Source organism: Peromyscus californicus, unplaced genomic scaffold (genome assembly GCF_007827085.1).
Source record: "Peromyscus californicus insignis strain IS unplaced genomic scaffold, ASM782708v3 Scaffold_14__1_contigs__length_90479793_seg_2, whole genome shotgun sequence".
Taxonomy (NCBI): Eukaryota; Metazoa; Chordata; class Mammalia; order Rodentia; family Cricetidae; genus Peromyscus; species Peromyscus californicus.
Window position 1 is genome coordinate 38,745,997 of NW_026294436.1, and position 116,148 is coordinate 38,862,144.

General features: G+C 43.0%; 2 protein-coding genes across 4 annotated transcripts; one reads left to right on the forward strand and one right to left on the reverse strand.

Annotated features, from left to right (window-relative positions):
- The first annotated feature begins 27,585 nt into the window (after positions 1-27,585).
- Shcbp1l (SHC binding and spindle associated 1 like) lies at positions 27,586-54,618 on the forward strand. Of its 2 annotated transcripts, none has more exons than XM_052737200.1 (10): positions 27,586-28,024; positions 30,650-30,799; positions 37,580-37,794; positions 39,910-39,996; positions 40,067-40,285; positions 42,190-42,277; positions 47,886-48,039; positions 49,938-50,188; positions 51,280-51,402; positions 54,249-54,618. In XM_052737200.1, the coding sequence occupies exons 1-10, from the start codon at positions 27,662-27,664 to the stop codon at positions 54,498-54,500; spliced, it is 1,902 nt and encodes a 633-aa protein (XP_052593160.1). In that variant the 5' UTR covers positions 27,586-27,661; the 3' UTR covers positions 54,501-54,618. The 2 variants fall into 2 exon arrangements, with proteins under 2 accessions (XP_052593160.1, XP_052593159.1); XM_052737199.1 differs by having other exon boundaries at positions 27,587-28,024; positions 42,190-42,295.
- A 4,500-nt stretch (positions 54,619-59,118) lies between these two features.
- Positions 59,119-97,862, reverse strand: Dhx9 (DExH-box helicase 9). 2 transcript variants are annotated; one of them, XM_052737202.1, is made up of 28 exons: positions 97,723-97,862; positions 93,469-93,601; positions 92,386-92,526; positions 86,990-87,107; positions 84,510-84,625; positions 83,878-84,026; positions 81,500-81,546; positions 78,836-78,972; positions 78,373-78,462; positions 78,112-78,273; positions 77,917-77,994; positions 77,303-77,494; positions 75,430-75,571; positions 74,908-74,990; positions 73,789-73,945; positions 71,778-71,878; positions 68,661-68,874; positions 68,433-68,527; positions 68,087-68,160; positions 66,325-66,477; positions 64,032-64,192; positions 63,042-63,153; positions 62,670-62,831; positions 62,433-62,560; positions 61,363-61,592; positions 61,150-61,265; positions 60,637-60,837; positions 59,119-60,105 (listed from the first exon to the last, which is right to left on the reverse strand). In XM_052737202.1, exons 2-28 carry the CDS (start codon positions 93,577-93,579, stop codon positions 59,430-59,432), a joined length of 4,146 nt encoding a protein of 1,381 aa, XP_052593162.1. In that variant the 5' UTR covers positions 93,580-93,601; positions 97,723-97,862; the 3' UTR covers positions 59,119-59,429. The 2 variants fall into 2 exon arrangements, with proteins under 2 accessions (XP_052593162.1, XP_052593161.1); XM_052737201.1 differs by having other exon boundaries at positions 84,510-84,628.
- Between the last annotated feature and the right edge of the window lie 18,286 nt (positions 97,863-116,148).

The window sequence follows — 116,148 nt, forward strand, 5'->3', positions numbered from 1 at the left end:
TAAAAACCAGGAACTGAGGAGACAGCTCTTTCACTTCCCAAGTGCTGGGATTTCAGGGGTCTGCACCACACGCATCTCACCTTGCCATTTTTGTTTGTATCATAACGCATAGTGGGTACCTCACAGTTTTCATTAATTACTATTCATTTCAATTTTGATATTTTAAAAGTTAAGTTAAAATTTCAATATAACAATTTATTAATCCTCTGAGAATTTCACCCTTTGTCTGTCAGTCATATTCACCTCTTAAATTTGTTTCTTTAGAACACAATTGAATGATCTGTTTTCTAAATATATATTGGCTGAATTTTTTATAGAGGAAGTAATGATTTGAAGTATTTCAGAGGAAACAAGCTTATTTTTATATATTCTTAAGGTTTTCTTTTTTAAGCATCCCATTGTGTTAAATGTGTAGCTTAGACTTTTAACAATGGCATTTCCTTCCCCTAACCACCAATGTACTTGTTTCCTTGGCAAACACTGACTGGAGGCTTCGAAGGTTTACAGTAGGAGTTAAATCAATCCACTCCAATCCCAGGAATCAAAATGAACACACTGTGGGGCTGGGGATGTTGGCTCAGTGTGGGGCTGGGGATGTTGGCTCAGTGTGGGGCTGGGGATGTTGGCTCAGTGTGGGGCTGGGGATGTTGGCTCAGTGTGGGGCTGGGGATGTTGGCTCAGTAGAGAGAGTACCTGCCTAACTTGCATGGTGGTACACAGGTGCACCCTGGAACGGCATCAGGAAGTGGAGGATCAGAAGTTCAAAGTCACCCTTACCTATGTAGTAAGTTAGAGACCAGCCTGGGCTATATGAGACCCTGTCTTGAAGGAGAGAGAGGGGGCCGTGGGGACCACACACTTTGTTCATTTTTGTTGTTTGGGTTTTTTTGTTGTTGTTGTTGTTTGTTTGTTTGTTTGTTTTGTTTTGTTTTTTGAGATCCGCCTACCACTGCTTGGCTACTTGTTCATCTTTTAAGACCTCCTTTCCGTACCAGGCAATATCGTAACTCTACCATGGTGAGAAAACCTACACCATGGTAAGTGCATAATGCTAGGCCCAGTTCAGAAATGGAAAGCTCTAAGACTTATAACCAAGGGAATTTATACAACCAACTGGTTCTGTGGATGACGGGGAAACTGAGCAACCTCCCTATCCCTGGGGATAAAGTGACAATGCAGGCATTAGCAGGGCCACTATGATGGAGTTCCTAGGTGCAGATGCGGGGGGTGGGGGTGGGGGGGGGTAGGGGGGCACAGCAGGGACCAGCACCCCACAGGAGAGAGACGCAACCAGAGAAGGGAGTGACTGTTGGAGGCTGAGCCCGAAAAAGCAACCCTCTTCCCTTCCCCCGGTTCCTGTTGTCTCGTAGTTTACCCGTGGCTCCCGGCTCCCGTGTAGATGAACCGACGCAGTTAGCAGTGAAGTCCAGTGTATCGGTTACTTTTCTGTGGCTGCGATAAAACTCTATAATCAAGGCAATTTAGAAAAGAAAGAGTTTACTTTGGGCCTAGGACCCCAGAGAGCTCCAAATGGCGGGGAAGCATGGCAGCAGGAAGCAGGCGTGTAGTTGAAGGAGGAAGCTGAGAGCTCACATAATTTACTACAACCGTGAAAGAGAGAGCAACCGGAAGTAGGTAAAGTTTCTTTGCTCTCAAATCCCACCCCCAGGGACATACTTCCTCTGGTACAGACCATAGGGGACATTTCCATGGTTCGGTCTGTATCACAGAAAACTGAATTTCCTGGATCCTGTGGTTTGAATGAGAAGTGTCTCCTATAGTCTTGTGCATTTGAATATCTGGTCCCCAGTTGCTGGAACTGTTTCCTTCAGAAATTTAGGCAAGATTGAAATGTATGCAAATACACGGCATGGTGGTAAGAAAACAACAACAGGGAAGTGGTGTTTGCCATCTGCAACTGTGGAGTATGAACCCGAAACAGGGCTTAAAAGACTCACCAAACTACAAAAGCAAGACCCATGTCTCTAATTGCAGGATTTGGGAGGTAGAGGCAAGAATACCAAGGATTTAAGGTCATCGTCCTCAGCTACATAGTAAGTTCCATGCCAGCTTGGGCTGCATAAGACACTATCTCAAAAGACTCACACACACACACACACACACACACACACACAGACACACACGGAGGGAGAGAAAGAGAGAGATGGGTGTGGTAGCTTAACACCAGTACCAGAGAGGCTGCGGCAGGACGGTTGCTGTGAGTTCAAGACAAGTCTGGGTTATAACGTGAAACTGTATTTGTAAGGGAAATAGAAAGCAATACATGGGAAATATAAGAGTTTTTCAAAACTGTTGGGGAAAAAAAATTCAGCCACAGATTCAAGAAATACTGTGAACCCTTGGTAGAATAGATTAAAAAACAAACAAACAAACAAACACCTTAAAGTCAAGCCAGGCATGGTGGCAAATGCCTTTAATCCCAGCACTTGGGAGACTGATGCAGGCAGCCTGAGTTTGAAGCCAGTTTGGTAAACATAGTGAGTTCTGGAACAGGCCAGGACTACATAGAGAGACTCTGTCTCGAACAGAAGAGGAGGAGAAGGAGGAGAAGGAGGAGGAGGAGGAGGAGGAGGAGGAGGAGGAGGAGGAGGAGGAGGAGGAGGAGGAGGAAGAGGAGTCACAAAAGCCCAGACAGCACCAGCAGAGTCATGTATAACACAAGTAACAAAAGATGTATTAACAGAAACAATGGGAGCCATTAAATAATGGAAGGAGATCTTCCAAATGATGGAAAACACAGTCCACTAACCATATTCAGTGAAAATTACCTTAGAAATAAATGTGAAATGCTAGGTGTGGTGGTATATACCTGAAATCCCAGTACTCAGGAGGGAGAGGCAGGGGAATTTGGGAAGCTGAGAAAAGAAGCCAACCTGGGCTATATTGTGAGTTCTAGGATAGCCTGGACTATAGGTTTATTTAGAAATCTAAATGGTATAACTATAGTTTGGGAGATGCTTCTTTAGAGCAAGCCATCCAGGCATTTCAGATTTAGAAAGGACTCCCATAGTGAGTTTGAAGCCAACATGGTCTGTGTAGTGAGATTCCCCCACCCCCACCCCCAAAAAAAGCTTATTTGAATGATTTACACATAGCATTTTCAGTGTCTACCAAGCTTGATCCGTGTCTGACGAGCATGTGGGTGGAAACCAAGTCCTTGTATAGACTCGTCAGCTACAACAGGGTAAGTGCTTGTCTGGCCTGGCCCGAAGTCTCTGCCCACCTCAGGTTGCAACGCCAGTGCTCAGTCTGTTCAAGAGCAGGTTGCATCCCGTGAAAAGTGCCTTGTTCATTCTCTTCTGAAGCTCAGAAGTGACAATGGCTATTATAGATGGTCTGCACTGTGGCACTTTACAGTCTGCTTTTTCCTTCCTCAATCTAATTCCTTTCTTTTCTAATAATGTAGTCTAATTTCGCACTCAAAACAAAGCCTTCTTTATTGGCCCAACTACCTATCAAGACTTGCTTTAATGCTATAATAACCCAAATTATGAAATAAGAAGCAGAAGCAGAGCCCCTCAGAGAGGGAAGCTGAGCAGAAAAACCATGAGCAGACGTGTAGCAAGGAGGAGTCTGGTATGTGATGGGAGACGTTATTCGAGTTCATGTGAGGACAATTTATTTGTTTGCATTTTGCTTGAGACGGGGGTCTCCCATAGCCTGGGCTGGCTTTGAACCCTCCGTGTGACTGAAGATGGCCTTGAACTGCGTTTTGTTTTCTGGAGAACTGAGTAAGATACAAAATACATTACTGCTGGGAGCCATGATCAAAAACTTCTGGAGGAGATGCCCTACAGCAATGGTTCTCAACCTTCCTAATGCTGCGCCCCTTTAATACAGTTCCTCATGGTGTGGTGACCCCAAGCATAAAATTGCTTTGTTGCTACTTCATAAATGTAATTTTGCTACTGTTATGAATTATAATGTAAATCTCTGTGTTTTCCAGTGGTCTTAGGCGACCCCTTTGGTGAGTCGAACAAGCCTTTCACAGATTGTTTGACCCACCAAAGGGGTCTCGACCCACGGGTTGAGAGCTGATGCCTTAGGGAGTTTGTACACACCCACCTTTCTAGCCTCTGTGGCTCTGAGGTGTAGTCACCCTGGCTTCTGCCTGTTCGTAGACATCTTGAATTTCTGCCTTGTGAGCATTTTTTTTTTTTTTTTTTGGCCACCGAAGTCCTCTGACCAGGTTTTGAATAGGTCTCAAGTTAAAAGTTTCGAAGCCACAAAGAATTTTCCTCCCGTCTAATTAGTTCCGTTCTGTTCTTTCCTGTCTCTTCAAACACAAACCACACCTTAATTGTGCTTTTCTTCCTTGTTGGAGACAGGGTCTCACTATCTTTCTGGTCTTGACCTCACAAGCTTGGTTGGCCATCTCAGGGTCTCAGATTACAAATCGCTAGGATTAGGCACTAAGAAAACTTCATTAATTATGTTTTATTACATTCTAATGGAGTTATTTCGTGTATGTGTGTGCACACACACATGCATACATGGAGAGAGAACACCTGTGGAAGACAGTCATCTCTTTCCACTGTGTACGTCCTGTGGCTCCAACTCAGGCATTTAGGCTTGGCAGCAAGTGCCTGACCTGCTGAGCCATCCTGCTAGCCCATAAAACATTTCTTAAAAATGCATTTACAGTCTGCCTCTTCCACGGGAGCAGGAGCCACGCCTATCTTGGTATCCCAGCATTTGGGAAATTCAAGAAGTTACTATAGCTTGGCATGGTGGCTCATTTCTGTAATCCCAGCAATAAGGAGGCTGAGGCAGAAGGACTGTGAGCTGAGGCCAGCTTGGGCTACAGAGTGGACCCCTATCTCATAAAACAAAGAATTAGACACATATCCTATTCCAGATATGTCAAAGCAAGTAATATGCCATCATTTGTAAAATATGGGTCAGCCCTGACCGTGGATGTATGCTACGGTAATGGGGTTGGTTTCCTTTAATAATTTCCTGTCTGGTGCAATCCATCTTGGTATGTTTCTCCTTAGCTGAAGAATGTTTGGTGGCAGCTCCCAAAATGCCACTAAAGGCTTGTTTGTGATTCCACCTACTTTTTAGCTTGGCCACACAGCATAGGATACTGATCAAAGTTCAGTGAGGAAATGAAGCGATTATTTTTCTTGGTTTGGAGTCTAACTGAGCATCCACTGAGGGTCTCTGGTTGGTTGGGTGGGCCCAACTTTGTGAATGAATAACTCCTTCACCAGCAAACAATAGTGTAGAACCTGACCATTAATAAATTGGGAGGCACGGTCTTCCTTCTGGTAGTTATTGCTAGTAATCCATAGCAGCTGTTAGAAGGTTTCAGTTCCTACTGTTGGACAAAAATTTAACAAACAAAATTAAATGTTCCCAAAGCTCTAATAAAAAAAAAACCAAAAAAAAATTGTTTTACAGTTTTCCATTGGGAATGTTTTCATTTAAGAAATCATAGTTTCATATTGAAAAATCTCAGCATTTTTCTTGATAGTATTATGAATTCACAATTTGGAAACCAAGAGCATGGTTTTTTCATTCATAGGTTTATCTCACTTTAAGTCTTTGAAAATGAAGACTTGCACCCAGGAGGCAGAGGCAGACAGATTTCTGAGTTTGAGGCCAGCCTGGTCTACAGAGTGAGTTCCAGGACAGCCAGGGCTACACCGAGAAACCCTGTCTCCAAATAAGAAACAAAAAAAGGGGGCTGGAGAGATGGGTCAGCGGTTAAGAGCACTGGCTGCTCTTCCAGAGGTCCTGAGTTCAATTCCCAGCAACCACATGGTGACTCACAACCATCTATAATGAGATCCGGTGCCCTCTTCTGGCCTGCAAGCATGCATGTAGGCAGAACAGTGTATCCATAATAAATAAATAAATTAATTAATTAATTAATTAATTAAAAAAAGAAACAAAAAAAAAGAAAGAAAAGAAAATGAAGAGCTGACACTATGGGTGTCATCAAATGGGTAGTTTACCTCGTGTATCTTGTTCCCGTTCACACGAAATAATCTGTAAAACCTACAGGGAGGCCCTACCGTGGCCTATAAACGCTGACTACAAAAGTTAAACAAAGCTGGGTGTGATCGCGCAGCACTCCAGAGGCAGAGGCAGGCTGGATCTCTTTGAGTTCGAGGCCAGCCTGGTCTACAAATTGATTTCCAGAACAGCTAGGGCTCTGTTACACAGAGAAACCCTGTCTCAAAAATAAATAAATAAATAAATAAATAAATAAATAAATAAATAAATAAATAAATAAAATTTAAACAAGTTATAGGCCAACCTGAGCTACCCTGCTTCAGAAAGAGAGAGAGAGAGAGAGAGAGAGAGAGAGAGAGAGAGAGAGAGAGAGAGAGAGAGAGGAGAGAAGGGGCAGGGAGGAAAGGGTAGAAAAAAGTAAAAAAGAGGAGAAAGGGAGGGGGAGGGGAGCAGTTCAGCAGATGTTAAGATTGAGTTCACTAGTTAACTAACTAGTTTCTTTTTAACAGCTGGTGACAAAGGCAACTAGCTCTAGTCTATCTCTGAAAAACCCATCCGATTAGTTACTGTAACTGTTGGTGAAGGCAGAGCAAGCTGGTCTGGCCCCAGCGTCCGGTCCGTCCGCAGAAGCCAAGGAGTCCTTAAAACCCCAAAGAAACTCTAAGATGAGAAAAGCAACATATTTGTTTCTCCTCCAAATTAAGGTAAACTGAGGCTCCACCCCTCAGCTTTAAATCCCAACTGTTGATAACAGATGTGCTGCTTCTGAACTGGGGCCAGACTCTGGCCCCTGTCTGAAAAATACCACCTCCATTCCTCATTGTCCTGCTGTTTGTTCTCTGGTTAGGTGAATCTCTGAAGAGCGTTCCCTCCATTCTGGGCTTTTGTTCACAGAGGTATCACTATGACTGGGAATGTGGGTGGGGTTTGAATTTGTAAAAGCACAATTAAATTTATCTAAAACAATCCTATGCCTATCTTATTGGGTCTTGAATTCAACCTAATCCATTTGTAGGCAAGATTTTTAGACAAGCCCACTCACTGTTTGAAACCCCCTTGTGTTTCAAATTAAACAGAAACCGTAAAACAACAGAACCCAGCAGCGACTCCGTTCTGTTCTGATTCAGTCTGCTATCGGTTAGATAGCACATTCTCGTACTGGAGGAGGCTTCTCACGGCCCTGCCGTGTCTGTCAATTCTTCATGAGAGACCTGAACTGCTCTGAGCTTCCCTGGATCTTCAGTTTCTCTTTTAGCGATAAGCAAAACAGGTCTGTTGGATGCCCCAGGATTCCAACAGTGAGAGTGGAGCAGCCTTCACCCCAACACTCTCCTGAGGTTCCATCATAAGTGACATGGGGCAGAGTAGTCTCCAAGGACTGAGGTATGCGGAGCCCTTAAAAGAGAGTGTGCTTCAATGTTGATTTTACCCCTTTTTCTTTCAAGACAGGGTCTCCCTGTGTAGCCCTGGCTGTCCTAGAACTTGCTCTGTAGACCAGGCTGGCCTTGAACTCACAGAGATTTGCCTCCTGAGTGCAGGGATCAAAGGCCTATGCCACCACTGACCAACAACTTTAATCATTTTCATGACAGTTTTTTTGAGACAGAGTATACTCCCTAGCACTTGCTATGTAGACCAGGCTAGCCTTGAAATTCAGTGATCTTCCTGCCTCAACCTCCCAAGTTTTGAGATGACAAATGTGTTCCAATACCCAGCACGATAAGATATATATTGTGGGCTGGGGATGTACCTCAGTGGTTGGAACACTCTACAAGCATGTACAAAGGCCCTAGGTTTGCTCCCCGTCGCTGACTAAAAACTGGGAGTGGTGGGACAAGAGTTCAAAACCATCCTCAACTATATGGGAAATTCAAGACCAGCCTGGGCTACCTAATACCATGATCTAAAAATAAAAATTATATACACATATGAAGTGTACCCAAGAAACACAGATGAACAGATGAAGTAAGAGAAGCTGACAGATATCTCACAGTGACAATAATAAAAGCATCAATGACACAGCTCAGAGAAGATGCCATCTCACTCTACGGCTGCAAACTCTTCCACAGAGCTGACTCTGTTTAAGCAGTTTATTGAAATGTGCTTGTTAGTAGGGTACTGGGTGAGAGCAGGTAGGTTTAGAGCTGGTCAGTTCTAGCTCAATGAACTCTAAAGGACTAACTAGAATGTGGGAAGTCTCACACAACTGCTGTGGGGACCGGCTTCACTCAGGCCACGCTCTGGACAGTACTGAAAACCATGAGGGACCCTCTGCTCAGGTGGCCTAGCAGCCAGGTGACCCGACTGTGTCCCTGCTGCTGCTAACCTCGGAGCTGACTCCTGGGTAAGGAAGGACTCAGTCTGAGGATCGCATCTGTCTTCTCTATTTCTGCCCGTGTTTGCCACACAGATGTCTTCAACAACGCCTGTTTGCTATGTGACTTCCTGAAACAAGGCCTCACACATCTGTGTCTTTAGCTGCAAAGAACCTCATAAAACCAAGGCTGCAGGGCAGGGGTTTTTATATTGGAGAAGCAGAACTCCCAAGGCTAGAGATTTCCTAGAACTAGCAAAGGTGGTCACAAGACTGTGGGCAACCTGTGAATTAAGTATATACCACAGGGTTGACAGATTACATACTAGACTCTCTGCTAGTAGCTAAAACAACCCTTTCTTTGTAAATTAGTGCTCTCAGGGATTTGTTACAAGGACAACTGACTGACACAGTAACCGCCTCGCATCCGTAGCATCCTGGCTTTTTGGTCTCACGTAGCTGACCGAGACTGGCCTCAAACTCCTAACTCTCCCGCCTCCACCTCCTAGGTGCCAGGATTACACTTGGTGCTTTGAAGAGTCATTTGCCAAAGGCACAGCCTGTAACGGAGCCCCTCCTGGGTTTTGAAGGAAAGTGAAATAATCCATTAAACCTACAGTGAAATCAGAAAATTGTTTTTCCTTTTCTTTTTTTGTTTTTTTTGTTTTTGTTTTTGTTTTTTTCGAGACAGGGTTTCTCTGTGTAGCTTTGCGCCTTTCCTGGGACTCACTTGGTAGCCCAGGCTGGCCTCGAACTCACAGAGATCCGCCTGGCTCTGCCTCCCAAGTGCTGGGATTAAAGACGTGCGCCACCACCGCCTGGCTTTTTTTGGGTTTTTTGAGACAGGGTTTCTCTGTGTAACCTTGGCTGTCCTGGAACTCACTCTGTAGCCCAGGCCGGCCTTGAACTCACAGAGATCCATCCTGCCTCTGCCTCCTGAGTACTGGGATTAAAGGTGAGCGCCACCCCTAAAATTGCTTTTCAATACGAGCTCTACTGCTGAACATCATCTGGAAGTCATTAGGGAAGGCAGCCTAGGCACAAAACCACCATGACTAAAGGTACAAAGATGGGAAGCCAGAACCCAGATCCAGCTGTGCTTGAAGCTTGGCACCTTCCCCCATAACTCATACATAAGCTGATACATTTCTACACTTTAAAAAACAAGGGATGGAGAGACAGTTCAGAGAGTAAAAGCACCTGCCACACAAGTGTGGGCCCCAGTGTTTGGGTCCCCAGCACCCATATAACTTCCAGGTGGGTGTGGCAGCCCACCTGGAATCCTAGCACCCGGGAGGCAGGGACAGTCCCTGGAGCAAGCTGGCTAGCCAGACTAGCTGACTCAGGAGCTCTAGGTTCAAGTGAGAGGCCCTGCCTGAATATATAAGGTATGATCTAGAAGGACATGCAGACGTAAGTCCTGGCCTCTATGTGCCTGAGCACATCTGTGTAGGCATATCCATGCCTGCACATATACACATGCACTCACAAAGGTCCAAACACATGTACATAAGCACACGTAACACACACACACACACACACACACACACACACACACACACACACACACACACACAGAGGTTTTCTACTGTGTATACTATAAGGCAACCAGGTATTTAGTAAATGAATGAGATTAGTGCTTTGATTTGGGGCCACGGGATCAACTTCATAGAATGTGAACTGATATTCAGAGCCTCACCAAGGTTTTAGAATTAGTATGTGTGCATAGAAATTCTATTGACTGCAGAACTTATACTCATCATTTGCTTGGTTCTATTTCGTTTTGTTTGAGGCAGTCTCACTAGGCAGCTAGGTCAGCTTTCTACCTCAGCTTCCCCAGGGCTGGGCCGACAGATGTAGGCCACCCCCAGCTGCAGGACGCAATTTGACACAGATCTATTGCATATATGCTGAGAAAAATAAGCTGTGAATTTTGCAAGTGAACACATATATCTCATCTCCCTGCCAGCTACAGATTTGGAAAGTTCACCCAGAGAAGGAATTATTGCCAGGTGAGAGGCTGGTAGCCCAGGCCTGACTGGGACTCCCACCACATCTGGTCAGGCCAAGGGACTCAGGGCCCAAGGAATATTAGTGAAGAAGTGCTCTTCAAGGGCAGCCATCTTTTTTTCTGTGGCCTTCCTGCTGGAGGGAGCATACCGAACGAGGAAACGAGACATGAGCTACGTTTCAGATAAGGAGCTGTCTGACATAAATATAATTTTTCATCACCACCTCTTTGATCTCAGAGGGTAAGTGGAGAGGAACATTCTAACATTCTAGAGAGGAAAACAAGACAAAACAAAACAAAACCCAATCATGTCTTTACATTGTGAACGCTTTGCTGAAAACCTTGCCTCTGGATAGTTTCATTGGGTTTTGCCTGCAAAGATCGTGACAGCCACCTTTAGTTAGTTCGGGCAAGAATGCAGTCATGGGGAACTAGAAAACTCCAGCCAAGGCCAGTTCAAGGCAGGTTTCAATTTATCTTATAAATGTCCTTCATTTTGTCTCAAATCCTTGAACAGTTAATGTTTTGAAAGAAGCTCAAAATCCGAGCGTTAACTAATGATTGACTAGAAAACCTGAAATGGGTTGGGACAGAATGATTGGGGACAGTGCCTGGCCTGCCTGGCACCAAGAATTGAAGATTTCACTGTTCCCATCCTCAGTCACATCTCCCAGACCAGCAGTCAAGGCTTTGCACCGTGTACTGCACACTGCCTCTTTTAGCTTTGTTGCCTGATGGACTGTATCCCAAGGACCTGTGGCTTCCCACCTACCCTTTCTGACCGCGGGGTTTTTGTGCAAGCTGTCCCACTCCTGCTCTGAGCATTCTGTTCCTCTCTTCCCCTCTCCCCACCCCGCCCCCCATAAGAACCCATCAAATCAGTGTCCTCAGGGCAGATCCCTGGAGGGCACTGGCTAACTAGTCCAGCAAGTTGGCAAGCTCTAGGCTTAGTGAGCAAAGCCTGAAAAGCAAGACTGAGGAAGGCAGCTCATATCCAACTCCGGCCTCCACATGCAGGCTCACCCATGTGCACATACAGCACACATGTATATGTGCACATACATAAACGCTAACTCATGCCGGGCGGTGGTGGCGCACACCTTTAATCCCAGCACTCGGGAGGCAAAGCCAGGCGGATCTCTGTGAGTTTGAGGCCAGCCGGGGCTACAAAGTGAGTCCCAGGAAAGGCGCAAAGCTACACAGAGAAACCCTGTCTCGAAGAAAAACAAACAAACAAACAAACAAACAAATAAATAAATAAATAAATAATAAATAAATAAATAAATAAACGCTAACTCACATACACCTCTCTCTCTCTCTCTCTCTCTCTCTCTCTCTCTCTCTCTCTCTCTCTCTCTCCCGTGTGAAAAATTATACCCTTATAACAAATGCTGGAGCGGATGCACAGAAAAGGGAACCCTTATCCATTGGTGCTGAAAATACGAGCCAGACCAGCCACTAGTGAATACGGAGACTCCCCAGAAAGCTAAGAATAGAACTACCATGTGATCCAGCTCTACCATTCCTGGGTATAGAACCAATGAGTTAGTCAGCACACCCCCAGACACACCTGCACATCCATGTTTACAGCAGCACTATTTACTATGCCGAGTTACAGAGGCAGCCTAGGGCGCTGTCAACAAATGGGTCACAAAGATAATGTGGTAACACCCTGATTGTGGCGGCATGTGCCTGGTATCCTAGCACTTGGGGTATAGAGGCAGGAGAATCAGGAGTTCAAGGTCTGCCTGTTCTACATGAAATCCTAGCTCAACAAAACAAAACAACCAAACAAAAGGACAACAAAACAGAAACTGTGTGGTATATACATACACATACACAACAGAGTCTTCTCCCACCATCATGAAGGACAAGATGACGTTGTTTGCAGGTAAATGGATGCAACTGAGATCAGCCTATGTAGTGAAAGAAGCCAGACTCCAAAAGGAAAATAGCACACTTTCTCTCATATGTGGGTTTGAGTAGAAGAGAGACTATTTGGAAAAGGCGTGGGACTAGCAGGAATCAGGGAGAAGGTGGGGGATAGAGCAAGCAGACATGATCAAAGTATATGATCTACATGAATGGAACCCCGCCTCCTTTCTCTCTTCTGGAAGTTTGAAGCTGTGAGTTCTCAGCCACCATGCCTCTGCTCTGCTATCATGGACTCTTATCCCTCGGGAACCTCAAGCCAAAATAAACTCTTTCTTCCTTAAGTTTTCTTGGTCATGGTGTTTTAGCACACAACAGAAAAGTAACTCATACACCTAGCTTGAAAAAAGCATTTCGCCGGGCGGTGGTGGCGCACGCCTTTAATCCCAGCACTCGGGAGGCAGAGCCAGGCGGATCTCTGTGAGTTCGAGGCCAGCCTGGGCTACCAAGTGAGTTCCAGGAAAGGCGCAAAGCTACACAGAGAAACTCTGTCTCGAAAAACCAAAAAAAAAAAAAAAAAAAGAAAAGAAAAGAAAAAAGAAAAAAGCATTTCTAATAGATAATTTTCAAATTCTTTTTTTTTTTTTTTTTTTGGTTTTTCGAGACAGGGTTTCTCTGTGTAGCTTTGCGCCTTTCCTGGAACTCACTTGTAGCCCAGGCTGGCCTCGAACTCACAGAGATCTGCCTGGCTCTGCCTCCCGAGTGCTGGGATTAAAGGTGTGCGCCACCACTGCCCGGCAATTTTCAAATTCTTATATTTTAATGTAGATTCATTCTATTTCTGATCCAATAAACTGATTTGCATGACTGCCTAGAATAGCATAGAAGAATTTTCTCTGTGGCACAGCCTAAGTATTTAGGGGGTCCATATACCAAATTGGGGAACAGGAAAGTTAAGAATTCCATTTTGTTACTATGGGAGCCCACAAAAGTTTCCTAGTGAGATCTGAGCTTACTCTACACAGCAGGGCTGCATTAGGGGATGGCTTGACCATATGCATGGTCACCAGGTGTCTGGAATGCTCTGCACTTGGCTGTGCTGGGGGGGGGGGATGTCTTTTCTTCCACCCCTTGGCATTCCTTTAAAAGCCTTTTAGTAGAGACAGAAGGGGCTGGTGGGTTTTGACCCGGGCTCTCCTGAGGCTATCCTGTGTTTCTGTCTCTCTCCTCTGTATTTCTATCTACATATTCCTCATTTCTCCTCGCTCAAGAGTACGCTGGGGGGAAAAGAGGAGCAGGTCTCCCTCATGCTACCGACCTAGGGAGCAGGCTGCATCATCTGAACACACGTAGGGACCAATCACAGTGCTGAGGTCTTTGTCCATGTTATGTCCCTTAATTATCACCACCGCCATTATTCCCAGTGACAGAGCAAATGAGTTTCAGAAAAACAAATACATTTCTCAAGGGTACATAGCTAACAGCGGGCTGCGTTCACAGTCAGACCCCAGAGTCTGTCCTGGCTTCCAGAGCTCTTGGCCCTCACAAGCATCCTGGTGTTCCCTGCTCACGTGTCAAAAGGCATCTCTGTCTCCAGCAATGTCTTCCTGACAGCCTCTTCCCTGGGAATTCCAGGCTCAGGGTTCAGCATCAGGACCAGAAGAGACTGTCTAAGCTTTTCCCTCCAGGAAACACTTCATTTCCTCCAGTGTAAGGACTCTCTTTCCTTTCCACAGAATTCAATGGGTGTCAAAACGGAGACAAAGACATTTGTCTACAATTGGACACACACACACACACACACACACACACACACACACACCCCCGCTGTGGGAGTGAATTTGGGGCTTTCAATGTGGTAGGCAGATACTGTAGCCCTGCTTTATGTCCCGACCCATTTTGTTTCTTTCATCTTTGAGACAGGGTCTCTCTTCCTGTGGCCCAAGCAAACCTTGAATGCCTGATGGCCCTGCCGCTACCAACTCCTGGGATTAAAAGTGAATGCCAGGGGCTGGAGAGATGGTTCAATGGTTAAAAGCACTGACTGCTCTTCCAGAGGACCTAGGCTCAATTCCCAGCACCCACATGGCAGCTCACAACTGTCTGTAACTCCAGTTCCAGAGGACCCATGGCAAAACACCAATGCACATAAAATAAAAAAGAAAGAAATTTTAAAAAAAAGAATTTGTACCTTTTTTTAAAAAAGTGAATGGCAGCACACCCAGCCTTCCAAAGCTTTTCTTTTTTTAGATTTAAAAAAAAATTTATGTGTATGTGTATGTCTGTGTGTAGGTATGTCCAATTTAATGCGGGCTCATTCGGGCCAGAAGAGGGCTTCAGAGCCCCTGGACAGTTGTGAGCTAGCTGCCCCGTGTGGGAACTGAACTGGGATCCTTTATGATCAGAAAATGCTCTTAGCTGCCAAGCCTGTCTCCAGCTGGTCTAAAAGTTCCTTAAATGCCATAAATACAGATCCACGAATTAAGATGTAAATGTGAAATCATAGAAAAATGAATACTCATTTTCTGATCATTTTACCAGGTTAAGAAGAACATGAAACAGGAGCAAGATCCTGGAGAGCCAGGCATGGTGGCACACACCCTTAATCCAGCACTCAGAGGACCGACGCAGGAGGAGTTTGGAGTTGAAGGGCAACCTGAATAATAAATCAAGACCTTGCTTCAAAACGAAAGAACAAAACCAAAACAAGCAGAACGTAGGTTTTACTCTAGATCACTTCAGCAATACAGAATTCTACAGGGCGAAATAGGAAATCCCTCTTCGCAACCATGTTCTCCATAGCACCACCTCTTTCCTCGCAGTGGATACAGTTGAACCAACGCCCAGTGTTTTCCTATTCTTTTCTTATGTTTGCCCATGTGTCCAAAACACAAATACTTAGTGTGTGTGTGTTGAAGTCAATTGCTTCCTCAATGGTTTCTGCGCTTTATCTCATCGGCCGGCTGGTGTAAACGCTGAGTGTTCCCCCTCTTATCAGGAATTTCTGTTCTTTTCAATGGGATACTAGTTAACCTGGTATCCCTTAGAGACCTTTTCCATCAAGACCGAAATGCACGCTTCCTGCCGGCTGTGAAGACCCGTGTGGGCCGCAAGCTTTTCTCAGGGGCAGCTTTAGACAGAGATTCAGGTGGTGGCCTTTCTTGCCTCTTTCTAGGGGCATACATGTGCCCTTTAACAGTGCGGTGAGACCTTGTGCAGTTCATGTAGAATGAAATTTAAAGCCTGCATTTGTCTGGGTTTTAGTATAGAGGGGTCAGCACATGCTGTCAAAGGCTGAAGCCTCAGCAGAACAGCGTGCTGGAGGCCAAAGTGCTGGTGGTCAGAAGTCTGAGCTTGCAAGGTTGACTTCTGAGTCAGAGCTGGAGCTGCGCCTGGAGGCAGGAATGCATCAGGCTGCGCCCAGCCCTTTGGGACTGGGGCCTTCACCTGCCCCCCCCCAAAGCTCTCCAGTGCCCCCCTGTGGTCAGAGGAAGGAGATGCACATTCTAGAGAGATGTTTGCTTATAGAGTTTGGGCAGAGTTAAGGGCGAGGAAGTAACTGATGTACCGAGGCGGGGGAAAAAAATAGACTATTTAGGAATTCGTTGCTAATTGGAGCGTTTTTAAAAAATAATTATTTATCTGTTCAATTGGGAAAATCAAGAAATAAATCCAGTCACATTTTCCATCATCCTCTTGTGTCCATCTCCAAAATAATAAAAACCAAGTTTCAACTATACAAAACTCCAAAATTGCCGGGTGGTGGTGGCGGCGGCACACGTCTTTAATCCCAGCACTCGGGAGGCAGAGGCAGGTGAATCTCTGTGAGTTCGAGGCCAGCCTCGTCTCCAGAGCAAGTTCCAGGAAAGGCGCAAAGCTACACAGAGAAACCCTGTCTCGAAAAACAAAACAAAACAAATAAACAAAAAAAACCTGCAAAATTCCTAAATCTTCAGATGCACTCATTACGTCTTCTCTGGACAATGTAAGCCTTACGTACCCTTATCGTGGGGCTTTGGGGTGTAGCTCAGTTGGTGGAGGACTTGTCTAGCTTGCAGCAAGCCCTGGGTCCCATCTCGCACCAAATAAATCCGGTTTAGGGGTCACATGCTTATAATCTCAGTATTGGGGCGGGTGGAGGATCAGAAGAGCAAAGTCATTCTCAGCCAGAGAGTGAGTTGGGGTTAGCCCTGGACTGTTATTATTCCTAGCCCCTGCACTGTCGACAGTCAGGCAAAACGCTTCGTCACTCCTTACATCCTATGTATAATCCGGGCACAGCGTGGTGCATGCGTGGCATTCGAGAGGTGACCTATAAAAGCAGACTCAACCTGCTCCCTGATCTCTCTCCCTCTCCTCCTCTCTCTTCCTCCCCTCATGCACCTTTCTTTTCCGTAGGCCTACCCACCTCCACCCACTGTTCCTCGTGTTTTCTCACGCCGGGTAAGTAATGCCGACAAATAAATGGACTACATGAGAGTCTGTTTCAAAAATAAAAATCTTAGCCGGGCGGTGGTGGCGCACGCCTTTAACCCCAGCACTCAGGAGGCAGAGGCCGGCGGATCTCTGTGAGTTCGAGGCCAGCCTGGGCTACCAAGTGAGTTCCAGGAAAGGCGCAAAGCTACACAGAGAAACCCTGTCTCGAAAAAAACCAAAAAAAAGAAAAAAATCTTTATCATATAGGGGACATTAAAATAACATATTAATGTTAAAGTCCCTAAGCTAGAGTTGTTCCTTATGCCCCTGTGTTCTTTGTGCCTGGGGACAACTTGCTGATGGGAAAATGATCCCTTTGTGTCTGGACACCCCCCTCCAAATCCTTATGCAAATGTCGTCTTACAGATGAGCCTTCCCTCCAATAGCGGCCACCCCAGACGCCTTTCATCCCAGCACTCAGGAGACAGAGGCAGGTGGATCTCTGTGAGTTCAAGGCAGCCTGGTCTACAAAGCAAGATCCAGGACAGCCAGGACTACACAGAGAAACCCTGTCTCAGAACTGCTCCACCCCCACCCCTCCACCCCTCCAAAAAGAATAAATGACTGTTGAAGGCCCAGTCATTAGTGGGACTTCCAAATCACCTTCCCAAGGTGCAGGAAACATCATGAAAGGAGGGAGGAAAGAGTGTAAGAAATAGAGGGAGCCTGGGAGTGGCGTCGAACACTGGTTTCCATGTGTGACAAGGCCGTTCCAATCTTGAATTCACGGTACCCGAGAGGTCCTGCACAAGGTCAAGCCCATCCTCACCCATCATGGAGGAGAAGGGGCTTCTCCATGAAGATTTAATGTTTGGTGGGAGGTGTTTGTTCAATGGCGGAGCCCTGGATAACAAACTCTCACTTACTCCTGTAAGCGCCCCTAATGACACTCACTGGGTAACAACAACAGAGAAAAACCGCCCAGATTAAGAGGGGGGCTAGCTGGGAAAAAGAGGGGGATTAGCAGGAGTGAAGTGGGGGACAAGAGAGGGTAAGGGAAGGGGGCATGAATATGGTTGAAACATGTTACATACATGTATGAAAAAGTAAAACCCATTATTGTGCATAATTCATATATACTAATAAAATATTGTAAAATAGTAAACATGAAAATAGACTAAAAAAGAGTTATAATTTATCTATTTAAGCCAACCATTCAGGCTGGGGGTATATCTCAGTTGGTAGGTGTTGGTACATGCCTGTAACCTTGGAACTTGAGAAGCACAGGCAGGAGGATCAGAAATTGAAGGTCATATTCAGACATATAGCAAGTTCAAGGTCAGCCTGGGGTACGTGAGCCCCTGGCTAACACAAAGCATACAAGCCAGTGGAGTTCAGTTCTCGGCAGCATGAACGATCGATCGCTACAAATAGTTACAGTCTTAACTTCCTGGAAAGAAACCCTGCGCCCGCCCGCCCGCCTGCCCGCCCGCCCGTTGGCAGTCCGTACCCATTTCTTCGCAAACTTTCTTCTCCCCTGGCTACCGTCCACCAGCCCTAGGCGGACTCTCTGGGTTGGTTTATTCATGATTTTTTTTTTCTTTCTCTCTCATTTTAATGTTGCAGGATATTTGATCACACTGTGAACCCTGGGAAAACCTGTTTCTAGTTGTGGTGTGGCTCAGTCCTGGCACACACCTTTTTAAAAAAAAAAAAAATATTTCACTTATTTATTATGTTTATGTTGTTTTCTGCCTGCATGTATTCCTGCAGGCCAGAAGAGGGCACCAGATCTCATTACAGGTGGTTGTGAGCCACCATGTGGGTGCTGGGAATTGAACTCAGGACCTCTGGAAGAGCACCAGCCAGTGCTCTTAACCTCTGAGCCATCTCTCCAGCCCCCTAGCACACACCTTTAATCCAAGAGCTTTCTGCTTAAATGCTGTAAAAAGGATTGCATACAGTCAGGTCAGGAGGCGGTGTAAGCAACAGTTGACAGGAAGTGAACAACAACAACAACAAAAAAAAAAACAGAGAGCGCATGAGGGAGCCAGGAGGACCAGTAGAGAGACGCACAGGAAGAAGAAGGGAGGGGCATTGCAGCTGGAGTTTTTGTTTGTTTGTTTGAGACAGCATTTTAAGAAGCTTTTCAGGGACCTCCGCTGAGGAGGAGGATCAGCTGGGTGCGTTCTCTGCCTCTCTGAGCCAGCAGGCTTTCACCCCAGCGTCTGGCTCCTGAGTCTTTATTGGTAAAATCCAACGCCTGAGATTTTGTTAAAAACAGCATTTTAAGGTTGTTTTTGTTTGTTTGAGACAGGGTCCATGCCGCTCTGGCTCTGATTGCTGTGTAGACCAGGCCTGTCTCCAACCTGTGACAATCTTCTTCTGTGTCCCAAGTGTTGGAACTCAGGGGCATAACGTGCCACTCCCAGGAAGACTTCTCAGACCTGGTTATCTCCCTCAAGCCACTGCTGTACCTCTGTGTGTATGTCACGCGGCTCTGTTCTGTCCCTGAGCCCTAGTCCCTGCTCGAGATGAAAAGGAAGTGTTAAGGAAACTCATTCTGAGTGGACCTCCGACCTCTGACCTCTGAAACCCTTACCTATTTTCCGTTTTGCCTAGAGTCAGTTGTTACTATGTGTCAGTGGTCTGCTTCTTCCTTTAAAAAAAAAAAAAAAAAAGATCCAGAAGAGCAGCTTGCCCAGCAGCTGCAGACTTGAAGGAATTTACAAGCCTGGGTTTGGTAACAGAGTGAGCCAGAAAGAAAAGTTTTGACCAGAAGTCTTTTTCTAATAGAAAATAGAACATGTGTATATATATATATTTCCCCCGAGACAGGATTTTTCTATGAAGCCCTGGCTGTCCCAGAACACACTCCATAGACGAGGCTGGCCTCGAACTCAGAACTCAGATTCATCTGCCTCTGCCTCCCGAGTGCTGGGATTAAAGGCATGTGCCACCACGGCTGGTTAGAGTGTAATTTTCACATAAAACTTTAGAAATTTGTTCATCATGAGACAACGTGTGGATTCAGCCTATTCTTGCAGATGCTTCAATGCCCCAAATGACAGTAACATGAAACAGTCTCACTGAACTATGGAATGTGGTAGACGTGCGTACACTGGAAGCCCATAGCATGACAGCCCTGGCTAAGCAAGCTCTTCACCAACGTACAGATGAACAGCGCGGGAGGAACAAGCTACGATGAAGGAGAAATACCCAGCGCAGTGCAGACGGTGGAGGAGACCCTCCATTGTACCCGCTAGCTAGCTATGTGATTCTTACAGTTCCCACTATTTCGACATTGGGTATCAGGTAAAAAGCACTTGGAGAGGGAGGAGGAAGAAAGCCAGGTAGAAGTGAAAGACGATTGTTCTGCAGTTCAACCTTCAGTAGAAAGACAATCCATGATGAAGCCTGCAGATGGGGGCTTAACAATGACCTAGTACAGGAAACTATAATAGTCAGGAAATAGTTAGGACCTTGGATTCTCTTTTAAACAAGCAGCTGAAGAGAACTTGACTCCTGAGGCTGTGGAACGTGGGAGTGGCTGGGATCAGTCTGAGTGCTGGGGAAGCAGAGAAACAGAATACAATAACTGCCGATCCCTCTTTAAGACAAAGAGTGCATAAACTGAGGGATACAAGGGACGTTAGTCCTTGATGGACTGGTTCATACCAGCCATAAGAATCTTGAATGAGAAAGTAGTACAGGTTAAAAGAAAAAAGATTAAGCTCAACGTATTAGTTGGGCAGTTAGTATCACCCCAGAGCATTCGGTATATGCTTCTCCTAATATAAAAAAAAAATTATATTAGGGGTGGAAATTATTGACCCAGCCCTTTAGCTGGTTGTGGCCAATAGAAAGTCAAGGGCCAGCCGGGCGGTGGTGGCGCACGCCTTTAATCCCAGCACTCGGGAGGCAGAGCCAGGCGGATCTCTGTGAGTTCGAGGCCAGCCTGGGCTACCAAGTGAGTTCCAGGAAAGGCGCAAAGCTACACAGAGAAACCCTGTCTCGAAAAACCAAAAAAAAAAAAAAAAAAAGAAAGAAAGAAAGAAAGAAAGAAAGTCAAGGGCCATAGTGCTGGCCAGAAGCCTATAAGAACCGGGGGTCTGGCCGTAGGGGCTGGCATGACTAGAGCATGGTGCTAGGATTTAGGCTAGACCCCAACGGAACAAGTCAGTCCTCCCAAGACCGTCGGGCGTGGAGGGACTGCAGTGGCTTCAGGCAGAAGCAGCACCCCAGGACGTAGAGGCTGAATGGTTCACAGAACACGTGAAATATGGGGGACTAGATGGGGTGGTGTTCCCCATACACACGGCTAACCCAATATTGCCCTTTTGACGAAACAACTGATAGAGGTGATTGGATCTTTTTGTACTATGTTGGACCTTGCTGGTGATCCCTTTTCTGTATCCTCTTAGCTACCCAGATGGCACTTACTAGAAATCCACGTGGGGAAGCCTTCAGAGATTCTCTCCATCATCTGTAATGTTTCTTTCTACAGCATTGACCCTTGAGTGAGGTACAGAGTACACGAGCACCCAGAGGAATAGTAAAGACAGTAGCTAAGGAGTTGTTGTTGTTTTCTTAAGGGTACTGTAAGGGCAGAAAGGGACCCTCCCAGAGGCTAGAAGACTGCTGAATGAAAATCTCAAAGCTAGGAGTAAGTTACTTCCCTTTGAGCTGTGGGCCAGTGTCTGGCTAGATTTTTTTTTTTTTTTTTTACAATTTTTTTAAAAGATTTATTTATTTACTATGTACACAACATTCTGCCTGCATGTATGCCTACAGGCCAGAAGAGGGCACCAGATCTCATTACAGATGGTTGTGAGCCACCATGTGGGTGCTGGGAATTGAACTCAGGACCTCTGGAAGAGCAGTCAGTGCTCTTAACCTCTGAGCCATCTCTCCAGCCCGTCTGGCTAGATTTTATGTCAACTTGACACAAGTTAGTGTCATCTAAGAGGAGGGGACCTGGAAAAAATGTCTCCATAAGGTCCAGCTGTAGACAAGAAAGACAACAGGGCATTTTCATAGTTAGTAATGAATGGGAGACGGCTCAGTCCATTATGGATGGAGCCACTGTGGGCTGGTAGTCTTGGGTTCTAAAAGAAAGCAGACTAAGCAAACCATAAGGAGCAAGCCAGTAAGCAGCACCCCTCCGTGGTCTCTGCATTAGCTCCTCCTGCCTCTAGGTTCCTACCTGGTTTGAGCTCCTGCCCTGGCTTTCCTCAGTGGACTGTGATTCAGGATATACAAGCTGAATAAACCAAGCTGCTTTTGGTTATGGTGTTTCATCACTGAAATGGGAAACCTAACAAAGACAGTCTGGGAGGCTCCCGAACCGCCACAGACCGTAAAGGTTATTGCTATTGCTGTTGGTTGCATGCCACAACTAGATAACTTCCTCCTGCTGAAGACACCAGATGTTTTGGCTGAATGGCATGAAGGAATCAAGACTGTACTGAACTGAATCTCCCTCCCTACTGGCTTATTTTCATAATACCAGGAGATGAAGAATTGTCACCAACTATTCTGCTTGGCTATTGACCCTGCATGCTACAGGACCAACATGTCAGGCCAGAAGTTCTCACTGGCATAATAGTGTCTCAACGGTTTTGGGTGCAACCAACTGATTTCCTGTTATATTTTAATGCCTACAACACAGGAGGGAACTCACCGATGGTACTGTAAGTCAGAGCAAAGACCAAGGACTAGGGAGATAACAGGCCTCAGTGGGGGAGGTCATTGCTATTGCTTTGTTAAATAAATGTGATGTTCCTGTCAAACTGCCTTTTAAACATTTGTGGTTATGGCTATGAATCACTGTTGGAGAATATTATTTTAAGATGTGTTACATTTGTTTATGCTGTGGAACATTTGTTTAATAATGCAAAGATGTGTTGCATTCTTTTATGTTATGTTACATTTGTTTAACTCTGTGAAGCTCTGTTACTTTGCCTGTCTAAAACACCTGATTGGTCTAATAAAGAGCTGAACAGCCAATAGTGAGACAAGAGAAAGGAAAGGTGGGGCTCGCAGGCACAAAGAATAAATAGAAGGAAAAATATGGGAGAAAAAAGAAGAAAGAGCAAGAGAACAAGGAGAGGAGGATGCTAGGGGTAGCCACCCAGCCACACGGCTGGCCATGGACTAAGAGTGAAAGTAAGATTACGAAGTAAGAAAAAGGTAAAAGTCCAGAGGCAAAAAGTACATGGGATAACTTAAAGTTAAGAAAAGCTGGCAAGAAATAAGCCAAGCTAAGTCCAGGCATTTATAATTAAGAATAAGCCTCTATGTGTGATTTATTTGGGAGCTGTGTGGCAGGCCTCCCAAAAAAGCAAAAACAACCAACAACAAATCACTGTTTCTATCAGTCTTAACTGGTCATGGGAGGAAACTTCTTTTTCCAATAGGAAGTATACTGCAGACTCAGAACCTCATCATGCTTTCAAAAACAAGTGACTGTTGCTGTGATGAAGAAAAATAATCAGACCTCTCTATGACCTCTTTCAAGGCTCAGGGATCATTACAGAAGACAAGACAGAAGGAATGTAAAACCTGGAGGAAGGGGTACAATGTAGTGCAGCAATTTCCTCTAAATTGAAATATTCTTGAAGAGAAACTCATTAAGACTCAAGAAGTAAACAAGACTTACAATGCTCAGGAAGTAAAAAACCTACAAGTCGGGACTGGAGAGATGGCTCAGGGCTTAAGAGCACCGACTCTTCTTCCAGAGGACCCGAGTTCAACGCCCAGCACCCACATGGGAGCTCACACCTGTCTGTAACTCCAGTTCCAGGGGGCCCCAACACCCATAGCAAAAACACAAATGCACATAAAAATAAAATGAAATATAAAACCTACAAGTCTCAGGGAGTTCCTGAAACTTACAAGATTCATGAGGACACTCCCCAGAGCTTTTCCTTGCAGTAAGGACTTAGCAGGAAGAAGAGTCTAACTGATTTGTATTAAGCTTCCTACAAGTTCTTCAGAGAGCCCTAAGAGTGCAGTTTTGTAAGTTGTTATTCAAACTGAGGTGGGCTTCTTGGTGTTTTGAGTTATCCATTCTTCTTTAATTCTTCACCCATAGTCCTCTAAGTCATCCAAATAAACTCATTGGTTCACCAAACTAGACTTTTGTGAAATAGCTTTCTTGGTATGTTGTTGAAGTCCCATCTAGGGTGAGGAGACTTTGTTTATATTTCCTCAGGAAAAGTCATACAATACTATGACAACACATGAAAAGACATACTCCCTATTGAAAAGTAGAAAAACAGAGTCTTGTGATTTTTATAAAGTTAACCACGTTTCAGGGAAGGCTGACTCCTTAGACTGAGCAGGATTGTTACACCAAGGCAGGTCCTAATGGGCAATGGTTGAGGTTCAGAGATGGATTGGGTACATCTTGGTTGATGTACACACAAGTACTGAACCCCCAGGTTGGAATTTCCAGCTTCCCCTGACCCCTTTGCGCTCATTTCTGTCCATTAGAAGTCTAAGTCTTGTATGCTTGAAGAGAATGCCTAAGCCTGCCTTGAGACCTCATGCACCTCTTGTGAGAGGACCTATCCCTGGTCAAAGAGGGTCAAGACCCAACATAATCCAACGAGGCCATTGCTGGGTTGGCTCCGGAAAGAAAAGGTCTAGACACCGAGGGAGCTGGCCAGTATTGCTGGCTTGAACTGGGGGACTCATATGATAACAGTAATTGAGGGCGCTGGAGCAGGGATGGGACATGAAATTGGATAAGTGGGAATATCAGTACAGCCAGAATTGAAGTCATTAACACAAAACCTGACCCTGTGTGATTGTGTTATCTTGACAACCTGACTTGTCCCAGTTTGTCTTTCCTGTACTAGTGATATTCTATCTAAGCCAAATTCTTCTCTTGTTTAGAGGGATGTGCTTTTCCTTGATTTGTTCTTTGACAATTCATACATGTAAAAGATGCATCTTGATCATACACACCCCACCTCCTCCCTCCCTCTCTCCCCAGGAATGTCCTCATTATCTCTACGTTCTCCTTTTTGTTAGTACCCCCCGAGTCCCGTCAGGGGTGCCTGCTGGAATGCCGACTGGTCTTGTTGGTGTGGTCTTGTGTAGGAACCCACGACTGCAGTGTTCACAGGTGCAATGCCGTGTCATGTCCCCAGGGCAGATTTCATAGCATGGCTCCCTGTCATCCGCTCTCACACCCTTTCCAACCCTCTTCCACACGGTTCCCTTATAAGCCAAATTCCTTCACTGCTTTGTGAGAGCAGCTAATGACTCTCTCTGGCTTTTTGTTTTGTTTTGTTTAAGACAGGGTCTCACTTTGTAATACTGCACTGTTTTTCCCTGAGACAGGCTTTTTTTGTGTAGCCCTGGCTGTCCTGGAACTCTCGCTGTAGACCAGGCTGGCCTCGAACTCACAGAGATCCACCTGTCTCTGCTTCCCTAATGTTGGGATTAAAGGCATGCACCACCACCACCCAGTTCTAAAAGTTATTTTTAAGAAGACTCAGGTTAAATATTTGCTGTGGGTTGTTCTGTATGGCAAATGTGTTGCTGATTAGTCAATAAATAACACTGATTGGCCACTGGCTAGACAGGAAGTGTAGGCGGGACAAGGAGGAGAATAAAGCTGGGAAATGGAAGGCTGAGTTAGAGAGACACTGCCAGCCGCCACGATGAGAAACAGCATGTGAAGATGCCGGTAAGCCACGAGCCATGTGGCAAGGTATAGATTAATGGAAATGGATTAATTTAAGCTGTAAGAACAGTTAGCAAGAAGCCTGCCACGGCCATACAGTTTGTAACCAATATAAGTCTCTGTGTTTACTTGGTTGGGTCTGAGCGGCTGTGGGACTGGCAGGTGAGAGAGATTTGTCCTGACTGTGGGCCAGGCAGGACAACTCTAGCTACAAATATTGATTATTCTGGAAAGAAAAGTCATTTTCTTTCACACTTTTTTGTTTTATGGTTATTTATTTTGCTGAATGTGTATGAGTGTGTTGCCTACACATGTGTATGCACATGCAGAATGTGTGTGCAGTGCCCACAGGGGTCAGAAAGCATCAGATCCTCTGGAACAGGAGCTGCCCTATGAGTTCTGGGAATTGAACCCTGGACCTCTGCAAGAGCAACAAGTCGTCTTAACTGCTGAGTCATCTCTCCAGCCCCAACACAGTATGGCTTTAAAATATGTATGTAATAATCATAGTCCTTACACATGGCAACTGTCTACTGGCCCATCTGTGCCCTTCACAAGGGCTAGGACGACAGGACTTGTGTCTTTTATCTGTATGCCTTCGGCATCTACACAGGCACCCAGTAAGTTCCTAAGAAACATCTGTTTGTTTCTAGAGGAAAGGAGGGCTGCTGCTGTTTTTGAATTTTAAACTCTTTGACTTAGGGCTGATGTTGTTTATTACTCTGAACCTAAGGATTTAAAAAAATAATAATAGTAAAGCAGAGTCAGGTGGATCTCTGTGAGTTTGAGGCCAGTCTGGGCCACAGAGCGAGTTCCAGGACAGGCTCCAAAGCTACACAGAGAAACCCTGTCTTGAAAAACCAAAAAAGAAAAGAAAAAAAATAATTAAAATTTCAAAAAGAAATTTAAAAATTCAAAAAGTATTAAAAACAAAACAAAAACAGTAGAGTAAGCGGAGAGTAGCAGTGGGTGCCGATAACCATAGTGCCTCGGAGGCAGATAGAGGACCCTGCGAGTTTGAGGCCCGGTCTACACAGTGCACCAGACAAGCATGGACTGTACAGTGAGACCCTTCACATACATACACACGCACACACGCACACACGCATGCACACACTAGTGTGCTCTAGTGATAATGAATGGAAAGAGAAGCAAAGGAAAAAAGAGACAGCAGGCCGGGCGGTGGTGGCGTATGCCTTTAATCCCAGCACTCGGGAGGCAGAGCCAGGCGGATCTCTGTGAGTTCGAGGCCAGCCTGGGCTACCAAGTGAGTCCCAGGAAAGGCGCAAAGCTGCACAGAGAAACCCTGTCTCGAAAAACCAAAAAAAAAAAAAAAAAAAAAAAAAGAGACAGCAAGTAATAGACTTTAATTTGGGTGGGTGGACTTGGTCGGTTATAACGGAATCACAATTTAAAAAGCCACAGACTCCCAACTAATCTAGCAAAGTGAAGAATCCAGAATAATCCAAGTCATAATCATTATCTGCACTACAGTAACATGGTCTGAACGGGAATGTTTTCTTCAAAATAAACTCACAACTTAACACAGTGTCCTTCCAAATGAGCAAGAAGGAAGGCAGGTGTTTTCCCAAGGCACCTCAGCTCAGGAGCTGTGGGGCCTCAGCACAGAGTTCACAGCTAGTGTAAACAGACAGTATTCCAACTGGCTCCACGTACACTCAGTCTCAAATACCAGAAACTGGGGTTCTGTTGTTCTTCAAAGGCCTTGAGCAGCCTTTAGGAAAATACTCACAGCTTGCCCACATTGTTGCCACTGGAAATCCTTGTTCACATTAAGGTTTACAGAGCTGTTAAACTCCCATTAGGGAGAATTCTGAGCAGCTCCACGGATAATTTGTCCTTTTGGCGTGAGCAAAAACTGAGCAATTCGCTTACAATATGAAGGATAGAAAGGCGACCCCAGGTGGCTACATCTAGCCCCTGCCAGAGTTTTCTCTAGTAATAACCAGCCAGCCCCAATTTCAATTGCTTCCCAGCATAAAAAATACGTTTTCTTGGGCTGGGGATTTGGTTCAATGGGTAAAGTGCTTGCCTTGCAAGCACTGAACTGTGGGTGACGCAGGCCCATGATCCCGGCATTGGGGAGGTGGAGGCAGGAGGATCAGAAGTTCAAGGTCATCGTTGGCTACATAGGGAGTTTGAAGTATGCCTGGCCCTGAAATGTTTCAGGACCTAAGAAACCGTCTTCTGGGGTAACCCAGAAGCAGTGGGCGGAGTCAGAGCCCGGGCACCGCCCTTGCATGGGCCCTCCGCTCCCGCCTGCGCGCGTGCCCGCCCGCCCGCCGCGCGCACACCGGCTGCGCGGTCCCGCGCGGGGAAGGCATCCAACGGCCGTGGCGCGGACATGGAGTCGGACCCCACGACCTCCAAGGCCAAGGCTGCGGTCGGCAGCGTCAGCCCGCCAGCGGGGCAGGCCGACCCAGGCACCCCGGGGGAGCTGGCGGCCGCGGTCGCCAAGGGCCTCGTGTCCCCGGTGCGCTCAGTGGTGGCCTCCCCGCGTCCTGTGAAGGGCAAGGCTGCGCGGCGACGGCTCCAGCTCCCGCCGGTCTCTCAGGCCGAGGCTGGCGACGAGGAGCCCCTGCTGGCGGAGCCAGAGGACCAGGAGGAGGCGCAGCCCCTGCCGCCGCTCTGCGCATCCCCGATGAGGGGCATGTGGCGCAATGAGAAGGTGGCTCTGTACTGCGACCAGGTGCTGCAGGGCTCGAAGGTGCGAAGGCGCAGGGGGACAGTTGCGGGGAGGCCGGGTCCCTCCCACCGAGGGGGAGGAAGCAAATCTGTGTCTCCAGAACAGTCTCTCGGATTCAGGGTGTACAGAATGGCCACCTTGGCCACCTTAGACCAGCCCCTCAGCTCCCGCCCTATTGACTAGACTGTCATACAAAATTTTCGGTTAAAATAACACCCCCTAAAAGATGAAGCCATGGAGGGGTCATCGCTGCCTGGACACACATTTTACCTCTGTCCACACCCCTCAGTGCTCACACACCTCGGTGTCCACACATCACTTTGTTCACACCCAGTTTGTTAGTTTGTATTTCGAGACAAGGTTTCTCTGTGTAGCCCTGGCTGTCCTGGAACTCACTCTGTAGACCAGGCTGGCCTCGAACTCACAAAGATCCGCCTGCCTCTGCCTCCCGAGTGCTGGGACTGAAGTCGTACAAAAATCACCACCCATCACCAGTTTTTAATACATCTTAGAGTTCACATACTATTAGGCACAAGTAGCAATTTGGGCCCAAACATAAAGCTAAGATTGCACTACAATTCCAAAACAGGGAGCTAGAGAGATGCTCATTGGTTAAGAACACTTGCTGCTCTCGAAGAGGACTCGAGTTTGGATCCCAGAACCCACATGGTACATCACAAACCATCCTTAACTCCACTCCAAGGGATCCCAGATCCTCTCCTAACCTCCCCAGGCACCAGTGCACACGTGGTGGGCATACACACATACCCGTAAAATAAAAACAAACCCAAGATGTGATGGAAATGATGGTTCCCCGTCCGCAAGCTACGTGTAGACGCGTGTTTTGTATGGAAGACCCGTTTATTTTAAATTTACTTTTTTTTTTAAAGAAGGTATAGCAGAATTTGTGTACAAGTCTATTCCTTGTAGTGATGGTTATAAAAATGTAAAACTCGGCTGAGCATAGTGACTCACGGCTTTTTTTTTTTTTTTTTTTTGAGACTAGAATTTCTCTTACTCTGTAGCTCTGGTTGTCCCGGAACTTGCTAAGTAGAGAGAGCAGGCTGGCCCAGAACTCACAAAGATCCACCTGCCCCTGCCTCCCAGGTGGAGACATATGCCTGTAATCCCAGTCCTCCGGAGGCTGGAGCCTGAGAATCATGAGCTTAAGGTCAACCTAGGTTACATAGTGAGGTAAAGCTAATAGAAACAGCTACAGATCTAGTTCCAGTGGTCGATCGAGCGCTTGACTACCTGGCACTAAGTAATCCAGGCTAGCCTACACCTGGTGGTGACCGGACTGCCTGTCCCCTGCATGCTGGGAATACAGATGTGCTCAGCATGTTGGGCATGTATTGTCTGTGTTTCTCGTGTTTGCGTATCTTAGAGGCAGAAGAAAATTTTAATTTTAAAAACATCACTACCATAAAACTCAGACTGCATAAGTGACTTGTTTTTATCAGATACTGAGGATTAGAGGCCAGGTCTGCTAAAAGTAAGTGCAAAGTATTTATATAAATGATTCTGTCATTGACTCTGGTCTAGTGAATTATGTAATAGTTTAGATTACTTAAAAAGTAGCTGACTTTAAATTTAAAAATCAGTTGGGCAAATATTTACTGAGTGTTTAGCCTACTCATTTTATAAAATGGAGTACAATTTCAAATTTTTATGTGCTGAATTTTTTTTTCTTTTGGTTGATTGGTTTTTGAACCAGTCTCCTGCAGTCTTGGCTGGCCTTGAACCCCAATCCTTCTGCATCCACCTTCTACATGCTGGGATCACAGGCAAGGCTCCAAATGTGTTTTAAGTAGGCAATGCCATCTTTTTATTCTTTTATTTATTTTTTTAATTACACTCATGATATTCATTAATTACACTCATGGTATTAATTGCATTTGTGGTATTCATTGATTACATTCACAGTATTCATTCAGCAATGCTGTTTTTTAAGGTTAATCAAAACATTCCTACGGGTTTTTAACTGCTGTTGTGATCTCTAAACTCACACTCCTGATCAGTGGATTAATAAGCTGCCTTAAGACATAACACGTGCTGAATGATTAGATCTCATTTTGTTTTTTCATGTTTGACAGTTTTTGTTAAATAGAGTTGTAGTTAAAAAAAAATCTATAAATTTTCCAGGTTTGTCGCTGTTTAAGGAAATATTGGTTATATTTTCAGGTAAAAATGTTTCTTATAGCTGGGCAGCGGTGGTACACGCCTTTAATCCCAGCACTCGGGAGGCAGAGACAGTGGATCTCTGTGAGTTCGAGGCCAGCCTGGTCTATAGAGCGAGATCCAGGACAGGCACCAAAACTACACAGAGAAACCCTGTCTCCACAAAAACTACACAGAGAAACCCTGTCTCGAAAAAAAAAATGTTTCTTATAAACTTCTTCTGTATATTTTTCGGTTTAAAATTTATTATCAGTGTGTGTGCATGCATGTGTGTATATGTCATACATGTGTCACAACACGTGTGGAGGTTGGGACAGCTGGTAGGAGTCACTTTTCTCCTTCTGCCTTTTGTAGGTTCTGGGAATTGAACTCAGATCTTCAGGCTTGCTCTGCAAGTGTTTCCCTCCCAGAGCTGTCTCTCCAGGCTTACATCTATCAATACAGCTATGTCTTCTCTCTTGTTAGGCAGAAGATGCAGATGAAGCCATGAGTAAATACCTGTCAGAGAAGCTGAGCCTGAAGGATAAATGGCTTGGAGTCTGGAAGAGTAACCCCGACTTATTCTTTGAGAAATATGAAGAGGCCTCCATTCCTTTTGTTGGTATACTAGTCGAGGTAAATTTTACTTGCTTTGTTCTTTGAATAAAATTAGCAGTCCCTTTTATGATGGAAATGTGATTTTATTAATCTGGAACTTTAATACCCATACAAATAGTAAACAGATGAGTATGTGGAAGAAGATAAAGATGAACACAGGCATACATTTACTTAGGGACAATTAATAGTGAAGTAGGATCTGGTAGCATTGAACAATAATTATTAGCCCAGCTGCAATTGCCCAAATACTGTAAAAATAACAAAACTGTATTTCTTGCCCGGCATGAAGTCCCAGCACTAGGGAGGCAGAGACAGGCAGTTCAAGGCCAGCCTGGTCGACATAGAGAGATCCAGGACAGCCAGGTGACACAGAGAACCTATCTCAAAAAACAAAACAAAAACAAAACCACATTTTTTGAAGAATTAGTCAGTTGGGCTTTCACAAGTGGTCTATTATGTCCCTTTTACCCTTTTATTTATCTGAATTATATACAGATGAAGAAGGGAAGTTAGATCAGAAAACTGTTGTCAAAATCTGACCTTTTCAGTGTCACTGACCTCCACCCATCACCTAAACTTTGAATTGATTAGGTCCATAGGCTCACGCATTTGGTGTCGTAAGTTTGAGTCCCTTAAAGATCCCTGTACAGAAATTAATATTAATTAATATTATACTAATGACTGGTACTCCAAGAGTTTCTGTTTTGGTTTTTCCAGACAGGGTTTCTCTGTGTAGCCTTGGCTGTCTGGAACTCACTCTGTAGACCAGGCTGGCCTCGAATTCTCACAGAGATCCACCTGCCTCTGTCTCCTGAATGGTGGGATTAAAGGTGTGCGCCACCACCTCCCAGCTTCTTCTTTTTTTTTTTTTAACGTTTTTAAAATGTTATATGTGCATGCACACTCCTGCATGAATGCATACCGTAGTAGATGTGTGGAGGTCCAAACACAACCTTTAGGAATCGGTACTTTCCTTCCACTGTGTGGGTTCTGGGGCTCAAACTCAGGGAGTTAAGCTCATTGGCAAGTCCCCTAACCTGCTGAGCCATCTCATCAACCTAGACAGATGTTTCAAATATGTTTTGGTTACAAGAAAAACCTTGAAACTTATCACATTATATGCTACCTGAAAACAATTCAAATATATGCTGTGTGAAAAAATGAGTTGCTGACAATTTTTCAGATAAAGAATGGTGTATTTCCAGTAATAAAAATGAGAGTCTTGGGATTAGTTAAGTTTTCAAAAATATTTCAGTGATTTTGGAGGTAGATAGATAGATAGATAGATAGATAGATACATACATACATACATACATAGGTTTTTCGAGACAGGATTTCTCTGTGTAGCCCTGGCTGTCCTGGAACTCATTCTGTAGACCAGGCTGGCCTCATACTCACAGAGATCCACCTGCCTCTGCCTCCCAAGTGCTGGGATTAAACACCAACAACTGGCTGGTTTTGAAGATATTTTTATCTTCAGATTTTGAGAAGTTTGTGCCTGAATCTTGTATGGTATCTCTGGACTTTTTTCACGTAGATAAAGTAAGCATAAGTAGACTCTATCATTGGTGGTAAAGTATGGGGAATTTTTTTTTTTTTTTTTTTTTTTTTTTTTTTTTTTTTTTTTTGGTTTTTCGAGACAGGGTTTCTCTGTGTAGCTTTGCTCCTTTTCCTGGAACTCACTTGGTAGCCCAGGCTGGCCTCGAACTCACAGAGATCCGCCTGGCTCTGCCTCCCGAGTGCTGGGATTAAAGGCGTGCGCCACCACCGCCCGGCGTGGGGAATTTTTTTAGTAGTATAATTTGAGGCTTTTTCTAATCAAGTCTTGTGTGGGAACTTAACATTATAACACTTTACTTCATCATATGCACACAACACACTCCTCCTGACAGGAGGAATAGTCTCTCAGCAATTGCTCAGTGTCTTTTTCCTTAGCTTATGACTGCCCAATACTCCAACCATCTTCCAGTACTGCTGAGATTCCATAGAAATGTGCACTATATGGATTAGATCTTCCTAATTTTTGACATTTTATTTATTTTGTGTGTGTGTGTGTGTGTGTGTTTGCATACATACTGCAACAAATCAGATAACTTCTGGGAGTCAGTTTTGTCCTTCCACTATGTGGGTTTCGGGTCAAAATCATGTCGTGAGGCTTGGGAGAAAGGGGCTTCCCTCCAAGCATCTCACCAGCCCTACATTAGATTCTCAAAAGCTCTACCTAGGCCAAAGGTTTTACATGAAATGCATATGTTCATTATTTAACTTCTTTCTTTCCTACATTTTTCTTTCTTTCTCTTCTTTCTTCTTTTTTCTCTTCTTCTTCCTCTTCCTCCTCCTCCTCCTTCCCCACTTCCTTCTTGACAGGGTCTCACTATATAGCCCTGGCTGGCCCAGAACTGCAAATATAGACAGGCTGGCATTGAACTTGTAGAGATCCACCTGCCTCGTCTCCTGAGTGTGAGATTAAAGGTGTGTACCACTATGTCTTTTTCTTTCTTATTCTAAAAATAGCAATATGGCAAATTCTATCGCTGACAGATGTTCTGTGTTGCTCAGGCCGTTCAAAGAAGGAGAGTCACCCCAGAGTGTAATTTTAGGCTCTCTAGCAGCAGAGAGGAACAGTTTCTGTGACCTGAACCTCGAGCCTCCATTTCAGAAGCATATTTATTGATTGTACACAAAGGTTGTGTTTGGGCTACAACAAGTTCCTCATACCAAAGCCCCTTTGATGTATTCTATATGTTCCTTGAAGGAAATCATCACAGCCCGCAACCTTTAGTTCTATTGTGTGCTGTTTGCAGTACCCAATAATTCAAGACCTCCAAGTGTGCCTGGATAGTCTTGTGACCAAAGCCATGCATCAGATGGAAAACCTCCTCAGAAAAACAATTCTGTAAATCATAGAAAACAATCTACTATGCTTTTGTCAAGGTCTAGGTACCTTCAACAAACACTAATACATTCTACTGTTTCCCTAGATACAGTGAGAAACGACTGTTACCTTCTAATGTTTACTGCAGATACAATGACGATACTAGATTCCCACTACATACTACTTTAGAATATTTTGTGACAGGATCTTGCCATATTGCTCTAGCCAGTCAAAATATATATTTATCATGCTGGTGCTCCTGTGCCAGGTTTCTGAGCGTTGGGATTCCAGGCACACAGGGCATACACCAACACACCCAGCTGCTTTAGACACCTCTAGGAGCTGCTAACCTCCTTTTAAATAAAGACGAGTTTCCATTCTGTAGACCAGGATGGCCAGGAACTCATTATATAGCCAAGATAAACCTCAAAATTATAGCAATTCTCCTGCCTCAGCTTCTCAATTCTGGGATGATGGATATGACCCATCATGCCTAGCATGCTAATAGCCTTTAAATGCTAATGTCCTCTAAACATCAGAGGGACCGGATGAAATGGAAGACAAAAGAAAAGTCAGAATAGGTATTGACTGAGTCTTAATGATTTAAATTATGTGGCACTTGAGCAAGTGACTCCCTCTTGCGACCCCTTCTGAAGGTGCGGCCACAGCTCAGACTGGGTTGTCCCCTCTGCAGCTTGAGGCCTACTGAAGCAAGTCTCAGCGGCGCTGCCTGGGACACTTTGTTCTGAAGTCACAGGAATTTATCCCTATGGACCCCAATCTGTCATTCTTCCTAGAAGCCTGTGGTATATATGTGTGTGTGTGTGTGTGTGTGTGTGTGTGTGTGTGTGTGTGTGTGTGTGAAGGGGGAGGGGCTGCACACTAGGGATTGTGGTAGCAATTGACCCCAGAGATTCATGCGTTTTCCGTGAACACTGCTGCTGAGTTACACCTCAATTCTCTTACTATCCTTGTGTTTCTGCCGTGACAAATGACCACAAGGTTGTGTATTAAGTGTGTTAAGTTACAGATCTCGTAGCTCTGTGGATCAGAAGTGTGTGCCTCCTGCCTGACGGAGCAGACAGGGAGGTGCAGGCGGATCTGCTGACTTTCCTGGAAGCAGGGGTGGGGGGATCTGCTGACTTTTCAGGAAGCAGGGAGCGGGGATCGGTTTCTGTGCCTTTTCCAGACTCTAGAAGCTTTATCTGCGTTATCTGGTTTGTGGCACTTCCCTCCTCCCTCAAGTTGAACAAGAAATATCCATCTGATGTTGTATTACCGTGGGCCTTTTCAGCCTGGAAGGGTTGCTCCCCTCTTAAGGGACTTGTGGGACAGGCATGACCTGGGTCATCCAGAATAACCTCTCATTTCTTCCTCCAGTATAATCTGTCTGCAAGGCCAGTTTTGCGATGATGGTAACATATTCACAGGCTCCAAAGAGTAGGGCCTGAGCATCTGTAGGGGACATTATTTTACCCACCACAGTTGGACATTGAACAAAAGAACTTGGAAACACAGTACTTTCTTCCAGAGGATCCAAGTTTGGTGCCCAGCACCCACGTCAGGCAGCTCATAACTGCCTCTGTCTCCAGCTTTAGGAGGGCTCCACCACTCCCACAGACACCTGCACTCACATGTGCACACCTTTACACATGATTTAAAGTACGAAAAGTGTGGCAATAGTTTGAATGAAAATGTCCCCTGTGGGTTCGTGTGTTTGAACACTTGGTCCCCAATTGGTGGCACTGTTTGGGGAGGTTATGGAGGAGAAGGAGGAAGAGGAAGAGGAGCAAGAAGAAGAGGAAGAGGAGGAGAAGGAGGAGAAAGAGGAAGAGGAAGAAGAAGAAGAAAGAAGAGGAGGAAGAGGAGGAAGAAGCACATGCTGGGGATGTGTTTTGGGGGTTTAGAGCCTCATGCCAGGTCCAGTTCACTCAGCTTCCTGTGTCTGGTTGGAAATGTGATTTCTTCGCTTCCTCATCTAGCACCCTAGTGCCGCGCCTCTCCTGCCATTATGGACTCTCTAAGTTGCCTTGGTCATGGTGTTTTATCACAGCAACAAGAAGTAACTAATACAGATGCTCACAGTAACAGTTATGAAATTTAAAAGCTGAAGGACTAGCAAGATGACTCCACAGGTAAGAGCCATTGCTGTGCAACGCTGACCACCTGAGTTCAAGCTTGGGAACCCAGGTAAAGTTGGAAGGAGAGCACCAACTCCACAAAGTTATGAAATTCAATTTATTCAACCCAAGGACTTTTTAATGTCCTTTTTGTGTTTGAATGATCTTTCTTTTACAAATGATATAATATAAACAGTATTTCTTTTTTTTTTCTTTTTTTTTTTTTTTTTTTTTTTTTTTTTTGGTTTTTCGAGACAGGGTTTCTCTGTGTAGTTTTGGTGCCTGTACTGGAACTCACTTGGTAGCCCAGGCCTCGAACTCACAGAGATCCGCCTGGCTCTGCCTCCCATGTGCTGGGATTAAAGGCGTGCGCCACCACCACCCAGCTAAACAATATTTCTTAAACATACTTTTCCGGAAAATTTTGAGAAAAAAAATTTTAATATTGTTCTATGGAATCCAAAAGCCTAATAACTCAAAATTAGAAAAATAGTAAATAATGTGGAAGAAAGCTGTGCCTGGTAGTGCACACCTTTAATCCCAGCACCCAGGAGGAAGAGGCAGGGGAATCTCTGTGAATTCAAGGCCAGCCAGGGTCACATAGTGAGACCCTGTCTCAAAACCTAAAAACAAACAAAAAATGCAGAAGGACACATGTCTTAGGATTACTATTGCTGTGATGAAACACCTTGGCCAAAAGCAACCTGGGAAGGAAGGGGTTTATTTGCCTTATACTTCCACATTACAGTTCATCATCAAAGGAAGTCAGGACAGGAACTCCAACAGGGCAGGAACCCAGAGGCAGGAGCTGATGCAGGGTTCATGGAGGGGTGCTACTTACTAGCTTGCTCCCCATGGCTTGCTCAGCCTGCTTTCTCATAGACCCCAGGACCACCAGCCCAGGGGTGGCACCACCCACAATAGATTGAACCCTCCCCCATCAATCACTAATTAAGAAAATGACTGCACAGGCTTGCCTACAGCCTGATATTATGGAGGCTTTTTCTTAATTGAGGCTCCCATCTCTCAGATGATTCTAGCTTGTATCAAGTTGATATAAAACTAGCTAGCATGCCGGGCAGTGGTGGCGCACGCCTTTAATCCCAGCACTCGGAAGGCAGAGCCAGGCGGATCTCTGTGAGTTCGAGGCCAGCCTGGACTACGGAGTGAGTTCCAGGAAAGGCGCAAAGCTACACAGAGAAACCCTGTCTCAAAAACAAAACAGCAACAACAACAACAACAAAAAAAAACTACCTAGCACACCATGTTCTCTCTGCTAAACTTTAAAACTAATGCCTTGAAGGAGGTTCTTAAAGCCAGGTGATGGTGACGCATGCCTATTTAATCCCAGCACTCAGGAAGCAAAGGTAGGCAGATCTATGAGTTCGAGGCCAGCCTGATCTACAGAGTGAGTTCCAGGACAGCCAGGGCTACACGGAGAAACCCTGTCTCAAAAACCAAAAACAAACCTGCCGGTATTTAATATTTTTTTTTTTTTTTTTTTGGTTTTTCGAGACAGGGTTTCTCTGTGTAGCTTTGCGCCTTTCCTGGATCTCACTTGGTAGCCCAGGCTGGCCTGAACTCACAGAGATCCGCCTGGCTCTGCCTCCCAAGTGCTGGGATTAAAGGCGTGCGCCGCCACCACCGCCCGGTAGTATTTAATGTTTTATCTAGAATTATTCAGTATGTTGGTTGCAAGAAAAGTCCTAAGAATTTAGATGAAACACTGTGACTAGCTCATCCATGAGAATTCCTGGTGGCTTTCGTACATTGCAGTTGCCTCCTGTGTGACATTTATTCTAGGTGACTTGTAAATCACACCAGAACTTGGCATCATGTTTCAAAGTGACAGTTGCTGTGGCTGAGCCCTTTTCTTCTAACATTGCGAATATCCCGAGGGACTTGGTGGACGAAGTTCTGGAGGAACTGGAGTACAGTGCCCCTCTCCTGGAAGTGTATCCAGTTGAAGGACAAGATGCAGATATCCGTGACATTGCTCTGGCCTTGGAAGTTGTAAGGTAACAGACCTTTCTTACTGATGAAATTGAAAATTACTTTTTCCAGCAGCTCATTTCATATGTAAATTCTGCTCATATGAACACTTTATATTTATTTACTTTAGACTGATGGATTAAATTTACCCATTCTTTTTTTTTTTGGTTTTTCGAGACAGGGTTTCTCTGTGTAGCTTTGTGCCTTTCCTGGAACTCACTTGGTAGCCCAGGCCGGCCTCGAACTCACAGAGATCCGCCTGGCTCTGCCTCCCGAGTGCTGGGATTAAAGGCGTGCGCCACCACCGCCCAGCAAATTTACCTATTCTTATTAACATAATACATTTGTAACTCTGTTAGTTACAGATTGTATAAGTATTAGATGTGGGTAATGAAAAGTTTGCTCTGTTTTTATCTTGGACTTTATAAAGACTGAGCTTAGAAAAGTTATAAGCCAGATGTGGTGGTGAATTCTTTAATCAATCAGGAGGCAGAAGCAGGTGGATTTCTGTGAGTTTGAGACCAGCTTGGTCTGTATAATGAGTTCCAGGCCATCCAGGACTACATAATGAGACTCTGTCTCAAATAAATAAATTAATTAAAAAAAAAAAAAAAGCTGGGTGCAGTGACAGGCAACTGTGATCCCAGCATTGGGGAGGCAGAGGCAGGAAGATACAGAGTTTGGTCTTCATCAGCTGCACAGGAGGCTTAGGACCAGCCTGATTTAAATGATGCCTTGTCTCAGAAAGAAAACAGATTCTAGAAATGATGAATCACTGCTATTCGTGTTTAAGCATCTGTTTTAGTCTCCTTTCCGTTGTGGTAAAACACTCTGACCAAAAACAATTCAGAGCCGGGCGGTGGTGGCGCACACCTTTAATCCCAGCACTCTGGAGGCAGAGCCAGGCGGATCTCTGTGAGTTCGAGGCCAGCCTGGGCTACCAAGTGAGTTCCAGGAAAGGCGCAAAGCTACACAGAGAGACCCTGTCTTGAAAAGCCAAAAAAAAAAAAAAAAAAAAAAAAAAACAATTCAGAGGTTGAAAGGGTTGGCTGACACATCCAGGTGACAATCTGTCTTGTGAGTGAAGCCTGGACAGAGACCTAAAGGCAGACACCATGGAGGAACGCTGCTTGCTGGCTCCTGAAGGCTCTTGCCAAACTACTTTTCTTATACAGTCTAGGACGGCTAGCACAGGGAATGTTGCTGCCCACAGTGGGCTGGGCCCTCACATCAGTTAACAATCAAGACAATGCCCCACAAACATGCCCACAGGCCGGTCTGATCTGGGCAGTCCCTCCTCAAGTGACACTGGGCTGGGTCAAGTAGGTAGTCACGGAACCAGGACAGCATTTGAAATATGTTTGATTTCATTTAACATATGAGGACATTACCAAAAAAAAAAAAAACCACTAGATGTTATTGTCCACAGTGTGATTTATTGTTATACGTTAACTTGGGCAGAGCTATCTATGAACAAAGGGCTATTCATTACGTTTATGTTTTTCTAATGTTATTTTCCCATATAAATTGTGTTAAATCTTGCCAATTTTCTTTGTTGAACAATGTCATAGTTCAAATTTAAAACCTGAATTTTATAATCTCACCTCCAGAAACATTATTTTCTTATCTGTAGTAACTTAAAATACAGTCCAGTCATTTAATATTTAAAGTTTGATCTCTTATTATTGGTTCATTCATGAAATATGGACTATTTCAAAATATTTTCCTCAAGAAAAGGAAGATTTGGGCTGGGGGTATAGTTCATTGATAGAGTGCTTGCCCAGCATGTGTGAGGCCCTGAGTTCAACTCCTAGCACTGGAAGAAATAAGGTGTGGAGAGATGAAGATGGGCGTCTTGGAGATGGCTCGGGGTGAAGGTGTTTACTGTTACCCTTTGATGGGAGCCCCATCAAAGCTGAGTTTAGCCCCTCGGACTCTTATTGGGGAAAGAGGGTACAGACTCCCCCAGTTGTTCTGATTTCCAGGTGCACATTGTGGGGCATAAGTAAGAGTGCACACATTAAGTAGATGTAACTTTTTTAATTAAGATTCACGGAGAGTTTTGACATGAATTTTTTAGACGCTTCTGAACATGGTCTACATGTTGTTAGTTACTGTCTTCCTAATTTGCTTTATTGTAGGTTTTTTTATGATTTTCTTTGGAGAGACTGGGATGATGAAGAAATTTGTGAGAACTATACTGCCCTTATTGAGGAAAGAATTAATCTGTAAGTAGAGTTGAGAAAGCACTGTGCTGCTTATGAGGGAGGCGCGTGTAACTGCATTGCTACTTTCCAGGTGGTGTGATATTCAGGATGGGACAATCCCTGGCCCCATTGCGCAGCGCTTCAAGAAAACTCTGGAGAAATACAAAAACAAGCGTGTTGAGCTCATCGAGTACCAGAGCAACATTAAAGAAGACCCGTCTGCAGCTGAGGCCGTCGAGTGCTGGAAGAAATACTATGAGATAGTGATGCTCTGCGGATTGTTGAAAATGTGGGAAGACTTACGCCTGCGGTAAAGATTTGTTCTATTGAAGGAGCCATAGAGGAGCCCATGGTTATTCATGTGTGGTGCATTTGGCCCATGGATTAGCTTGATTAAACTAGTTCAGGAAGCTGGATGTAATGGTACACATCTCCAACCCCAGCACGTGGAGATGGAACCAGGGGGGTCAGGAGTTAGGCCAGCCTAAGTTACATGAGACTCTAGTTCAAAAACAACAACATCAACTAAAAATAGTAATAATGACGATGATGCCTTGTTTATGGGTTAAGCACAAGGTACAATATGAATGTTGGAAAACTATTTTGATATTATCTAGTTCCCTTACATCAAACAGTAAGGTGCTTCAGAGAACCCAAAAGACAGAATCTAAGCGGGGGTGACAGGTAAATGTATGTATCTGCAGAAAAGGAAGCATCACTTCTGGCTGCTAGGAATGCCAGAAGTCAATAGTTAGACTGATTTCCCTGATGGGAAGGAGGACATATAAAGAGAGTCAAAGAAGAAAGAATAGAGGTCGAAGGACCCAAAGGTCAATGATACAAAGATAATTTTGCTAGTTCACCTCCTTAGAAGCAAAACAACCTGTCAACTAATGATACCAAGCTCAGGGGCTCTGGAGAGACAGCTCAGCAGTTAAGAGCACTGCTGCATTGGCAGAGGACTGGGATCCAGTTCCCCACACCCATGTCAGGTGGCTCACAACTCCTGGAACTACAGGGGCGGGGGTAACACCCACTTCTGATCTCTGGCATTGCGCTCACATGCACACACACTCTCCCACAGACACACATCTACATGTAAATAAAAACCAAATAGGGACTGGAGAGGTGGCTCAGAGGTTAAGAGCACTGGCTGTTCTTCCAGAGGTCCCGAGTTCAATCCCCAGCAACCACATGGTGGCTCACAACCATCCATACTGAGATCTGGTGCCCTCTTCTGGCATGTAGACAGAACACTGTATTGTAATAAATAAATCTTAAAATAAAATAAAATAAACCCTTAAAACTTAAATATGTCCTGAAACTTTTTCATGCCTCCAGATCACAAGACACAACCCACCTGTGCTTTGCATTAAATCTACACAAGTAGACTATGAAATACAATCAAGATTTCTTTCCTACTGTAATGGAAAGCCAAAGTGACTGAAGCAATGGTTATAGTGGGTTGGATGTAGATTTCCCCACTTAAAGATGATCCCTTAAAAATGAAAAGATTTAAGATGCTGGACGTGGTGGTGGTACACGCCTTTAAACCCAGCACTTGGGAGGCAGAGGCAGGCAGATCTCTGTGAGTTCGAGGCCCGCCTGGTCTACAGAGTGAGTTTCAGGACAGCCTGTTACACAGAGAAACTTGTCTTGAAAAAATCAAAAAAAGAAAAAGGGAAAAAAAAAGGTTTAGAATGTAAGGATTTAAACATCAGTTATCTAGAAGATCTTGTGGCCAGATGTGGTGGGGCACACCTTTAATCCCAGCACTTAAGAGGCAGAGGCAGGAAGAGCTCTGTTAGTTTTTTTTTTTTTTTTTGGTTTTTCGAGACAGGGTTTCTCTGTGTAGCTTTGCGCCTTTCCTGGAACTCACTTGGTAGCCCAGGCTGGCCTCGAACTCACAGAGATCCGCCTGGCTCTGCCTCCCGAGTGCTGGGATTAAAGGCGTGCGCCACCACCGCCCGGCCGAGCTCTGTTAGTTTTAGGTAAGTCTGGTCTATGTGCAGAGTTCCAGGCAGCCAGACCTACATAGCGAGACCCTGTTTGAAAACACCTAAATAAATTAGTAAATAAATCAAAATGGAAGCTCTCGTTAGGCTGCACTCGAGTTGCTTGTGGTTAATAAACCTTGGTGGCTTTTACTAAGTGAAGATAAGATAGGCTGAGCTTTTCCCAAGTTAATCCACCCACAAATATTTTCTCCCGTAGAGTTCATGGACCTTTCTTTCCAAGGATTCTGAAACGCAGGAAAGGGAAGAGAGACTTTGGGAAGACTATAACGCACATCGTAGCAAAGGTGATGACGACTGACATGGTGAGAACAACCTTCTTGTGTGATCCCCTCAGTGTGCGCTGCACGGCATGGAGGAAAGAGTGCCTGAAGGCGGAGTTCCTGTGTGAGTGGTGATAATGCCGTGGTTCTTCCTTATACCCATCTCAGTGTTGGCATCCCGATACTAGATAAGCATAGACCGCTCTTCACAGCACCCTGGCCTTGTTGCCAGTGCAGCCCACAAGAGAGGCTGCAGTCAGGGAGACAGACGGACAGTCTTGGCTCTTCATACATCTCACAGATTTCAAGATGGAGACGTGATCAAGTAAAGAGGCAGCTACAGCTGCAACAGTGACTAATGAATGCTCTAACAGGATTGTGTACAGGGCTGTATGTCAAAGGATTTTGACAATGCTGGCTGGGAAAACCATCCCCACTGAAACCTGGCTCATATATCAAGTGAATGAACTCAGGGTGGATATGTTTAGTCAGCCTCTGAACAAATACAAATTGTTCTGAGACCAAAAGTAAATATTTCTACCCAACTTGATGCTGAAATAACGTTTCACAGCCCTCTCTTTGGACTGTTCTGCTTTGCCTTGTCTCTGCACCACCCTGGCTTTCATGGTCTCTACATGCTTCCTCACTGACCTCTCAATGCTGTGTTTGTCTTTTCCTGCACTATCCTGTCCCTATTTATCAGTTATAACTTCATCTGTATATGTTCACAGTCCAAAACACACATCCACGGGCCAGATTGGTTCTAAGCCCAAACCTACTCCTGCCTATTACTCTTAAGCACTCCAGTGCCTGTCTGCGATTAAATTCAAGATCTTTATGCACTGGCTTGCTCATGTTCCAGAACTCTCTGTTCCAGTAAATGGTCCCAGCATTTATCTAGTTGCTAATTAAAGTTTTTCAGGAGTTACTTTCGTAGTCCCAATTGCCTTCACACACACACACTGTAGCCTTGTGTGTTTGGTTTTTTTGTTTCTGTTTTTTGTTTTTCTCTCTTTGGAGGCCCACTACCCAACTCCCAAATAAATACACATAGAGTTATTCTTACTAATGAATGCCTGGCCTTAGCTTGGCTTGTTTCTAGCCAGCTTCTCTAACTTAAATTATCTCATTTCTCTTTATGTTTTGCCTCAGGGTTTTTTACCTTTGTTCTATGTATCTTTCTTTTGTTCTTACTCTATGACCGACCCCTAGCATCCTCCTCTCCTCCTTTTCTCACTTCTCACTCTCTTCCTTAGATTTCTCCTCCTATTTATTCTCTCTCCTGTCAGAACCACACATTTGTCTCTCCTGCCTAGCTATTGGCTGTTCAGCTCTTTATTAGACCAATCAGGTGTTTTAGGCAGGCAAAGTAACACAGCTTCACAGAGTTAAACAAATGCAACGTAAAAGAATGCAACACATCTTCGCATCATTAAACAAATGTTCCACAGCATAAACAAATGTAACACATCTTAAACTAATATTCCACAGCCAGGCGATGGTGGCACATGCCTTTAATCCCAGCACTTGGGGAGGCAGAGCCAGGCAGATCTCTGTGAGTTCGTGACCAACCTGGTCAACAGAGTGAGATCCAGGACAGGCACCAAAACTACACAGAGAAACCCTGTCTTGAACCCCCCCCACCCCCCGCCCAAAAAAAAAAAAAAAAAAAAGATAGGGTCTTGCAGTCCTTCAGCGTCCTAAATGCTGGAATTCAGCATGTAGGCTCATGCCTGCTATGTGTGGCTGTCTTTTTCACTATGAATGTGTTTACCACTTTATCAGGCATGATCTTGGCACATGGTAGATGCTGGTCAACACTTTTTGTTGAATCAATAAATTAGTGTACAAGACAATAAGGTACGTATGAAAACACCAAAGAAGTCCACACAGGTCTGGACGCAACACTTAAGAGGAGAATGTGAGAGACAAAGCTGAGTAAAAGGCTCCTCTCCGCTATGGAATCCATTTCTATTGTTTTCTCTTTTTATTTATTCTGTGGAGGAGGGGACAGGTGTGTCACAGTGTGCATGTGACATCAGAGGACATCTTGTGAGAGTCCGTTCTCTCTTTCCACCATGGGGTCACAGGTATTGAACTTGGGTTGCCAAGTTTGGGTTGCCAAGTGGATGACCAAAACACCATCCCAGAATTGTAAGCAGTAAATCTCTAAATTTAGGGTCTTGTGTTAATAAACTGGGGTGAAGGTAAGGAGTTAAGGATTCAATTGTTAGTGGCTATTTTATCTGTAGGTGAGATGAGCTAATGTTTATCTATCTGCAGTATGTCCTTGGATGTTAGAGAAGTATCTCAGATGAAATACTTTTGTCCAGAGATGGCTCTGGCCAGATGTTTGCTAATGAAGATAAATACTGCTGGGGGATGTTATCCAAATACCCCAGCTGTAAAGGGGAAATTGTGCCCAGTAAATGATCAACTACATGTAGCTAGAGTTTTCCTGCCTGGCCCACAGTCAGGACAAATCTCTCTCACCCGCCAGTCCCACAGCCGCTCAGACTAAGTAAACACAGAGACTTATATTGGTTACAAACTGTATGGCCGTGGCAGGCTTCTTGCTAACTGTCCTTACAACTTAAATTAATCCATTTCCATTAATCTATACCTTGCCACATGGCTCGTGGCTTACCGGCATCTTCACATGCTGCTTGTCATCATGGCGGCTGGCAGTGTCTCTCCCACCCAGCTTCCTGTTCTCTCAATTCTCCTCTCTGTTAGTCCCGCCTATACTTCCTGCCTGGCCACTGACCAATCAGTGATTTATTCATTGACCAATCAGCAACACATTTGACATACAGACCATCCCACAGCAACTACATTTTTAAAAGTTCTTGGGAAAAGAATCAACTGGGAAAGTCTTTGACTCTTCCAGGTAATAGCTTTTTCCATAATCAGCTGAATTCCTACTTCAAATTTTGTATCTCACAGCATGTGAGTACATGTGTGTATGTGTCTGTTTATACCTTTGTCCTCAGTAGTTCTTAGTCTAGAAATTTTTCCAGAAGTTTCTTGAAAAGTCTAACAAGATTTATTTGTTATAGCAATTTCATAATACTGAAAAGTCATAAGCCATTATATGAGGAATTTATAATGTATCTACAGTATAATATGTAACTACTATAATTTAGGCTTTAAAAAAATATTGAATCAGGCCTGGTGACACAAGCTGGTAATTCTAGCTATTGAGAAGGCTTAAGTAGAGATATTGCAAGTTCAAGGCCTCATTGGGATACTGAGTGAGTTCCAAGCCAGCCTGGCCAACTTAGTATGACCCAGTCTGAAAAATTAAAGGAAAACCGGAGTGTAGCTCAGGAGAGCACTCACTTTGCAGAGGGAAATTCTGGGTTCAGTTCCCCAGTACTAAAAAGAAAAAAATAGAATTCTAAACTGCATACAGTAGGTGATGATAGGATATACTGGAAATTAATGTATGCACAGAGAAGTATTAGAAGAGAATATCTACATAAAGTTTTTTTTTTTTTTTTTTTTTTTTTTTGGAGCTGAGGGTTGAACCCAGGGCTAGCAAGCGCTCTACCACTGAGCTAAATCCCCAACCCCTACATAAAGTTTTTTAAGATAAAAATTTAAGTTAATTTGCTTTTTATAAGCTTTAAAAAAATAATTTAAGTACTACTTTCACTATAAGAAACTAGACAGCTGGGTGGTGGTGGTGCACACCTTTAATCCCGGCACTTGGAAGGCAGAGGCAGGTGGACCTCTGAGTTTGAGACCAGCCTGGTCTACAGAGTGAGTTCCAGGACAACCAAGGCTACACAGAGAAACCTTGTCTTGAAAAACAAACAAACAAAGAAGAAAAAAAGAAACAAGATACGTGAGTGATAGTTGGTGCTTTTCCAGGATATGGTTTTAATTTCCAGATTCGGTATTTGAAGTTCATTATAGCAGGGCATAATGGCACATAGCTAAAATTTCAGCAATGGAGAGGCCTGACAGAAGGATTAAGAGTTCAAAGACAGCTGGGTTATACAACAAGACCCTATCTCTAAAAACATAAATGAATAAATAGGCTGGGCATGGTGGTGTGTGTGCCGCATTAGTTGTGGTGGGACCTGGGAGAATAGAGCTGATATATGAGGTGGGCCAACCTTATTCAGAGCCTCAGACAATTAATACTCTGAGGGTTAGGAAGAGTCACATGAGTAAAGTGTACAATAACAAGGACAAGTCGCACGTGGCAGAAACATGTTGTTCCATAGAGGCATCTAAACAAATAACAATAGCCAGCTATAATGAGTAATCTGAAGTGAATGCTCTCCTCTCCGCTACTCCTGAGAGGCATGAAAGCCAAGAACAAGTCCATGTCCGTCCCCCCCCCCCCCCCCCGAGACAGGGTTTCTCTGTGTAGCTTTGCGTCTTTCCTGGAACTCACTCTGTAGCCCAGGCTGGCCTCGAACTCACAGAGATCTGCCTGGCTCTGCCTCCCGAGTGTTGGGATTAAAGGCGTGCGCCACCACCGCCTGGCCAAGTCCATGTTCTTGAAGAAACTGAAGTCACAAGACTCTTGTCTGTTTTCTTAGTGTTTTCTCTTAAGCACTCAGAATTCTCCTCACACAACCTGACTCCATTCTTGGACTGTGTTCCAGCAATGGTGCATGCCTTTAATCCCAGCACTCAGGAAACAAAAGTTGGAGGATCTCTTTGAGTTCAAGGCTAGGCTGGTCTACCCAGCAAGGTTCAGGTCAGCTAGGGCTACATAGTGAGACACTGTCTAAATAAATAAATAAACAAGTGGGTAAATAATGAAGTCCCTTCTCTATTCTTAATGCAGATCTTTAGTACTTTTTGTTTATAATTCTAGAATCTTCAACACACAGAAGTGACGGATTCCCCCCAATTGGAAGGTCATTCTGAGCTAAAGAAAGCAAGGCAGAGCTGTAGATGGTTCAGTAGGTGAGGGCTCTGACAACCTGGGTTTGCTCCCCAGAACACACGTGGTGGATGGAGAGAAACAACAGCCACAAGTCCTTCACACGTGTGTTGTCGTGCATGTGCACGCGCACACACACGCGCACACACACACACACACACACACACACACACACTCAACTAAATAATTGTTAAAAAAAAAAAAGTAGGAGTAGGCACAGTGGCACATGTCTTGATCTCAGCATGAGACAGGATCTCAAGTTCCAGGATAGCCTCTGTTACTTAGAGAGACTTTGACTGAAAGAGGAAAAATAAAAAGATGCCAGCAAAGAGCAGGAAGTCGGGGAATAGGGAGAGGAGAGGAAGATGAGGCGGAGGTGACAGCAGCAGCAGACGGTGGTTGGTACATAAGAAAGCATCTGGTGTCACTTGGCTTGACTCCAGCACCCTTCTACGACCTTGAGCCATCCATTTCATGTCACTGCTTAAGCTAATGCAGAATATTCAGCATGGCTTCTGGCCTGTAAGCCACACCCAGCACTTGATAGAGGAATAATCATTTGTGACTATGAAGAAAGTTTCAGCACTGATTTGTTGATAGGATGGTACTGTTCCCCGGATGCATACATACTTTGTAGGTAAGTCTCACAGAGGAAATGAGGTGTCCAGGACGTGTATTCAGGTGGCATGCTGTTGAAGACGCACTGCTTTCCCTTTTTCTTTGCAGGTGAAGAACCTGTCTTCGGACACACTTCTCCAGCAGCATGATGATTTGAATCTGGCTTTGGACAATTGCTACAGTGGAGATATAGTAGTTATTTTCCCAGGGGAATACCAGGCTGCCAATCTTGCTTTGCTGACCGATGACATCACTATACAGGGTTAGCAGGCGGTCCTTTGCCGCTTTCCTTACAGCACCATAGACTTGCCAGATGTGGACTAGTAAATGCATTTAATCAAGCAACGGGAAACCGGAACAGCTTAGCCCTCTCACCATCCCCATGTGCCTTTTACAGCAAAGACCACGCTGCTTATGTTGGCCTCAAATCTTTTGTTCAAGTGGCCTTTCCTGAATAAGCTTTTTTTTTTAAAAAAGATTTATTTATTTATTATGTACAGTGTTCTGTCTGCATGTATGCCTGCATGCCAGAAGAGGGCACCAGATCTCATTATTGGTGGTTGTGAGCCACCATGTGGTTGCTGGGAATTGAACTTAGGACCTCTGGAAGAGCAGCCAGTGCTCTTAACCTCTGAGCCATCTCTCCAGTCCCTGCCTCCCCCAATAAGCTTTGTGACTGGCAGGAACTACATCGTGCACCATGATACCCAGTGGTTCATCATATTTTTCTTTTTAGTTGTGCTTGGAGTTGAACCAAGGACTTTGCACCTGCTTAGGCAAGCACTCTTCCACTGCGCTACAGCTTCAGCCAATAGTCATCACATTTGTTACACTTCTATGTATATTTCTACCAGAATGTTTATGTCCTGTTAACTTTGAAAGAAGTGTATTCCCAGCATCTGGTGAAAAGAAAAGAATACTATTCTACCTATGAGTTTTGAAAATGCAAGCAAACCTTCACTATAACAGTATTTTACCAAACAATATGGGTAATAAGGATTATATAAGTACTTTAAAACAGATGTTGCCTACTTGATGCTAAATTTTGGACTACTTTGGGTAGAGCAAAATTATTGGTATGATTAATCCAATATTCTCTGCCAGGTGTGTGTGTGTGTGTGTGTGTGTGTGTGTGTGTGTGAGAGAGAGAGAGAGAGAGAGAGAGAGAGAGAGAGAGAGAGAGAGAGAGAGAGAGAGAGCTTTAGGGGTAAGGTCTCCCCTCCTCTTCTACCATGTGAGTCCTAGGGATAGAAGTGAGGTCAGCAGCAGGCTGGGCAGCCAGGGCCTTTACCCACTGAGCCATTGTTATGGAATTAATTATGGTTGTGAAAGCAAGTTAAGATGTAGTGCGTTTTGTGTCTTAGCATTTGTACACAGTTGGTTAGATGAAAATATGAGATTTAGAAGCGGTGTATGGTGCCTCATGCCTGTAATCTTAATACTTGGAAGCCGAGGCATGAGTTTAAAGCCAGCCTGGGCTACATAGTGAGTTCCAGAACAGTCTGGGCAAAGAGTGAGTCTTTGTAATTCTGTTATATTATTATTATTATTATTATTATTATTATTATTATTATTAAGAGAAATAACTAATGGGATGAGCATGTTGAATAACTATTGTAAGTATAGTTAGACTGATTATATATAGATTTCAACATCAACTTAATAGTATTTTATAGGCGTGAGTGGGGAGGTGGCTCAGAGGTTAAAGGACTTACTGGGAAAGCATGAGGATCCTGAGGTTGCCCTCGGCCCACATAACTAGGAGTGGCAGTGGGGTACATCTGTGACCCCTGAGCTAGGGAAGTGGAGACGGATGGACCCTGGGGACTTACTAGTCAGTTAGTCTAATTGAAACAGTGAACTCATAACAATAGGCCTTCTTTCAAAAGCTGAGTAGTGAGGGAAGATACTTGACCTTTACCCCCGGCCTGCACACACACAGGTGAGCACAACTGCACACAAGATGAGTCCACAAGATCACATTATAGATAGTCATTAGTTAATAGTGCAAATGTGATATATATAATATATATATATATATATATATATATATATATATATATAACTTGATGAAAAGAAACAGAAATAACACATATTATTGAATGGCTAAAGAACTTTAAAATTTGGGGTTACTAATTTGTTTTTGTCTCTGTGCATCAGGAGTTGGAAAGAGAGAAGAAATTATGATTACTTCTGAACCTTCACATGACAGTTTTGTGGTATCCAAAGCGGATAATGTGAAACTGATGCAGCTCTCTTTGATACAACAAGGGACAGTTGATGGCATTGTGGTGGTTGAGGCTGGTCACTTGACTCTGGAAAACTGCCTGTTGAAATGTGAAGGCACAGGAGTGTGCGTTCTTACAGGGGCTTCATTGACAATCACAGGCAGTGAAATCACTGGTGCCCAGGTATTTCCTTCTAGAAACAGTAGAGCGTTCTATGACTCTAAGTAATAATTCGGAGTGATCTTAACTGGAAACAGAAGATAACAATTGTGCATATGTTTGGGTGTGTGGGTGTGGGTGTGTACATCTCATGGAACGTGTGGAGATCAGGGACAACCTTGGGTATGAGTCCTTGCCTTCTACCTTGTTTGAAACAGGGTGTCTGTAATTAAAATTGTCTTGTTTTTATTATTATCATTTGTGTGCGTACGTGTGTGTGTGTGTGTGTGTGTGTGTGTGTGTGCGCGCGCGCGCGCGCTGTGCGGGCTTTGTGCAAGTACATGCATATATCAGCTTTCAGTAGTTGGTTCTCCCGTTCTGCAATGGGCTCTGGGCAATGCTGTTCACTGCTGCCGCACCCACCAGGCTAGCTGCCTTGTGAGCATCCAGGGCAGTGGTTCTCAACCTGTGGGTCCTCAACCCCATGGGGTCAAATATCAGATATTTATTTACATTATGATTCATATATGAAGTAGCAGTGAAAATAATTTTACACTTGGGGTCACCACAATGAGAGGAACTGTATTCAAGGGTCACAACATTAGGAAGGTTGAGACCCAGGGCTCTAGAGTTTCTCCTCTCTGCCTCCAGGATCACCCTAGAGGTGCTGGAAGCTTACATGCCCAGCTTTCCCATCAGTTCCCATGGATTGGATTTAGGCTCTCGTGCTTACACAAGTGTTTTTCCTCACAGTCCCCACACACTAGACTAACTCATCTTGGTAAGTGGGGAGAGACACAGGACTAGAGATGCCTCATGGCTAAGAGCGCACTGCCCTGTCTCCCAGAGGATGTGAATTCAGCTCCTCTGCAGAGCCCACTTCCGGCAGCTCACAAGCACCTCTACCTCCAGCTCCAGGTGACCTGTCGCCGCCTTCTATATTCTGTGAGCACCTGCATTAGCATATGTGTGTGTGTACACATAAACATGCATGATTAAAGATAAACCTTTTTTAAAAGTGGGAGGTATGTCAGGCATGGTGGCATACACTTGTAATTTCTGCTCCCAGGAGGTGGACATCACTTGTAACTTGTGTTGTTTGCTTTGTATTTCAGGGTGCTGGTGTTGAACTGTATCCTGGAAGCATAGCCATTTTGGAAGGGAATGAGATTCATCACTGTAATAATCTCAGAACCAGTGACAGTTCCAGAAGCACCTTGGGTGGCGTTAACATGAAGGTATTGTCTTAGTACTTTTTGTTTTGTTTTGAGACAGGTAGCCCTTGCTAGCCTGGAACCCTATGTAGACTAGGCTGGCCTTGAACTAACAGAGCTCCACCTGCCTCTGCTTCCTGAGTGCTGGGGTTAAAGGTGTGTCTTAGTTCTTATTGGAGAATTATTCTAAGAGTTTTAGATAGGTCGGGCCTTAGTTTCCTTTGCTGTTGCTGTGATAAAATACTCTGACAAAAGCAACTCCAGAGAGAAAGTGTTTATTTAGCTCACAGTTCAAGGATACAGTCGGGGGTGTGTGTGTGTGTGTGTGTGTGTGTGTGTGTGTGTGTGTGTGTGTGTGTGTGTGTGTGTGAGATCAAAGCTGCCGCAGGGTGAAAGCAGTAGGAGCCACAGGCAGTTGGTCACATTGCATACACAATCACAAGTAGGTGAATGCTTGTGTTCAACTCAATTTCTCCTTCTTATGAAGTCTAGTACCCAACCCCAGGGAATGGTCCCACCTTTTAGGATGGATCTTCCCACCTCAAGTAACCCAATCAGTATAATCCCTTACTGGCATATTCAGAGGCTAAATGATCCCTCACTGGTATGTCTGGAGGCTTGGTAATTTTGTCAAGTTGAAAAGTAATACTATCACAAGTACTAAGATAGTAATAATCTTGTTCAAATGCTATTTCTATTCTAAAAGGAATCAGACACATAATAAAATATAGTAAAGGGCCGGACGGTGGTAGCGCATGCCTTTAATCCCAGCACGCGGGAGGCAGAGGCAGGCATATCTCTGTGAGTTCGAGGCCAGCCTGGGCTACAGAGTGAGTTCCAGGAAAGGCACAAAGCCACACAGAGAAACCCTGTCTCAAAAAACAAAAAACAAACAAAAATATAGTAAAGGATAGCTGATGGGAAACAAGCCTGTCCCTGCACACATTCCCACCCCCACAGTGAGACTGAACTCAGCTGTTAGGCATACTAGTCAGCACTCCACTGAGTATGTCCCCATCATACTTTGAGACAGTTGCCCTGGCTGGCCTGGGATTCTATAGCCTAATCAGGCTGCAAATTACAGACCTCCTGCCTCAGCCTTCTGGGTAACTGAGCCCAGTAATTTTGAATATGAGAAAAGTAGGTGGACTTCATTCTCATATAATAGATTTTCCATTGGCTAGATTTATAACACATTTTAGAAAGTAAATCAAATAGAGTATTGTAGGCAGGCTTATAATCCTAGCATTTAGAAGGTAGAGACAGGTCAGAAGTTCAAGATCATCTTTAGCTACATAATGGGGCCAACCTGGGTTATTATATATATATATGAGATTGTCTCAACTCCCCCACTACAAAGCAAACTAACAGAATAATATGTTAAGAAACATTTTTGAGGTGAAATATAGTGTGCATTCCTATAAATCCCAACCCCCAAGACTGCTGTGAATTCCAGGCCTGCCTGAATAATACAATGAATAGCAGGCTAGTCAGAGGTATATGATGAGACCCTTTCTTGGAAAGAAAGAAGGGAGGAGGAGGAAGGAGGGAAAAGAATAGAGGAGGGAAAAAGGAAATAAAGGCCACTCTTGACCAGCTACAGTGACACACACCTTTAATCCCATTACTCTTGGTGCAGAGGCAGGTGGGTCTCTGTTAGCTGAGAGCCATCCTGGTCTACCAGTGAGTTCCAAATTAGCTGAGGCTACACAGTGAGACTTTGTCTCAGGAAAAAAGTCAGATTTGGGTTTTCAGAGTCAGTCTGCAGCAGACCACTCTTCCCACCAATGCCCTAGCATGGTTTCAACATTAGTCAGATAACTGATTGATAAGGAAAAAGGGTACGTGGGAGATGGATTTGGAAATACCCCATTTATCTTCATTCTTTAAATTTTATGACCATTGGTGTTTTGCCTGTATGTATATCTGTGTGAAGGTGTCAAAACCCTGAAACGGGAGTTACAGACAGGTGTAAGCTGCCATGTGGGTGCTGGAAATTGAACCTGGGTCCTCTGGAAGAGCAACCAGTGCTCTTAACCACTGAGCCGTCTCTCTAGCTCCATTTTTTCTGTTCTTAAGTAATTTTCAGTTGTTCAAAAATATTCGCTTGTATCAGGCCCACTCTTAACCACTCTTGCAGAGGTTACACCCTAGTTACCAATTCAGTAGGTGTGGAGTGAAGCCTGAAAATTTGTTGTCAGTTTCCAAAGTGACGCTGAAATTGCTGGTCACTCACTGAAACATAACCCACTGCTCAGTGACCATAGACCAGCATAGTGCTGACATCTCGTGGTGGCTGGCTGGAACTGCAGCATCCTGCCAGAAGGCAGAGGCAGGATTGCAAAGTATATAGCAAACAAAATTGAACAAAATCCCTTCAGATCCACATTGTGATGTATTAAACTAGATCCCTTCCAGGTTCCCTGTGTAATATGCTCATGTTAATCTGAAACACATTTCTCGTATCTGCAAGAAACGAGTGAATATACTCCATTATTATCATTGTTCTTCGAAGAAATGGTTAAAGAGCCTTCTACTTAAGTGCAGCCTGTCTTTATGAAGTCATGCTGTTTCATTGACCTATTTATTGTATTTCTCCCGTTATCTGAATTCATTTTCCTGTTTTATCATGTTGTAGATGTTAACAGGCTGTGTCCTCTATCTCGAATTACTTGTATCATTAAAAACTATAATACACATTTGTAGTAAAGTTGATGAATTCGAGGAACACTCATTTGTTTGACGCTAACTCTTGTAGCTTTAAAAACCCTGTGACTCCAGAGTAAATCCCAGTACGATTACATTTGTTAGTTCTTTTTTTCTTTGTATCAAAATTACTGACCAGCTGATCTCCTCAAATAATTTAACAGGTTCTTCCAGCACCCAAATTGAAGATGACTAACAATCATATCTACAACAACAATGGCTATGGAGTGAGCATTCTCCAGCCATCGGAACAGTTCTTTATTGTAGCGGAAGCAGCTCTCAACAAAGGGGCTGCTTCAGGGGATAAGAAAGATGACAAAATGCTCTCCAAAGTCATGCAAACGTTGAATGTGGAAATGAACAACAACAGGATAGAATCCAACTTGAAGGGGGATATTAGGATAGTCACTGGCTGAAGCATCTGCATAGGTGTGCTCATAGTTTATAGTTCAGGAATGTAATAAATGATTCTTTTGTCTTGTGGAAACTGTAGTTTAAAGTCAAAGATTAAAATATTTAAATGCTTTCATTGAATTATTTGTCTTAATGTATTATCTAAGATACTATAGCAACATTAAGCTATGAGTCATATGCCATAGAATTTACTCTTTAGCTAAATGTGTAGCTGAGGGGCTGGGGATGTAGCCGGGCAGGTAAAGTGCTGGCCTAGCATGCATAAAGCCCCGGGTTTCAGCAGCAGCAGCACCACAAATCTGCATGGTAGTGTGTGCCTATAATCCCGGTCTTAGAGATGTGGAACTAGGACAAGCAGAAGTTCAACCAGGAAGTAATTGCTAATTACTGCAATTTAATCATCACAAGATATATAGATATGGATATATATATAGATATAGATATATTCAGTTGTCACAGATCACTACAGTTATATAGTTTTTTTATACACACACACACATCCAGTTGTCACAGTATACTACAGAGTTATATACAGTTAGTGAGAGCTTAAAATCAACCAATAAAAGAGGAAACATTAAGGAAATGAGGTAAGGTCTTTTAATTGTCCAACACATTGAAAGGAAATGTGCTGACATTTTCTCATGTGGAAGTTACATAATTTGATAGTTCCTAATAAGTTCCTATTAGTAACCTATTTCTAACTTGATATATTTGTTATACAAAAGTTTTCCCTAATATTCCAGCAAACTGCAAAAATACATATTTTCTTATATTAAAACCTGGAAGTTGTGCGCCCCCCTTCACCCCTTGCCGCCTGCAGCAGGGAGGAGAGCAGGCCCTGCACCTCCCTGTGCAGCATAGTAAAGCTGACATATTGGCAGGGCATGGCGAAGCAGCCCTGAGGGCATGAGTATCTGACAAGTGGTGGTGTGGGCAAGGGAAAGTTGCCCTCCCCCTCCTCGCCCCTCACCACCTGTAGCAGGCAGGAGAGCTGGCCTCCAGGACATGAGAGATGGAGAGCTGCTCCTGCCCCTCACCAGCTGCACTTGGGAGAGTGGGCCCTGCACCTAGCCTGGGCAACATAGCAGGGCTGGGCCTGGTATTGTGGACATGGGTGAGCTGCCCCGTGAGGTCCTGAGAGCAAGAGAACTGGACCCACCCATTGTTGCTTGCTGCATTGTGTGAGCTGGCCAGAGCAATGCTCAAGAGCCCACCATGGTGGTAAGGATAAGGGAGAGCTGCCTGGCAGACCAACCCAGCTACCACCCAGGCCCAGGCCTATGAGTTAGCCCACCCCATCTATGACCTGCTGGAGCACTTGAAGGGGCTGGTCTTGCAGAGTCAAAGCTTCAGGATCTCCATGACAATGGGCAACAACAGGATACCCAAGAGGAAGGAGTCCCAGTGAGGACCCAGTATCAATAGTGTAGCAGAAGCCAGAGGCCTCAAAACCAATGACTCATTGCAATGAACACAAGTAAGGATGTATGGACTAAAGGGTATACTGTGTGACTCACTGTGTCACACTACAGCTTCCTTGACGAGGACTTTATTTTATTTTCGGGTGGAGAAGTTGCAAGGGCAGGGGGTGGAAACCAAGGGATGGGGAGATGAATGGGATCTCAGGTCCCATTGTCAGGGCTAGAAGGGAGCTTCAGGCCAGCCTGGGCTACATTCCTATTTCTCTTTCCCAATTTTGAAGACCATTTTGGCTAGATTAGGCCCACCTGGAGTTCAACTGACAGCTTTGATCAGAACACTGATACTGTGATTAGGTTAATTGAAAATCCACAATGATCTGCCCATCTCAGGGACCTTAAAACTAAAACACATAAGCAAATTGAACCTTGCCATAAGAAAGTTATGTCCTGACAGTTCAGAGGACTAGGACTATTCTTCACCTTACACACACTAAACACAGTCTACTGTTTTGTCACATTACTCCTTGCGCTGGCTAGTGTTTTGTCAACTTGATAAGTAGTCACCCAAGAGGGAACCTCAATGGAGACAATCTTTTTGCAAAGTAGCAAGCCTGTGGAGCATTTTGACTAAGGATTGATGTAGGAGGGCCCAGCCCATTGTGGGTGGTATCACTCCCAGGCAGGTGGTCCTGGATGGTACAGGAAAGCTCTGAGCATGCCAGTATGCAGCTCTCCTTCATGGCTTCTGCTTCAGTCCTTGCCGATTTCCTTCATAACCCTTTCAACCCCAAGTTGCTTTTGGCCAGTTCCCATAGCAATAGAAACCTCAAGGCACCCCCAAACCTGTCTGTATACACTTGATTCTAATTTAACTAAAAGGAGATGACCTCATATTTCTCTTCCCATTTGTTTGCACTGGCTTTTAAGTTGTTTGAAACCTCTCATCCACAAACTTTTGATGTGCTGGTCAAAGGACTCTTGCCATTAAGAGGTTCTGTTACCAGCATCCATGTCTGCCTGGGTCCAATGCCCACTTCTATTTTGGAGGCACAGAAATAAGTGAAAAAAAAAAAAAAGGCAACACACAATCACTGGTTCACGAGTCTGACTTGGACAAACCATCTGTCACAGGCATCCTTGTCTGGAGTGAGATGTCTTTCACACAACAGCTAAATTCTGCTGGATCACTAAGTCTGACAAAATTCAATGCTGATTCAGTAGTTAAGCTTCATTTGTCCCACAAGTGTTGGGGACATTGGGTAAAAGCCACATTAAAGGCATACAGACCCATCCTTGCATTTTCCTGTCTTCCCAACAGTGACTTTTATCTACTACTTTGTCAAATACAGTGAAATACAGACACAATTTTAGAAACCAAAAACAATTTCATTAACATTAATCCAATTCCACTCCTGATATTCTTTATATCCTGTGACAACTGTGCTTGGCTTCCTGCTGTCTAGACCGATCTGAAGGTAACCATTCACTTTCTCTTGATCTGTTCCCATGGCACAGATGTCCAGATTTTAAATGCAGCTTCACTGGATACTATCACTTGCAGCTTTCAGACACTCCCCAGTCTGACAACTGACACTCCAGTTTATTAGAACATGACTTCCTGGAACTGGTGTTTTCCCCAGTTAACGTTTTATTCAGAACAATTTCTTTTCACCTTTTTTCCACTAGGGTAGTAACAGCTGAAACACTAAACCACAGAAGTACCGTGAGGAGCTGGGTGGGGCACACCTTTAATGCCAGCACTCAGGAGGCGGAGGCAGAGGCAGGCAGATCTCCGAGTTCTACAGAGAAACCCTGTCTTGAAAGAGTGCAGTGAGGTCATCCACTCTGCAAACTCTTAATTGGTACTTGGACTGCATTCTCATGTGAAAAAAGGTCACCGTTTTCAGACTTTGGGCCAACAGTCTGTAATCTCCAAATATGGAAAACAAATTAGAGCTAAAAGTGCAGTTAGAATACAATTCAGCCTCTTATTTCTAACCAAAAGGTGCATTACAGGATTTTTTTTTTTTTTAGGGTTTCTGTGTAGTTTTGGTGCCTGTCCTGGATTTTGCTCTATAGATCCACCTGGCTCTGCCTCCTGAGCCCTGGGATTAAAGGCCTGCACCACTACCGCCTGGCAAATTTTCTGCTCCTTACAGCCCTTTTCACACCATGGAAAGGTCAGAAGCACTGTGATCTGTATTCATTATGGCTTTTGAGAGTAGAGATTTTATCCTCTACGTAAAAGGTGGCATTAGCGGTACTACAGAGAATGGATTGAGTGTAGGATCAATTAAGATGTTTTATGAGCAAGCTAAGACAGCCAGATAGATATAGAAGAGCACAGATGGGAAGATCTGACTGGATAAAACAATCAACTAAATAGCTAAAGCCTATATTCACACACACAGAAATGGTCAATTGGAGATTGTTTTATAGACTGAAGAATCTAAAAGCATCTATGGTAATGGGAATATAGCTTACTGGGAAAACATGGCTAACAACCAAACCAAAGGATGCACAGAGAAAAATGTTGGAAAAAGTATGCCCAATCAATCTACCCAAGACGGTGTGCAGCAGGGCAGCAGAGTGCCATGCAATTTGGACCCTGCTGTATTGTTATCTCCCTCAAAAAATAGAGCATCCCTCGAGACCTAGGATTTGCTTGTCTAGAATCAGGCTGTGGGTTAAATTTCCAGGATTCCTTGTTCCCATAACTCCACTAATTTACTGGAAATTTTAAGTATCAAAACACCTCTAGCTTTACATTCTTTGAGATACACATGTTAACGGGGAAGAACTGGCTAAGCTCTTCTCTACCCCAAATACTAAATAAGACAAAGTTCACCAACCTTTGTTCATTGTGTAGATAAAACATTCGTTCAGTATTTCTATAGCTTATACTGCTGCCCCCTCCACCTTTTTTATTGGGGGTGGGGGGCGACGACAATGACTAATTTGGAATAGAACAGAAAGTCTTGGTATTTCTTTTCACTAAGGTCAAAAGTTTCACCAACGTACAAAAATGCTTGTAGTCAGTATAGTGGTACACACCTTTAATCCCAGTACTTGGGAAGCAGAGGCTTGAGGGAAACCAGTTAGTTGTTTTTAGACATACTGAGACCCCTAAAGCAGGGAGGGTGGGATGTGGGCTCAAACTCTTTGTAAAAAAATAAAAAAAGACCATCAATTACACAGCCAATTTTCAGTGTAATACTTTATTTTTATTTTCTATTAAATGAAAACCAAGAAAATGTCAAGTTAAAAGGCAAACCTTTTCCCCTTGAAGAAAAAATACAAACTGTATGGTATGATACTTGTATAATAGGTCATATTTTACATTACATAATATAAACAAAATCACTAGTCTACATTCTTTCTTGCTTGAAACTACAATAAGCTACAGATTAAATGGAAAATGGGTTTATTTTTGGGGTGCAAATAAACATCTTAGAAAAAACACATAGCATGCATTTTTGAACTGTCTATGCACAGGCTCTGACACAAGTCTTAATAGCCACCACCACCCCCTCCTCCTCTTCCTTGTCCAAAATAACCACCTCCATAGCCACCCCTTCTCTGGAACCCTCCAGATCCTCTGTAGCCCCCACCAGATCCACGGTAGTCTCCACTAGATCCTCTGTAGTCTCCACCGAAATTGTTTCTGTAGCCTCCTTGGGAACCTCCTCTATATCCCCCACCACCTCCACCGTAATTTCCACGGTAAGAGTTGGGGCTAATACTATAACCTTCCCCACCACCATAACCTCCTCCACCACCTCCATAGCCTCCACTGCCTCCTCCATAGCCACCACCACTACCACCTCCACCATAGCCACCACCACCTCCACCATAGCCTCCCCCACCACTTCCAAAGCCTCCACTACCCCCAAAGTTACCGCCTCTGCCACCAGCAAAACCACCTCCCCCGCCACTGAAGCCTCCTCCCCCACCAAAGCCTCCCCCACCACTGCCAAAACCTCCCCCACCACCAAAGCCGCCCCCGCCACTGTTGAAGCCACCTCCGAAGCCTCCCCCACCACTTCCGAAGCCTCCCCCAAAACCTCCACTACCGTAGCCACCGCCATATCCTCCCCCGCCATATCCTCCCCCACCATATCCTCTTCTATATCCACTTCCATTGTCGTATCGGGCCATCTTGGGAGGGCGTGGACCATCACCATACCTAGGAAAGCAAGAAAATAATCAACCATTTAGTTGCATATGCGGTACAGGGGATTGAAACTTGCTAAATTCAGAACCCCAGTAATTGAATTTCGACCAAATAATGAGACCTGTGTGGAACAAACGCCTTTAACACTTTCCCATAGTGTGAATAAATGTTATCCACATTAAAACATGCAATGTACAAAATTGCTCTAGATTCATGGCATTAACAAGGAATCCCTCTACATCAACTTTGAAAAATGTCTTTGGTGGAAACCTCTCAGAAACTACAACCTCCCTACATGTCTGGCTCCTATAGGTCTTTTATTACGTTAAAGAAGCCAGAATTAATAAAGTGTGTCAACACTTCAGCTATACTAAAATAAGTAATTAACTTGATAAAGATCCAAAGGACTTTCCTTATATTTGTATACTATAATATTTAAAGAGCAATTTCATACTTTTTAAAGGACTCTACCAAATACCAACGAATTTTAATAATTCTAATTCTGCAAAAGCTATAGACACATCAATTTAATTAGGTACTCACCGTACACTTCCAATCATAAGGTTGATACCAGCAGCTGAGGGCCTAGAAATCTGACGGATTGTATTCAGCATATGTTCATTTACAGGGTCCAACTGGCTGATGATATTTGGTTGTTTGGATACTTCAACAACCAGAGCTTCCATGGCTGCCCGGAGGGCTGTGATGCAAGCAGCAGCTTCATGTGATATTTGCAGTCTGATCCTAAGATGAAGGGAAACAAGACAGTAAACTAAGACCATACACAGAAAGAGATAGATAACTATTTGTCAAATTGCCCTCCCATTTGTTAATTCCTGAAATAAATTTAACTGCTTATTAGAATTAGGCATTCCCTAAACCTACCAATCTGTTTATGATGAACCAGACAAGATTCGCAATTCTCCAAGAAACCCATTATAAATGAACCTTAAACTTAACCATGAAATCCCGCCTTATTTGAAAATCAAGAGTTAAATTCTAAAAAAATCTCAATTCTAAGACTTTAGTTTGGAGTTTACAACTGAAAGCACATACCAGTCATCTATAAATATGATCTGCCCATCAGACTGGACTTTCTTGGAGGCAAACAGAAGTAACTGTAAAGGGGTGACTAAGGTCATGCCTTTAGCAGAGATGGCTCGGGTTCGAATCTGCAGGTTAAAAATAAGGCAAAATGTCACACACGGATGGTAATTAGCTATGTCATGAGTAGAAAAATGATCCTTCAAACTTCTTAAATCTTCATACCTTTTCACCGAAAACAAAGAAGGGAGATGGGTACTTCATATCTTGGCTGCTAAAAGGGCAGTTCACAGATGATTTGTGGATAAGTGCATTACGCCCTTCAGTGGTAAGAATCTTTCTCTTTTCTTTATGATAGCATACGTTGGGGTACACACCAAAGGCCAGCAGAGAAATAACGACATCCAAATTATTATCTGGTCCAGTGTTAGTAAACACTTGTGTCAATAAGCAATCTATTAAAAAAATTGGAGAAAAGGTTTTTAAAAATTAGGTGAGAGAAATAGTATGACTCTGCTAACTCCCCTGACAACTTTCTCAGAACTTTGCCAACACAAATCAAGTTTAAGGAGCTTTTCTGAGAAGACTCAACACGAAAGTATCCGCTATTCTTACTACTAGTATAGAAGATGAAATGACAATCTGGAAGTTACCACAATGAAGGCTATTTTCAGCCAAGATACACCTTAGCAATTCATATCACTGAAGGGAAAAGCCAACAGCAATGTGATATAAACCTCAATTCTAGATTTACCTGAATGAATCTAAGTAATTTAAAGTGTTAGTTTTAATAGCTGGATAGTAGCATCACCTCAAGATTATTAGATTCTTTCTAATGTGCAAAAATGTTTTCCCCCTTTCCTTTGATTTTGGGGGAAATGTTAGTTTACAAAGAACTCAAAAATTCTACTTTCTGGTACTAACAAATATATTCTATTTTTAGTTAATCCTCTCCAGCTCACAAAGTTTAATCTACTTAGAAAAGACAAACTCAACTTACTATTAAGAAACAGAGTTGGATTAGTGTTTCACCATAGAACTGTATTACATTCAAATAGCTGAGACTATTTTAACTACTCTGCCGTCATTGTACATGTAGTCATGACAACAGTTCACAAAGTATCTTTTTTCAGGGTGAAGCTTTTTCCTGTATTTGAGAAAGAGTGTTACACACTAACTAGTACAGGCTATCTATCCTTGAATTCTCAATGATTCTATTCTGGCTTTAGCCTCCTGGATCCTAAAATTACCAGCATGAGCCACAGTGATCAGCTGACAAATGGGAGAGGTCTTACCTTCTGGAAAGCCAGAGTTAATCAGAATCTCTTTAAGCTGTACTTTGGCCTCCCAAGTCATTCTTAATGTAGCCATATTAAGTCGCTTTTGCTCACAAAAACGTATTTCTGCTTCTTCTCCGCTCATCCTAAAACATAATGGAAAAAGCATTCATACTCAAAGGCTCAGCAACCTTGGATGATTATGAACTCAAAAGGTTCACTGAATTCTTATAGTAATTGCCTTTAAGCCCATACCTAGCATCATCCCAGGCTTGGAATACTGATAAAAGAGCCACATGATCAGAAAATCTGTTTCCAGCAAAATTCCGGTGAATGTAGCCCAGGCGTTTTCCTTCACTGATAAAGGGCTCTGGAAAGCAGGTAGCAGCTGAGATGGTACAGACGGCATCTCCCACACTGAAAAACAGTTAAATAGTGAATCACAATCTTTTTGCCAGAAGGCGTCAAAATGGGAATTGAACCCTTTTTTGGCTAGGATACTGAACCATCAAAGAACTTCCTCACACTAGCCTGTAAATTAACTAACATTTACCATTAGTTTTTTTCCTCAGCAGCCCACCTTGCTTTTATGAAATCCCTTAACTACCAACCAGAAAACGTACTTACTAGAAAATACACCCCATTATCATCATCTTTCCAAAACGAGGCTCGATGGGAAGTTTAGCCAGGATTCGTCCCAGAGGAGTCAATTCATCATTGGCATCTAAAGCATCAAGTTCTGTGGGAAAATACTTATTTGTGAGTGATAATGTCAATAAACGTATGTAAATGTTTCATTATGTGTTAAAGCAAGAGTCAAATATAATGCCAAATGCCTAGAGCAAACAATTCAGTCATAACCAAAACCCCCAATTCTGATATACTGACTGAAAAACAAAAACAAAAACCCACTATAAAACAGGTTCTAGGCAAATGGAGATGGCCTATCACCCAAAGACAACCAGTAATATATTAACAGCATCAGCATTAAGTACCAACATATTCCAAGAAATAGACTCTGGCTAACTCTGAAGTTTACAGATGAGTGTCAGATTCCAAGATCAACAAAGCCCTTCTGGCTGCAATGCCCTCACTTTTCACTGCACTCTACTTTTAACATGTGAGATATGGGGAGAAAAAAACCCTCTATGACATACAAGAAAATATTAAACACAGGTCCAAGAGTAATCAGTGCACTGATTAAGGTGTAGCATTTGGAGCCAAGCGGCGGTAGTGCACGCCTTTAATTCCAGCACTCAGGAGGGAGGCAGAGGCAGGAGGATCTCTGTGAGTTCAAGGCCAGCCTGGTCTATAGTGAGATCCAGGACAGGCACACAAATTACAGAAATTCTGTCTCAAAAAACCAAAACAAACAAATAAAACCCAAAAAACCAAAACAAAAAAAGATGTAGCCTTCTGCATTTTCCCTCAATGGTTTCTAAATGAAACTCATTTATGCTCCTTCATCCTTCAAGCTCACAGAAATTGTGACACTAGCTAAGAAGCCTTTACTAATTAATACTGCTCTACCAAGTCTATCTTCATTTGACACACTTGCTAAGTGAGATTTGTCAGGTAAAGACAGATAGCCTATGGTAGTATAGTAGTAGCACTTACCTCTAAGAGTATGTTCTGCTTCAATTACAGCATCTAAGGGTGGAGGTTCAATTGCCTTTGCAAGGAACTGGCCAATTCCTCCCAGACGCAGAAGTTTTATGCTCAAAGCAATTTCATGCAAAGGTGTTCTAAACATTTCTGGTGTCATGTGGGTTTCTAGTCTAAAATATAGAGAAGCAGAAAGAGTATTTTCACCTATGTATACAATGACAATCTGATAAAATCTGTGCATAGAGAAACTGTGTAGGTACATGGTGGCCCTTTCCTGATCCTTTTACAACTACCATAAAACTTTTCCTATTCATTACAAACCTGCCTTATGAATTAGTTGATTGTAACTGGCTTCTGACTTTACTCTTAAGGCCAGGATGCCTTTTCAACTAAGTGAAGGAGCATGAAAAAGTCAATGTTACCATTTCCACTTTTGGCTACTACAGGTCCTGGCTTTTAACAAGCATGTATTGAATAAATGGTGTTAAGTTCAATAAAAGGCAAGACAAAAAGTCTATTATCGGGCTGGAGAGATGGCTCAGAGGTTAAGAGCACTGGCTTGCTCTTCCAAAGGTCCTGAGTTCAATTCCCAGCAACCACATGGTGGCTCACAACCATCTGTAATGAGATCTGGTGCCCTCTTCTGGCCTGCAGGGATATGTGCAGGCAGAACACTGTATACATAATAAATAAATAAATTTAAAAAAAAAAAAAAAAAAAGTCTATTATCATCCCCCCAAAGGCTCCCAGTGCCAACCGTTTTTTGGAACAAAAAAAAAGAAATCTTACAAATTATTAATACTTAGCCTTGGAAACCTAGAGTGTATTACTATGTTACAAGCATTTAGTGGTAACTCAATCACAGAACAGGATCAACAGAATCCTTAATAAAACCACATTTCTGCTATGGAGAGATGACTCAGAGGTTAAGAGCACTGACTGCTCTTCTAGGTCCCAAGTTCAATTCCTAGCACCCACATGGCTCACAACCATCTATAATGGGATCTGACGCCCTCTTCTGGTGTGCAGAAATACACGCTGACAGAAGAGTATACATAATAAGTACATAAATAACCTTTAAAAAAAAAATCCACATTTCTAGTTGGGTATTGTGACACACGCCTTTAATCTCAGCACTCAGGAGGCAGAGGGAGGAAAAATCTCCGAGAGTTCCAAGATAGCCAAGGCTGTCACAGAGAAAAACCCTGGCTTGAAAAACAAGAAGTTCACATTTCTAAATTGTAGCAATTCTAATAAAAATGTCATGAAGACTCATTGCAGCTGGGCAGTGGCTGCACTTGGGAGCCAGGGGCAGGTCAATCTCTGAGTTTGATACCAGCCTGGCTTACTCAGTGAGTTCTACAAGAGTCAGGGCTACACAGAGAAACCCTGACTGTTTGTGCCTGAGATTCTAACTCTAAAACCTTAAGGTTTACAAAAATAGTTTCCGAGTATATATTACTTACCACACCAGGGACAAACCCCTCATGCTGAAGATCAACTGAACCATCAAGAGATGGTAGGTGGTTTTACCATAAAATCAATGTGTTAAATACTTGTTCCTTGAACCCAAGGACAATCTTTAATATTTTTAAAATAAAAAGCTAAATGTTACAGCTTTATGTTGACCTAAACCAACATTTATAATTGCTGGTAAATCAGAGTTACCATTTTTTTTCTATTCTAGTTCATTACTTGATGCCTGTCCTGTAAGTACATATAAAGCCCAGGGCTCAAAAAATCATGTAACTTTCATTTTCTTTTATATCCTGTATGTCTTGGGAATGAGTACTATGAAATAGGTGATGTAAAAATAAAAATATGAAATACTCTGATAGAGTATGTGCAACAGGTCTTTTAATGTCAGCACTCAGGCAGCAGGAACAGGTAAATCCTTAAGTTCAAGGAAAGCCAGAGTTTGACCCTGTCTCAGGCCACTAACCAAAAGAGGGGGAAAAAAGTCCATAAATGCAAAGGCTTTATAATTTTAAGTTGTGGTTTACATAAAAAGCTAGCTATTCAGAATAAGTAATTCCAAAGTGATAAAGCAATGGAACTACTTAATGTCCACAAATCCTTTTACTAAATAAGCCAACACTGGTATGTTGTTTACAGAACATAGGTATGGAGTTTACAAGAAAGGATAAGGGTGGAGACTGCATAGAAATATAAGGATAAGAGAATGTTCATTCTTATTTAAAAACTGAACCTCACTGGATTGGCTTAGCAAGAACCCAAATGATCGTTTTCTCCAACATGTTCACTGGCTTCTATATATGACCAAAAAAAGAAAAAACTTTACCTATCAAAACGAGCTCGACTGCAAAGGTGAAAGCAGAACCCAGGTCGTACACGGCCAGCTCGTCCTTTCCTCTGCTCAAGATTGGTTTTTGATGCCCATACAGTAGCATAGTTGGTCATATTGTTGTGAGCAGTAAATAGTTTCACCTTTTGCCTAAATAGGAAAAAGTAGTTATTGTAGACAGAAAAAGTAATAAATCAATGACTTCATATTCTCTTAACTGCCAATCTATTACAAGATAAACCAACATTATCTGTACCACTTACACTAAGCAAAATTATGACATGCTGGATTTTAGAAATTCTCTAGTCAGCCAGTGAGTTCCAAGCTCACTGACAGACCTTATTTCAGAAAATGAGGTGTATATAGAGGACAAACGTGCATGCATGAGTGCAAAAGTACATCCACACTGGAAAACACAATCACTAACATCTACTTAAGATATATGTGCATTAATAATGCTCAATAAATTTTAATGAATGCCAAGCCTAGTGGTGCAGGCTTATCGTTTTAAGTCACTCAATAGGCTGAAGCAGGATCACAAGCTAAAAAGTCTGTGTAGACTAGAGTAAATTCTAGGCCAGCATGTACAACTTTGAGACCGTCTCAAAAAAATTTATGTACAAAGGACTCTGTCTTCTACAACATTAAGCTTAAAATAAAATAAAAAAACCAAAAACTCTTCCTTAAAATTAACAGTACTGTGTGATTATATTTCAACAATAGGGGAACTAACAACTGGCATGTGTGAGGCCTGAGTATAAGGGGTTGGGGGAGGTTCAAGTCAAACTGGGCACCTCAAACAAGAGTGATCCCATGGCATGTTCAAATTCACAAGTAATTATAAAATTATTCAAATTTATAGCTAATGGCACACACTTACTGAGAAGTCAGTAAAACGCTATTGATTTTTGGGTAAAATAATTATTGGTAAATCAAATTCCAACATGACATGCTTATATTCAGAAAATAAATGTACAACAGGCAGCTCTAACCTGGTTTTATTATCTACAAATTTATTTTACCTGTAGACTATGGCAAGGCTCAACTCACATATGCAAGACTGACAGATGCCACAAAATGAGGCTGCAGCGCTCTACTTTCTTAAAGGAGTGTCTCACACTAAGTAATGGTTATATTTATATAGAAAACACCATAGCAGTAATTGTTGCTGTCTACTCAATCTGGTTAGTCTGTACTCTTAAACTACACCAGTATATAGAAACATATGGTATCTGTGTGGGTATAAAAGCACAACATTTGACAATGAAGTTAAAATCTAGGTATGACGGTACAAAGCTATGATATAAACCCCAGTGCTTCAGTAAGAAAAAATCTCTGGAGATGAGCCTGGGCTACACAGTCAAATGACCTCAAAAAGAAATACAATTAGGGGTAGCGGGGCAGTGGTGGCACACGCTTTTAATACCAGCTCTCAGGAGGCAGTACCAGAAGAGATCTCTGGGAGTTCGAGGCCAACCTGGTCTACAGAGTGAGATCCAGGACAGGCACCAAAAAACGACAGAAAAACCCTATCTTCAAAAAACCAAAACCAAAACGAACAATTAGGGGCTAGAAAGACGGGTCGATGGCTGTCTTATAGAAGACCTGGGGCTCAGTTCCCAGTACCACATGGCAGCTCACATCTGCAGACAAAACACTGATAAAAATCTCACTAAAACTAAAATTAAACAAAAGGTTAATTGATAAAGTTTGGTAGTTGCTAACACTCAAAAAGACAACGGTTTCCCTGGGAACTTACTTGCAGGAGTCAATGACATAAACAACATCATTTATGGTGATGCTTGTTTCAGCAATATTTGTGGACAAAATAACCTGCAAAAAAAAAAAAAAAAAAAAAAAAAAAAAACAAGAAAAAGAAAACAAAAATTACACTACAGAAAACATACATTCAAACACACATATAATCATAGTCATTTAACCCACCTAGTATAGGGGCATCGCAGCAACAGGAATAAAAAGAGGGGGAAAAGTCTATCAAGCTTAGAAAGTGGAAGACGTTTTTCTATTTAATATTTGATATTTTTCGAGCTCTTGGAATGTCAATATCTGTATCACATCTGATCTCACTGGAATGCCTTTTTTACCTTGGTTACTCCGTCTGGTACTGGATCGAATACTTTGCGCTGTTCCTCCCGAGGAATCTGAGAATGCAGAGGTAGAATCTGGTATCGATGACTACCTACAATACAAAAAGGATAGGACTAAAAGTAAGAGCAAGTTAAAACACTGTTCTCCATTATACATATTTTCATTCAAACACAGAAACATACTAGCCAGGACAAAAGTAAAAAAACAAGAGAACTCAATCATACCAAAATGTGAATTATTTTCCAAATGCTTTTGCATAGTATAAATTAAATTCCAGCCAGGCAGAAAGACCAACACAGCTCCAGGAACATTAAGGGTTTCGATGTATTTAAGGAGGGCTTCAATGAGTTCAAAAGGAGTTTCCTTTTCATTCAACTGAGACATGCTCAACTTTGTTTCTGGCCCATATTCATCAGCACATATTAGATTGCAATTTGCCTGCAAGAAAAGGGAACATGATTTATTTGTCATAATTATTACAGCTTAAGTCTCTTTGGTTCACTTTTTCTAGGCAAGTGACATCTAACAATACTGTTTAACCCTAGGGTAGATAGTGATACATTCATTAAGAGATCAGTGCTGCCGGGCGGTGGTGGCGCAGGCCTTTAATCCCAACACTCGGGAGGCAGAGCCAGGCGGATCTCTGTGAGTTCGAGGCCAGCCTGGGCTACCAAGTGAGTTCCAGGAAAGGTGCAAAGCTACACAGAGAAACCCTGTCTCGAAAAACAAAAACAAAAAACAAACAAAAAAAACAAACAAACAAAAAAAGAGATCAGTGCTAAGGAATATAGAAAGTCTTACATTCAGCTATTGATTCTGATGTCCGTGGAGTAAACCTTCATGAGATTATTTCTGTGTCAAGAACTGGCAGTCACACATAGACTAACTAGAGGAAACCAGTTTCTTTTTTCCATTTATTCGGCTCTCTGTATTAACGTGAACTTGTGGGTATTTGTTAGCAGTGGTGTTTCTTTAAGTCAGTGCTGCAGATTACTCTTAACCGTGTAAAGGTGTGTTACGTTTTGTTTAATAATGCTGTTTCACCTTGTCTGCCTAAGGCACCAAATGACAGATACCTAGGCAGGAAAGGGATAGACAGTGCTGGCAGGCTGAGACAAGGAATAGGAATCTGGAGAAGAGAGAATGAGGGAGTAAAGAGGGAGTCATCCGTCAGAAAGGCAGCCAGTGTCACGTACAGAAGGGAAGGTTAAAAGCCCAGACGTAAAACATAGATGAAAAGGAACAGGTCAAGTTATGAGAGCTAGCAAGAAACAAGCACTTATAACTAATATTTATTAAGTTTCCGTGTCATGAGCTGGTTCATGGATAAAAGAGGGCCTGGTATATTTGACTTCTGCTGGGAGTGGTGGCACATACCTTTAATCCCAGCACTGGGGAGGCGCAGGCAAATGGATCTCTGTGTTCAAGGCCAGCCTGGTCTACAGTGGTTAGAAAGTTGACTTTCAGCCAGGATTGTTAAAAAGAAACCCTGTCTCTAAAAACAGAAATTGACAGACAAACTTCCCCAAAGCAGAGAGATGGTCAGCAGTTAAGATTATGCAAATATCCAAGTTCATCTCCTATTACCTACAACAGGTGGCTCACAACTAAGGAGCTCCTGGGACACACACCTGTTTCTGTGCCTCTGCAGCACCTGCACATATACATGTCTTCAGAAAAAGCCTGATATTCATAAATATAGATAGAACCTATGATAACTGAATATCCTAGTGTTCCTGGGACATAGACACAATTCAACTTCAAGGGTTTTTTTGTTTGTTTCGAGCGTACAGTCCTGGAACTTGCTTTGTAGACCAAGATGAGGGAGAACCAGCCTCCTCTTATTATTCCCCCAGGGTACTTGAGTATGGAGAAATGAGGAATATGTACACAGGGTAGAGGAGAGACATTCAGAAAACACAGAATGGCCTCACGAGGGCCTGGGTCAAAACCCAACCCCTTCTGTCTCTACTAAAGGGCTTTTTAAAGGAATGCCAAGGGGTGGAGCAAGAGACCTCCCGCCAGCACAGCCAAATGAAGAGCATTCCAGACACCTGGTGACCATGCACGTGGTCAAACCATCCCCTAATGCAGCCCTGCTGTGCAGAGCAAGCTCAGATGTCGCTAAAAAATCTTTGTGCCCCCCACATCAGGCTGACCTCAAATTAGAGATGTGCCTGCTTTTGCATCCCCAGAGATTAAAGGTATGAGCCACCCAAGCCTGGCCCAATTTTAAACTTTTAAATATGATTCTTTAATACTTCTACTTACTAACTTAGTTTCCTAATATTTTTGGAAAGGTTCAGGAACTGTCTTCATAATTAATGAACCATGACCTACTTAAGTCATAATATCCACACATATTTCCCTTTTTGTAACCCAGTCTAGCTTTGAACTTATAAAATTTTGATTCAAGTATTTATCCTGTGTTTAGGAAACAAAGCCCAGGTTGTTTTAAACAGTGCTAGTTGAGGAATGTCTTGAACTCGATTCCCCCTCCCTGCCTCCCAAGCTCTATGTTTATAGGTACATACCACAACACTCAAATATTCCCTATTAGTTTCTATCAAATTCTACATTTCTGGTTGTCATGATATAGATAAGCCAGACCTGGTACCTGGGAGGCTAAAGGAGGAATGTAAGTTTAAAAGCCTGCATTAACTGAAACCCTCTTAATCTAAGACATCAATGAATGGCAAGGGAGTATAAACGGTCCATACGTCAAAGTATTTGCCATACAACATAAATTTGCTGCCCAGAACCCAGTGTAAATGGAGAAAACACATGCCGTGAGACGTCTTTTGATGCCATCCCGTGCCCCACATCCCAAATATATGTAAATATCTTTTAAATGAATAAATTTAACAAATGCAAGCCCTGGGTTAAACCAACACCCAACACTGTAAATTAAAATTAAAGAAACCGAAGACCTGGAGTGGAGCAAAAGATTCTGTGAGGCTCATTGGATATGGGCGCAGGCAGCAAAAGGTTGGTGGCCTGAATTGAATTCCAGCAGTCAATGGAAAAGTGAGGGAAATAAAACTGAAATTAGACTATCAGTTTCCCAGGTACTACTATGTGTGACAACACAGAAACACGACACAAAGAGTGTCTGCCTTCGTAAAAAATAAATAATAAATAAATCCCCTGGAACTCACTCTGTAGCCTAGACCGGCTTTGAACTCAAGAGATCCACCTGCCTCAGCCTACAGAGTGCTGGTATTAAAGGCGTGCCACTGCTGAGCTTATGCTATGCTTTAAGAACTTGTTTTTTTTCTCCATCAAATATTTTCACAATGATCATTCCTCATTCCTGAAGGTGTGAAGAGAAATCTACTTACATCATCATCTTCACCACCATCATCTTCTTTATCCTTCTTCTTCTTGTCCTTTGGAGGAGGAATGAATTGGGTCATCTGAATGCAGTCTTCCAGAAAATATTCTGTCAGGAACAATCAAATTAGTTAAGTACTTGATAATTACAGAATGATACAGCTGTAAATTTATTTGCTAAACTACAATTCCAACTGCAAGTGAAATATTAAGTAAATTTCAATAATGGAAACTAAGTATGTATCCTTCAAATGTTAGAAATTGAGATAATTCTTAGTTGGGGTTCCCCCTTTATACATGTTTTTCAACAAACAAGGACCTGTGTACATTGTGATACTCTACTACCAGGATCACAATGCAGACTGGAAAATCACTCATCAATAATGTGCCTAAAATTCTAAAACGCTGAGAAGTGTCTCTATAATCCATCTTATCTTCAACTACCCCAAAGTGCAAACCAAGCACAGACACCATCACCTACATGTTCACCAATTTTATTCTATATTAAGTTGGGTTCCCCTGCCATTGGAACTATCTCTTTAGGAACAAATATTGTCAAATCTACTCATCTATACATATTATGTGTTTCCACATCAAATCTGTAATTACGACTTACTTTTCTACTCAGTGTATATTAATAGATTCATATTTTAAACTTTAGGTTTAATCTAGTACCATCATTAGCTTTCTGCTCAAATTGTGCCCATTTATCTTCTGCCTGCAGATTATAGGACTGATTTTTAAAAATGTAGTGGCATGGCTATTCATTTCACCAAGTTGTTAGGTCTCAGTGTATTTGCACTTCCTCAATTGAACTGTGCAGTAAGTTATTTTGATCAGATGTTCTAGGTTGACCAAATTTTTTTTTTTGACCAAATTTTTAAAAAGCATAGAAATAATTCTGTCAACTCAGCTATTGCCCCAGTGCCAGGCCTGCCTCCCTCCCTCCATGCTCATCATGATGATCATGGACTAACTCCAAAACTGTAAACAAGCTTCCAATTAAATAAATGCTATTCATTCTTTGGACAAGGTGTCTCTTCACAGCATTATTAGAGTAACTACAACACTATTTCCAACTTCTTACTGTAATCTGTAGGAAACTTATCTCCTACCCTCTACCATCCACTAATCTCTTTATAAAAAAGTTCCACAAAATACAGAAGCATAGCAAATATTAGAACTCTGAAACCCATACCCTGGGGAAATGACATTAGCTTCTACTTCAGAGGTACATTTACCTTTTTTGTGCTTTGTATGGACATTTGTATCTTTCTCAATCTCTTTTCATAAAATCTGAGCTCACTGATAAGCCAGCAAACCCTGGGGATCCTCCCTCTCCTAACACACTCCAGCTCCAGGTCTACGTGCTTACGTCACAATACCTGGCTTTTTAGAGGGATGCTAGGGGAGGATTAAACTCAGATCCTTGTGCTTATACAACAAATACTAAGGGAACCATTTCAATTGCCTCCCATTTAGTTTTGAATTAAAAAAAAAAAGTGTATAGCCTGGTCTACAATGTGAGTTCCAGGACAGGCTTCAAAAGCCACAGAGAAAAAAAGTAGTAGCATAGCATGGATATTCATTTCACACAAATACATTTCACCAAATTGTAAATCTGTTAGCATATTTTCATTTCTTCAACTGGACTGTGCAATGTTATTTAAATAAAATGTTTTATGTTGATAAAAGTTTTAAAAGCACAGAAAGCACTGTCAAAGTGAATAAAATCTGGTTTTACTCAAAAACAAAACAAAACGAAATACCACAGGCAGGAATGGTCCCCCAAATGCTGAGGCTTTTGATAAATTGGCTTGTCTTTTTTTTTTTTTTTTAACATGTCCTAGGAAGCCAAGAGAGAGTTGGATCACCTGGGACTGAGGATACAGATGGCTGTGAGCCAATATGGCATGCTTTCAATCTTTCAAACTATAACTGTGATCTCCAGAAATAAGAAAATGCAAATCCTCCTGTACAAAAATGTTTTGCTTTCTATCACATCCACAGAAAATTTACCTTGAACTGGGAAAGTCCTTCCATAAACTTCAATGATGGGGCAATTAAAGAAATATTCACAGAACATGGTGGTATCGATTGTTGCAGACATAAGAACAATTCGGACTTCAGGATAAGCCAGAACCACATCACGCAGTACTACCAAAAGGAAGTCAGTCTATTGAAATAAAAACACAAGATGAGTGGGTGGTAAAATACACCTTTAAGGTTTGTGGTAATCCTAAGACATTACTGAACTTCTGTTTCAGACACCAGTTAAAAACAAGTACAAGAAAGGCTCTACAGAATATCTACTAAAATATCTGGGTGAAATTGTTCATACTTTTAATAACTGACTAGGGAAGCTAAGGCAATATGACTACTGAAAAGCAGAGGCCATTCTCTGTGAAAGTAAGACCATGTTTTAAAACAGAAAAACAAAATTAACTCCTAGATTCCAACAGCAACTTGGGACAGTTTGATTGACCACACCATGTAGACATCCTTCAAGAAACAACACTTTTTCTTCTATAATGTCTTTAAAAATGTTTTGTAGCATCAAACTTCAAATACTACAATTGTATATAATAAAACTTTATACTGGTTTATCAAGCACCCACAAGGGTGAGAAATAAATTTAATTTTCTTATAATTTTACATGACTATTATTAGCATCTAAAATGGTAAGCTATCGCCGGGCGGTGGTGGCGCACGCCTTTAATCCCAGCACTCGGGAGGCAGAGCCAGGCGGATCTCTGTGAGTTCGAGGCCAGCCTGGGCTACCAAGTGAGTTCCAGGAGAGGCGCAAAGCTACACAGAGAAACCCTGTCTCGAAAAACCAAAAAAAAAAAAATGGTAAGCTATCACCACCCACCAACATTTTGCTAAAAGCACAGAATTTATCACATACAAAGAAAAATTAATCATACAATCCCACTAGCTACTCAAGCCATAAAACTACTACATTGCTAAGTTACATAAACTCTTACTGATCACTGATCATAGTAACAACCATATTATATGATGGTTCTCTGAATACGTAGTATTTAGCAATGGGAGAAAGGAAGAAAGATCAAGGACATGTGATTTCTCCAGTTAGACATAGACATACCAAACTCTTAATTTACTCAGGTTACTTACATTAATATCTCTTTCATGAATTTCATCCACAATTACATGACTGATCCCTCGAATGCCAGCTTCCAATTTTCTTAGTAGCACACCTTGAAAAGAAAATTAAAACAATTAATAGATTTCTTTGTTACAGTCAAAGTAACAAAAAATTTTGGCTGGGGTTGGCTGGTAGCACATACCTTTAAGGCTAACATGGTCTATTTAGACCTGGATAAAAAAGCTATATACACAGAGAAACCTTTATCAAAGAAGCAAATTCCTAGATAACTGACTCTGGTTCCACACAATCTTAGAGCATTGTACCAAATGCATAAATAATTAATATGCTGAATCACATTTTTTTTGTTTTTGAGACTGGGTTTTTCTGAATAGTCCTGATTTCCTGAACTCACTCTGTAGGCCAAGCTAGCCTTAAATCAGACATTTGCCTACTTCTGCCTCTACAGGACTAATATTAACACATGCACCACCGCAATAACATTTTTTTTTTAGTTTTAAGAAAAAGATGACAATAAATGCATTACTGACCTACAGTACAAAACATTATACTGGCATGAGGGCGTGGAAGTATAGACTCAAACCGGACACTGTAACCACAACTTTTTCCAGGCTCTTCACCTCTCTCATAAGCAACTCGCTCAGCCACGGCAACTGCACTGATCCTTCTGGGCTGAAAACAAAGCACAAAAATGTTATAAAATTACAAAATTACTCATAACTACTACAGTGTCTGTTTGTTATATGGGTAATAAAACCTAGTTTACATACTAGGAAACTGCTTAACCATTGAATTATAAACAGCCTTAAAGTTCTGATTACATACTCAAGTCTCTTCTCAAACTCCACACCACACCCAGCTCAAATTTTAAATTACTGTAATAGTTCTCATTGGTAGCTTAGTAACAGAGAAATGAGTTAACACAAATTATCTTTACCAAGTTTGAAATATTAATACAAAGTGAAGACTATGTAACTATTTCTACGATAAAATAAGGCTTTTTATTTTTAATTAAGACTGTCTTTTAACTTCCAACTCATGGTATCACAAATGACTAGGGAAGCCACCAAACCTACAGTAAACTGGTTCTTACAAATGCTACACCTAGCCGGGTGGTGGCGGCGCACGCCTTTAATCCCAGCACTCGGGAGGCAGAGTGAGATCCAGGAAAGGCGCAAAGCTACACAGAGAAACCCTGTCTCGAAAAACCAAAAAAAAAAAAAAAAAAAAAAGCTACACCTAAAGAGTCTGAGCTATAGAGTCACTCATTCAACTGCTAAAGGACTCAGTTTGGCCTCTAGCCATGTTAGATGGCTCACAAATTTTAAGTCCACCTCCTGGTAATAACAGTTTCATGGGTACCACATGTGTCACACACATATACATTGTAAAATGTTTAAAAAGAGCCGGGCGGTGGTGGCGCACGCCTTTAATCCCAGCACTCGGGAGGCAGAGCCAGGCGGATCTCTGTGAGTTCGAGGCCAGCCTGGGCTACCAAGTGAGTTCCAGGAGAGGCGCAAAGCTACACAGAGAAACCCTGTCTCGAAAAACCAAAAAAAAAAAAAAAAAAAAAAGTTTAAAAAGAAAAGCTTTGGGGCTTAGTTTGGGTTTCCCTATGTCATTAATGTTGACTCTAGAATCACTGTCCTACTTTTTCTCTCCCAAATGCTTTGTCACCATAACTGGGACCTCCTCATTCTTTATTACTTAACTCTACTGCCCTTCAGGCATATGGAAGGCAGAGACAGATGAAATGTTCGAGGCGAGCCTTGTCTAAGTCAAACAGGACTAAACAGTAAAATTCTGCAATGCTCTACCCTCCTTCCAAAGGTCAGCATTCTCACAGCAAACAGTTTAACCTAATGAATTTTGTAATGGCTACTACTGTCCCCCCAATCCCTGAGCAGTTTCACGCACAAGCTTATCTTACAGAAACATAACAGTATTTTAAAAAATGAGATCACTTGGTTTCTTGAGTCACCTAAGTTCTTATGGGGTACTTGCATACCTACAGTAGGCCTGGGGGTTCAGGTCTATAATTCCAGATATATGGGATTCAAGTTCAAGTACTGCTTAGGCTATAGAATGAGTTCAAAGCCAGTCCATAGTCAACTTTATGGAATCTTACTTTATATATATATATATAAATGATAGGATTAAGTGGTTAGGGTATGTGCCTAGCATGTCAAGGTTGTAGGTTAAATTACCAGTGCTAAGAGAGCAGTGGGGAAGAAAGTGTGTGCGTGCGTGTGTGTGTGTGTGTGTGTGTGTGTGTGTGTGTGTGTGTGTGTGCGTGTGCGTGTGTGTTATTGTCTTAACATTATTGAAACCTTATTTGACTACAACAAAATAATCCTCCAACCCAAACTGTTAATAGAACTCATACACTGACTTGCTATTTACCTGAGTCACAACAATATTACATTCTGCTGCTCTGTCATTCTGGATAAAGTCATCCAAAATATACTGTGGAACCTGTGTGGTTTTACCACATCCAGTAGCCCCTCGGATTATCACAACTGAATTTTGACTAATGGCTTCCAGGATTTCAGGTTCAAATTTCTTCACAGGAAGCATCTCTCTCTCTTGCAACACCTGTTAGAAAAAAGGAAAACTTCATCTGAATCATTTCCATAAGTACTGCTTTCTAACTGGTTTAGTACTTGAAATGTTTCAAAGAATAAAAACATTTATATCTCTAATAGAATCAATTCTAAAGAATCTAAAGAATCTGTCTTGTGGTTCCCTATTTCATTCTTAGGTCTCTATAAACATTCTAAATATATTCCTCACTTTGTTATTACTTGTAACACTTTTTAGATTTGTGGTAATATGTTCAAATAATTATCTAATACTGAAAACCAACCAAGTAGCACAACTCATATCTAGGTCCTAAATTAACAGCCACCACCATCAGAAGTAACTATGATTATTAATTTGGTACAAATCCACCATTCAATCTAACTACAATGTTCTGAAACACTAGACAATGTAGAGTTAAATTCTTCACCACTTACACTTTGTAAATTATGATCCTGTTCCAGCTGATATGTTAATTCATTCTTAAGGTCCATGCTTATTTGTTCTGTAGAAGCCTATTTAAAAAAACAAAAAACAAACAAAAAAAACCATTTAAACAAAATCTATTTTACCCCGACCTAAGAAAGTATACAAAGGAGGAAACCCCAAATCTGATCCTGGAAACCACTTACATAAGCCAGGGGCCCTTCATCAATGTTGCTACTAGTCCAAGGATTCCAGTTGGATTGTGGGGGTGACCAAGGTACCACTCCCACTGCGTTCTGCCTCTGGGATGGTTCAAAATGAGCCAATTTTCCAATGTTGAGTATAACTGGCATAGAAGGATCAACAGGCTAATAAAAAAAAAGGCAAAATAAATAAATAGATAAAGACACTTTTCTGAATAAAGACTTTAAAATAAGGTTAATACAAAAAGCTGTATATATGCTTACTGGTGGCACAATTTCAAGATCTAGCTCTTGAACCACATTTTGCAGCTGATGCTCCAAATCTGGAGAGAGGAAAACTTTGTAAGGCTCCACCTACAAAAAAGGAGAAATACCAATCAATCAATACATGCATTAATAGAATTCAAAACCACTAATTTCACCAAAATTAATATAGAGCTGTTAATAGGACTATTATAGACATAACAAACAATTCCTTTTCAGTCAGAATTTCTTTAATGATTCATTCATTGGATCTTACAGAGTACAGCATGTAAACTGCTTGATTTACTAAGGCTGGTGCTCAGGATATAGCTCAGAAGTAAAACTTTTGCCTGGTATTTAGAAGCCCTAACTTCCATTTCCATTATAATGACCCTGATCCCAACTCACTCCTCACTCAAACTATAAATTCAACTCCTTTAGGCAAATACTATGTTACTTACAGTGTTTATGCCTAAATACTTACTCTTTCTCCTTCTTTCTTCTTTGTAAGCCCAGAGTAAGCTTCAATCACTCCAAGATGATAGAGTTGTCGGACAAGTGACAGGGCACATGACTGCGCTGCTAATTTCTTATTTGATCCATGTTCACGTGCGAAAATCCCTGTAAGGATTACCAGACAGAAATGAGCTGCATAAACAATCACCAGAAACTAGACATTTAAGAACATCATAGGTCTTTTCATTCTATTCACTAAGCAAATGCAATTAATTCAACAATCTAATAACTGATTCTTTTGTTAAAGCCTGGCACTTTATTATCATCATTATTAGCACATCATTAAATTAGATTAATAAACTATAAACTCAAAAACTTGAGTAAAAAAATAAAATTGGGTATATATAATAGTGGTCACTTTGATCCATCAAGAGATTTCCACTTAATGAATTAAGACTTTACCTGTGATCACAAGCTTCTCAGTATTACGTGAGCCCAGGACTCCTAAACTTTAGTATGAGGTGGACCATGTTTTTATGCAAGACAGAGCTACATTAGAACTTGACCCAAAAAAGCAAAAGCAACCACTGGCTGAGACTATACGTTATGAAAATTTTCCATATGCTAAATTTAAGCATGTGTTAAGTTGCAGAATTTAGAATTCATTACATACCAAGTATTTCAGGACATGCCTCTAAATCTTCTGATCAAATAAACTGAACAATGTATGGTACAATCTATTTAAGGTATCAGTATGCCAGTAAAACAGGTAGTGATATTTCCTGTCTTTCTATCCTAACACACTGTAAGTCTTAAGAATACAGGCACCGGGCTGGAGAGATGGCTTAGAGGTTAAGAGCACCGACTGCTCTTCCAGAGGTCCTGAGTTCAATTCCCAGCAACCACATGGTGGCTCACAACCATCTGTAATGAGATCTGGCGCCCTCTTCTGTATACATAATAAATAAAGAAATCTTGAAAAAAAAAAAAAAAGAAAGTCACTTTTAAAAAAAAAAAAAAAAAAAAGAATACAGGCACCATCTCCGCCTTTCTATCACCTATGATGGATGAGTCTATTTCGTGTTTTCTCAGGGTCAGTAGCTTTCTCATGGTTTCTGTTTAGTTGTTTTTGAGAGAGGGTCTCATGTAGTCATGGCATAGCCTCCAACATTCTATGTAGCACAGGGTAACTTTGAACTGTTTTTGTTGTTGTAAGACAGGGTCTCATGTAGCCCTGAATGGCTACACTGTAGAACAGGCAGGTCTCAAATCCAAAGTGTTGGGTTAAAGAACAGGGTCCCTATACCCTGGACACACTTTCCTGATTGTCCTTCCTCATCTCCCAGTGTTAGGTCTATGCCACCTTACCTAGCTTATGTTCTACTTAGGATCAACCCCAGACCCAGAAATGTATGCAAACACTGTATCACCTAAGCTACAAGTCCAGACCTTACACTTCTTTAAATTTTGTTTTCGGGTTTGTTTTGTACAAGACATTTAATTTTGGGCCTTCTGAATCTAATCTCATTATCACTGAGACCCAGAAGAAAAAGACCATGTTTTGCACAGCACACAGATGGTTATCATCCCAGGAACTTGGTTCATGGTAGGCAAGCACCTCAGGCCAACAGTTGTTTTGAGGTGGAGCGGACTGAAGCCATTACCCTGTGTAATAAGTAACCAATCTACCAACTAATTTATTTCCTAAATCCACAAATTTACCTATTCATTTGACTATACTTAATCTTTGGTATTTTGTTGTTTTAAAAATAAGGTTTCACTCTGTAACCTATACAGAACTGCAACTTACAGGCTATGCCCTTCGACCTTAACAATCCACACAGGGAATACAGGTTCCACCGTCGTGTCTAACTTTGACTACACGTAGCTTTCAAATGCAATAATTACTCAATCAAACCTTGGTTAAATTTCATTTCCCTATTTTAAACTTGAACTTTCAAGTATCCTTCATGATTTGACCATTAAAATATTACATTATTTTCTTTTGCATATGTGGTTTGGGAGATCACACCTGTGCTGAACTTCAGTATTATTCTAAAATTCTAATATTGTAGGTACTATGGGACCTGAAACTTGCCATTTCAAATAGGTTTCTTTGGCATATTTCAAGATGACTATTCCGGTAACTGTTAACTCTGAAAGGCTTCCATTTTTATAGGAAACCTCTATAAAGGAAATCTACATCAGTTAAGGAAACAGACAAATACAATAAGCAGGCTTGTTCTGTGCCTACCAAAGACCTTTCATAGGTCTGAGACTGGAGTTTCACATCTAGACCAGTTAGTTTACCTCAGGTGGCCACACCTGTGTGATTTCATGTAGTTATCCACTTCATGCTATACCCTGTGCACCTCCTTCCCTCAACTTTACCTAAACTGATAAACACCTTCCCTCCTAGAATCATAACTCTGTGTGTGTATGAGACTAAACATCTAGCTCTCACTTTAGTGTACAGTGTCTGTAACTACCACAATCTCATGTGTCACTTCATCTCTTACTTTTATCCATTAATGAATGATTCAATTTTTCAATATAATAGGCTAAAAGTTATCTTCAAGGAAAATTTTATTATATCTCTAGAGTGTATGTTCTATCAAAGTAGCTCAAGCTTTTAATGTGAAAATATCTTCTCTGCAAAAACCTTATGAGTAATTTAAAAGCGACTACTTACTTCTGCCCAGCTGCTTGATATATATGGTCATTTCTGCAATAAAGCTCCTGTAACAACATATACAAACAAGGTTAGGAATTTATTATAAGTTACTAACTCCAATTATCTCCCTAGTCAGGGAGGTTTCCAACTGCATTCAACAAAAATTATAGCAAAACCCATTCTCAACATTTATTTTTGTCCAATCCTAGAACAAAAAGTATATAAACTGCAAATACGTATGACATTAGTTATAAACAGCTGATGGCTTTCTTTCATGAAAAGAAAATGTTATGGTTTTAGATTATTATAGATTTACTTATGTTTATTCCAAGGTTAGTCTGAATATGAGAATGCAATCAATGAAAGAAAATTTTGTTTAGCTTGGAGCTAAGAAAAACACCAAACTTCAAATTATCTATATACCAGTAACAACCAGTTAGGGCAAGTTTATACATGCAATCACTATATACCAGTAGCTCCTGTGGCAGAGTCCTGATTTATATATAGCTGGAAGAAGTCCTTGGTAACAAAAACAAAAATTTAGCCTACTTTTAGAGATTTAAACCAGGGCCTAGAGAACAAAAGTCATTTTTCACATTATAGCTAAAGCTGCTAGAGGGTTCTAAGGAATGAATTTAGGTTTTTAGCAAACGTATGCTGGTTCTTCACTGCTCGTACATTCAAACTTGACTTTGTGCTGCGAATAAAAGGTTAGGTGAAGCTTAAGGGAAAAAAATGTTAGTCTCCTTCCTAAACTTCTTTGTCAACTGACCTTCAGGCACAAGGGCTTCAAGGGGTCAAAGGCCACTGGCTTTCAGGGGAACAACATCCACCCTTTCATTAATGACACCGATGACAGTATGTTTCTCAGCCAGGCTTAAAGTCAGCACTCAATCTCATTCTCCTCCACCTAGGGGGGAACAGCAACACCAGAAATCAGTTTACAATAGTTTCCCATGTGATTGCTTAGTTCAGCCTAAGCATCAGCACATGTGTATATGAACACAGACCTCTGGTGTTGCTGTCTGTTATGCCTTTCAATAAAGGACATACAGGAGCAATGTGTCCCAGCTCCAACTGTCTGCCTCTTACATTGTCTTGTCCTGAATTCTTTGCTTCTTTACATCAGAAATCAGTAAGATACTGACATCAAGGTAATTTTTTTGGCAGCAACTCAATGAGTTTTAGACACAATGAGGTATATAATAATAATAGTAACAATAATAATAATGATAAAACATTATTATTATTGATGCTGGGAATTTGAACTCTAGGCCTCAAGCAAGCTATGCTGCCGTTCCACCTGAGCTCTATCACCAGCCTTTCCAATTATTATTACAAAAGAAAAACTACCAAGAGCTGCCAAGTCCAATGAAGTATAGACAAACTTTAAAGAAAATAGTTTTTTTCTTTTTATGGCCTGTTTTGTTTTTTAATCTGACACCAAATGGAGAAAATAGTTAACTATTTCACTGTGTCTATAGCACTGGAGAATTCAGGACTGAACAAAGCAGTAGGAAGCAGGAGGAGCCATGCCCTGGATCATTTTGAGTATCCAGTCAATTTTTTTGTTGTTGTTTTGTTTTGGGTAATGATTATTTTAGGGTTGCAACTTGCACCCAAGGGAGAACACTTTGATTTAAGAAAAATGTTTTAAATTTATTTTGGATAATTTAATTTGTATAAAGATAGCAAATCGAATCATCAAGATGTTTTCCAGAACCACTTTCCTTTCTCTTCCAATAAAAATATAGTGCCTCCCTGAAGAATCTAATCTGTATGAGCCTTCCTGGGAGTAATAAGTACTACACCCTGGAATGCTCTTAGGAAGAACATCAAGCAGGCTGAGAAACATACGGTCACATATCTTCCCTTACATTCAGTTTTATAAACTTAACAGGAAATAAAGCATTCTAATTTAAGCCACACATAAAAAACTTCGCGATCCTTCAACTTCATGGTACTTAAGAAACAGGATTCTTAAAAGAGCTGCCAACATCAAACTGAAGTCAAATTTGGATATAGAGGTAATACAATCTACTTCTAAGACAACAAAGCATATCAGAACCATTTAAGTATTAAATTTATCTCCAATGAAACTACCTTATGTCAACTAGCAACAAACCACCAGTGGATGCTACCTTTGCCCTCAGCCAAATGAAAAATCTTAGAAGTCCAGCAACAGCGTTCTGCAGGACTTCTTACACAATAACATTACATTCTCAATTGAAAAATATGGTAACTACAAGTCCATAATTCTTATATATATTTATCTTTTCACAATTCACTGCTGATACACATAATAAACTGGGTAACATTTATGTGGTTAACACATAAATAGCCAAACAACCTTAACTTCTTTTTTTTAAACAAGGAAAATAGTGAAACAAGCAAACCTGTTGTGGTCGGGACCCACTTGGGTGTACTTATATTCTCCTTGGATCTTTTCTTTCTGGAAATACTGGTTCAGACGAGCCTTAGCATTTTCCAATGTCCAGTTTCCATGAAGCCCAGCATTTAAATCCACCTCTTCTGACTCTAGAGTCTGTGGAATCAATTATGATTTAATTTGGCTGCACTACTTATCTGTACTTAAGTCACAATAACAACAGATAACTTTTTTTTTCCAATACAAAAGCCAGGTTTTGTTTTTGTAGTGATAAGATCCAGGGCCTTTAGCATGGCTAGATAAGTACTTTAATCACTCAACTATCCAAAGCCCTTGTTTTGAGATAAGATATCCCTATGTTCTAAGAACTCTAGAGTCCAGGCTGGCCTTGAACTTGTCATTCTCTTGCCCCTTACTTCCTACTGCTGGGACTACAAGCATGTATCATCACTTCAGGATAGAGCTAGAAACTAGTAAAAATGACTTTTAAGCCAGGACCACTGGATTGAAGGCCAGCTTGGGATTCAATAGACTGTCTCAACAATCACTATGCTATCAATTTGTGCAGATAATCAACCCTGCTACGAATTATATCCCAAAATCTATTTTCAAGGATGTGACACAATGTGAGAGCCTTACCGCTTGCACTTCTTGCTCCTCCTTTCTTGAGTAGTAATCCTTCAAATTGGCTCCTCGGTCCCAGGTGGGTCCAGGAGAACCATAGCCAGATGAAGACTCAACTCCAGAATTATTTTCTGCTAAAGAAATAATTGATCTTTTAACTAATCAAGTTGGAAAAAAAGTATTTTAAAGAATGTCCCTAATGAAAACTTGACACGTTTTCAGTAATGTGAAAGGGAACCTGAAAATAATCAGGACTAACTTGAAAATTATTTTAAGTAACTGACAATCCAGTCTGTTTCTTTGTTGGTTGTCTGTCTGTGCATGTGGAAACGAGAAAGTATCATCTCCAAGAAACATGAAGTTATCTGATGGTTAATGTTAAGTGTCAACTTGACTCAATCTCTGGCAGTATGGTCTTTTAGAGATTGTCTTGGTTAAGTTAAGGAGAGTAGACAGAACTGCCTAAACACTCTGAGTCCTCCATTCCTTGGACCATAGAAAGAGAAAACAGAATTAAGGAACAGCATGAATTCACTGCACTCTGCTTTTTGCAAGGTGACCAGCTTCTTTAAGCTCCTTCCACCTTGAAGTCTGTCAGGATGGACTGTGAACCAGAATAAACCCTTTCTGCCTTGAGCTGTTTTCATCTGGATATTTTTTCCTCACAGCAACACTAAAGTACATAAGGCAGCTTGGCCTACTTGCCCAAGGGACCCATCTGTCTCTGCCCATCATGGTCACTAGAGGATTTAGAACATAAATCCTCACACATGGTTGTCTCTCTGTCCTTGGCACTAATATTAGCAGTTTTTACACGTGGAACAACAAACTAAGAATAAAACTTTCCAGACAGGCACAAGCTTATATTAGATGCTGAAAATGTTTTGTCCTGTCTTCTATTTACTTGTGTATACACACACACACACACACACACACACACACACACACCAGGAATGGTGGGGGAAAGGTCTACGTCTCTATTATGTAGCTGTGGCTGTACTAGAACTTGCTATGCAGACCAGGATACCTTTGAAAGCAGATTCACTTGCCTCTGCCTCTCAAGTGCCGGAATTAAATGTTATGTGCCACGTCACCATGCCTGGCCCCCAAATACTTCTCTTTTTTTTTTTGGTTTTTAGAGACAAGGTTTCTCTGTGTAGCTGTGCCTATCCTGCATCTCATTCTGTAAACCAGGCTGGCCTCGAACTCACAAAGATCCGCCTGGCTGTCTCCCGAGTGCTGGGATTAAAGGCGTGCACCATCACTGCCTGGCAATAATACCTTCTTTAAGGAAAACCTATGGAGATGTTGGGGATGAAGCTCAGTTTAAAACTTCATCCTCCAAATTGCAATCTGAATAAAAACAAACCCCAAACCTAATAAAGATTCTGAAAAGAAAGTTAATCCCAGGACTATTGATGGAATAAGTAGCCCTGAGTTTTGACTCTACCAATTACCAGAGTAGGGTGCTAGAGAGATGGCTGAGCAGTTAAGAGCGTTACTCTTGTAAGACTTACATTTGATACCCAGAACCCACATGGAGGCTCATTTTAATTCATTTGGGTAAGAGTGCCCTCTTGTGACCTCCACAGGTACTGCTAGCACATTGTGCAGACATACACATGCAGGCCAACACATGAAATCTTAAATGACAGGTTACTGTAGAACATTTTGTTCAATTTTTACTCCACAAAACAATGGGGTAGGTCATTATAATTTGTGTAAAAATAAACCACTATTTGTGAGAAACCTGGTCAAAATCCTATTCTACTCTTAGTATTCCAAATAAAAATTTCACTTGTATGTTCAACTGAGCACAACTAAAATCCACAAAGCAAACAATTGTGTTACAGGTAGGAATAAGCAAATAAAAGGTAGGTATCAAACTCAGTTGCGGAATAATATATGCAAAGCCCTAGAGCCTGACTCACGGCCATATAAACACCAAAACGCAATTCATAACACTCTATGTTCTAGTCTATACTAAATTCTTTTTATGCCAATTGATTAAAGGTGCATGCCTTTAATCCTCTCAATGGTCTCAGTTCAAAGCCAACCTGGTGTACACAATGTTCCACGACAGCCAGAGCTACATAGTGTAACCTATCTTTGAAAAAAAATTATTTGGAGGGCTGGAGAGATGTCTCAGGGATTAAGAGTGCTACTTTTGCAGAAAATCCAGGTTCAGTTCCCAGCTTGTGAGTACAAGGTGGCTTACAACTACTTCTATCTATAGTTTTGAAGGTCCAAAAGTCTTTTCTGGCCTCTAGGGGCACTAGGCATACAAGTGCACAAACATACTTGCAGGCATAAAACTTCTAAACATAAAAACTTTAAAAACAAACCAACCAACCAAGCCTAAAACAGTGGTTGCTTGAGTGGTCTTACCTAGCTGACATGCTTATTGATTTTTCTAGACACATGATAAGGTGAGATAATGACCAAGCATAATGGTGTTATTCTCAGTCAAATGCAGACCACTCCAAGTCTCTTACCTGCTGCTTTGAGAGCCAGATGTGGGGGAAGTGGCCCTCCCATGGGTGCTGGTGCACCTTCTCCAGTACTTGCTGTGCTATCAGATGTGTCCGTAAGTATGGGTGGGGGTGGTACAATCTACAAGAGGAAAAGTTAAAACTGTCAGTGGCCATTTGTTTCCAGGATTACTGAAAAGATGCCCATATAGTAAACATCTTCCCCAACAATTTTTTTCCCTTATCTTTGGTTTGAGACAGTTTCATGTAAGTTAAAATGATACTGGCTCAACAGATTGGGAAACAAGAGCCATTTCAAATGTATATATCACACTGCCTATTGCGTTGCAGATATCTTTGTGCCACATGTAATTAGAAATTCTATGTATTTTTTCAACATCTATGACACTGGTAGACTAAACTGCAAATTTGCTAAGTATGATAAAATTTCAAACTAGAGCTTCTTTCATTCCCTTGTGCAGAGAAAACAGAACCAGGGCCTTGAGCATCTTAGCTTTAATGCAGTGTTTTATCCTAAGTCCTCACTAAGAGTTAATGAACTATCCTCCTCTATTAAAAAAAAAATTGCCTGGTCTACGGAGCAAGCTCCAGGAAAGGTGCAAAGCGTAGATCCTACAAATTTTATTTTCCATAATAGATGACTTGGTGTTGTCTTGAACCTCAACCTATCTAAAATTATCAACTGGCTTTCAGTTTTTTCTCTGGCTCAGCTCAAAATTGCAGAAATCCTCATGCTGTTTTTTTGTATTATTCATAATGGCATGGAGCCATTACACCCAGAAATAACTTTTTTTTTCCAAGACAGGGTTTCTCTGTCTAGTTTTCATCAGTAATAACTTTTTAAAACCTGTGCTGGGTATGGAATCTATCTAGGGGTCTTGCACATATTAGACATTCTACCACTGTGCTCTTTATCTCTATCAACTAGGGTCTAGCCAGGGAAGTCTTGAAATTCTGAAAAATCAACCATGGTTTGTAAATAAGTCTGAATTGTTTTCAACTTTTAAAAATTTATTTTTAACTAGGTGTATGTGTGTGCACGTAAATGTGGATGTCCTTACAAGGCCAGAGGTATCAGATTCACCTGGAGCTGGTTATAGGAGGTTGTAACTCACCACATTGAATACTGGAACCAAAACTGGCTAAACCATTCCTCCACAGTGTTTAGTTTTTGCTATACTAGATGAGAGACCACTATTTTATAAGGTTATTTTTATTTCTGATTTTGCAATTTCTGTTTTTTTTTGTTTTGTTTTGTTTTTTTTAAGATTTTTGAGACAATGTTTCTCTGTGCAGCTCTGGCTGTCCTGGAAGTCACACTGTAGACCAGGTCTGTCCCAGCTCAGAGATCTGCCTGCCTCTCCCTCAATGCTAGGATTAATTCTCATTTTTTTTTCAATTTTGTGTTACAAGAATACCCTCATACTTAGCTTTCTTAGGTAGTAGCTCATACCACATCCCATCACTTGGACACTATAGACAGCAGACAATCAAGAACTCAAGGCCAGTCTGGACAATCAGCGAATTCTAGATCACCTGGGAAGTGAGAATTGTCTCAAAGGAACAAAATAAGAAGAAAGGAGCTGGATGCTTATTGCAGAGGGTGAACTAGTGTAGTGGGGCAGTACTGGAGAGCTCACTCTGCTGTTGAGGATAAGGGAGAACTGTTGGGCTGACTAACCCAGCAACCACCCAAGCCCAGATCCACGGCCATGAGTTGGATCCACCCCAACTTGTGGAGGAACCAGTCCTACAGACCCTAAATTACAGGATCTCCATGACACAGAACAAAAGGACATCTTAGGAGTACCAGTGAGGGCCCAGTATTGATAGTGTAGCAGAAACCAGAGGCCTCACACCAGACCAATAACTCATTTGCAATGAACACTTACAAATAAAGATGTACTGGCTAAAGGGTATACTGTGTGACTGTCACACTATAGCTTCCACAATGAGATTTTTTTCTCTTATCTTTTAATTTTACCTTTTTTTTAAATCTTGAGGGGAGGGTGTAAGGGCAGTGAGCAGATGCAAAGGGACAGGGAGATGACTGGGACTGAGATGCATGATGTGAGAAGCTCACAAAGAATCAGAAAGTTAAAGAAAGCAAGTAGCTGGGAATAGTGGTGTATGTGCTTAACTCCAGCAGCGGGGAGGAAGAGGCAAATTTTTGCAGGATATATATTGAGACACTATCTCTGAGAAAAAAAAAGTAAGTAATTTTCTGGTACCAAGTATAGTAAATAAAGCATTCCTTCAATCAGGGGATAGCTGTAAATTTGAAGCCATCATGACTTAGAAGTTAAAGGACAGCAAAGGCTAGTAAGACTGTCTCAAAAATAAAAGTGCTGGGTATGATAGCACATACTTTTAGTTCGAGGACTCAGAAAGCAAGAGGCAAGTAGATTTCTGAGTTCTAGGGCAGCCTAGTCTACATCATGAGTTCCGGGATAATGAGAGCTATAAGCTACATAGTGAGACCTTGTCTAAAAAATAAACAAAAGCTTTCTTATATAATGACAGAAGTATTTAATATTAAAATGAAAAAATGACTGTTCCTCTGAAGACTCCATTACGGGCAAGGCCCATGATATTAGGATTACTCATTCATGGCAATTTTTCTACCTGAGCTAAGTGCTGGAATGAGCCATCCATTAATAAAGGTAATTTAGCCGGGCGGTGGTGGCGCACGCCTTTAATCCCAGCACTGGGGAGGCAGAGCCAGGCGGATTTCTGTGAGTTCGAGGCCAGCCTGGTCTCCAAAGCGAGTTCCAGGAAAGGCGCAAAGCTACAGAGAAACCCTGTCTCGAAAAACCAAAAAAATAAATAAATAAATAAATAAAATAAAGGTAATTTAAGAGTTTTCACTTAAGAGTCAAGCATTCAAATTTCTAAATGTTTATACAGTTACTGCATATTATACCTTTTTTTGTGACAGTCTTACTATATATACTATGCAAGTCAATTGGGAGCTTGAACATCAATAAGCTTACAGATATGTCCCAATACCCCTGGATGAATTTGTTATTTTTGTTTTTGTTTTTTTGTTTTGTTTCGAGACAGGGCTTCTCTGTGTAGCTTTGCGCCTTTCCTGGAACTCTGTGGCCCAGGTTGGCCTCGAACTCACAGAGATCCGCCTGGCTCTGCCTCCCGAGTGCTGGGATTAAAGGCGTGCGCCACCCCCGCCCTGCGAATTTGTTATTTTTAAGACAGGATGTTATAAAATAGCCTACACGGCCTGAAACTTGCCATGTAGCCCAGATCTTGCCTTCAGTCTTATAAGTGCCAAGACCACACACTTTCACCATCAAGTTCAGCTAATGTTTCCATGTTTTAACTAATTGAGAAATAAAGCTTTCTTAACAGTCTTAGAAACTGGGACACACACCTTTAATCCAGCACTTCTTGGGAGGTGAGGGGGGGAGTTCAGACAGTTTCTCTATTTAGTTGTGGTGTCTGTTCTGGATTTCACTCTGTAGACCAGTATGGCCTGGAACTCAAGAGATCTGCCTGTGCTGGGATTAAAGGTGTGAGCCACTGCTGCCTGGCTCAATCCCAGCACTTTTGAGATAGTGGCAGATAGATCTTTGTGGGTTCAAGGCCATCCTGGTTTTTATAGTTAAGAGGCCAGAAAGAACTACATACTAAGACCCTGTCTCAAATGTCAAAAACAAACCAGAACACCTAAAATACATAATATTAAGAGGCCAATGAAACGATTTGGGAGACACTTACTAGCAAGTCTAATGATGTTTGATCCCTGGACCCCACATAGTGGAGGAAAAGTGACTCCACAGGTTTGTCTTGCGACCTTGTAGACACAGACACATAGACACACACACACACAAATTAACGTATGGCGGGGTGTTGTACTCTTACAATTAAAATAACCATGGTATCAAAACAAAAAAGGAGGCCGGGCGGTGGTGGTGCACGCCTTTAATCCCAGCACTCGGGAGGCAGAGCCAGGTGGATCTCTGTGAGTTCGAGGCCAGCCTGGGCTACCAAGTGAGTTCCAGGAAAGGCGCAAAGCTACACAGAGAAACCCTGTCTCGAAAAACCGGGGGGGGGGGGGGGGGGGGGGGGGGGGGAGCTGTGTATGGCAGCACAATCCTATAACTCCCCAGATTCTGTAACTTCTTTTATTAGCTTGCTATACCAAGTTCCAGGACGGCCAGATAAACACTAAGAACAAGGATATTCCACCACTTGACTTCTCTCTATTAAGTATCAAAAGAATTTCTGAAACCCAACATAGTCTAGGTATTTCCATACTTAAAGCATTATTGTTTGGGCTGGAGAGATGGCTCAGAGGTTAAGAGCACCGACTGCTCTTCCAGAGGTCCTGAGTTCAATTCCCAGCACCCACATGGTGGCTCACAATCATCTGTAATGAGATCTGGGGCCCTCTTCTGTATACATAATAAATAAATAAATCTTTTAAAAAAACATTATTGTTTGGGGAACCAGGTACCATGTTCTTTAGGGTTCTTTTTTTTTAAAAAGATTTATTTATTATGTATACAGCATGTATGACTATAGGCCAGAAGAGGGCACCAGATCCCATTACAGATGGTTGTGAGCCACCATGTGGTTGATGGGAATTGAACTCTGAGCCATCTCTCCAGCCCTCTTTAGGGTTCTTTAGGGAAAGGGAAAAGCCTTTTCTAATCTCTTTCAATACAAACTTAACTATCCTGCCCCCCAAATCTCAGTACCTGAGATTAGCAATACCATGGGATAAGAAATGAGAGGTAGTTGGGTGCAGTGGCATACTCCTTTAATCCCATCACTTGGTGGGGAGTGCAGGTGGATCTGTGAGTTGAAGGCCAGCCTGGTCTACATAGTTGAGTTATAGGACAGCCAGGGCTATAGAGATCCTGCCTGGAAAAAAACTAAAAAGGGGGAATGGAAGGGGGGAGACAATGAGGTTGACACCTAGATAAACAAAAGCTCAATGGTACTGAAAATACCCAGTTTTTGAGACAGAAACTAATTTCCTGTACCCATCCTACTAAGTATCATAGCTTAGTTAACACAATACACTGTAAGTACTGGCTGTTTATACTCTTTTGGGGCATGTTTGACTGGCCGTGTTTCTAACAGTGCTTATTGCTTGCCTGGATAAATGTCAAAATTCACAATTCAAGGTATGGTTTTTACTGAGTGTGTATCAGTTCTGCACCATTTTAGATAGGACAAATTCAACATGTGTTCAAGTTTCTAAAACTCAGTGCATTTTTTGTATAATCACTATATTCTTTCATATGATGCCCCTGCACACAGTATATTTGTGACACTTACCTTGTAAATCTGCCTTGTGTTAATTTGAACCCAAGGATACAAAGGCAAAAGCAAACATTATAAAGATAGCTCAGTTCGTGGTCATAGATACTTACCCCAACAGCTGGAACTTCTTCACTCTTTACTTCATTTATTCGTACCAAATAGTTAACAAAGTCTCTGGCAGCATTGCTCTGTGCATCTTTTTTATTGGTGGAATTGCCCATACCAGCATAATTAAACCCTTCTACTCGAACCTTTAGGATTCAAGGGGGGGAAAGTTTAATTAAAGCTGGGTAATTCTAGGACTTAATAAATTCATTAAATGGCCCCTTAAAATAAAACATGAACAGCTATTTTAAACATAATCTAAATGCAACGTACAGCACACCCATGCAACATTGGATTATTTTACTAAAAACATGGAATTGTATGTTGACTGATATGCTGATCCAACAGTATCAATTTAAGTGGCTCAGACTCCCACAATCAAGTTATTTTAGGACTGGGTTTCTAAGCTCGGTGGGATAGTGCTTTGCCTAGCTAGCATCACAAGCCAGGCCTAAATGTCATTCCATCACAATCAAAAAGTGCTCCCTACACAGCAAAATGACTCAGCAAGGGCACTTGCCTCCAATGTGATGACCTGAATTGGAGCCTTCAGAACTGGGTACAGCAAGAAAAACAGATGGACTCCCACAAGTTGCCCTGACTTTTGATATGCTTGTATTCACATACAATCATGTAACATAATAATGATTTTATAATAACTCAGATAAAAGCTCTCTAATTTTAATACTTCGCTTCTCTAAATGAGTTAGTGAAGCCAGGCATGGCATATACACCTTTAATCTCAGCACTTGGGAGGCAGATAACTAATTAAGAGTCTGAAGCCAGCCTGATCTATTTATTGAGTTCCAGGCCAGCCAGAGATCTAGAAGTTAAACTGTTCTCCCCACTCCCAAAAAAGAAAAGTTGGTAAATCTACAAGGACTTATCTTCTAACTTACTAGCACCAGTTTTGGAAGCATCAGAATAATTATTCCAGCACACTATTTTAAAATAATGCTCTTGAAATGATAAACTGGTCAGGTCAAAATACTCTTCCCTAACCTGCAACAGCTTAGCCTTTCCAAACAAAACATTCCTTTAACTTCCCAAATGAATGAAGTATATAAATAAATTGTATTCTGAAGTACCTCACACATGAATTTCTGTCTGTTTTTGTTTCCTACTGCTCTAATTTCATAGGCTGGGGTCATCTTCCTTTTGCCACACCAGGCATACAGAAAATTTTTAATGTCACCCATGATTCAGGTGTCTTCTTCACACCTAGAAAACAAGTTAAAAACATTATGATAGCAAAACTTCAAAGTAGATACATAAACTATTAATCTAGGCTAAGAATAAGATATCCTATCACAATACTATTGAACTTACCTAGTAAGAAATTTTAGTATATTGGGAAGTCTATGGCATGTGGTTTATTAAAAAAAAAAAAAAAAGCTGTATGAGTTACACACATATCCTACAATGATTATTACTGTGGGCTGATTTTTAACTTCAAACGTTTTATGCAATGTCCTCCATTCTACATTGAGTATCTTACATGCTTTAAACTTATTCCTCTCAGCAGTGAAAAACATGGCATATTCTATTACTTTCTTTTTCAGAGGAATTTTAAGTGAAAATGGGCTAGAGAAGATAGATGGCTCAGTAGTTGGGAACAGTTGCTACTCTAAAGATGACATAGGTTCAGTCACTTGGTGACTGGTGATCATCTCTGGCTTTAGTTCCAGGGGATCTAAAATCTGCTGGCACCTACACCTAGAATCCAACTGGTACACAAATAGGCAGAACACTTATAAACACAAAATAATAATTCACATTTTTTAAGGAAAAATAAGTAAAAGTTCTGTCACTCATGGTGAAAGCCTAAACTCAAACCCAAACTCACCATATTAAGTAAGAAATAGCACCACACACACTCACACACATACACACTAAAAGCCAGGTGTGGTGGTTCATGCATAACCTTAGCACCCAGTAAGCTTCAGTTGGAAGATGACTATGAACAAAGGCTTGCCTGAGGCTACATAAAGATAGTAGACTCTCTCGCCGGGCGGTGGTGGCGCACGCCTTTAATCCCAGCACTCGGGAGGCAGAGCCAGGCGGATCTCTGTGAGTTCGGGGCCAGCCTGGGCTACCAAGTGAGTCCCAGGAAAGGCGCAAAGCTACACAGAGAAACCCTGTCTCGAAAAACCAAAAAAAGATAGTAGACTCTCAGCAACTAAGTAACAAAACAAAAATACAGGAATAATGAACAATTTGTATATAAATCCAATGGTTTAGTCTCATTCTGAAAGCACAGGATGCCTACATTAATGAATCCAAATAAATTAAGCCTTCATTTTGACATGTAGCCTAGGCTAACCTTAACTTCCATAAAAATGAGTCAAAGATTTTTTTTCCTAAATGCATACTAAAAATGGAGGCCAGCTGGTCTGAGTCAAAGGTCATCCTGATTTACATACCAGTTCCAGGCCACCCAAGATTACATAGTGAGACCACATCAAAAACAAAAACACAAAAAAAACTCTTGGAGCTAGAGAGATGGCTCAGTGGTTTTAGACCATTTGTTTCTCTTGCAGAGGACCCAGCATACACAGGTACCTTACAACTATTCATAACTAGTTCCAAGGGACCCAAAGCCCTCTTCTGGCAAATGGTATATATATACATACCAGCAAAATGTTTTTGTATATAAAAAAATAAAACCAAATTTAGAATAAGGGAAAGGAGATCTATTACTACAGTAAGCTGCAAGAAGACACCCACAATGATTTAAAAATTTTAACCGAAATCTACACCCACCAAATATAACCCTAATATAAACTTACTAATCTGATTTTGGAGCCAGTTGAACTTTGATCAAGCATTTGGTAAAGCAAACAGCGTGCCCTGACAATAGAAACTCAGAAAGTTTAAGAAAAAAGTCCTTCTCCAAGCCTGGGTGTGGTGGTGGCTCATGCTTTTAATCTAAGAACATGGTGGACAGAGGCTGACAGATCTCTTGACCTCAAGGCCAGCCTGGTCTACATTAATACATTCCAGGACAGCCATCTGGGATACAGTTTAGTCAGACCCAATATCAAAAATACACAGCAGTTCCTCTCCAAGCAGTGGCTTTGAGGTAGGGCCTTCCATTCAAAGCAGAGGCTTATCCTCAGAAGGGATCTTTAGAACCAATGACCCTCTACAAACTAGTCAAGACTTTGCACAGCAGCTTCATTCCACCACTTATTACTGTTACCTCATCAGACACATGAGACCAATTCACTACCCCACAAAACCTGTAAAACCATGAGACAAGGTCTTATATACCTCAGGCTAGCCTTACCTTCCGGCCTCTATCTCCCACGTGCTGGGACTGTAATCTTATACTTTATGTGATTATCCCAGAAGAGTGTGGTGGTGCATGCCATCAGTCTGGTCTACATAAAGGTCAAGGCCAGCCAGGGATATACAGTGAGATCCTAGTTAAAGGCCAACTTGGCCTACAGTGAGTTCCAGGATAGCCAGGGCTACAGAGAAACTTTTTTTTTGGGGGGGGGGGGGTTTAAAAAAATTTACAGGCAGTGAGAACCCTGTCTCAAAAAAAAAAATTTAAAAATTGATACTCTTTGGACAGCAATGTCAAAACAACAGATGCCCACCCATATATATACTTCTGTCCTTTAAAGTGTACCGGGCTGTGATAGCACACACCTTTAATCCCAGCACTCAGGCAGAGTTGAGGCCAACCTGGTCTACAAAGTTAGTTCCAGGACAGGCTCCAAAGCTACACAGAGAAACTCTGTCTCGGGAAAACAAAAACAAAAAAGAAATAAATTTTAAAAATAAAAGGCCCAAGAAGGCACTGTGGTACACACCCACAATTCCAGCCCTTTGAAGGCAGAGGCAGGATAATCCTATCAAAGACACAAAGTAACGTAAATGTACACAGTAAATGAGTTAGCATAAAACACAAGGTCTATCAAATTCCTTTATCCCTAGGAAACCCATTTCATTCCAAAATATTCATGCTAATTAAGTCCCCTTTAGGCTCCAAATTTTGTCCAAGGAAAATACTAACATTCCAATCTACACACTAACTTGGCGTCTCAGTAAGAACTTTAAATTTCCCAAAGTGTATTTATTCCAACCCCATACATAAATTCCCGCACCCAATTAATGGTACCAAGCAATCCAATTTCACAATTTGGACACTCTAATCAGATCCCCAAAGATCTTTCATGTCTATTTTTTGTATCCTTAAATGTGTGTTGATATTATCCTTAAAGGCTTATGAACTAGTTAATCCTTAAACTGTATCCTGTATTGTTGTTTTCCTTTAATTACTCTGAACAGAGGGAACTTAAGGTAAAGTCAGAAAGTACTCCCAAGAGAGTGCGGGAGTCCCCTAGAAATTACCCACAATTTCCTTTATATACTAGAAAACCTTAGTTTTCTAGAAATACTTATCCCCTGACAAGTCTAGATGGATGTCAACATTTCAATCATCCCATATCCAACCCTGATCCACAAGGCTGTTTTGCCTCCAAAATGTCTCCGGTATTACTCGTTTCTCTCCAGCTCCTCTATCATTGTGCCACCACTACCCGGAGTACTGCAATATTCCGAAATACTTTTTTCATTCCTGCGAGCCTAAAACCGAAATCTCCTGCGCCACCCTCCCTCACGTCACGTGGCCTGACCTCTTTCCCACTCCAGATCAGTCTATGGCCTCAGGCCGAACAAGTCCCTCCGCATCTTTGGAGAGGACACACTCCACACGCCCCAAAGCCAGACTCAGGCTCGAGTAACCCCCTCAGCCTCCGCGGCGCCATCCCTCGCGACCGTTATCTCGAGGAGGGCGATCCCGTTGCACGGTGTAATTCCGCCATCCCTTACTAAATCATGCATACGTTTCCCTACCACCCGCTCCTCGACTCGCCCCACCCATGCTCGGCAACCTGTGCCGAGGAGGAGGAACTGAACTGCTCGGAACCCATGTGTGTCGAAGCGGCGGGCTCCCACGGGGCCGCCCCCCCCCCCGGGGCCCCGGATGAGTGACCCGAGGGCCGCAGGCGCCGTGTGGCGTCGAGCCGCAACCACTCCGGGCGACTCCTGGGTTACCGACCGCCATCGCGTGACAGGCCGAAGGAGGAAGCGGCCTTCGAGAGCGGCCAACCCGAGCGAGGAAGACCGCGCGGCCTAGGGCCGGGGCCACCGGCGTACTCGCCGCCGCGGCCCGTAATCCGGGCACCCGCCGCGCCGCCCCTCCCCCACCCGCCCGCCCGCCCGCGCCTCACAACAAAGCCACGGCAGAGCCTCGGCGGCCGGCGTCGGCCCCGCGGGCGCCCCCGGCCCCCCCCGAGCCCGCCTCGGAGCCGCGACGCTGCTGCCCTTACCCTCCTCCACTGCTCCGTGCCCGAAAGCACAACCTCCTCAGGCGAGTTCGCAGCTCCGACCTTCCACACGAACGGCGAAGGGACGCGCCCCAACCCGCATGGAAGCAGCGGCGAAATGGCTCCGACCGCGGCACCGAGGAGGCGGAGTCAGCGGCCCACGCCTGCGCAGAAGGCCAGCGCCCGAGCCGGCCCGCCCCCCAAGGGGCGGGGCCGCAGCCACTTCCGGGCGCCAAACCTGAGGGTCGCGCGCGGGCTCCGCGGGCCGCGGCCTGCAGTTTCCTGTCAGGCGCCGAGGGCCTTGGTTTCAGGAAGTGGGAGTCCTGCAGCTTTTCTCTTTGCGGAGCGGCCTGGCCTGCGGCTTAATGCCGTCTCCCTGCCTCAGCCTTCCGGGTGCAGAATTTACAGGCCTGCCACCACGCCCGGCGGATTTCCTTTTTGATGTTTTTTTTTTTACGTACGGGCGGTGTGGCAGGATTAATCCCGTCAGAGGCTTTTCAGAATAGCCATTTTAAAATATGCCCTAGTATTTCCGGGTGCCACGAGTACGTTAAAATACAAAGTCCAAAATATTTTACCTCAAAATGTCGCAGTCAATGCACGGCATGGTGGCTTTGCGCCTTTTCCTGGAACTCACTTGGTAGCCTAGGCTGGCCTTGAACTCACAGAGATCCACCTGCCTCTGCCTCCCGAGTGCTGGGATTAAAGGCGTAGGCCACCACCGCCCAGCAGGCTTTACTATGTCTTTGTAACATCTTTTCACAGGAGGTATGACACTTGGCCCAAGTACAGATTACCACAGTTGGTAGTCACCTGGGAGATTCATCTGTACAAAAAAAAAAAACCCTCCGAGGCTGGAGAGATGGCTCAGAGGTTAAAAGCATTTGTTGCTGTCATAGAGGACCGGGATGCAATCCTCAGCACCCACATGGTGACTCACAACCGCCTCACAGCCGCCTCACAGCCTCAGTTCCAGGAGATCCAACAGGCACATGGTGCACATACATGCGTGCAGGCAAAACACTGATAAAGTGAAATAGATCAAAAAGGAAGAAAAGCCTGGCCTGTTGCCAGGGGAGGTAGCACATGCCTTTAATCCCATCATAGTGACACCCAGTCTCCCACAAAAAAGAAAACCCTGGCTGGAGATGCATCCTCCTCCGCTCAACTTCCCGATTAGCTCTCCTCTAGAATTCCTATGCCTTTGTTTAGTTTCAAGGGTGAAGCCTCCTTTGTGTTTAATACTTGTGTGAGGCGCTTGTGGTTCTGAGGTGCTCAGGAGTAACCCAAGGTTACCCTACCACTAAGCTACATCTCAAATCCAACATCCCCACCCTGTTTATCTGTTTATTGCTAGTTTATGCTAAGCTAGCATACCTCAGGCCCTGGATTCCATCTCCACCCATGTAAACAAAATGATTGAAACCTCAAAAGGAATATGCTTAAAGCTTCCCAGGCCGGGGAGTGGATGCAGCTCTCGACTGGCATGCTTGCCTGGTGAGCAGAGGCAGTGGACTCAAACTCCAGCACTGAGACACAGCACTGGAAAGCTCCGTGGGCTTACTTTCCCCGGTCCTTCCTCTATGTGAAGGACCTGTCTCACGTGGTGTCCTACATTCTAAAAGGCCCTTCTTCCTCTCAGCTCAAATGAATTTGTCTCAAGATAAAATGCAAATATTGACCCCAGGAGATCCCACTTGCAAATTCTCCAAAACGAGCAGGGGCCGGGAGAAAAAGACTTGACCATTGAAAAGGTTTCCTACCTATTGTCTCACTGTGACCTTTCAGTGACCTTCCCACCCTTGAGTTTATCCCAAGAAAAAGATTTAAGACAGAAAAATTTCTCCAGGGACTGCCTATTTTCTCCCCCTAATTTCTGTCTCTCCTTTGTTTGTTTGGTTTTTGGTAGAAAAGAGAGCAGTATGAACCTTTGATTCGGTTGGAGTGCTCATTTGGAGAGCCCTGAGTTCCAGCTCTAGCATCATAAAAAGCCAGTCATGGTGGCTCTGGTCTGTAATCTCAACATTAAGGAAACTGAAGCAAGAAGATCAGGAGTTCAAGGTCATCGTCTTCAATAAATAGCAAGAGTTTGAGGCATCCTTGTAACAGGGCCCCAGACCTTAGCACAACTGACTCCATGATGGAAGTACCATTCAGGCTGTCAAACTCAGCATGTAGACAGCACCACCTACCAAAACTAAAACAAAGGTCCAGTCCACCCAACTCCATAGTTCTGGGAAAGTCTCTAAATGTACTAATCTTGCTTGTTGTCTTCTGTAGTTCTGCTTCTGACTAACTGTTGTTGTTAACTGAAGTATGTTAACCCAGAACATGGATTTTATGCTTAAAATTTCACCCTGAGAAAGGCTCAGGATGTTGCACGAATCCTAAATGGCCTTATAATAAAAACCCAGAGCCAAATATTGGGGTGAATGCTGAAAGATCAGAGGAAACAAACCACAGCCACTTCTCACCTCACCACCTCCTCAGCTGAAAAGAGAAGATCCCTTCTCTGTGAATGCTCAGACTGAATGCTCCTGAGTCCTCAGTCGGTAGTCCTCATTCCTGGCTCCTTGCGCCTTATCTCTTTTCTCTGCCCAATCACATCACTTCCTGTGTGAACCTTCCTAGTGCTAGAATTAAAGGCATGTGATTCCCAAGTACTGGAATTAAAGGTGTGTGATCCCAGCCGAGTGGTGGTGGTGCACGCCTTTAATCCCAGCACTTGGGAGGCAGAGCCAGGCGGATCTTTGTGAGTTCAAGGCCAGCCTGGTCTACAGAGTGAGATCCAGGAAAGGCGCAAAGCTACACAGAGAAACCCTGTCTCGAAAAACCAAAAAAAAAAAATGTGTGATCCCAAGTGCTGGGATTAAAGGTGTGTGCCACCACTGCATGACTGTTCCTCTTTTAAACTGGATTAATCTCATGTAGTCCAGGGTAGCTTTGAACTCACAGAGATCCAGTCGGATTTCTGCCTCCCAAATGGTGCATTGGCCAGGAAGTGCTGTGGGATATCTTTCTGTATATGTGAATATGTGTTGCTCCTCTTGGCTAATAAATAAGCTGCTTTGGCCTATAGCAAGGCAGCTTAGAGGCAGGCGGGAAATCCAAGCAGAGATACAGAGAGGAGAAGGGCAGAGTAGGCGGAGACACCAGCCCACCACCTAAGGAAAACAAGATGCCAGCAGGCAGGTAACGCCATGGCCATGTGGCAACATACAGATTAATAGAAATGGGTTAATTTAAGATGAAAGAGCTAGCCAGCAAGAAACCTGAGCCATAGGCCAAACAGTTTATAATTAATATTAAGCCTCAGAGTAATTATTTTATAAGTTGTTGTGGGACTGTGAGTGAAAGAGATTCTTCCAGAACTTGGAGTGAGGTGGGACCAAGAAACTTCCAGCTACACATGGGTACACTAGGATCCTGAAAACCCAGGGCTGGCTTTAACCTCCAGCACATCCATACTCCCCAAAAGCCAGGCCCAGTACAGCAAGCCTATAATCCCAGCTATTTGGGAGATGGAGGCAGGGAGATTGCAAGTTCAAGGCCCGCCTTGGCTACAGCATGAGTGAGTTCAAAGCCAACCAACCCGGACAACTTATTTTGAGACTCTATCTCGGACTAAAATGAAAAGAGAAGGTTAACACTACAGGCCTGTGGGAGAGCACTTAGTCAGCAAGTGGGAGGGCTGTGTTCAATCCCCAGTGCTTAAACATTACAAAAAAAAAGATAGGTGATAGATAGATAGATAGATAGATAGATAGATAGATAGATAGAGGATAGATAGATGATAGATTAGATAGATGATGGATGAATAGATAGATGATAGATAGGTACATGGATGGATGGGTGATAGATAGATGATAGGTAGATGGATGGATGAATGGATAGATAGACTAGATTAGATAGATTTGAGAGAGAGAGAGAGACAGAGAGAGAGACAGAGAGATTGAACCTGGACTGAGAACTGTTGGGTTACAGATGTTCTGGCTGCTGTTCTCTCCCTAAAATCAGGCCTTTCCCCTAAATTCTCATATTTTCTCTCTGTCTTCTCTCATCCTCTTGTGCTGCAGCCTTGAGGCTCTCACAGAATTCTTTTTTTTTAATTCAAGACACTTTTTTAAAAATAATTAATTAATTCTTTAAATTACACTCATGATATTCATTAATTACACTCATGATATTAATTACATTTGTGGTATTCATTGATTACATTTGCAGTATTCATTCAATAGTTATATTTATGCTATTCATTAATTACATTAATTGCATTGATTTATTACATCCATGATATTATGTCCTTGATACTACTGTCCATTTGGAGGCTCTCACAGAATTCGATCCCTCCCCCTTGCAGCTAGCTGAGACAACTTTGAATTGTAACTTTGCTCCCTATTCTAGGGTCTTCCTCCTCCATTTCAGGGACCATGTACACTAGGACCATGTACACAATTAACTTTCTCTTTCCCCACCCCGACCCCTTCAGAAAACCTCTAAGAACTCTTTGTCCTCTGGATTTGAAGACGCTCCCTCCCTTCAAAGCCCCATATGTTGCCTGTAGCTATGATGTTCTCTCTCTCTCTCCTAATGCTCTCCCCCTACAGGGCCACATCATGGATTGCTAGAGTCATGAGCTTGTAACGCTCCTCATGAAGTCCTGCAAGCCTCATGTAGCCAATGCTGAAAATAGAAAATGTGGAGTGAACACCAAGATTTATATATATATGTATATATATTATATAAATTTATATATAGTATCACATAAATATATATTTGATATAAATATATGTGGTTGATATATTGCACACCCCAATAAACTTATCTGGGGGTCAAAGAACAGGACAGCCTCTGTAACTATAGAGGTTAGGCAGTGGTAGCACATGCCTTTAATCCTAGCATTCTGGAGGCAGAGATCCATTCAGATCTCTGTGAGTTCAAGGCCACACTGGAAACAGACAGGCATGGTGACATATGCCTTTAATCCCAGGAAGTGATGGCAGGAAGCAGAAAGGTATATAAGGCATGAGGACCAGGAATTAGAGAATTTTTAAGCTTTTAGGCTTTTAGCAGCAGTTCAGGATGAGGACTCAGAAGCTTTCCGTTTGAGGAAACAGGATTGGCTGAGAAGGTGTCGAGGTGAGGTTATCTGTGGCTTGTTCTGCTTCTCTGAGCTTTCAGCTACCACCCCAATACCTGGCTCTGTGCAGTTCATTTATAAGACTGTTTAGCAATTCGTTTATATATATATGACAAATTATATATATATATAATTTTGAGTAAGGATATTTTACTATGTAGCTCTGGCTGTCTTGGAACTTACCATGTAGACCAGACTGGCCTTGAACTCACAGAGATCCTCCTGCTTCTGCCTCCTGAGTATTGAGATTACAGGTGTGTGCCACTACCCCCGACCTGAAAGGTAATTTCACGTCTTTCTATGAACCTGCAGTAATTTCTAAAAGGGATGTAGCTCAGTTGGTAGAATGTTAGCCTAGCATAGTGGCACAAGCCTATAATCCCAGCCCTCAGGAGGCAGAGGCAGGAATATCAGAAGTTTTAGGTTATCCTCAGCTACTTAGGGTGATCAAGACCAGCCTGGACTACATGAGACTATCTCTCTCTCTCTCTCTCTCTTTTTTTTTTTTGGTTTTTCAAGACAGGGTTTCTCTGTGTAGTTTTGCGCCTTTCCTGGAACTCACTTTGTAGACCAGGCTGGCCTTGAACTCACAGAGATCCGCCTGTCTCTGCCTCCTGAGTGCTGGGATTAAAGGAGTGCACCACCACTGCCTGGAGACTATCTCAAAAAAGTGTTGGTGTGGCAGTAAATGCCTGTTATCCAATCTTTAGGAGATTGTTCAAGCATGAATTCAAGGTCAACCTAGGTGACATGAAAGTCTGGCTCAAAAAGAAATAAATATGGCCAGGCGGTGGTGGTGCACCCCTTTAATCCCAGCACTCAGGAGGCAGAGCCAGGCGGATCTCTGGGAGTTCGAGGCCAGCCTGGGCTACAGAGTGAGATCCAGGACAGGTTCCAAAGCTACACAAAGAAACCCTGTCTCAGAAAACAACAAACAAACATACAAACAAACAAAAACCAAAAGAAATAAGTACATGAGATGGTATATTAAGAGGGCCTGTGTAAGTACTTAGTACAAAAATAGCTCTTCGGTAGATGTTTTAGAGTGGTTAAGACACATGTATTTGTTTTGAGGTGCTGAGGAGTAACCCAAGGGAATAAGCTCTGAGACCACAGTGATGCATGTTGGCTGGCCAAGGTCACTCACTAGAACCTGCAATACCTGCATATTGTAACTTCTCAGTAAATGCTAGTTTAATGTATAAATAAAGTAGGAAAGGTTGTTTTATTGGATAAACTGTTTCCCAAGAATTTGAACTACATTGTCTTTATTGTTGTTGTTTGTTTTTTAAGACAGGGTTTCTCTGTATAACAACCCTGGCTGTCCTGGATCTCGCTCTGTAAACCAGGCTGGCCTCAAATTCACAGAACTCAGCCTGGCTCTGCCTCCTGAGTGCTGAGATTAAAGGCGTGCACCACCACACCGCAAAATACATTGTCTCTTAAGTATTATTCTTTTAAATTTTGAACTCTAGTCCTTACTGTCAGTCAGTTTAAGTTCAGAGACTGAAAGCATAAGAACTTTATTGTGTCTTAGGTGAATGAAAAATAAAGAAATAAAAAGGAAAGGGCATGACTGTTCCTAGGTATGGTGGAAGAGAAGGTTCATTGTAGACATGAGGGCGAGCATAGCCAGAGACAGGGCCATCTAGCCAGGTGGAGTCCTGTTCAAGATACCCCTCTGCCCGAAGGCCAATAAGATCATTGTCGTAAACCTGAAGTCATCCTGAGTTCCAGGAAAAGCAGAGCCTTTAGGGACAAAGCAGCCCCCACCCCAGATGAAGGCAATTATCAGCCATGGCAGGGCTACCCTCTGGCGAAACAATAATCATCTCCTCCAAGAACCAGCTTGTTCTCCCAAGCAACAAGGACTTCTTCAGAGCCGCTTGCAGAACCAGACCTGAGAAAATAACCATCCGGCCATGCCTTGACCAAGACTGTGCATACCTTTTACTCAGCTCCCCGCCCCCATTCTTCCTTTACTCGAACCTAGAGCTAATGTCAGTACACTCTACATGGACTTGGGGGCCCGTGGACCACCTCGGTCTGTTATTCTTCCCAATGTGCACATGGGTCAAACCCCCTCTCTCCTTACCATTTCTCTTGTTTTTTAATTGGTATATCGAGATTGTTGACACTACTGGAGCTGAGGTTTTTGCCTAAAAATTCTGGTTACTGTAGGTCACACTGTGAGTGGTGGGGCTGGTATTTCCACTGTGAAAGCAAAAAGCACAGGTCTCACCTCAAAGGGAATAAGAGCTTATTCTGGAGCCAAATGTGAGTGACCAAGGTCCAGGAACACACATTCAGGGTACCCCAAGCACTGAGTTTCAACATAATAACAGTCTCATGATGTTTTTTACAGTAATAGAATAAAAGAAATTATAAATCAAGACATTTGTTTCAAGTATCTTGGTGGAAACATCCTGTAGGTGGGTTGTAAAGCAAAGAAGTATCTGTTTCCAGGCCTCAAATGCAATCTGCTGGTTCTTAGCCTTGAGTTGGGGAAGGCCAGGGCCTAATTTACATTTCAAAAAAGATTCTGCCTGATAGTCAAAGGGTCAAACACAGAGGGCGGCAACACGTGGCTATACAGGGGACTAAATTAGCACCAAATAATTTGCTCCCAGCTCTCCACAATCCCTGGAGTTCTAAATAGACAATCAGCTCTGTAGACTGCTTAACACAGGTGTAGCTTTTTCCTGAGTGTTATGCCCAGATTGGGACCCCAAAGATAACCACCACAGACCTTAGGTTCAGAATGCAATAGCATGGTTTATTTCTGTTTGTTTACAAGCCACGCGGGCAGGGAAGCTCGATCCAAAGCACTCACTCATAGTCGTGAGGCCAGGAGGAACTTGCTTTTTCTTTGTGTGGCTAGCTTTTTTTTTTTTTTTTTTTTTTTGGTTTTTCGAGACAGGGTTTCTCTGTGTAGCTTTGCGCCTTTCCTGGAACTCACTCTGTAGCCCAGGCTGGCCTCGAACTCACAGAGATCCGCCTGGCTCTGCCTTCCGAGTGCTGGGATTAAAGGCGTGCGCCACCACCGCCCGGCGTGGCTAGCTTTTTAAAGGCAAAATCCACAAGCCCTTCAGGGGGGTTGGGGGAGTTTTGCACGGGTGCAACTCGGATTGGTTTATTTTTATCTCTGTTCTCTTTTAATTGGGTGAGGGTATGTAACCTTTGAATTTACTGGTTGGTGGTTACAATTTATTACTTTGGGGGCAGTCCAGCACAAGTCCCAGGCTTTGTCCTTGAGCCACCATGGGGGCTGGCTGGCCAAGCACGTACTGCACATAACAGTAAGTTGGTGAGGGGCCCCAGACAGTAAACATCTGGCTGAACTTTGAGCAGTCTTTTGTTCATGGCCCTACCAGAAACTGCTTGCTCAAGTCTCAGGAAACTGAAATTGAGGCCTGATCTCTGAGAGAAGACTGAGCAGCCTGTTATGGCATCTGCTTGGTCCTTTCACTGAGGACTTTAGGTCACAGTATTGGCCTGAAGTATCACGGAGCTTGCATGTGAAGCCATGCTTCTGGTACAGCAGCCATGTCAGACCACACTGAATGCCGCTTTCCACTGCTGCAGCAGGTCTCTGTGCTCAAATTGTAGGAATAACACTAGCAAAGAGATAGAGTTACAGCCAGGTGGCGGTAGTGCGTGCCTTTAATCCCAGCACTCAGGAGGCAGAGACAGATGGATCTCTGTGAGTTAGAGGCCAGCCTGGTCTACAGAGTGAGTCCCAGGACAGCCAGGAATAGACAGAGAAACCCTGTCTCGAAAAAACAAACAAACAAACAACAACAAAAGAGATAGAGGAAGGACAGTTAAAAATTCAATGTTACCAGATCACTAGATCTGTTTTGAGGCCAGCGTGGGCTACATCACATGCTCTCTAATCTAAAAAACAAAACAAAAAAACTCTTAAAAATTCATATTTTGGCTCTGACACAAATCACAAATCATGTGATCTCAGTCGAGATGTTTAAGAAAAACTCTTTGTCACAGTTTATTCTTTCCTTCCTTTTTCCCCCCTGAGACAGGGTCTCACTGTGTAACCATGGCTGACCGGGGACTTGCTGTATAGACCAGGCTGGTCTCAAACTCACAGATATCTCCCTGCTTCTGCCTCCTAAGGGCTGGAAATTAAAGGCATGCCACCACAGCATGCACCACAGTCACTTCATCTTAGTTTTATTTAATTATAATTTTGACATTTGAGTGAGTTTTATTTTTTTGTAGAATAGAATGTAGCTACTGTCTTGATTCAGTTAATTAGATTAATTAATTAATTGACCTTTTTTTGTTGTTGTTTGTTGTTTCTCTGTGTAGCCCTGGCTATCCTAGAACTCACTTTGTAGACCAGACTGGCCTCATAGAAATCCTCCTGCCTTTGCCTCTGGAGTGCTGGAATTAAAGGCATGCACCACCACTGCTGGGCCTAATCAATTAATCTTAATTAGGTTAACTGAGGCAGTTGGTGGCACTCTTTCCTGGAATGGGATCCTGGACTGTTTAAGAAAGTGAGCCTAGAAGTCGAGAGCAGGGGCCACCTTTAATCTGAACACTCAAGAGGCAAAGGCAAACCGATCATTGAGTGTGAACCCAGCCTGATCTACAGTGAGTTTCAGGCCACTCAGAGATACACAGTGAGACCCTGTCTCAGAATAAAACGAACAAAACAGCCCTGAAGTGAACGGAACACAGGCTCTAATCACTCTGTCTCATGACTGCAGATCAATGTGAGCAGCTAGCTGCCTCCAGCCTCTGCTCCTGCACTTTCCCTGCAGCGTGGACCATGACCTCAGATAAACCTTTCCTCTCTTTGTTTGCTTGGTGCTTTATCAAAGTAACAGGAAAAGTAACGAATGCTCAAGGTAACCCTGCATGAGGCAAACTGGACTTGGATTTAGTCCCAAAGATGCTGATGTAACTTCCTTGAGGACCTGTGCTTGCTAATGGTCGAGTAGGCACGATCCTCAATGGTTGGCACTCACAAGGTCTTCCATACTGGCACACTCAAGGTCTGGCTCAAATGCAGGACCCTGAAAATTGTGAGGTGTAGTCTAGCTGTTGCGCAGGAAATACGCTAGCCATGGTTTCCTTGGTGGTCCATCTTTCAGAATTTGAACGCTCTCATGTTCAAAGATAACAAGTCCTGCCGGGGTATAGGTTCTGTCTGTATTATGCTTCCTAGTTGTGTGTGATTATGATTTCAGATAATCCTTCAAAACTGTTCCTGGTTGTCTAACTTAAAATCAAAAGTGCCCTGTGTTTCAGATGATTTCATGTAACCAAAGTATTGACAAAAAAAAAAAAAAACAAAAAAAACCCCCACAATTGAATTGGTATTTTGTGTACCCAAATGAGTAGAGATGAGAAGTGATGTTCCTTCTAGCTTTCCCCGGCCTTGGAGCTGCTGGTGGCAGAGTCTTGGTTGTTGTTGTTGTTGTTGTTATTATTATTATTATTAAAGAAATTTTCTATTCATTTTACATACCAACCACGGATCCCCCCTCCTCCTTCATCCCACCCCCAGCCTTTCCCCCTCAACCCATCCTCCATTCCCACCTCAGAATTGTGGTTTTCAGCTTCCTTCGTTTCACTGAAGAAGACTTGGGCTTGAATAAGCATCTGGTAGGGGGTGATTTAAAGAGTTGATGTGTTGTTTGCTCTGCTCCATGTGATGGGCTGCAGGCTCCATTCACCCTGCCCACATAAGAAAGGACTAAATGAGGTAGGTAGATCTGTGGGTTTGAGTTGTGGTCATTCTAGAAAGTCCCCTAAGAGCAGGGGTTCCCTATGCTTTTTAGATATTAATAAAGGGGAAATTTCTCTCAAGCTGTGAGCTTTTCTAGCAAAGTGCGTGTATTACTCCCATGCCTAATCCCATGCTCTGCCCATGGCACTCTCCTATGCTGTAAACAAACCCACCAGAAGTCCCAAGTACAATCAAGTACTTCCTGCTTTCCCAGTGAGCAGATTTCAGATTTTTATCTTGAAACAGAGGTTACAATGCACAATATACAAAGTTAATTTCTAAGCATTTGGATGTCTAAAAAGAAAAACCCAGGCCTGATAATTTTTAATTATCATATTTCTTTTTATTTTAATAAGATCTCCTTAACTGTCATTTAAGAAATCAAGTATCAGCCAGGTTGTGGTGTCACAAGCTTTTAGAATTTGGGAGGTAGAGGTAGGTGGATCTATGAGTTCGAGGCCAACCTGGTCTACAAAGTGAGTGCCAAGATAGCCTGGGCTACACAGAGAAACTCTGTCTCAAAAAAGAAATCAAGTATCATCTTTGCAAGAGTAAAATTATTAATTTTTTTTTTTTTTTTTTTTTTTTTGCTTTTTGAGACAGGGTTTCTCTGTGTAGCTCTGGATATCCTGGAACTAACTCTGTAGACCAGGCTGACCTTGATCTGCCTACCTCTGCCTCTGGAATGCTGAGATTAAAGGGATGTGCCACCGTCACTCAGCAAAAATAGAATTATTTACTTAGTGAGTAAGCTATATTTATATTTATTTTCACGGAAAAATTCATTTGTGTGGTGGTGTGGCACATAGCTTCCATTCCAGCATTCAGGAGGCAGGGGCTAGAGGATCACTGCAAGACTGAAGCCAGCCAGAGCTACATAGCAGGCAGGGAGGGAGGGGAAGGGAAGGTAGAGGAGGGGAGGGGAGAGTAGAGGAGGAAAGGGGAGAGTAGAGGAGGAGAGGGGAGAGGAGGGGAGAGTAGAGGAGGGGAGGGGAGGGGAGGACAGGGGACAGAGAAGACAAAGGAAGAGAGAAGGCCAGAGAGATGGCTTCTCAGGTAAAGGCACTTGCTGCCAAGCCTGCCATAGACTTGGATGTCCAGGAGCCACATAGTGGAGAGAACAGAACTCTGACAGCAGTCCTCTGCTTCTCTCTCTCTCTCTCTCTCTCTCTCTCTCTCTCTCTCTCTCTCTCTCTCTCACACACACACACACACACACACACACACACACACACACACACACACACACACACACACACACACTGTGGCATTGTGTTAGTTGGTTTTTGTTAGGTCTCAGGATGTCCAAATATCCAGAAGTGAGAGCAAGCTCGACTACAGGATCTCTGGCACTTAGATAAAAGCCAGCATTCCTCAGGAACTTGTGAGTCCAGTTCCCGTCTGCCAAAAGGAGTCATTTCCCTTACCTGGGGCAGAAGGGACATATGACTCCATTGATGTATACCTGTGGCTGCATATCAAAGCCATGCGGACCTCCAGGCTCCCTCAATCCCTATTCATAAGTACTTGTCATACATTTCAAAACTCATACCCTAGTCTCCTGCTTCCCCAGCTACTCACCCTCCTTATAACCAGCCACTCCCACCATCCTCTCACTTTCTCTCTCTGGCTATCTTTTTGTTTGTTTGTTTGTTTGTTTTTCGAGACAGGGTTTCACTGTGTAACAGCCTTGGCTGTCCTGGAACTTGCTCTGTGGACCAGGCTGGCCTCGAACTCACAGAGATCTGTTGCCTCTGCCTCCCGAGTGCTGGGATTAAACGCATGGGCCACCACCACCCGACTCTTTCTGGTGCTCTTCTGGCTCTAGACGTGCTTTGTTCTCCACCTCTTGCTATCTCAGTATCTCCATGCCTCTCTCCAGCTCTCCCAACTTCCCTAGCCCTGGCTATGACCAGTCTGCTTCTCTTTTCTCTCTGCTCTGGACTCTTCCAGATGCCTCTGGATGTTTTCTCCCTCTTAATCACAATAAAAACCTTCCCTAATAATGGAGCAGTCATGTTGACAGTTGCTTTACTGTGCCACCTCACATACAGTTTTTTCTTTTGTCTTTGTCAACTTAACACAAGCTAGAGTCCTCTGAGAAGGGGAAACCTCAATTGAGAAAATCAGATTGGCCTGTAGGCAGCCCTGGGGGGGTGGACATTTTCTTGATTGATGACAATATGGAAGAGCCCAGCCCACTGTGGGTGGTGCCATACCTGAGCAAGCTGTCCTGGGATGTATAAGAAGCAACGTGAGCAAGCCATGGGGAACAAGCCAGTAAGCATGGCATCTGGATTGGTTCCTGCCTTGAGTTCCTGTCTTTGATTCCCTGATGCTGGGCTGTAACTTGTAAGCCAAATAAGCCCTTTCTTACCCAGATTGCTTTTGGTCTTGGTGCTTTATCGCAGCAAAAACAGACTAGATGGACTGGAGAGCTGGCTCAGCAGTTAAGAGCACTTGTTGCTCTTGCAGAGGACTGTGGTTCAATTCCCTGCACCCACATGATGGCTCACAACTGTAACTCCAGTCCCAGGGGATCCATCACCCTCCTCTGACCTCCATGGGCACCAGGCATGTTCAGGCAAAACACTCATATATATATATATATATATACACACACACACACACAATATAATACATTAAAAACAAGAAAAAGAGCAAACTAGGGGCTAGAGAGATGGCTAGCAGCTAAAAGCATGGGCAGGTCTTCCAATGAGCCCATTTTAATTCCCAGCACCCATGTGACAGCTGTCTATAACTCCAGTTCCAGGGGATCTGATGCCTTCTTCTGGCCTCTACAGATACCGAGCAAGCAAGAAGTGCATAGACATACATTCAGGCAAAACACCTATAGGCGTAAAGTACAATAAAATATAGAAATTTTTTTTTAAAAAAATTAGAAGACTAGGCATGGTGGTATGTGCCTTTAATCCTAGGACTCAGGAAGCAGAGGCAGGTGGATCTCTGTAAGTTCCAGGCCAGCTTGGGCTATTTTGGGAGTTCCAGGCCAGCCAAGCTACGTAGTGAAACTCTATTTCAAAACAAACAAACAAATAAATAAAAACACAAGAAAGCAAGCTGGGGTAGGCATGCCTCTGCCTCCTCTACTAAATAAATACATGTAATAAAAATTTAAAAGGAAAAAGTAGCTTGTCTTTAGTATCATGAAGTAAGAGTATTCATATTCTCTGAACTGTCTGGGGTTAGATGGCAGATTCAGAAGCCGTCTCCATATGATACTGTGAATCCAAGAGTTGAGATAGTAAAGAACAGATTGTTTCAGAAGAGAAAGATCGAAAGCCCGGGAGAAATCTCAAGGCCAGCTGAAATGTGCAGACACAGAGAAGCAGTCCAGCCGAAGAAGCAAACAGTGTACAGTTGAAGCCCTAGGTCTCAGCTAAGTGAGGGAAAGGCAAAGCCTCACCCGAAAGGTAAGGAATGGGGTCTGTCTGTGGTGGTTTGAATGAGAATGGCCCCCACAAGCTCATATATTTGAATGCTTGGTCCCTTCAAGCCGGGTGGCACATGCCTTTAATCCCAGCACTTGGGAGGCAGAGGTGGGTGGATGATTATCTGTGAGTTTGAGGCCAGCCTGGTCTACAAAGTGAGTTCCAGGACAGCGAAGGCCACACAGAGAAACCCTGTCTCAAAAAACAAAAGAAAACAAAACAAACAAACGATGATTTCCCATTGGGTGGAACTGTTTGGGAAGGATTAGGAGTGACTTTATTGGAAGAGGTGTGTCACCAAGGGAGAGCTTTGAATGCCCATGCCATTCCTAGTTAACACTCTCTGCCTCGTGTTTGTGGAACATCTGTGAGCTCTCCAATACTGCTCCCATGTCATGCTGTGGGAGCCCACAGTGACTCCAACTTGCGGCTTGATTCCATCTTGACTTAAGGTCAGAGAGTTCAAGCTTGTTTCTGCTCCTTAAGCCTAAATAACAGGATGTATGGCCAAAGGCGTGGTTACTAGATGTTTTGAGGATTAAGGAGGTACTCCTTGAAGGAAATCTTTTGCCCCCCTTACTTTGGGTATAAAAAGGCTATTGTTATGCCTAGATCATTGAGGGACTCCCAAAACACCACCACAGAGACAAAATCCCAAATATAAAAGCAAAGAGCCTTTCTTTTCTTTTTTTTTTTTTCTTGGTTTTTTTCCGAGACAGAGTTTCTCTGTGTAGCTTTGCGCCTTTCCTGGATCTCGCTCTGTAGACCAGGCTGGCCTCGAACTCACAAAGATCCGCCTGCCTCTGCCTCCTGAGTGGGATTAAAGGCGTGTGCCACCACCGCCCGGCTGTCTCTTTCTTTCTTAAACCTCACTCCCCTTGTTGTGCCCAGATCTTGACCCCCAGAGAGACCACCAAAGACGAGCATGCTGGAATGCAAAAGCAAGGTTTAATTCTGGATATGCAAAAGCAATACAAGCCTAGGTAGGGACTTTGTCCAATACATCCAACGCAGTGGAGGCTGGAGGAAGTGCCCGCCTGTCTGCAAGCTCATTTTTTAAAGGCAAAAGCCACAAGGTTACATCACTTAGGGGTGCTAGTACGGGTACAATTCTGATTGGCTCGTTTCTAGGGGCTTTCTAGAAATCATGGCTTCATCTTACTTCTAAGGGAGTGGTTGCCCGCCACCATTTCTCATTGGCTGCCCTCAGGTGGGGACATTTCTGTGGTCAGTTACCCTGGAAACCAGGGAGAGGACATTCCATAGTCCGCAGTCATTACCTTGTGACTACCTTGTGACTCTGTACTTTTACACTTCTTGGCTTCTGGAATCTGGACTGACTTGTTTCAGTCACTATTGGCCTATTCCTAGAAGGAGAAATCTTAGGCCTTAGTTTTTGGGTGAAAGCATTTTGGTCTTATTTCTAAGATGGCTCATTTTGGTCTCACACCCTATTGTTCAACAAGTCGGTTGGTCCCGACATCATGCCTGCCTGCCTGTATCATGCTCTACTCCCTGCCATGATGATCATGGACTCTAATCCTCTGGACCCATGAGTCCCAAATTAAAAGCTTTCTTTGGTAAGTTGCCTTGGCCATGAGGTCTTCTCACAACCTTAGAAAAGTAACAGGACTGATGTGATGACTCAGTGGTTAAAGGTACTTGCTGAAATGAACGATAAATGGTGCTTTATGGCGCTGGTTACCTTGTGAAAAGGTCACGAGCCACAGCCACGCTACCTGGTAGCAGAGAGCTTTATTGGGGGTCGGGGGTGGGTGGGGAGAACCAGGCCTGGGAAAGAGCATGTGTGGAGGGCACAGAGAAAGATGGTGGTGAAGGGGGAGCAGAACAGAAAGAGAGAGGGTGGGGTCTGAGTCACGGTTCTTTAAGGCGCAGATGAGCTCACAGAGCCATACTGCCACGCATGCGCAGACTGTGCATGCTGTGTGTATGTGATCACCAGCACACGCTGAGCTGATGACATAAGATGCAAGACCCTTTGCTTAACTCCTGAACGGCACATGTGCGGTCATGCAGCTGGAGTGAGGGCAGAATTCTAACACTTGCCACAAAGCTTGACAACCCGAGTTGGATTCCCAGAGCCCATACGGTGCAAGGAGATAACCAACTACTCCACGCTGTCCTCTAATTTCCACACACAACAAACAAACACATGGAATTTAAAAATTAAAACAAAAAGTAAGGCAAGCCACCCTGGTGAAGAATCCTGTTCTTGGCAGTGTAAGTTTTGTCAAGTCTAATCAGGGATTTTGGTGAGATGCGGTGGCAAGGAAGTCCGTGTGTCACAGCCAGGTCTCAGAGGGCCACGGCAAGATTCCATCTGGAGAAGGAACTAAGATAGAGCTACCGTAGGGGCTGAGAGTAAGGTACATTCACAAGTGTGGGAGCCTCTGCTCCACCTGCCACAGACTTGCAGTTGAAGACAGCTGTGGGAGGCAGTCATGGAGAAGGGGAAAACCAGATGTGGAAAAGTGAAGCTCAGGAAACAGAGCCTGGCTCTAGCAGTCAAGGCTACATAGGGTGTTAGGGCCCACTCTTGGTGGCTAGCAGCTGAGCCCATCACCCAGAACAACTCTGGAGTGTGATAGCCCTGGGCCTGAGGTCAGCTGCCTGAGACTCCTGTCACAGGGCAAAGCTCACTGATGTTGTACTATTCTAACGCTTGATTTCCCTAATCTCGCCCCTGCTGCAGAGGGTTAACTGAGCTGGGTTTACAAGCAGAGACTGTTCCTCCTGTCTAGACCTCAGTGCTGTGCTGGTTTCCCTCACTCCCCAACTCCCCAGAAGACACACCCCTTGTCTAGACATTAGCCATCCCGGGATGTATAAACTGAGGAGACTATAGAGGGCGAGCAAATCTGCCCAGCCCACAGACTACAAAGCTCAGTGTGGCCAGAAGATGCTCCTGGCATGCAAACAGGTTCCTAAAAGGAAGACATCTGACACTGGGTCAGGCTCAGCACCAGCCTCGGCCATAGAAACCAGGAAATTTCCCCTTCCTTCCTTCCTTCCTTCCTTCCTTCCTTCCTTCCTTCTTCCTTCCTTCCTTCCTTCCATGTCTTCCTTCCTTCCTTCCTTTTTCTTTTTTTGATTTTTCCAGACAGGGTTTCTCTGTGTAGTTTTGGTGTCTGTCCTGGATCTGGCTCTGGCTCTGTAGACCAGGCTGGCCTCGAACTCGCAGAGATCAGCTTGGCTCTGCCTCCCGAGAGCTGGGATTATAAACATGCACTACCATGCATGACTTTTTATTTTATTGATTACAATTGAGACAGGGTCTCACTATATATCCCTGACTGATCTCAAACTATGTAGACCAGGCTGACCTCAAACTCACAGAGATCTGCCTGCCCCTGCCTCTGGAGTGCTGGTTTTTCTTTCTTTTTTCTTAATTATGTGCATGCATGTGTTTCTGTGTGAGTATGTACATGAGTTCAGGTGACTGTGGAAGCCAGAAGGCGGCATTGGATCCCCTGGGTCTGAAATTATAAGCAGCTGTGAGCTGCCCAATGTGGGTGCTGGGAACCAAATCCTGGTCCTCTGTAAGACTGTTACTGGGTCTTATCTGCTAAGCCATCTCTCCTGCCCCTGCCCACCCGCTATCTTACTTTTCTATTGCTGAGATAAAATGCCATGACCAAGGCAACTTATAAAAGACTTTAATTTGGCTTATGGTTTGAGGGTTAGAGTCTACGATGGTGGAGCAAAGGCAATGTGGCAGTTGACTAGAGAAGCAGCCAAGTGCTCACATTGTGATCCATAATCAGGGGGCTCGAGAACACACCTGGAATGGCCAGAGTCTTAGGAAACCTCAAAGCACGCCCCTACTGACACACCTCTTCTAATAAGAGCCACACCTCCTAATCCTTCCCAAACAGATCCACCAACTGGGGACCAAATATTCAGACTTATGAGCCTACGGGGCCATTCTCATTCAAACTGCCACGCTTGGCTTTTAAACATTAAAAATCACACACACACACACACACACACACACACACACACACACAGTTGTATGTGTTTAGTACACATCTGTATATGTGTGTACTTGAAGCACACGT

What these genes read in the sequence shown, in the direction of transcription:
- Dhx9 (XM_052737201.1), bottom strand. Translation starts at nt 93,579, where the DNA reads ATGGGTGACATTAAAAATTTTCTGTATGCCTGGTGTGGCAAAAGGAAG. An exon ending in TATGTCATTGACTCCTGCAA is followed by an intron (nt 66,478 to 68,086) that starts GTAAGTTCCCAG and finishes TTTCCTATTTAG; the next exon opens with GCAAAAGGTGAAACTATTTA. An exon ending in CAAGCCTGGGATGATGCTAG is followed by an intron (nt 62,561 to 62,669) that starts GTATGGGCTTAA and finishes ATTATGTTTTAG; the next exon opens with GATGAGCGGAGAAGAAGCAG.
- Shcbp1l (XM_052737199.1), top strand. Translation starts at nt 27,662, where the DNA reads ATGGAGTCGGACCCCACGACCTCCAAGGCCAAGGCTGCGGTCGGCAGC. An exon ending in TGGGAAGACTTACGCCTGCG is followed by an intron (nt 40,286 to 42,189) that starts GTAAAGATTTGT and finishes TTTCTCCCGTAG; the next exon opens with AGTTCATGGACCTTTCTTTC. An exon ending in CGATGACATCACTATACAGG is followed by an intron (nt 48,040 to 49,937) that starts GTTAGCAGGCGG and finishes TCTGTGCATCAG; the next exon opens with GAGTTGGAAAGAGAGAAGAA.